Here is a 109577-nt window from a genome sequence, read left to right on the forward strand (position 1 = left end):
CTAACCTGTCCATTCTTACCGCTTTTGCTGGAACTTGATCATCTTCAGGAGATCTGACTCTTTTAGCTTGTTTTCTAGATGTTTCTTCTATAATGTTATCTTCTACAACAATTTCATTGTCTTCTACCAAGTTCGTTATAATTTCTACTTTATTATTAAGTTCCATATAACCTATGGCATCCGCCATGACGTTAACAAGAACTGCCTTAGGCAAATCACATTAATGAGTATATTTTTCCTTTTACCGTAGTTTTAAACTTCAACTTAAATAAGAATGTGAGCTTAACTCAATTCCAGTCACAAAATTCTCTCTTTATAAACAGTAATCACTGAATTAACAACTATTAATATTACCACAATATTACACAAATAGCTCAGTTTCCATCAACCACAGGCTATTCTATCCCGTAAGGTATTTTCAATGAGCACTTTTTACTTCCTTCTTAGCGAGAGCCTCTTTTCACACTCTCTCTTCTCATCCGCACACTTGGGCGAGCGAATTGTTCTTCAAACAAAGATACTCACAACGTTTCATACATGTTTCTCACTTGATATATTACATGATAATATGTAACAATTATTGTCCCGGAATCAATTACGGAATTCATCATACTCTTAAGTTTACCTTCCCACTAATTTCTGTTCATTATTTTACGTCAAAGTTACTTTTTATCAAAAGTTGCTCACTTGCCTATAGTATCAGATCCTGAAAAACTACATATGCTGACCAAGGCAGTAATTTATTTTATTAAAAACATAAACTAAACGTAACCACATAATAAGACCACAGAAAAGATATGCAAAGTGCTTAGGAAAGCGGGAATTAAAACTTACAGGAAGGGAGGAGAAGCATCTTAGGAATAGCGAAGAATGCAAGCAAGAAAAAGGAGAACAGAGAAGAGGAATAGGAAGGGATTATCTACGAAGTTAAATGTAAAGAATGTCAGAGTGTGTACATAGGAGAAACGAAAAAAAGGCTGAAAGACAGGTTGAAACAACATAGGGATGATGTACGACTTAAGAGAGAGAGAGAAATGCGATATTTAAACACACGAGAGAAACAGGACATGACATAGAGTGGGATGAGGCTAAGCAGATAGGAAGGGAGAAGAGAATACTAGTGAAAAAATGGAAGGAAGCCAAGGAAATAGAGAAGAAAGGTGAAGAAGACATAATGAACTGGAATGGGGGACTGAAGTTAAACAAAGAATGGAAGAAAGTGTTAGAAAGAGTGGAAAGGACAAGAGAGAAGAAGGGAGAAAAATGATGTAAAAAGAGCGTGAGATAAAAAGTCCAACCACATTCTATATGAAAGTAATTATGTTTAGCCTTTTAGGTGAAAGTACAGTTGGCAAGTGAAAGCCACCTGCTGGAAAGTTCCTAACAACTTTCTAATAGTCTGGAGGGAGTAATGTTTGTGTATATATAATGTCTTTTTGTGTATCTTGTTACTTTTGTACTTGATACAGAGTCTGATGAAGACCTTGCTAAAAGGTTGAAACGTTACGTTTAGTTTATGTTTTTAATAAAATAAATTACTGCCTTGGTCAGCATATGTAGTTTCTCATAATCATGGAAACAAGGCTTAATGGTGTTATAATTATCAGATCCTATTATGTGCCGCCATGATGGATTTTTCAATTCTTCTTCTTTTTAACTGTCCCTGTCAGCATTATCTTGTCGACTTTGGACATCGTTATTGTTTTGTTTTGTTTTAATGTTTTCTTCTACAATTGATAGTTAGTCTCACAAATTAATCAGAATCACAAACATAAAACGATTATTATGAATAATTCACTATTTTTGTCATTTTAAATATATATATATATGTATATATAAAAATCACTTTATATTTCGAGTCTACATTTCCGAGAATATGCATACCGCATCCATATTAATGAAGGGGATAAATCTGCTAGAATGGATGAGAGTGATATTGGAAATGGAATTTTTAAACGTTCTAAACCTTTGTAGAATGTGATTTGTTGATCTGAAAAAATTGGACATTCTAGAAATAAATGTTAAGCATAAGGATTATTATTGCCACATTTACAATTTTATTGAGTTTTACTCTTAATATTTATTTTTGTTAAATATGCTGGTGTACGTACATGCCCTGTTCTTAATCTATTAATAAAAACTATGACTTGCCTTGGGAATGTGTATGAATTGAACTAAGGGGCCTTGGATTTAAATTCTGCAATCCATCTATATGTGTTGCCCACAAACTTAAATTGATCCTTGCACCATTTGTTCCATTGTTCCATAATTTTGATTTTCACTCGTGGTATTAAATCAGTATAGATTAACCTATTGAAACTTATGAGTTGTATATCTCTGGCCTGTTTAGGTTTAGCATATAAGTCCACTCGATCATTTCCTACATTAATATTATGTGCTTTCACATAACATGTCAATGTTCCTTTTGCAAGCAAATTGAACTTGTTGAATAATTAAAATAATAAGATATGATTGATGACATAATTTGGGATAGGATGTAGATAATACTTGAAGAACACTCAGAGAATCCGTAAGGAGAATATCTTTTTTTTTAAATCTTCAGCTATTCCACATTGTAAGACTTTGTATAGAGCGTAACTTTCCGCAGTAAAAATAGATGAATCTATAGGTAATCTAAATTGTTGATAAATGTTTTTTCTCTGGGATGTAATAGGCACATCCTACACCATTGTTATTCTTAGAACCATCGGTGTAAATCATTACATGCATTGGCCATTTTTCTCTGTACAATGCACGTAAACCTAGATCTCTGAAGTGAATTGAACATTGAGTACATAATGGAATATCTAGTTGATAAATCAAAGTATGTAAGAGAGTGAAAGTATTAGATCGAAGTTCTGGAAATAAGTAATGACAGTACACAAAGAAATATGAGGTGGTATGAGGATTTATTACATCGGCTTCAGCCCATTGTTTTTGTATTTCAAACAATATATTAAATGGATGAGGATGATTTTCCCATGATTTAAGGAGGAATTTTATTGTTAATTGAATCCGCCTGTGACTCAAAGAAGTTTCTTTACTCTCCATATAAACACTTACATTGGGGCTTGATTGCATAAGACCTAGACAAATTCTCAATGCTTTTCTTTGTAATATATCTATTTTGTCGAGTAGACTGGATTTTGCTCCCCTGTAGCTGAAAGCTGCATAGTCGAAAAATGAGCGAAAGCAATTTTTATAAAAGTAAATTTTTTGGGTGGCCACCCCATTTTGTTGTTGTCATGCTACGAAATATGTTTAAAAACTTTTGACCTTTGTTTAATAAATATAAAATGTGTGTATTCCATGTATAACGTCCATCAAAACGTACACCTAAATATTTGTGAGAATCTGTCACTGGGATGTCAGAAATTTGTAAAATATTATTGGGATAACTGTATGCGCGTTTGTTATTAAAGCAAATGATTTTGGATTTATTTTCACTAAGGGTTAATCCTGCATTATATTGTCATTTCCTTTAGAAAAATTGAGTTCAAGGAGGGTTTCTGGGCAGAGACGAGTGCCGGTTCTACAAATCTTGCCCGCCCCCGCAATATATTACCAAAAGCCCAATATACCTACCTATCTTTACACACACACATGTATATAGGCTATATATATATATATATATATATATATATATATATATGTATATATGTGTATATATATATATATATATATATATATATATATATAATACATGTGTGTGTAATTCTTCATCACATGTTGACAAAGTCACATGTAAGGGCTTAGAGGGTGATTCAAAAGTCCCTTAGCACCCCCTATAAAAACTATAAATAGTAAATGAGTTAGGCTGGGTACAATTGGTCATGATAGAAACAGGTTAGGTTTAGGGGGAACCACATTGGTGTGTTTCAAGAGGACGTCCGGCATATTGGTGGCCGACATATTGAATTCAAATCAAAATTTTTAAACGGGAAGAGGGTCATGTGATATACATATGACACTGTTTTCACACACCTAAAAAATGATACATTTGTTTCAATCATGCAGTCATATTTTTTTCCTGATTAAATATAGGTTGAAGAAACTTTCTCCACTGCATTTCTCGTGCAATTCTAGCCTGATTTGATTCTAGTTTGACTGCCACGTGGAAAACCCGAGGCGAGTGATCTAAGGTTAAATTTTTTCCGGCTTTCTCCCCGGATAAAGCGGCTCTAGGGCTCACCCAGCCTCAAATCAAATGGTACCTGGGGGCGTAAAGGCGGCTGCAGCGTGGTGCTGATCACATCACCTTCAAGGTGGTCGACATCGAGAATATGTGGGGAACAACCCCAACATAGGTACCCTTAATGTGTCTTCATGGCACGGTGCTATATGCACCGGGAACTTTACCTTTACCTGTATATATTGTATTCGTTTCTGTATCCCTGAGTAATTACGTTTATTTTTACATACACATACACGAACCCTCTACTATGTCAATGGCTGAGAGCCCCCTAAAGGCTTAATTGTCTCCGCACTGTGTGTTATTGCGGCTTGTAGATTCGGCACCGCCAGAGGCGTAGCAATAGGGTGGGCGAAGTGGGCGTGGTTACTGTTATTTTGATACCATTTTGTAGGTATAGAAATTCAAATGGATCAAAATATTGGTTAAAATTAATTGGTGAATATTCCATTCCAATTACAAGCATTACTTTACCAGAGTTTTGCAGTAAAATATTAAAAAAATACATCCCCATTGATTGAATATTAAAATACCTGTTATGGATTCACAAAGTACAGTTTTTGCACATAATATAGATACATCGGCTCAACCATCATTTTTCTTATTATTATTATCATTTCATCATACTTTTGCTGGCGTATGCCTGAATAACGACACCAAATTTGAAAAGCAGCATTTACCTACTTCTTTCCTAATTTTTACATTGAAGATTTTGTATCGAGATATATTGAGATTTCAAGTTTAAAGAAGCAGTGGCGAGGGGTGGGGGGCACATTCTAATCTCGCCCAATGCCTCACGATATGTTGCTACGCCAATGTTTCGGACACACCGTTGCTAAGCCTATGGAACTACATTCGTTCGTTCGTTTTGTCAGAGACGGATTTCATCGTCAATATATCTAAGCTGATTAAACTTTACCATTTATTTCGGGGAGAAAAAGCAATCCTGCAAATTGGAAAGCACATACGAAACTCGCAGGAATATCTCGTGTATTTTAGAACCACTGTTGTCGCTGCAACAAAACGAGATATTCCAGGCTCAATGCACCCCGAAACATGGTTGCCAGATCACCACAAAATCCGTTACTAGACGTCACGACCCATCACTCACAGGTGTTCAGTTAGTGACATTTTCCCAGCTGCCAGTTTTTTCTTGTTTGTTTTTTTGAAAAGCAGCATGATCGAAACGCTGGTAAAGGGGGAAGAGGGGGGCAGGCGTAGGGGGAGGACAGCTATCGGAATAGGCAAATGACAATAAACAAACAAAGCATTCACGAAACTTTGTTCCTATTAAAAGCTTTTAATTGACTTTTCAGTAATCACGCGTTGGCAAATTCAACTTGTGAAAGCGGTTGCATAAAATCCACAGAGGGAATGGGAAGGCAAACCAGAACAACATAGCAAGAGGGAAAGAGGTAAAGAGATACAAATATAAATATTTCCCGTGGGAGTTCTGTCATATGTTCAAGCAGCAATATGTAATATTTTTCCTTGTTGATGGACGCAGCAACTGTTCCCACAGAAGGGATATTACCGCGACTTTCTCTCATGTACAAGAAAGCCACCCTCCTCGGTCTCGTCTCGTTTTCGGTCTTTCTCGAGCTGCAAATACCTATCTCACTCTCGTCGCGGTCTCCAGGGGTCCCGGGTTTGAATCCCGGCCTGGACATGGGTGTTCTTTGTTAATATTCCATCATTAATTTCATCGTATCATCACATCCTGATCTTCGCAACTGGCCAAAAGTAGCAAAAGGTAGATATGAAATAAACCAAATCAATTAATCAAACTTTCGTTCAAGGGGAGGCCATCAACATAAAATTTAAAGTTAAAATTAAAATTAAAAATTGAATTGAAAATTAAGTACACGAAAACGTTTCTATTAACGCTGATAAACGCGCACAGTGTGGAAAGTAGACGTTCAAGTTAACTAATTATTCTTACAAGTTTTATCTCACTTGAGTTCGAATCTGTGAAGTGAAACAGGAACAAGATCGAAATGTACGGCCGAATTGTTAAATGGACATAAAAAGGTTAACTTTAGACCTCAAGCGTTCAAAAAATCCCACTAACCTGATTGGCTGATCTATCTGTGCCAATGTGACGTCATTAATTTATTGCGTTCCCGTGATTAGCGAATCTTCGATAAAACAACCGTCGTCAATTTTGCTTAACACAACGCCATATCCTCAGATTTGTAAGCATCCGTTATTTATCATTCTAATAATCCAACAAATTCAGCATGCTTATGGGAGAAATATCAACGTTGAAATCAGTTACGTAAAGGCTCATCATATAAATACGGGAAATGAACGTGTGGACATACATACCAAAACTGCCCGATCCTAGGCTTCCTGATACGGAGCTTCTCCCAAGAGTTAAAAATAAACTTCAAAATATATAGAGACAGTGGTGTATAGTACAGTGGGATCCATGAGTATTACCGTGCAAATTGTCCATCACCATGTTCGTGCACTTTATTTGACCCAATAAGAGCTTCAAGAACTAAAATAAAAAACTCAAAACAAGCTGTTGGTAACTTCTGTTCCAGTATACATAAAAATCCATAGTTTAAAAACGCATAGGATGTAAGAGAAAAATTAATGAAAATAGTCATGGACAATTTGCACGGCAATACTCATGGATCCCACTGTACAGTTACAATCCACGGGTAATACATATACCATTCACAAATCAAACCTTGGTCTATAATTTACCAAGATCAGTTATGGTCTTTACGTACGTACGGGCCATGTTTGCACTAATGATCACCTAGCACGTTTACATACAACCTCTGACAATAAAGTTCGGTGAATGATCCTGAATATTGAAAGTAGGCGAATACTTAATGAAACCTACCTTAGTGTCCTTCGAAGTAGTCCCCTTCCATGGCTATGCACCGTTGAGAACGACTGTACATGTCCTGGAAACTTTTAGAAAAGTCTTCTTTCGGGATGGTGTTCAAGACCCTCGTCACGTTCCGTTGGATGTCCGGAATATCCTCAAATCTCTGACCTTTCAAAGCGATTTTGAGGCGTTGGAAGAGAAATAAATCTGGAGGATTCAGGTCCAAATTTCTTGCAATGCATTGCTACAGAGGATGAGAGCTGGTGTGTGAGGTATGACCCTGAAACGAAACGCCAAAGCATGGAATGGCGTTCTCCTGCATCACCCCGCCGGAAGAAAGTCAAGGCGGAAAAATTGTTGTTCCCTCCGGCAGGAATTCCTTGTGGATCATGCCATCACTGTCAAAGAAAGTGATAAGCATCGTCTTGATGCGTGATTTTTACGCCTTGACCTTCTTCCGACGGGGTGATGCAGGAGAACGCCATTCCATGCTTTGGAGTTTTGTTTCAGGGTCATACCTCACACACCAGCTCTCATCCTCTGTAGCAATGCATTGCAAGAAATTTGGATCTGAATCCTCCAGATTTCTTACTCTTCTCACGCCTCAAAATCGCTTTGAAAGGTCAGAGATTTGAGGATATTCCGGACATCCAACGGAACGTGACGAGGGTCTTGAACACCATCCCGAAAGAAGATTTTTCTAAAAGTTTCCAGGACATGTACAGCCGTTCTCAACGATGCATAGCCATGGGAGGGGACTACTTCGAAGGACAGTAAGATAGGTTACATTAAGAATTTGTCTACTTTCGATATTCAGGATCATTCACCGCACTTTATTGTCAGAGGTTGTATAACATCAAAACAAGCCTGTACATGGGGGGAAATTAATCAAGATGCCACACATCTCTTTCTACAATGTCCAGAATTTGATAGACAAACTACATAATGGTTTACGCAGTCATGGTGTTCCATTACCCTCCTCACGGATCCAAATCCTAAAATTATGTGGATTCTTTACGGATATGCCAGAAGATGTAACTTAACGATTTAGTGAACACTGAACACTTTGTTTCCCCTTCCTGTGGATAACAAATGCATAGTGAACCAACACTTCAGACAAGATGACCAAAATCAACTCACAGTTGATAGGGTCAGTAAAAATAGGAAGAAAGATTAACACAACGCGTTTGGATCGATGATAAATGTGACATCTGGCTTTGTTATCTGTGAAAGGTTGCCATAGAAACCGAGAAGTACAGTAAACAGTTGAGTTGATCACTGATATTGCATACTTTAAGTGAAATAATTTGCTGTGTGTAAAGGTAAGTGAAAAATTCTTAGCTTATAGATTGAAAGTTATTTTAAAAATTCTGTATAAATTCTTTTTCTAGTTGGTGTGTCGATTAGATAGTTTGGCGCATGTCTTTATAATATAGAAATAGCTCTCTAAGAATTCAATCTACAGACTGACCGCAGAAACAAGCATATTTGATAGACAAACGTTCTTCTTTAAGAAAGATTAGAAGCACTTTAGTTCCGCTTTCTTAATATTCTGAATCGAAAATGTAGTTCGTCGCTTGTAATAATAGTAGTAATAATTAAATAGTACTGTCGATTAGAAAGAATTTGAAAGCATCGCTATTTCACTGTCTTAGGAACTAAGCCACGTTTTGTACTGCAACTACCTACCAGTTGATTTGTTCTGTGATGATTCATGTTAATAGTTGGGTATTTCTACTTGATTAGGCTATGCATGAGAAACAATTCTGAATTTAAACGTGAATTCCAGGTCTAAGAACAATTTAAGATCAATCAGATATTGCAGTTATAAATTTCAACTTTTTCTATTTCTTTTTCTTTTTGTCTCAATATTGAAGATTGATTAATAATTTAAGAAAATGTTCTTAAAGTTTCTTTTTAAATTAGTAATGATTTTCCTTTCGAATCTAACACCGAGGATTGCAATAAACCTTCTCAAATAACTAGTAAATAATATGAATAACTTCAAACATACTTAATCTAATAGCTGTGAATAATCAAATATTACCTTCACGGTTTACGTCTTACAGATGTACAGTGTTCCAGAGTGTTCACTGTTCTTAGACACAAAATTTCCTCCGCAATTAGAGGTTAATTGTAATACCTGTCGACTCTATCATCACCATCTTAGATTTTCAGAATTCCACATGTAAAACTCCTAGTCAGGCTTATAAGTTTCGTATTTCTAATTTTCAACAGAGGAGAAACCAACTAAAGTTTTCACGTGGGGAAAGTAGAAGTCGTTCTCAGCTCATTGCTAAGCAATGCAAATAGTTATTGTCGGCTATTAAGAATAGTACATTAATAAAATGTGTACCGGTCAGGAATATGTCGCTATCAATTTGCATTAATTTTCAGTTGTAATTACAAAAGTAACAAGAATCTAGTTTATTATACAAATGCATAAATATGAACAAGAAGAGGGATAGGCTTTGTTGATTATTACAACTTTAATATTGTCAAATAAAAACCGATGCAAGATATCAGCATTGGTACATAAAATTGTATGAAAATGAAATTAGTACTTTAAAAACTAGCGAGTTTTGTACTTGTATGTTAAATTTGTCAGACAAGATCTCCAGAGAAGTCAAAACAATGGAACATAAACAAATTGTAATGACGAATTTTAAAAAAGAACATGTAATGACTATTACAAATGTTAGTTAATCATTCTAAGATTAAGCAATTTAAACATTGCAACGGTTTATTCAATTAATGTGCCCAACAAATGTTTAATCTAAATCCTTAGAATGGGATTACATTAGCATTGTGAAATATTAAACTAGTTAATACATTTGTATCCAAGTGTATACTAATTAGGTTCGTTGTAATAGGAAATTTCAAGTTTAATGTTTTAGAAGAACAAGGAGAGAATTTTGCTACGTTCTTTCAAGAGGCATCATTGCAATAATTCAGAAATACAGATGTTAATGTCTAATTGAAAATATTACGTAAACCTTATATGCGCTGGGTTAAGAGCTGACAGTTGAAACCAATCCAAACAGAAATAAATAATAAAAAATGCAATGCATAAACTCCTAGAAAATAAAATATGTAGTATATCTTTTTATTGGATTTTATCAAAACTTTTCAAAATTTGTTTCAAGTTCTCTTTATGCTGAGATAAGCTAATCGAGACTGGAGCTACAGTTTAAAGCGGATTCGAACTATTGTGTAATGTGCCTCCACCGGGAACTGAACTCGGGGCCCTTTAATTACAAGGAGACAACATTACCACTACTGCATCGAGGAGACCCATTATTGGATTTAATCGTCTAGTCTAATCAAAATGATACGGTTGCATAAAACAGCTAAGTTTGTTGTGAAAAAAATAGGTATTTAAAAGGGCAAAATATGAAGACACCTATTTGTGGCTGTCATATAAAGAAGTACATTATTATTATGCATTTATTACAACTATTATATCACGTTAGCTAACATATCTCACTGTAGCTATGAAATTGAGGAATTATACTTTTGACCTTGCACATAAAACCGACAATTGAATAAATTTGCTTTGTGCTCCTTTCTTCTAGTTTTTAATACTTTTCAATATCGCCTTTGCTTTGCTTTGGGAAAATAGCCACACATGTAGATCTATGTACATGACTGTAAATAACTGATTCTATGTTGACAAAGGATTTATTTCCTTCATATCCGTGTAGATAAGTTTAATTTCTGAATAAATCATTGAATTTTTTTGCCTTCGTGTTTCGAAAAGTGTTTCTAATGAATTCACAACCTCCCCTCAAAACGTTATGAATAAACATTTCCAAAACGCTATCAAAACTGTTGTGTCCACATAATGGTTTGCAGCGTATACCCCCTTAAATTGTCAGTGTGCGAGAAACCAAACATTTGTGCCGCCCCCAACTCTTGCAAATATTCTGAAATCTGCAAACATTGTAACTCACTACAAGTAAAACAAGCAGCTATAATTTAATCGCAAGACGTGTCAACTAGTGAGGAAATGAATAAGTTACATATATACTGTAAAAATAGATATCAAATTAGGTGTGCTTCCGTGTTAATAAATTATGTGTGTAACGTACAAGGGCAAAAACAGGGTGAAGGAAATCCTAGTACCTTCCTTCGAAGTAACCCTAAGTAGGGACCCACTTACCAAATAGGGGAATTTCCTCGCATTCTCCCTATAAATGTCACCCACGTCGCATTCATTTCTTCTAGTGAAATTTCATAAATATAATTGCAATTATTTTTATGCCTATTTCAGGGCCACTCGTGTAGCGATTCAGATCTTATTCAGCCTGTAGCCCTAGAAATAAATTCAAAGTATATGCAGCAACAAGCAACAAGGAAAAAATTGTAATGAAAGAAAGAGTTCACCCCACCACAACTGGATCAGGGTCCGTTCAAATGGGGTTCGGACAATTGCGACCCCATTTCAACCAAACCAGTTTACATTGAAAATTCTCACGCACAATTGCGATAAGAAGGGCTGAACTCGTCTCCCCTTCCCCGCACCATCTCCCTTGAAACCACCTACGCTCTTTCGAAATCGGTTCTATTCGTTTTCTTAAGTGCTGATTCCTTGTTTATTGGTAATAATGAATTACAGCAGACCTCCGTGGCGGAATGGTTAGCACAGCGCGCTACGATACCAGGGGTTCTGGTTGGAATTCCGACCTGGGCATTGTTCTTCTTTGTGAGGGTTCCTTCAGCAATTTCATCGTATTATCACTCATAGCCTCGATTTTCCAAAACGTGGAAGAAGAGCGACGTTAAATAACAAAAATCAAACTACCATATTACTGAATAACAAAAATCTTGCCACTCTGTTGAAGACAATTACATGAATCGGGAAAGAGGTTTGGATGTCCTGTACATATATACTACAAAGGGTAAAATAGAAAATAAAAAATGGAATAAATGATTGGCACACATAAAAATTCAATGAAACAGCAGCATACAAATGGTACACACAGGTAGGTCAAATACACCCATGGTTCCATCAGAATAAACTGCGAAGGGAGACAATAGTCTTCATAATGCCAACATTTGGTGTAAGTTTAGCTTAGAGTGGGGATTGCAATGTTTCGTGAATAGAGGAGGTGGGGCAAGAATTCCAGTTTGTTCCCGTCCAAGGTATAGGTTGTCATGATCGCAATTGTCCGCCCTTCAACTTTTAAAGTGATAAGTGATCGTAATTGTCCCTATTTTTGTCTTCATCGCAAATGTCCGTGGTCTCAAATCTCAATTGCCCTGATTCGTTCAAATAAGGCCCAATCAATCACAAGTGGTGGCGATAGGAAATGGAGCGAGATCGGTGGAAGGTTCTACTCCGGATGACAATGGGCTTATATACCCAAGAATAGGAAACACTATGTCCTATTTACAAGTTTCAATAATACATTTTATACTTACAAGAAAAACTAGGATACATGTACAGTGTCTCTCAAAAGTTTTAGGACAACGACATTTTAAACTAGGCAACCCAATTTACACAAGGCGTTGGTGGGTTGCGTGCAGAGTTAGGCTCAATTTCAAGGTTGCCACATGCACAATAGATATCTATAAAACACACGAAAGAAATAAAAACAAGTATTACTGTATACAATTATTACAAATATCACTATTATATCGCAAGTGATAAAATTCTTTTTCACAGAAAAACATAGGTTTTATAGTATTTCATCGCTGATGAATCTACAGAAAGGAAAAAAGGTGAGAGAGGTGACAAAGGAGATGAGAAAGAGAAAGCGAAAGGAGAAGAGGAAGAGTAGAGGAGATGCCACGTCCCTCGCGTAAACACCTACCAGCTTAGCACAGGGGAGAGACAATGAGATACCTCTGGGCACAGATCAGGGTTACTAACGCTACAAATATATGGAAAGAAACAACAGATTTAACCCACTACTGAGGGTACAATTCGTACTATATTCTGGATTAATTATGTACAAATATTAAATAACTTTGTAAATCCTTTTATACAATATTATTCTTCTATTGTAGCTGATCTTCTTTAGGCTTCTTCTTCTTGTAATCAATATGGCCTCTTCTTCTTATGGCATCTTCTTCTTATGGCCTCTTAATTAATATGGCATCTTCTTCTTCTAATTAATGTGGCATCTTCTTCTTACAGCCTTTTAATTAATATGGCATCTTCTTCTTACAATTAATATGGCATCTTCTTCTTGTAATCAATATACTTATTCTTCTATTAGTTAATAGACTTCTTCTTCTACTAATCAATAATCTTCTTCTTCTGCTGATCAATATACTTCTTCTTCCTTTTCTTTGTCGATCCAAATTTACGTAAATATTAATAAAATCAATCCCCCAGACAAACAAAGAGAAAGGGGTTAGTTAAAGATCGCCGCCTAGCCGGCGCTAACCTTAACTTGGAGCTACAGTGTATGCGCTTCCAAATGTGCTTGGGTGCTGCCATGAAATGGCGCTACACCTGGGGAAAACAACCCAAAAGCCACACGAAACTCTCAATTCGTGGGAACCGAAAAAGACACAGAATCATAATTACCATTCGACTTCTTTACTTTTGTATATTAATCACTTATGCCATTACTGAATGATAATTCCCCCTTTCTCCTTATTTATATCCTGTTATTATGTTAAATTTATTTATTTATTTCCTCATAATTAGTATTAATATATACAATCGCTATTTCATCATATCTGCTCTTTCCGTTGTCTCTATTTACAATCGTATAAGTTCTCCTGGGTGGTGCCATCTCTTATCCACTTTCTAAACTGCTTTATGCATCACCTCATATAACCGTTGTTCCTTTTGCATCCTGCCATCTATGGTCCTTTATTTCAAAGAATAGCAATGCCGTTTGTGTACGTGACACAAAATTCCCCTCCTCTGGGCAAAATTTTTCCTTTTGAGAAGTTTCGTATGCAAGGAAAAATTTTCTTCAACATCCATTCTTACTACTCACTTCTCATGTGTACTTTTCAACATTTGTTTAACGTCTTCCGTACAATTATATATTTTTACATTATCTAAGTTTTCTCTTCTTACTTCCTTTGTCACCATATCTTGTATAACTATAGTGTTTCTAAACGTTTCTAATACACTATACGGACCTTCGTATTTGAAAAACAATTTTTTAATTGTACGGTCAATGGCCTTACTTATTGGGTGTGTTTTACAATAAACTATATCACCCCTCTTTACTTCTATCTTCTTTCCTTTTGCTTCCTCTTTTGACGTCCTCTTCTTTCTTTTGTTATACAAGTCATTGAAAAATTCTTTCCTTGTTCCTCTTTCCATAACCTTCTTTGGCCATTCTAAATCATCAAAAATCATCGGCTCTGCCTCATATCCCAAGAAAATCTCTATCGGGCTCATATTCGCCTCAGCTGATATAGAGTTATTTAATAACATAACTATCCTGTTAATTACTGCACACCACCTTGTATGATGATCATGACAGTACATTCTGAGTAACCTCACAATCTCTCCATTGTAACGCTCAATTGGATTTGAACTTGGATGATATCTTGTTACATTGATCAATTTTATCCCTTTGAAATATGTATACTGCTTGAAATACTCTGAAGTAAATTGAGTCCCGTTGTCTGTCAACATTTTCTTTGGGCTACCATAATGTTTGATAAATCCTTCATCCAACTTCTTGACTATCTCTTTGGTTGTGGCTTTCCTTAAAGGATAGCACATGATAAACTTGCTACATATGTCCACACACGTCAATATGTACAAACATCCCTTAGACCTAGGTAATGGTCCAATTAGATCTATCGAAACCATGTCTAATGGCCATTTAGCGATAATATGTAATTCTTCTTTCCTGAATTTTATCTTTGATGGTTTAGTTTGTACGCAAACTGTACAATTTCTTACATGGTTAACAACGTCACTCTTCATAGTCTTCCATACGTAAAATTTTCTAGCTAATCTCAGCGTTTTGTCAATTCCGAAGTGGCCAGATCCTTCATGCACGATCTCGAGTACTCTTCTTATCAAAGTTCGTGGTACACTAATCCTTACTTGGTTCGGATTCTCATAACTAACTTGGAAGACGATGCCATTTATAACTTTGTATCTGTTCTTTATCTTAGACATCCTTGTTTCCTTGTTTCCTTCCTCTCCTTTTAACACCTTGATAATATCCCTTAATTCCTCATCTTCCTCTGTTCCAACTCGCCATTCCTATTCTTTAATACCATTTACTTCTTCCTCAGCGATAGCGTTGATTTCTAGCCTAATGACTTCCTCTGGTTCCTGATTTCTCTTTAAAGGTGCTCTGCTTAGAGTATCTGCAACATGGTTTTCCTTTCCTTTTATATCTATGACATCAAAACTGTACTGTTGCAGTAATATTGCCCATCTCGTAAGCCTTGCATTCCACTGTCTTGCAGAATTTAACCAAACTAGACTCTTGTGATCACACACCACCTTGAATCTTCTGCCTTTCAGATATGCAGAGAACTTTTCTATTCCAAATATTATCGCCAGACACTCTAGCTCACTTATCGTATATGCTCTTTCAAAATTCTTCAAGCTTCTGCTAGCATATTGTATCACATTATCCTCATTGGATTCGTTCTTCTGAAATAAGTATGCTCCCAATCCAATGTTTGATGCATCGGTACCTAAAAAGAACATTTTCCCGAAATCAGGTTGGCTTATAGCTGGTGCTTGTATAAGGTCTTGCTTAAGTCTTTGGAAAGCCTCCTCTTCGTCTTCTTCCCATTTCCATTTTATATGATTTCTGAGGAGTTCATATAATGGTTTGGCTTTGCTTGCGAAATTGTGTATAAATTTTGATCGCCAATTACATACTCCCAGGAATCTTTGGAGTTGTTTCCTTGTGTTTGGCCTTGGGAACTTGCTTATAGCGTCATTTTTGTCTGGACACATCTTTATTTCACCTCCAGATACTACATGACCTAGGAAACGTATTTCCTTCCTTGCAAAAGAGCATTTTTCCAATTTGACAGTCAATCCTGCTTCTGCCAATTTACTTAATACCCAATCTATTTTTTTCTATATGTGTCTCCCAATCTTTCGTATGTATACACATATCATCCACATATATAGCAAGCCATTCTCTTGTTTCTATACTAAATATTCTATTTAGAGCCGTCATAAAAGCTGATACTGAAGAATTTAGACCATATGGAAGCCTTCTAAATTGAAATAACCTTGACCCATATCGAAACGCTGTATATTTTCTAGACTCTTCTTCTATTTCTACCTGAAAATATCCCAAAGTCATATCAAATGATGTGAAGTATATGCTGCCTGAAAAAGTGTGTAGTAATTCATTTATTCTTTCTACTTGATTTCTGGGAAGTAGCACGTGTTTATTTAGCTCTCTTAAATCCAGTACGGGTCTCACACCTCCGTCCGGTTTGTCTACCACGTGCATTGGGCTTACGTGTACGCTATTGGAGTTCTCTATTATCCCCCAACTTAACCATTTCTTCAATTCCTTTTCTACAGCTTCTCTCTTTGCAAAGGGTATAGGATATTGCTTAGACACTATTGGACTCGCTGTGTCTACCTCAATCCTATATGTGTATACATCCGTCACTCCGGGCGTTGGCTAAATATTCCCCTATGTCTCAACAAAATATGTCTTAAATCTTCTTTTTCATTTTCCGAGATCCAATGACACTCATCCACTTTGGCTTGTATTTCTTCTTTCGATGCATTATATTTATGGTCCTCTCTTTCGACCTCTTTTTCATATTCACCTTTTATATTTTCATTTTCAAGTATATCATCGTAGTCTTTCTTCTTATATACTGCATCATGGTTATGATATACAAGGCTTTGCTTCCTAATGCCTATTTCGCTCTCAGAACTTTTTATTTCATCTTCCATAGGGATATCTACTTTCATGTTCTCCACTGATTCTAGATTTAGCCGTTTTTCTTTTATGTGTATGTGCCCATTGTAGTTTTCTAAGAAAGGTACTCCTAGGATGATATCACACCTCAAACCCTTTATTACCAAAAATTTTACTTCGAAATTAGCTCCTCTGATGCTCATCATTATGCGTACCGTGCCCTGAATTTTGTAGTCTTCATTTCCCGCAGCCATAACTAATCTGACTTTGTCTTTTTCAGAAGCGTCTAATTTTGCTTGTGGGTATTTCTCTTTAATTCTCTGCCAAAATTTATAGCTCATTACTTCGACGACACTCCCACAATCGATCAGGCATTTAACCTTAATTTCAATTATTTCTGCTTCCACATACAATGATCTTCCAGGTTTTAGGTTTTCAAAACTCGGCTCTCCAATTAAAAATAACTTCAGAATTCCTTCTTCAATTATCTTATGTTCTCCCTTCATATATTCATCATTTTCCTTTGCTCTCACACCTGGGAGTTGCTGCGAGAGCTCTACAAGTTTAGCCTCTCGACCGATTCCAGGTTCCTCGACTCCTCATTTACCTGCTGCCATCCAGCATTTCCTACTTCGTTCTGCATTTGGCTTCTGACTAATTCCACTGCTTCTCTTCGCTCTTCATTTATCTCATTATTTCCCCTCTCGTTCCTCTCGTTGTAATTATTTCCTCTAGGTTGCCTTTCATCTACCTCCATCCTTCTTTCTGAGTTTCTTCGATTCTCATTTTGCCAATAATCATTTCTTCCTCTATAGGCGCGGTTTCCTCTCCACGGTCCTGTATTTCTTCTATCAAAATTTCTTTGCTCTTCTTGAACATTATTTCGCCTTCTGCCGTTTCCGTTATCTTCTGAGAATCCTCTTCCTCTGCCTCTATATGCATTTCTGACCTCTATATTCCTAATCCCGAATTCCTGTTTCCGGAATTTCTGCTCTTGACGTTGTTCCTCTTCAGGATGATGCCTCTTAGGATAATATCTACCTTCCTTTTCTTTATCCCATGACCTTTGCGTCTTTTTCAGCATGTCATCTGTCCTAAGATATTCAATCAATTCTTCCACCTTCCTTATCTTTACTACAGCCACCGCTCTTTGCGTCCATATTGGTAGTGTTTGTATCACTTGTCTAACCAACTCTTCCTCATTCCATTTTTCATTCAAATTTCTGAAGCTCCTTAGCGTTTCCCATGTGTGTGCTTCCAAACTCTCAACCTTGGACCAATCTATATATTTTCTTTTCAATGTTTCCAATTGCCTTTCCTTAATTTCCTCACTACAATAATATTCCAAAAATCTTTTACTAAACTCTTCGAATGTTCCAAACTTGTGCTGATTTAACTGATACCAGCCTGCCGCAGACTTTTCAAAACATCCTTCGATTAAGTCTAGTATCATATTTCTTGGTATCCTCAATAGCTTCACGTTAGTTGTTAGTTCCTTCAGGAATTTTCGTGGACACTTGTCAGATATATTTCCATTAAACTTGGGCAAGTGCTGTAATTCATTAGGTTCAGGGATTCTTGTCTTATATCTTTCCTCTTCCAAATTACTTCCGTTTACTTTGTCCAACCATCTTCCATTGTCGCTCCCTTCTTCACTACCTTTCCATTTCCTTTTCTTTCTCTGATGATTCCTTTCATGCTTTATTTCCTCTTCTGTATTCGATTCATCACTACTACTTTCCTTTTTTATTCTTTTCTTTTCGTACTCTCCTTTTCCATCATTTCCTTCTCTATTGAAACCTATTGGCTTATCTTGTATTCTCATATCCTCTATTTTAGAAATTATTTCTCTCCATTGTACTTTACTCTCTTTCTTTCCTTTGTCGATCTTACTTTCGAGGGTTTGTATTTTCTTATTACTCTCCTCTAATTCTTCCCTAACTTCTTGTCTTTCTCTAATTATCATTTCTTTGAATTTCAAAGTTTCTTTTACTATTGTTTCTTCTGTCACAATTTTCGTTTCTTCTACTCTGTTTTCTACTACCTCTATTTTGGAGATGTTAATATCTATCTGCTTCTTATTTGCCAAAATTTTGTTTTCTAAACCTGTACTCCTCTACTGACATTCTTCATTCACCCTTGAAGCTTCCCTTTCGATCTTTCTATTAGTCTCTTCATATCTTTTATCTGACATCCTCATCATTTCTTCTATCTTTCTCTCAAATGTTTTCCTGTTTTCTTCACATACTTCTGCCATTTCTTCCAATCTTTCTTTAACTTCTTTGCTGTTTTCTTCCATTTTCTCTTCCAACCTTCTGCTGTTGTAATCTTGACTTTCTTTTATTTCCATCATCATTTTCATCAACATCTGCATCGTATTTTGTTCTTCTTTCTTTCCTTCCTTTTCCTTTAACTTTACTTTCCTGCATTCCTGGCATTCGTATCCTTCTCCCCTTTCACATATCTTCTCATATTTTTCTTTGCGGATTCCTTCACATAACCAGTGGTTCATTTCTTCACATATCTTACACTGTATTATTTCTTCCTTATTTCCTTCTTCGCCACAACATATATATTTTCCTTCTTCCATATTTGCTTTACTTATCTTTCCAAATTCTTATTCTTCGCGTTATTTCAACCTCTGGTCTGTATCGAGCCCCACACGTTGGTCGCCATTAATCAATGCCACGTCCCTCGCGTAAACACCTACCAGCTTAGCACAGGGGAGAGACAATGAGATACCTCTGGGCACAGATCAGGGTTACTAACGCTACAAATATATGGAAAGAAACAACAGATTTAACCCACTACTGAGGGTACAATTCGTACTATATTCTGGATTAATTATGTACAAATATTAAATAACTTTGTAAATCCTTTTATACAATATTATTCTTCTATTGTAGCTGATCTTCTTTAGGCTTCTTCTTCTTGTAATCAATATGGCCTCTTCTTCTTATGGCATCTTCTTCTTATGGCCTCTTAATTAATATGGCATCTTCTTCTTCTAATTAATGTGGCATCTTCTTCTTACAGCCTTTTAATTAATATGGCATCTTCTTCTTACAATTAATATGGCATCTTCTTCTTGTAATCAATATACTTATTCTTCTATTAGTTAATAGACTTCTTCTTCTACTAATCAATAATCTTCTTCTTCTGCTGATCAATATACTTCTTCTTCCTTTTCTTTGTCGATCCAAATTTACGTAAATATTAATAAAATCAATCCCCCAGACAAACAAAGAGAAAGGGGTTAGTTAAAGATCGCCGCCTAGCCGGCGCTAACCTTAACTTGGAGCTACAGTGTATGCGCTTCCAAATGTGCTTGGGTGCTGCCATGAAATGGCGCTACACCTGGGGAAAACAACCCAAAAGCCACACGAAACTCTCAATTCGTGGGAACCGAAAAAGACACAGAATCATAATTACCATTCGACTTCTTTACTTTTGTATATTAATCACTTATGCCATTACTGAATGATAATTCCCCCTTTCTCCTTATTTATATCCTGTTATTATGTTAAATTTATTTATTTATTTCCTCATAATTAGTATTAATATATACAATCGCTATTTCATCATATCTGCTCTTTCCGTTGTCTCTATTTACAATCGTATAAGTTCTCCTGGGTGGTGCCATCTCTTATCCACTTTCTAAACTGCTTTATGCATCACCTCATATAACCGTTGTTCCTTTTGCATCCTGCCATCTATGGTCCTTTATTTCAAAGAATAGCAATGCCGTTTGTGTACGTGACAGAGAGAAGAAGAGAAGAAAGAGAGGATAGACGCGGAGAGGAGATGTAGTGAGGAGAATGGAAAAAGATTCTAGGAGAGATGAGGAAAATGGAGCAAAGAAGAGAAAAGAGAAGGAAAACGAGATGAGAGAAGAGGAGACGAGAAGAGGGGAGTGGAGAGTAGAGTAAAGGAGAGAAAAATAGAAGAACGAAAAGAAGAGGAGTAGAGTGCAGTGGTGTCGGAAATCTAAGACAGGAGAGGAGATAGGAGGAGTGGAAATGAGTGGGATGGAGATAAGATGCGAGAAAAGTAGGGAAGGCGATATGAGATAAAAGCAGAGCAGAAGAAGGGGAGAGAAGAAGGAGAAGAGAAGAGAAGAACAGACGGGACTGAAGAGAAGAGGTAGTTGCAGAAAATATCGTCTCAGTGTCAAGAATTGATGCATTGGTCAAATTATCGACATGAAACATTCAATAACATTTTGAATTGTATTGGAGAATGTATTAGATCGGTTCGAAATGCCTTTTGGCTTAGTTCAGAGCAAGGTAAAATTTTCCATGTAAGATCTTTGATTTTACCTAAAATTATACCACTAAAAACATGAATGTAATTTTAATATTTATAAGAATTATCCAATTTTTGTCCATTACTCGGTTCGTTGAAATGGAGATTTTGTAATTTAATATTTCCTCTCCCCCCATCGTTAATTCCAAACTGAATCATTCCGTTTCACAGAGTGTGGACAATGAATACAATGATATATGTCTAAAACTTACGAAAATTTTCTGTCACCGGAAGGGTTTGAACCTACGACCATCAGATTCACAGTCCTGAACGTTAAACACTACCCTACAAGCTTTCGCTCCTGAAAGTAAGTAGAAGGAGCTGACCAATGTGAAATGTCGATGCAACTCTCCTCCTACATGTAATGTGCAAACAATACTTGTTTGTAACAAATAAAAAGAATGTAGTAAGACTCGGCGAAATCATTTAATGGAGAATTGCACATGATGAGAACTTTTCATTCGATATTTGCGGAGGTATCCTTGCATTGAACTCGAGTGGGAAAAGGGGTAAAATTAGTATGTCCTGAATTGCCACAAATATAAATAGTTATTTCATTAATATTTGTCAATGTCTTTGAAGCAGTACACAATTATCGTTAGAGTATCATAATTCACGATCTTATACATGAAAATATCCCTTTGAACGTGTGTCAATTAATTTATTTGTTTATTTTTTTATAAAATCCACATGCAGAACAATGTAGCCACTATACACTGCTATTACAAATAATGTTACCATGCTCTTGTTTATAATAAAAGGAGAATAAAAAAAAGAACACCGCCTAAGGAGAATCGAACCTCGGACCGCTAGAAGACTAATCAAGAACTCTAACCACTACACCATGCCCTTACCTTCGATTGAAAAAAAAAATAATAAGTATTCTGTCCCTCCAATATTGTAAATGTCGTTGGGTATACATGTAGTTGAACTTTTACTTTAATTTTGAATAGCTTTCTTGTAGTATAGCAGATATATTCGAGAAATAATTTTCGAAGTGATGAAGAAAAACGAGAATATATTTAGTTGTGAAAATGCGAGTTATTTCTTCTAACTTATTATTGTGATTAGACATTATTAATGGAAAACATCTAGAGGCTTGAACATTGCAGGACGATATTCTTTTCCTATGATACTGCAATAGACGAAATGCTTGTTTACTGACGCAAGTCCCGTATTCAGAACAGTCTTATGAAATGTATTTGCTGTTCCGTAAGGTAACACGAAATAATTACACCGTTTGCGAACTACCAAATCTGCGCAGCAGATAAAACCTATGTTTTTCTGTGAAAAAGAATTTTATCACTTGCGATATAATAGTGATATTTTTAATAATTGTATACAATAATACTTGTTTTTATTTCTTTCGTGTGTTTTATAAATATCTATTGTGCATGTGGCAACCCTGAAATTGAGCCTAACTCTGCACGCAACCCACCAAAGCCTTGTGTAAATTGGGTTGCCTAGTTTAAAATGTCGTTGTCCTAAAACTTTTGAGAGACACTGTACAATATTTCAAATTCCGTAAGTGCTAGGGAACTTGTCATTCCCGCTCGCATACGCCCACGCCACCTGTGAACGATATCCTGAAACCCATGCTCCTTTCCTTATATAGAGGTGTCATCTATCGGAGAGCATTGAAACTAAGTGCGATATTACTGAGAAAATGTGAAGGTCTATTGTATTTTTGTTATTTAGCGTCGCATTTTTGCCACTTTTGGCGAATCTTGACGATAAGGATGGATTATGATAGGATGAAAATGATGAAGGGACATGCAAAAAGAGCATACAAGCCCAAACCGGGACTCGAAGGCTGGAATTTCCGTGGAAAAATTTGACACGTTCTTTGGTCAAAAGAGCATGATTTAACTAAAAGAGCAAATAATCAATTCACGTGATAGACTCGAAAGCATTCGCGTGATGCCTCTCAGGGTATGGGGTAAGTTAGTTTGCACTAAGAAAAAGGAAGTCTATTTTACTTCTTTGCAAACTAAATACTTATATTTCTAACATATAATCCATGTCACTCAAAGAAATTAAACTTCTTATAATTGAACTTAATCACTCTATTTCAAAAACCGAGCCGAACTTTCAAGTCAAGAGAAAAGACACGCCATGGTAACAGCCCTTAAAAGATAAGTATATACAGGTTAGTCACTATCCTGACATTATCAGTGATAGGTAAATTACAGAAATTAAGATTAAAGAACAATAAACATTTGCACAAGAGAAAAGATAATTAATAACAATAAATATTAACAATAAATATCAGTGCAATGGGAAAGGACGTGTCATATTGAAAGTCGAAAAGCCCATTTCATACTCACAGGTTTATTTCAGGGACGTAGCCATGATTTTGAAGGGGGGAGGGCGGTACTTCCGACAAAGTGTGTTCAAAATTATCCTTGGAGAAAATAGTAATATAAGTATAATATAAATAAAACACCAATGCAGGATGCAAGTAAAACTTACACAGAAGTGTGGCATCTAAAGCCTGGTTCACATTGGTTGAGTAGACGGGAGATGATTAGCTGGAGCGAGTGGAGTCAAGCGAGCTACTCTCCCCGTGTAAACAACTGGGGAGAGTACTGGAGCCAGTACTCGCTCCAGTAATCAGGACAGTGCAGTCGAGTGGCTATCGAACGAAGACAGCGACTCGACCGAGCAGCTTCCTTCCCCATTGTTTTTTCACTCGCGCATAAACTCGGCAGACCACTCAATCAATGCAAACACTTTCTGAGGAGAGTATGGAGTCTGTGCGGTGGTAGAGTGTTATTATTTTGCATATTAAATGTAATTGTATTTAAAAAAATCAACTATGAATAGGAGGCATAGGCGACGACTCCATGGAGCTTGGGGGGCTCGAGCCCTCCCAATGTTATCGAAGTGGGGGCAGAGCCCCCCAAATAATTTTGCTTAAGATAATGTAATGTATTATTTTGCTTCTCTTGTAAAGCTTACTCTGAATTGTGCAACATGAACTTAACTTTAAATACACATTTGAAATGTTCTAGACCATCAACTTTGGGGGGAAGCTATGACCAGAGACAGCAAAACACATGACTTATTACTATATACTAAGTATATAATTATGAGTATTGTTAACATTTTTACTAAAAAGAGTTTCAATATAAGATGTGCATGAACTACGAGAGTGGATGGGACGTTCGGGCTACAAATGCTTCTCACATGACATTCAGAACGAGATCATTGATATATTAAGGAGATCTGTTTTGAGCTCCGTGGTAGCAGATATTAAAATTCGTTAATATTTTGCTATTATGGTTGACGAAACTTGTGACATATCCATCAATGAACAATTGACATTTTGCATTCGAACTGTAAATGAAAATTTTAATATTTTTGAGGAATTCATGGGTTTTTATGAGATTCCGAACACTGAGGCCAGAACTTGAAAAAGAGAGAGAGTGAGTCATTCATTAATTTATTTCAGTTATCAGAGCCAAACCCAATAATTTTGACAAGTCGGCGCCCCTGATAGGAGGTGATCCAAGTCCAACAACAGGGGTGTAAGGTTTGCTCCTTCCACGTAGTGCACCGAATAGTCAACCTCACTTCCTCGTAGTACAACCTGGACTGCAGACTAACGAGGCTCTGGCGACTGGCCCCGTGGCCAGTATAATTCTGTGTCGTCCTGTGTATTGTCCTTATTTGTGCTGAGCGCCCTTTTTAGCCTCAGCTTTTTAACCAAGGTAAGGAAATTTTAGTTTTCAGACAGGCTTTTATTTTTGTTATGATAAGGGGCTTGACCCCGTATAGTGTGACGGGTGCAAAATAGCCTCAGTGCTGACGCATCCAAAAAAAAAAATAATTCAAATTCAAAAAATCCGACAACATAAAGTTTGTAGAGACATAGGAGAAGTAAAATTGAAAATAAAGAATTTACGTTCTACGTACAACCAAGAACAATTGAAAATAGAAAATTCAAGCAAGTTATTTTTCTTTCTAACGTTAGACTTGTTCTCGTGAATTATTGTATTCATTTCTAGTATGAAAAAAAGTGTATGAACACTGCTTTAGAGCTTTTTTAAAAAATCGCCAACTACGTGGACGTGTTCATATTATCAAAAGAGCACCAAATAGCTGCAGACACTATCCCACTTTGATAGAAAGTGTGTAAACAGCTACTCTCCACATAATGATCGAGTCGAGCACACAGGCCAGTAACTCGTCCCAGTAACTCTCCCGCTTATTCGACCAATGTAAACCAGACTTAAATTTTCCGGTAATTTCTGTCCTCCATCAAACTTCCCTTTTTACATAAAACTTCCCTTTTAAATAAAATTAGACCTGGATTTCCCGCACTAAGGGAAATTTCCCTTCATGTAGCAATACTGTTTCTGCTAAGCGCAGAACAGAAAGCAGAAAAGAACAAGCAGTTTTCTCCCGCCAACGCTGTTTGCATCGGTGGAACTGACCTTGCTCCCCCGCGTGTTTTCAATAGTCACTTGCATGGACGTCCGAAAGGGGGGCAAGCGGGGCCACGCAGGAGCAAATTTGACGCTTATTCTTACTGCTGACACGTCCGTGACAGCAGACTCGGCCTTACTTAAATTCTGGTTTACAATCTTGTTTTAATGGTTTGAATAATATATAATGAGCAATTACACATATTTAAAGCTAAACGTAAAAAAAATATGAGAAGAAAGTTAGTTTACCGGTAAACGGGGTAAAATGGAGAATGCGCCATTGCTGTAACTAACAATTTATCATTTTTACCTTTTCTACATTGAAAATGTCCCTATTATGAAACGTGTTTCCTGTCAAATAGCTAGTAGAATTATTTTCCTGTAGTTTACGGTTATTACAAACAGATTTTCGTTGTGACGTTTCAGGAGAACACACGCTCCCTTCATCAGACATTTATTGTTCGCTCCTTCCCTTATTTCATTATTTTATTACCGGGGTGTAAGTAAGAAAAGGTACTAGCGAGAGGTTCAGTAACAAGGCTCAGACCATTCTATGTTCGGAGAGACGCCTCCGTCCTCCAGGTACATACCTGCGCTTTCTTCCTCGATGTTCACACACCAAAACCAAATCCAATACTGATTACGAAATTCCCTTCCGATCTTCTCAGATCGGTTCGGTTGCTTGGCTATACAAATTCCAATACCTGTCGATTCATATCCGTCTGTCAGGCTGGTACCTTTCCACGGACGAGGCAAGTAATGGAATTTGTAAGGTCTGCATTCCAAACCGACGAGAACATTCTGTCTCCGTAATGTTTCGTTTCAAGTGCACCTTCTAATATTTTACCTACAAGTCAACATTATTTTCATTTTGACTAAAGATACAGTTATAACAATGGTTAGCAATTTTTAAAACAAAAAGAATCCGTTATATAATGGATGTTGTCAATGTTACAGTTACATTGTTGTAATATAGCAACTTAACGGTGAAAAGAAGCAGTCTGTTTTATTTTTATTTCAGATAAAAAATTTGATCACATTATTTTTTTATTTAAAATTATGAATCCCAAATATCATCACATCAGGTAATTCAAATTCATCATTGTTTTCACAAAGTCTCTTGATGTTTTCTGTTACATTAAATTTTAAAGATGGTGGCTTACTCCATTTGTGAAAAATAAAACTCCATACTGGATCTATGATGAAAGGAGCGTGTGTTATCCTGAAACGTCACAACGAAAAACTGTTTTCTTATGCTTGTAATAATCGTAAACTACAGGAAAATAATTATACAATGCAAGCAATGCGTACATACAAGAAAAACTATTAGCTAGTAAAATACGTGCATCTCTTTGGCCACCCCACTTGCGTAGTGAAAACGTCGTCGCCTTGTAATCAATTGTTCCTGGGTTCGATCACGGCGGAGGCACACAGTGGTCCAGTCCCGATTAACCTATCTGTACATAAAGTGGACTTAAAAGCTCAAAACAAAACTCGAAGGACAAGTTTCGCATAGAATGAGTCATTACTGGCCTATCACTATCAAAAAAATTTTACATCTGAAAAAATCCGATTGCGTTTAGGACAGATAAGGTAGTTAAATATTTTTCTCTGTATGTCAACTTTTCATGTTATGTTTACTGTGCGATAAGACTCGCAATGAATTACCAGTCTACTTTCCCTGTGAAGATAAGCAGTTGATGCGGTTCACCCCGATTTCTTCTTGACAGTTTTCGTATTAGTTTTGAACAGCTTATTTTTGTGAGAATTTAGATTTTTAAGCCTCTATCAAAAAAATGGGGAAAATACTCTTGCGGTAATCCTATACATGTTTCCGTATTTCGCTTATGCTGCTTTCCAATGCATGATTAACTACAATATGTTTTATGTATGTACTTCTTGAGGAATCTGGATTGCAGAAAGTGCCTTGCCCCTCTAAAGTCGACGCCTATGGTGATAATTGTAAATATATTAGGGATGTGCCGAAGCCGATTACAGATGTATGAAAATCGGCCGAAATTGACACATCGGCATCGGTATCGGAATCGGCAAAAATCCGATATTTAAACCGGTACAGATTATACTAGAGTTTTTTACCTTCTAATAAGTTTTATATTCTAGTTTTGTAAGATTTATTGAAAATTTGGTTATGATTATCATTATTGTAGAGTTTTTGTAATAAAATTATTGCAAACTCATTCAGAGGATCAACCTAACTCACAATCGGAAATAGAACAGAACATTGCTGAACCAGGATCTGCTGTTGTATTGGAAATTCAAAAGTGTGTATTCAAACATGAAGCAAGTCCTGAGAAAATACTTGGGCATACCTGCTGCATCAGTATTCAGTGATTGAGTGTTCAGTGTTGCTTAACAGATTTGCGATAAGAGAAGAAGTAGGTTACTTCCTGAAGTGCTTCCAAATCTCGTGTTTCTGAAGTTGAATCTGGCAGAACAGGAATTTATTTTGCATTTCAAAGAACTGCTTGTGTACTAATGTTTAATCTCTTGAGAATCCATGTTCTCCTTAAAGGTTCACATAACATTTTGTAGATGCAAATGTACATTCGCATCTCTTGAGAATATACATGTATATGTATATACATATGATATGCAATAGAAATGTACATAGCAAATTTATTTTTGTCATGCTGAAAATAACATCCCATTTCTGTTGAATAATCTTATGTATCGGAATCGGTTAAATATCGGCATCGGTATCGGTTCCAAAAATTATCGGTGAGTTCATCGGCATCGGTAAATTTTCAGCTTCGTCACATCCCTAAAATATATGAAACTTTTTCCAAGAGTTAAAGCGCTATGAACAAGAGAAGAATTGCTACGTAGCTACCATGATCAAATTTGATGAATGTTTTGTTCTATGTTACTTTCCACAATATACGTAGTATGTAAAAATATTTGATTTCGCAAGCACTGTGTATGATACTGAACCCTATCGAGAAATCTCTTTTTCTGCATTGGCTGGATGAAGATTTACTTCAGTAAGTGATCGCTTCCGTAATGGAATCGAGTTTTCTATATTTGTCTTGCGAAAATTCCTTTTTTAACCATTTTTCAGTGATATCTTGTGTGAAAATTCTTGTTTTTATGCTGGGAAAGTTTAATGGAGAATGAACAAAAATTGTGTGTTACTTGTGTGTTTTGAAACTTTCCCAATAGGACTTTAGCCCGACCCTGTGGCCGAGTGGTTAGCACATCGCGCTGCGACGCCAAGGGTCCCGGGTTCGAATCCCGGTCGGGCTTGGTTGTTTGTGAATGTCCATTCATCAATTTCATCATTTCATCACTCATCCCCATCTTCGCAAATTAGCCAAGAGGCACAAAACACGAAGTAAAATAAACTAAATCAATCAATCAATCAACCAATAGGACTTTAATTAAGTGCAAAGTTCACATGCACTTACCAATTTGTAAAACCCCTGTGAGCCAAGTAAAAGGATCATTTATTAACCCTCATCCAGGAAGCAGCACTCCTTCCAGTAAAAATCTCACAATATTAAAACTGCATGTTCAAGATCATTCATTTGAATTATGGAGAAAACAGAAAGAACTCTTCACTGTTGTCTAGGCTTACATAACTTCTGTCACCATCCTTGAATATATTATGTACAATCAGCATGTGTATTGTATCGAAAGAAGAAACAAGGTATTTCGTTTTGTAAAGTACGTTAATAGTGGCAAATTAAGTAGGGCAGTTGAAACTTGTGCAACTGTAAATGTCGAATTTTGGCGTAACTTGCTTTCCGAATCAAAAACGCTAAAATTACATTTGAGTTTTTGCTCTAAGCAAAAGTGCCAAAAAATGGGGGGAGGCAACTGCGCTACTCGCCCCCCCCTAATCGCAGCCACTGTTCTTTTTGTATTATTTCCATACGTAAATTTATTATCGAAGGTCAGTAGAGTGTTATTGCTCATAATTAGTGCCAGTATAGTTACGAATTTTGCACATGCAAATGCATATAATGCATATGAATTTATGAATCATACATATAAACTTCGTGTATATTTTAGAGCCAACAACCATTACTAAAATTGCATTTTAGGTCTGTGCATTGAGTGTACTCCTATCTCCCTCCTGCCGACTTCCGTGGCGGAGTGGTTAACACAGCGTGTTACGACGAAGTGTCCTGGGTTCGAATCTCGGCCTGTTGGAAAAGAACAATGAATGAGATTCTACATAGCAATGGACAGTCTATATATGATCATAAACTTGACGTGTCAGTTAATGTTGCCTTGAAATATTATCCACTGTTGCCGAAAACAGGAGTTTCTCAAAGTTTGGAAATTTGAGATAAAATGTTGTATTCGAGTGCTTTCATGCTCTGTAAGTAATGTAATTTAATTTAATATAATTCATTTGTAAAACAGCAGTGTGAAGTAAACGAGACTGCGTGGAAACGTTCACAACTGCAAACTTTACATTTTTTACTTGCTAAATCGTACGAGCTGGAAAAGAATAAATATCTGCTTATATGTACGGCTTTTGTAGTAACTGAAAGAAAACATTTAAAAGAAAAAGGTAAGGTGTTTTTTTTTACTTATTTGCATATTTTGCACTTTTAAGTGCTTATTTTTGGGTATTTAAGTGCATAACTATCCGTGTCCTATTCATAATCATTCTCTTCTCTGTGTGTGGGAGACACGATTTATTTACCAACATGGGCGTCGCCAGAAATATTTGCAGAAGGCTCTGTCTGGCCTATGATAGAAGTTGAGTAACAATAAAAAATAAATAAAAATAAAATTAATTATTACGCAATAATAAATATTATAAACTACTTACAAGTAAACAAATTTTATTACAAATGATTTATTATTATTATATAAACGATGAAACTTTACCACCAGATCCAACAGATGAATGGATATCGAGCGCAACTTAAATTCACAGTCATTATTAACTGTTACATACCTCACTAAAGGAAATACTGTAAAAGTTAGGGAAAAATTGTACTCATAAGGTTTATGTTGTATCACTTCTCACCTAAAACTATATTTTTTTAAAATTTTGAAACCTATGGAACCATCCGTATTAAATGGTGGAATATGAAAATACAACCTGCTTCCTGTATTTTTCATTCATTTATTTTCGATCTGATGCAGTTTTACTTTGGTTATTCTGTTCGAATGCTAAATAAATTAACTTCATTTATAGACAATAAAAATAACAAACTTTATGCTCTCTTGTAACTCAAATGAACGATACCACTATCCGGGGTGGGGGGGGGGGAGGTCAACGGATCCATTCGACCCTCTCCCGACGATCATGTTTGCCAAGGACACCATTGCAATGTAACATTAAAATACTTTTTTTTTCAACTAACGTAATGTATTGTAACAGAAGCCTTGAAGCGACAATTGTGTTCCCACGCGTAGCTTGCAAAAGGAGGTCAGCAAGGGAATGACAACGGAAGCACGGTAGCAGGAAATAATCTTTCTGCTTTCGCTTTTATAGTCAACTGAAAGAAACATTCCTTTTGGTGTAAAATGATGTTTCTGATGCAACTACTATATTACAGGCACTGGTCTGCTCTCCCTCGGGCAAATAGTAAACTTAATAGTATAATTCATTGACTGTTTGAGCTTTAAATCGTTTAAGGTGTTAATTACCAATAAATTTTGGGAAGGTACGACTGATTGATTGATTGATTTGTTGTTTTAAGTCCACTTTATGTGCAGATAGGCTAATCAGGACTGGACATACAGTTTAAAGTGGAATCCGAAACATGTGCAATGTGCCTCCACAGGATATCGAACCCAGGACCCCTTGATTACAAGGCTACGACGGAAACACAAGACTGACACATAAACTTCACACACAGAGTGGTAAATATTGTACACGACCGGGCCCTAGGGCATACAATATACACGGGGGCGTGCAACAAAATATTTTTAGAGGTCTGAAAAAATTAGAGATTCTTGTTCCTTAGTCTGAAGTACAGGTAACGTATAGAATCAAATCATAAAATTATAAGAAAACAATTACTTTATATATTTCTTACTACGTGTTACCTATAGAGCAATAAGCAGAACATGCCGAAAGTTAAAATCAGTTTGTGTTATCTTCATTTCTGATGCACCATTGGTCTGGCGCTCAACTGGTGTGTTCAATATGAAGCTACTCTTTTACGTATCAAAGTGGAAATTATATTATCATATCCAATAATACTTTCTATCACAATTCTCGCATATTTACTTTTCATTCACTTTACAGTGTTTCGTTACATATAATAATATTCTCACTTCATGATTTAATTCTATAATTAAACAAATAGTGCATATTTTTGATTGGAATACTTGAACACGATTTGTATGTAGTAGCTGCTTTGTTCAGAATATGATTTCAGTGATATTGGATATTCTTAAGTGTTAAAACAATCCATAAAGTCAGGAAAACTCAGGTTAGGTGCTTAATTGGAAGCGCCATCGTCCTATAAACTCGTTAAAAAACGTGCACAAACAATTATTTTTATGTGCGCGGGGCATCGGGCGGGTGTCCTAATTGCCCCTTCCTACGGCCGGTCTGCACATGTAAGCCTCACGACAGGTTAACCTTGCAGCAACTTTTCGCATATATAGACCCAAACGTGCGCGCAGGAAATAGTTCCGCTTCGATACTACGGATTTTCTCACTGCCTGTGATATGAACAGCTCGGCCGTTAAGGCGAGACTGGCATGGGGATGCTGAGTGACGTTTTAGAGTGGATTGATACATAAAACCTGCTGCAAAGTTAACCTGTCGCGGGGCTTACACGGGTACATTGTACCTTCGAAATCCTTTGATCTGAATTGTACAATTGTATCCCTTCAAATAATTTGATAGAAAAATTCAGAAAGAAAAAGCTAGAAGGAAAGAAAGATAAAGAAACTGAAGAATAGAGAGGAAGTAAGAGACAGAGGAAGAGAAATATAGAAGTGAGAAAAAGGGGAAGAGAAAGATAGAAGTGAGAAAAAGAGGAAGAGAAAGATAGAAGTGAGAAAAAGAGGAAGAGAAAGATAGAAGTGAGAAAAAGAGGAAGAGAAAGATAGAAGTGAGAAAAGAGAAAGAGAAAGATAGAAGTGAGAAAAAGAGGAAGACAAGATTATGGAGAGGCAAGAGAAATAGAAGACAGAGGGGTAGAGAGGAAGATAGAAAGAAAGAAGATAAATATCGGTAGTATCTACCAAAGCAGAACTGACAGAAAATGGAAGATAGAAAAGTAGAAAAGGTAGGAAGACATAGAGACAGGAAGGTGAGGAATTCGAGGAAAGAAAAAGAGAGAAACACGAAGAAAGAAAAGATAGAGAGAAATATAGAAAAAAGGATGAATAAAGAGAGAGAAAGAGGAAAAGTGAGAAAAACATGAAGATAGAAATAGAGCTAAATGAAAGAGAAACTCGATAGAGGGAGAATGAAAGAGATAGAAATAAGGAAAGAAAGAAAGAAACAGAAAAATGGAAAAAGGAAAGAATTTTGTAATATCCACAGACCAGGTACGTATCCAAGGGGGGGCTTAGGGGGCTTGAGCCCCCCCGAAAGTTTTCAGTTTACACTAGATGAAATTAGGTTTTTTGTTCCTTGTGGTGTAAAATAAAATAAAATGAGGATAATTTAAGGAGAGAAATAATTATCGAGGAAAGACGGAGAATGTTCTGTAGCCCTATTATTGATAATAGCACGTATCCAAGTTGGGAATCAGGGGGATCGAGCCCCCTTCCCCAGGAAATTTTTCAGTTTACACTAGATAAAATTAGTTTTTTGGCTTTTTGAATAATGTGACAATTATTTAAGGAGAGAAATAATTATCGAGGCAAGACGGGGAATATTCTATAACCCTGTAATTGTTAATAACGCGTATCCAAGGTGGGTATCAGGGGCTCCAGCCCCCTCCCTAGGAAAATTTTCAGTTTACACTAGATAAAATTAGGTTATTGGCTTCTTGGATAATGTGACGATAATTTAAGGAGATAAATAATTATCGAGGCAAGACGGAGAATGTTCTATAACCTTGTTATTGTTAATAGCACGTATCCAAGATGGGGATCAGGGGCTCAATCCCCCTTCAGGAATTTTTTCAGATTACGTTAGATAAAATTAGGTTATTGGTGCTTAAATAATATGATTATAATTTGAGAGTAATAATTATAGAGGTAAGACGAAGAATGTTCTATAACCTTATTATTGTTAATAGCATGTATCCAAGATGGGGATCAGGGGCTCGAACCGCCCCTTCAGGAAATTTTTCAGTTTACACTGCATAAAATTATGTTTTTGTCTTCTTGAATACTGTGACGATAATTTAAGGAGATTCATAATTATAAAGACGGAGAATGTTCTATATAACACTGTCGTTGATAATATTGCACGTAAACTTTTTTGCGCTTTCGGTGTTGTCGCAGCGAACTTTTTGGAAGCTGCTCAACAAAGGTAGCGCCACAAGTAGGACGATTCGTTGTAATTTTTAATCTCTGGAAAGCGCGAGAGGGAACGTTCTTGAATAAGAGAAGGAGTCGAACGAATCGTTTTATCTGTGGAACATTCTAGAATATAATGAGGATATAAATATGCGGCTTCAATTTACCGGTTGATCTGTATAATAGAATCGGATAATGAGACTTCAGAATTTTCAGAGTATAGCAATTCATACAGCCGATTAGTGATCTGTGAGTGTCCATTGCTTGCTTTGTAAGATCGAAAATAAAAAGGACTGAATATCGTAAAGTAACGAAGTCTACTAGTTCGGGTCCAAGACTGAAGACATTGACGACAGCAGAACTTCCGGAGCCTCAGTGTAGTGCTAGTTCAGGTCGAGGGTCGAAGAGATCGAAGGTCTCTCTCTTTAAAGTGAATATTTCAGCGTTTTATTAAAACAGAAATAAGCTTCACAGATCAACTGAAAATCAAAGTTTTGAGTGATGATTTAGTTGTGCCCGAACAAAATTTCATGTATGCAGTCTGAGAATTTCATGGCATAAAAGAAATAATTTTGTTTAAGCCTACTGGGTTCGCACAAACACAAATACTTAACTACCATGAAGGGACAGCCGAAAATTTTATGAATGTCGAGAAGAGGTTATTTTAACGGAAATTGCAGGCTCTACCAGGACCCGAATCAGGGCTCTGGCATACCATGCCATTGCTCTACCAACTGAGCCACCGAGCAACCCTTGACTTCGACTGAGTTTGCGCTAAAATGTATAGGCTACATAGTACATGTTCTGTGTATGTCGAATTGTAAGATGTTACCTGTTTTATTAACAAGCACAGAAAATATAGGAGAAAGAAGGAAACTGAGGGGCATTCCCACGGTTGAGGAGACATTTTCCTTCGGTCGTCAACTCAAGCTGCCGTTCTTTTTTTAAGGAATACTGAATCAAATGGGGTTATGACCCCACCAATCCTCTAGAAATAAATAAGTAAGCATTTGATCATACTGGGTGAAGAAAGAGATGCGTTGGGAACAGAAGGGTTTTCAGAGGCCTGAATATGAACAATTTAGTGGGTTTCGGCTTTTATAAGAGCTACAAACATGGGAGGACAGGACACAGTAGTGGTATTCAGGCTCGAATCAGAGAAATATTCGAGAACTTTCTGCGTCCACCTCGCAGCCCACAGTTTGAATCTCGCGTTGTCGAGTGGATTGTCCATCCCGTGCATGTGTAACGGCTTCGTAAAAACACTCAGACACCATAGATGTGTTGATGCCTGATGAGAAGAAATGGACAAACACACACACTCAGATGGTTCTGGCACACAATGTTAATGCATGGAAACAGGGTAGTCGAGTGGTAAAAAACGTTCCGATTTCACGTTCTGATTTATATGACAGCCTTAAACAGTGGCAACGATTTAGGGGAGATAGTTGCTCCCATTTTTTTTTTTTTTTTTTTTTTTTTTTTTTGCCTCAATCCTAGGCCGTGTCTACCAAGAGAAAGTAAACTTTCCTTGTGCCTTCCCTCCCCCGTTTTTGGAACCCAATCGCCACCACAGGCCTTAAACATACAATTGTGAGGTTCTATCTATTCGCGATTAAAATTAACCGATATGCCATCTGGTGGGATTTTCAGGAAGTACTCTAAGTAGGATACGTTGTGTTGAAGTCGTTTAAAGCATGGGGAATATGCGAGAGAGTAAGGTCTACTGTTCAGGTTGTTTTTTTTGCTCTAAATCGTTTTATGGGTCAGAACAAATTAAAAGTTTTCATGTGTTCCCACCCCGTGTAATCAACAAAATGAAATTTGTTAATAAATCAGGGAAAACGTAATTAACAGAAGATTGGTATGGGGATATAACACTGTAATTCGGCAAAGAAAATTACGAAGAATGCACGAGTCTGCTTACTTTATTTTTCGAGAGATAAATATATATTACCATGAAAGTAAAGTTTTAAATTGTACTTTATAAATAAAGCTTTTTTTTTCTTTTTTTTCGAAAAATCATGAAGCGTCTTACCCAATGCGTCCATGTTTTACCGGTATTACGTATGTGTGAAATTTGGAATAGGTGCAAGTCGATTAAGAGGGAAGATGAAAATTGTTTGAGAATGAATTAATGTCAAATGTAACCAGAAAAAAAGTGGATATGCTACTGTTACTGTTTCATTCAGTACGATGTCCTTTTTCAGTGAGTATAGCCTGGTCATGAAATCGTGAATATTATTATTAAACCAGCCTTTCTCTTTCGAGAAAGAACTGCAACGATATATTCGCAATTTTCTCCTGTCCCAGCTTTTCAAGTACAGGTCAATTTCAATTCCTTTATTTTCAAATAATTTCCGAGAACCCCAGTTACAACATGAGGTGCAGATGAGAGATGATACAGCACTGCTTTGGACAACCAGTGCGTATACATAGTTTCGCCTGCATTTTCCGTGTTATTTTTGCCTATCATAATTAAATGTTTCGTTCTCAGTACAGCTTCACGTTTGTTAGAGTACCTGGAATTCACATCGCATTCGCAATATTTAAAAATAATGCGTAATTTAAACGTTTTCTACCATACCAGTCAAGACAACAGGCTGCTATTTTGTACTACTGCTGAATGTAAACAAAGATTTATCCTACTTAGAGCGGCCATATTGGAAGCGACACTAGCGCTCAAGTGGTAATTTTAATCGCGAATACCTCTTAAAAAGATGATGTTCACCCCCCCCCCCCGAAAGGAATTCCTGGATACGTGCCTGCCACAGACCTATTGGGATCCTATACATTCAGAGATAAAGGGACCTGAGCAATGATTACGAGGCAAACTGGTCGTTTACTTCGAAAGATGAATGCAAAGAATTGGAAATCTGGTAAATGTCTTCTTACTTAAACGTTTGTCCGTTTTGAGAGCACCCGTTTCGCCTCGAAGCAATTTTCCAGGTGCAGCGACAAGTGCGTTTCCTTTGGACCAAGACAACGCGTGAGACCGCATTCGGCATTCTTCCTCATAAGTCACAGTAGCTTTACCCACCTGTCTCTATTCAGGAACAGAACAATTTTAGGATTATTTGAAAAACCCTGTACACTCTGTTCGGTCTTTGTAGACTAATCTCTTTTTAGGGACCCTGCAAATAAGGTAATTGGCCATGCGAAGCGAAAGATGCACGTGTGACGTGGGTCGGACATAGTTCTTGGAAATTCAAGTACCTGAGCTAATCTCCACCTCCCTTTGTAAATCAGGGAACCATTTTGTTTAATTCATTTGCAGTGGTAAACATTGATCGAAAGCACTACCGAAGTTTGTTGCCTGATTAAGAATCAACACATTGGTAAGTTTTACGATTTTGCCTATTTAAGAGTGTATTGGCGTCTTGAAGCTAGTAGCGGAGTAACCAATTTCTCTAGAAGGAAAGTGGTGTGATGGCCCACCGTCTTTTTAGTTCCTTATTTTGTAGACACGAGAGAGAGAGAGAGAGAGAGAGAGAGAGAGAGAGAGAGAGAGAGAGAGAGAGAGGTGTCCACATTTATTCACATGTTAATGGACGATTAATTGCTAGCTGGAGCAGGCATGTAGCCAGGATTTTATTTCGGGGGGACTCATCCCTTATCAGCACTGGCGTCGCCAGAAATATTTGTAGAGGGGGCAGGGCAACTTGATTAGTAGAAATAATAATGATAATAATAATTATTAACACGGTTATAATTGTCATATTACAATAATAACTATTATAAGTTACTTAAAATAAACGAATTTTAATCCAAATTTGTTGTTGTTGTTATTATTATTATTATATAACGAGAGACTTTGCTACTAGATCCACCGTATGATTGAATATCCAACAAAAGTGTTGTCCATTAGTTTTCTTACATTTTGCACAGTTAGTGTACTGTACTGTGTGCCATAGTTATTCACGATTAAAATTACCACCTGAGTGCTAGTGTCGCTTCCAATATGGCCGCTCTACGTAGGATAGATCTTTGTTTACACTCAGTAGTAGTACGTAATAGCAGCGTGTTGTCATTGCTGGTATGGAAGAAACGTTTAAATTACGCGTTATATTTAAATATTGCGAATGCGATGTGAATTCCAGGAACTATAACGAAGGTGAAGCTGTGATGAGAGCGAAGCATTTAATTATGACAATAAAAATAACACGGAAAACGCACACGAAACTAATGTATACGCACTGGTTTTTCAAAGCGGTGCTGTTTCATCTGCACTGCACCTCGGTTGCAACCGCCTTAGCTGGGGCTCTCAGAAATGAAAATATGCTGTTGCAGTTTTTTCCCCCAAAGACGCAGGCTGGTTTAATAACAACACCGGATAATGATAATAATAATAACAATAACAACAATTTCATTGAGGCTATTTTCAGTCTTCGCTGAAAATTAACATACTGAATGAAACAGCAACATTAACATGTCAATTATGTTTTTCTGACTTACCTTTATGATTACGGACAGTAATTAATTTTCAAACTATTTTCATCTTTGCACTTATTCGACTTGCACATGTTCCAAATTACATACCTAATACATTGTTTTCGAAAAAAATGTTATATTCATAAAGAACAACTTAAAATTTACTTTCATGGCAATAAAATCATTTTTCCGAAAGATTATTTCGAAAAATAGAGTGAACAGACTCGTACATTCTTCGTAATTTCCTTGCCGCATTTCAGTTATGCCAATCTTGTCAATCAGTTGTTTTCTCTGATTTATATAAACATTTCATTTTATTGATTCCACGTGGTGGAAAACACATGTAAGCTTTTCACTTGTCCTGAACCACAAAACGATTTAGAGCAAAAAACTGAACATTATACGCTACTTTTTCGCATGTTCTCCATGCTTTGAACGGCTTCAACACGGCGAAGTGATTCCTGAAAATCTCACCAGATGGCATATCGGATAATTCCCATTTGGCCCCCTCTAACTACGGGCCTGAACCAGTCAATCAATTCTTCAACTTGTGATATCTTTATGTAAAGTGTGTGTGTTTCACATTCATAATATCCATACCTAAACCATAGAATAGTTAGGTTCTATGCCTAAACCATGCTATTTCTATTCTTGATACCCCAAGAAATGAGATACGTATGTTGATAAGTAACTGCTGAATTTTCCCCCTTCGTGAAATGCCTGATAAAATTTCCCACAAACCTTAAAGCGTAACATACGAAACCCTCTTTCCTATGCAAGTGGGTGAATTCTTTTTCAGAAACTTAGATTTTGTTAGTATTAAATAGTGGAAATAACTCATTGTGAAATAACGATATAAAAGCATAGGCATGTTCATTCATTTGAAATTTACCTTAATATTATCTAATATGTTACATAATATCTTCGAATTCTGAAGTCTGTATAGAGTCGGCTACACTGCTTCGCGCCATTTGCATTTCATTCAACATGGCCGAGGTTAGTAGATACGTAAACGTTCAGTAACTGTGAGATATTTAAATGTATATATTTTGTTTTTTGGGGATTTAATTTACGGTTTACTCTGTATTAAGAATCATATGTATTTGCCCTTTTAATGAGATTAATGTAGGATTTTATAAGAAATGCCTACAGAAGAAATATACGTTTAAATTGATCGGTGCATGTTGCTGTTACGACATTCGAAGATTTTTGCTGATAGCCGCTGTAATTCTACTGATTTGATTGTTCTTTGGTAAATCTACGTTTGTCAAGTTGGAATGTCGAATGTTTTCGAATTAACGACTTGGTAATTTTTCCTACTCTAAATTTACGTATTCTACAGTGAAATAATATTTTCAATTTCTTGTTCTAACATAACGGATGACTGAAAAAATCCCAAGGACACCAATGCGAAGATTAGTTTACTCAGCAAAAAAGTAGCACTGTCAAACAAAATTTGTAGTGGGAAGCTATAATTTTTGTTTTTTTACATTAATCTCGCTATTTTATAGTTGTATGACATACGTGTAGACACACTAAAATTCCGTAGAGCAAAAATGAGATCCACAGGCTTACGTTGACTTGTGTGGTAAACAAGACCACTGAAAATTAGAAAATCCCGTGCATCCTTTCATAATATGCGGTTCTTTTACTATTACTTAACAACGAAACAATAGTATTTTGGCAGTTTGCACGAATTAAAACATACTTGTATGTACTAGGTACTTGTTAAAATGATGTTACACTCGATTTTTGAGGAAAGAAAATTTTCTTGAAATAATAGTGGACATGTAAAATGTCTGTAAAATTTTTAACACTGCAATACTTTTCAGTATACTCATATTGATGTAATTATATTTATTAATATATATTTTGGATATTGATAAGGAAAAATCCGTTTTGCCCATACGATAATGTTACCGAAATTTAACAAGTGGATATATTCTACTACACAATGTAGATTTTTTATTTTTAAGTGCAGTGACTTCCAGTGACACAATCATTACTGGGCCTTTGAATTATGGCTTTAATATACTTTAATATGGCTTTAATATAATATATATGGGGTCGGGTACCCTATTCTACACCCTCGAATTTTGAATTTTTTTTTCTTTCATTATGAAGGTTATGTGATCCTATTTATAAATAAAAAAACATTGGAGCGCGGAAAGAAGTATTTACGACTCTACAGCCGTTTGAAGTGGCGATTTTGTCGTTTGCAATAGTTCGAACGTATTTTTAACTATGTTCGCCGCGCTTTCTTTTTTCGATGAATTTAGGGGTGAATTGAGTGCTAATGGAACCTAACCTAACAGGCCTAACCTAACCTTGTGTGAATGGTTTGTGGGGCTATCCGTGGATGGTTTTTGGGGCTACGAGTGAAAGGTTTCCGGGCGTTATCGCACATTTACCAAGGCATTAAAAATTAGCCGGTGTCACCTGCCCCGAACACTATTTCTCACTTTTGTCGCATTGACTCATGAAGAAACAAAAATTAGCCAAATTTAATGCTGAAAGTAAAGCTGAGAAGTTAACTTACCTCTTTTCCCCAAGGCCAGGCATTGCAGGTGGAAGTTGAAACTAAAAGTCGTTAAGTGCAGTCAGTCGTATGCAATAAGTCGTCTTTTTTGTCCTTTTCCACAGAATATTGCCCTACCCCGTCGTTCCATGATAAAAATAAGAAGTCGCAAATTATCCCAGCCCACAAGTCATTCAGAAAACGGCCTACAGTTGCCGAAAAGGAATGTGCACGATGTTCCACAAGATAACGTATAACGTTAGCCAATCGTTCGTGGGGCTAGCTCCAATGGTTTGTGGGGCTAGCACCAATGGTTCGTGGGGCTATCTTTTTAACTATTGAAACTTTTGCGTGGCCCTACTAACCTATCCACGTGCCAATGGTTCGTGGGGGCTAGCGCCAATGGTTCGTGGGGCTAGCGCCAGTGGTTCGTGGGGCTATCTTTTTCACTATTGAAACCTTTGCGTGGCCCTACTAACCTATCCACGCGCCAATGGTTCGTGGGGCTATCTTTTTCACTATTGAAACCTTTGCGTGGCCCTACTAACCTATCCACGCGCCAATGGTTCGTGGGGCTAGCGCCAATGGTTCGTGGGGCAGCAGACCATCTCCCTGTAAGTCAAGTACAATGTCCCGTATGTCTCGTCGAACAAAGTCCTCTATGTCCTTCATCCGTTGAAAGTGTGTCAATCTCATATTTAGTCCTTTTGTATTAATTCAATGTCACACAAATCAATTCCAATGTCTAAAGTCGCACAAAACAATGTCAATGTCTCAAATATCCAATCCGCCAATAAATTACATAAATAATATATTGAAATCGCAAATTATCCCATTGCACAAGTCATTCATAACAAGAAAAAATTGCAAATTATCCCATTGCACAAGTCAAAGATAAGAAGAAAAAGAAAATGTTCAGACGTGCGCCTGTGACATGAATCTAAGAGACGCCATGATTATATCCCTGCAAAACCGTTTCGACGTTACATAAGGAATTTAAATATTGAAAAACGTAAGTTTCCTAGCACGTAGATCTAAAAAAATTACTTTCCGCGCTGTTTAGAAACATCGTTTCTTATGAAGAACTAATTTTCGTAACGAGAATATTTGAAATGTGCGAAAAATCGAGGGTGTAGAAAAGGGTACCCGAGCCTATATATGTAACATAAAAAGGTACTCAATTTCTCAGGGATTACATCTAGTAATATATATTTTAGCTCATGTGTTTAGTAGTTTTTAAAGGTTAATTTCCAAGTTATTACATAAAAGTAGCTTGTACGTAAATGCACTGTACCTTGCCACTTGCAGTAAAAGGTTTTTCAACACTAAAGTTAAAACAAATAAGTAGAGCTTGAACATGGAGGCCCTAAAACTACAAAATATATTAATGCAACATCATAATTATGTCCAATTTGGTGTACATTGTCGTTCTGTATTTTGGAAATAATGAACAGTGATACCCCGTTTCTTTTGATTTTACAAGATCTTAACGGATCATATTTGAAACTTAACAGAGAAATATTCTATAATAATAAAACTCATAAACATAATGAAAATAAGGTACCCTTGACCCTCTGTACCCCTTTGAGAAAGTGAAATATTTTGCATGGTTTATGAAGATTATGTTGTTTTCCTTCTGATGTTTTTGTGTTATTGTGAAGTAAAGTACATCTGTTACTTTAGCGTGAAGCAGAACAGCCCGAAGGCTTCGTGCAAGTGAATATAGCACCCAACATGTTATTTTACAACAGCAGCAGGTGAGACCTTGCCTACTGTTCTATAAATGTATTATAAAATAAAGTAAATCAAACACGAAGGACTGGAAACTTACAAAACCAAAATTGAGGTGAAACTATCCTTTGTTAGGTTATAACTGTTGGGCTTGGTGCTAGTAGCAATATTCTGCATTTTGTTAAGTTTGATGGTGTGGTCTTTTGTACCTGTTCTTTAGCTATTTGATTGTGCATACAACTGGATTTTCTAATAAAAAATGACGAAAGTATGCAGATATGACAGATTTTTACTTACATGAACCATACTTTAATATCAATTATCTGTTATTTGCATTTTCCATGCTGTGGAACCAATTATATATTGTGTTAAAACATTGAAATCTGTTGATTTAAAAAAAATCCACAATTCTGGAAGGGGTACAGTGGGTCAACAGCCCCGTAAATAGTAAATTGTAGTTGAGCAAATTTACCCTGAGGTCGATCATGATACCTTTTCCCTCCTCCACTATTACAACAGTGTAATTGAAGTTGCTTTGTCTGCATGATATTTTCACCATTCCTCAAAGTCCTTATAGGAATGAGATCATCTGCATCTTGATTCATGCCTTATGAGCTAGAAAAGTAATGAATAAAGTGAAAGTAAAGCATTTATTGCAGAAATGATCACATACTACCAAAATTGCCAATTGTATGCAGTGCAGATCTCTGCATTGTGATATTAACCAAATAGCCTACAATTTTATGCATCACATTAAAGTAGACAAAAAGGGTAAAGTTACAGTTGAACTTATTATTTTTTGTATATTTCATTTACATTTATCATGGTTGCAATGTTGCAGATACACTAACACTTAAACAACTTGTACTTAGGTCCAGAACATCTATTGTAGCCTTTTTTTTTAATGTTGTTGAAAGAAACTGCAAATTAAATTACAAAGTATACCCAACGAAATAAATTTTTACACTTCTCAGTATTGGTGTAGTTTCCGGTTATTAATTTTGCCCATGTGTTGTTCCACCCCTCATGATGTATGACTGAGGATATTTTTTTCAACAATGGCAAATTGATTTGCATTTGTTGTTTAAATATCCCTCATTTATGTGTCTTGTTCTCTTGTGTAATCAAAAATTCATTAACACATTGTCTAATTGAATGTTATAGGGTCATTCCATGCAAAATCACCCAGAGCAGGTTGCTTCATAATCACAGATTATTTGCTTAATTTTTTTTACTGATAGATACTTGGTCCAACATGACAAATATGTAATATTAGACTTGTCCCACAAATATGTTGAAAGTTACAAATTTTCATAAAGTTGAAGGTTTTCAGAAATTGGGTGGATGAAGGAACGCACTATGTGACACAAGATGTGTCATATCTCGGAAACTATATGGAATATTGTGATGATATTGGTATTGTTGGATAGGCGGACAGTCTAACAGAAAATAACTGTGTTACCACTCTTACTTTCTCAAAGTAGAAAAATCTTTAAAGAAGATAATATGTTGTGATGAAAAATACACTCAACTTCGGGTTATTGTTTGATAGTGAGTCCCAGGTTTTACCAGAATGAAAATTGTTACATATCATAATCAATATATGTTCAACACAATATTAAAAAATCAGAGAGGTAATATTCAGTTGCGCTGCCAGGATTAATCATCCGGGGGTGCTGAGGGGATGCGTAATAAAATGTAGGAAGTGCGATGTTGAAAATGAAGAAAACACAAAATATGGATGTATGCATGCATGTTTTTTTTAGAGTCGCAACCACGAATTTTTGTCTCGAAGGGGGGGTGGGGGCAAGTATCAAGATAAATGTGCAAATAATAATAATAATAATGATGACATTATTATTATTATTAGTAGTAGTAGTAGTATGAAAGACATTATTATCCTCGTAAATCACGCAAAAAGGGGAGAAGTTGGTGCTAAAGCATTTGTGTTGGACAAACGATTTGAAATATTTTTCAAACGTTTAATTTCACATTAGCTAATAATTGAAAACAAGCACACAAACTTTAATTTTGAAAGACAGAAAATGCATGGCGAATATAATTCGTTTTGTACATTAGACATGTATATCTTTCATGTACAACATATGTTTTACAGATATGCAACATGAAGCGACCTAAAAAATAAGAGCATGCATATGCAACATGCTAACACTGTATTCAAAGTTTATTTAATACACATATATAACACATTATTTAAATGCATTACATAATCAATTTATCCGCCTTGTAACAAACCAACAGCAAAAATCATATAAATCCCTCAAATGTGTGTTCTTCTTTTCATCCAAACAATTGTTTATCCATTTAAGACCAAACTGCTTAGCAGTAACAGTCTGAAATACATAGTTAGTCTTACTTCTCTCTCTGGTAATTTACAATGCATTACAGAATAGAATGATGGTATTGCCCACTTCGTTCGCAAGAAAATTTCTAGATCCATATTATTGCAAACTGAAAACAATATTAATTTATAACGCTTTAATTTAGAATGTTCGCCGCCCCTAGCTACTGCTCTGAACTTTTACAAAAAAAATTTACTAAAGATATTTTCATTTGCATAAATTTGAAATCGAGGATGACAATTGCCTCTCTGTGGCCTTCCCCCTTGCCTTGAGGTGTCCTCGTCTGTCTGGAAGAAAAATAAATACATGAACAGTTGAACACTCATTCCATTTTGAACACCATTTTGTCATGCTACTCTTAAATTCTGCTAGCCTTGCTTTTTTTTTTTTACTTCAATTTTTGCCCCCCTTGTGCCCCATAGAATTGATTTCGGACCACGTTTGAGACCAAGCTTCAGCTTTGTTAAAATCCCCTTCTGCCGCACTATCCCCACCCATCAACAAACTGTAACATTTCTTTGTGAACTTCGGGCTCCTCGGCAAAGTCTGAAATGGTACTTTACTAAACATATTACGTGGAACATATAGAACGTATTAACAGGTAAACTACCCGTCACGATACAACTCACGTTAAATAGTTTCCCGAGCACGACCTGATGAGTGATGATATCTTCAAAGCATCTGAAATTTTTATTCCAGTGCGACTTGGAGAAAAGAGGAACAGCAAGTAGTAACAACAATGCCAAAAAAGGAACTCGCTGAGCTGTGTGCATATATCGAAAACACAAAGGCCACTTGAAACAAAAGAAGAAACCATTTTTAACAACAATACTGACAAAAGAAAAGACAACGGCCTCTGATCTTTATAGATTGCCGACAGTACAGAAAAATATATGCGGCTTCTCTTTCAATGCTTGCCTGTTGTACACAATAACAGCAGTGGTCTCGCTACAATACCTAACATTCACGAGGTCAATGTAGCTACGACATATGACACATATAAGAATTAATGTTTTCAACATAGATTTTAGCAACCCCTCGTGCCCCCCTGGTAGTATTGTTCGTAATAAAAATGTCACAGGTTTCAGTATTCAATGTTTGACCATTCTTCCACTGGCACACAGTTACATTTGTGACAAATGGCCCCAAAATACTCACAATTTACCACTAATATGTGTACCCATAATATTGTTAGAAATGTTGAATACATAGGAGAGGCATTACTATGTTGTTCATCCACTTTTAGTTCACAAAAATTTTAATAAGACTAAGAGTTTTTGTCCAGAATACATATGGGTCATTCCATACCGTATGGTGCAGCACCATTTTTCTTAGCTCAGTTATCATAATTATTAGCACAACTGTGCAAAGGCCAAAAATGCCCGAAGTCCTGAAACAAAAAATGGCCACCATTTTTAAACGAAGTCCAGTTTTAAAAAAATAGTGGCTTGCTTTTTTCAACTATCTTACATAAGGGTTAGAACAGTGGTCAAGCAACCAGTGCTGGAACATTTGGTATGGACTAACCCATATGCATTCTGGACAAGAACTCGGGTCTTAGTACAATTTCTCTGAACTAAAAGTGGATGAACATCATAGTAATGCCTCTACTACGTATTTAACATTTCTAAAAATGTTATGGGTACTCATATTAGTGGTAATTTGTGAGTATCTTGGGGCCATTTGTCAAAAATATAACTGTGTGCCAGTGGAAGTTTGGTTCATACATTGAATACTGTAAACCCTGTGATATTTTTATTATGAACAATATTACCTCTGATTTTTTAATATTATGTTGAACATGTATTGATTATGCTGTGTAACAATTTTCATTGTGGTAAAACCTGAAAGTCACTACCAAACAATTAACCCGAATTTGAGTGTCTTTTTCATCACAACATATTATTTTCTTTAAAGATTTTTCTACTTTCTGAGAAAGTAAGAGTTGTAACGCAGTTATTTTCTGTTAGGACTGTCCTCCTCCTATCCAACAATACCAATATCATCACAATATTCCATATAGTTTCCGAGATATGGCGCATCTTGTGTCACATAGTGTGTTCGTTCATCCACCCAATTTCTGAAAACCTTCAATTTTTCAAAACTTTGTTTGTCATATTGGACCAAGTATCTACCAGTAAAAAAAAAATTATGCAAATCTGTGACTAAGAAGCAACTTTTTGTTTTTCAATTGGATAATTTCACGTGGAGTGATCCTATACTGAGTTTTTAACTCATGTGTGGTAACAGAAAATGACTCGAAAATGTATAATTGAGAATTACATGAAGATAAAGAAAATTCTCACTAACAAATTTAAAACTTCAAAGTTTGGATATTTTTCCCAACATAATTTTCAACTGTCCTCTTGTACGAACTTTAAGAATGTTTATACTCAGCACAGTTATTTTAATTTTGAAAGTTCACCTAAACTTCGTTCATAATGAAATCGTGGGTGGGTCATTCCACGTCAGTTCAACCAGGCCAGGGAACCCACCATCTCAGATTTTTTTGAAACTTGGTACATTCAATCCTTCCATGGTGGTAAGAAACCACATAAAATTTTTCGCCTCTAACTCATCTCGTTTCAGAGTTATGGCCTCTCAAACTTTCAGCCAAGTCTTGTTTTCCTTCATTTCCGAAGCCCTCATTGAAACCTGCAGTGCTTTACAAAAAAAATTCTATCTCGCTCACACATGATTCAATCCTTTTGAAATTTCATAACAATATTAACCAAACAATAGGCATTTCAGAAAAAAATATGACATCACATGATATCAATATTTTAGTAAAACAAAAAATTAATAAAAAAAAAATTAGCAGGATTTTGTTGCCGAAAACATGCCTTGCTAAAATTTCAATTATCATTAAAAGGGAATGAATTAATACCAGCATAAGTATTTTTAAAATTAACCTGGATATGTATTCTAACTTACCCAGCAATAAAAGTTATGGTTATTTTATTCCTTCTATAAATATAATATACTTATGTCTGATATTTGGATGAAATGGCTTCCGGAGTATTAAAATATTTTGGTTAACTCAAAATCAATCAAATAATGTGTTATAAATTAATCAGTGAAGCAAACTCGAAATTCTATACTTTTGTTTATTCTTTGAGCATTGTTGTCTTATTATTTCCTTGCTTATTTATAAAATAATTTATCCATATATAAGCAAAATATGTATGGTTCAAAAAAATCTTTGTTTAATGTTGTGTTCTTTGTAAGCAGCAGTTTGATGATATGTCAACATTACCTGAGAAAGAATAACAATGAAGATGACAATAATGATAATAATAATAATAATAATTTATATTATTTTATTAATATGAAATCGTCATTGAACAATATCAGTTATTATGGTATTCCCTCCTGCTTCAACATTTGGTGTTTGATGATTTATCCATATAGATATTTAAATATGACTGACCAAAACACAGGTTTAAAAATTACTGAATATTCCATATATTGCCTATATACAGGGTGAGTCATAAGTCTCCATACAAATGGTGAAAACGATGACTAATGTTTGTTTTTCCTTTTCAGGCAGGTGAACCAATGAAAAAGAGATGCCACTAACGAAGGAAGAACGGATTGACATCATTCTGTTGGCTGGGAGTGGTACCACCCGTCATATAGCACGTACATGCAATGCAACCCATAGAACGCAGATAACCCATGACACTTTGGCCAAAGTTCGTCGCCAACGAAAGCAGGCCTGGAAGACCAAAGACAGCAACAAATGAACCTGTCCTTCTGAATTTCATGATAATTTTGGCCACGGTGTCATGGGTTATCTGCGTTCTGTGTGTTGCATTGCATGTACGTGCTACATGACGGGTGGTACCACTCCCAGCCAACAGAATGATGTCAATCCGTTCTTCCTTCGTTAGTGGCATCTCTTTTTCATTGGTTCACCTGCCTGAAAAGGAAAAACAAACATTAGTCATCGTTTTCACCATTTGTATGGAGACTTATGACTCACCCTGTATATTTTTTACCTTTCCATATATGTGCATGCAACATATACAAAAATTTACTTTGTGACACAAGTTGTATACTTTGACACGTTGGATTATCTTGTCCATTGAACTTAGAACCTTTTGCCATCCAAATGTATGATTCTTTCCTGCACTGACATCATGCAGATGTCTGAGAAGTGGAATTTGTTCCTGGTGGATCAACAACAGCCAGCATATGGGGAATTGGTACTGCACATGTATCTTCATGTCTTGGGCAATAGAATGATGGGGAAGGAGCATGGGGGTGAAGAAACTTTACAACATCATCTCCTTGAGATACCATTCCAAAATACCACTATTGATCATACTTACAAGCTATGTAACATCCAGGAAAGAGTTCATGTACGATTACAATAAAAGATTGAATCCAATCTTTTACAATCCAAGATGAGGCCCAAGGTTACCACTGGACTTCTGAGTCATGTACTGTACATTCTTTGGTAGTCCACTGTAAGAACTCTGTTGGGGAAAAGATTGTTTCATCACACTGTATCATATATAATGATCTGAAGCATGATGTGAACATGGTTTACAAAATTCAAGGAATAGTCGTGAGATTTCTGAAAGAAAATTTTTCACATGTCAAGAAAATACACTATTTCCGTGACAGGAGTGCTGCTCAATACAAAAACAAATATAACTTTCTCAACTTGTGTCTGCATGAAGAGGACTTCCAGCTAGAGGCACAATGGTCATTGTTTGCAACATGCCATGGGAAATCAGAATGTAATGGGATTGGCGGAACAGCAAAATGCTTGGCACGAAAACAGAGTTTACAGAGACCATTTGAGAGACAGATCACAACAACAGGGGATTTTTACAATTTCTGTGTGGAAAAAATTACAAATATTGCATTTCACTTTATTGAGAAAGGTGAAGTAGATTCAACCCATTTGACACTTCAAAACCGGTTTACAGATGTACAAACAGTTCCAGGCACTAGAAGTTTCCACAATTTCAGTCCTCTGGATTCTGCAGGCACCATTGTGGCTAGAAGAATCAGTCAAGATGACACCCCATCTCTCACGTACAGTCTGAAAAACCGCCAATCTTTTATTGTAACCGTACATGAACTCTTTCCTGGATGTTACATTGCTTGTAAGTATGATCAGTTGTGGTATTTTGGAATGGTATCTCAAGTGGATGAAGATCAAGGAGATGTTGTTGTAAAGTTTCTTCACCCCCATGCTCCTTCCCCATCATTCTATTGGCCAAGACATGAAGATATATGTGCAGTAACAATTCCCCATGTGCTGACTGTTGTTGATCCACCAGAAACAACATCTCGATGGCAAAAGGTTCTAAGTTCAATGGACAAGATAATCCAACGTGTCAAAGTATACAACTTGTGTCACAAAGTAAATTTTTGTATATGTTGCATGCACATATATGGAAAGGTAAAAAATATATATGGGCAATATATGGAATATCCAGTAATTTTTAAACCTGTGTTTTGGTCAATCACATTTAAATATCTATATGGATAAATCATCAAACACCAAATGTTGAAGCAGGAGGGGATACCATAATAACTGATATTGTTCAATGATGATTTCATATTAATAAAATAATATAAATTATTATTATTATTATCATCATTATTGTCATCTTCATTGTTATTCTTTCTCAGGTAATGTTGACATATCATCAAACTGCTGCTTACAAAGAACACAACATTAAACAAAGATTTTTTTGAACCATACATATTTTGCTTATATATGGATAAATTATTTTATAAATAAGCAAAGAAATAATAAGACAACAATGCTCAAAGAATAAACAAAAGTATAGAATTTCGAGTTTGCTTCACTGATTAATTTATAACACATTATTTGATTGATTTTGAGTTAACCAAAATATTTTAATACTCCGGAAGCCATTTCATCCAAATATCAGACATAAGTATATTATATTTATAGAAGGAATAAAATAACCATAACTTTTATTGCTGGGTAAGTTAGAATACATATCCAGGTTAATTTTAAAAATACTTATGCTGGTATTAATTCATTCCCTTTTAATGATAATTGAAATTTTAGCAAGGCATGTTTTCGGCAACAAAATCCTGCTAATTTTTTTTTATTAATTTTTTGTTTTACTAAAATATTGATATCATGTGATGTCATATTTTTTTCTGAAATGCCTATTGTTTGGTTAATATTGTTGTGAAATTTCAAAAGGATTGAATCATGTGTGAGCGAGATAGAATTTTTTTTGTAAAGCACTGCAGGTTTCAATGAGGGCTTCGGAAATGAAGGAAAACGAGACTTGGCTGAAAGTTTGAGAGGCCATAACTCTGAAACGAGATGAGTTAGAGGCGAAAAATTTTATGTGGTTTCTTACCACCATGGAAGGATTGAATGTACCAAGTTTCATAAAAATCTGAGATGGTGGGTTCCCAAACCTCTTTTTTTTGGTTGAATTGATATGGAATGACCCGGGTGTGTAACTGCATCATTTTATCTTCTAACTGAATCATTTGCTGTAGTTTCTTCTGTTACAGATTAGTAAGGAAATTTGAAGTTTAATTTTACCATTCCTCGTCTGATTTTTATATATTTTATTTATTTTTTTACTTCTAGATCAAATCACGGTTAATTGAGACTGAAATTGTGACTTAAAGAGCAAACACATACAGAAGCCTCAAATCCAGTGCTTGAGTCATCCAAGTATGGCCTCTGGTGACGAGATCGAGATGTTTGGAGATAGTTTGAAGGGCTCTAGCCCAGGCCCTCTGGAAGATTCTAGTCCTTCTGCAGAGCAAGATCATGTATGCAACTTATGTAGGTAAGTAACACCTCAGTTATTATGGAAAACTATAGTGAAGAACATGTAAGAGGGTGGCTAACGACTTCAGGTAGCACAATGGAAGGTGATGTCATGTGTGCATTCGGCCACTTAATTTTATTCAGCTTGTGTTCTGTTGAGTCAAGGTACTGATTGCGAATTTATTTTTGCAAGTTGTACACAAGGATGCACCTCAATGGTGATTGAAATTGCGAATATGAAAAAAAGTTTATACATATTTGGCTAACAATCTTGAGAAATTCTCAAAAATATGCTCTTCATATGTAAAATAAGCTAAATACATGATTATTCCACATATTGCCAAAATATGCAACATAATTTGGTTTCATTTACTTCAATTTTTGTCAAAGTACTTAAGAAAGCAGTTATTTTTAAAATATCACTTTTCAATAAAAGAAACATACATTTGAACATAAATCCTCTGTAGTCCTACAATAATTGAATTTGAAGTGGTTTGACTAAATTCAATGTTCATTAAATAAATTACATAATAACCGCATCTAATGTTTGAGCACTTGGTTCAAAAATGTTTAGTTCATTACAGATGTGAAACATTCCTATGTGGACACATTAAACATCTTTGACAAATACATGCTGCCTAAAAATTTTCACTTTTTTCAATATTTCGAGTTCGCTTGTGGAAATTTCCATTACCTTCTTTTTAAACAATGAGTACAGTGAGTGTTTTTATTGTTGTTTTCTGCACCGAATGCATCATTAAATCAGAATGTCATTATAATTTTTGTCGTCATTGTTAGCTGAATTTTAAAATCTGCAACAATATGGTAGAGTCATGCTGTTACCAGTCGATCCTTCTTTACGAAGGCCACTGCAGCACAATAATAAACTTTATTTTAATCCAGTCTTGTATTAGTTAATGAATTTAATGTTTTAAGATCACATTAAAAAAAACGTGTAACTTTATCGGAGTTGGATTCATGGCTTTCTTGGATCATATTTGCAAAATAAATAAGATTTTTTAAAAATGCTAGCTTCTGAATTAGTTTTAGTTTTATCTACCCCTGCTTATATATTTGCCAGTGAACACTGATGTAGTCCTAATGCTAGTATTGCTGCCATGTGTTTTGGTTTTTACATTGTGAAATACTTTGGATACTTTCAGCAACAAGTACAGCAGTCCACGTGTCCTGTCGTGTCTCCATGTGTATTGTGAAGCCTGTCTTGATAAGCTGCTGATCGATGAAGCTGGAGATACAGGGAAACGTGGCAGCATAATAACATGTCCAGATTGTGAACAAGAAACAAAGGTAAGTTTGCAGTAATTTACTCTCGGGTTCATTTTGTGTTATTGAATCTGTTATGTGAGAGCTTCATTATTTTCAGTGCATCTATCTCACAGGGTGTGGATAATTGTTAATAATAGTCAGATATTTCATCTTGTCTGTAACTTGTTAGATTTTTGTCAATTATTGCTTAGCTGTTTCTTAGGTATTACTATTGTTGCATCTTTAAAAAATATACAAAGGATTTGTTGATTTGATTTTTTTTGCTTCGATTTTGTGCCACTTTTGGCTAATTGCGAAGATGAGGATGATTGATGATGTGATGAAATTGATAAAGGAACACACAAAGAATGCCCAGGCCAGGATCAAACCTGCGACTCCTGGCATCATTGCATGCTGTGCTAACCACTCTGTGGGTGTGTTTGAATATTTATGTAAACAAATTTGAAATTGCAAAGTGTGAAATACTTCAAAATTAGAGATTGACTATGCATATGGAAAGTTAGTTGTTCATCCAATCCAAGCAAGATGAGCTAAGATATTATTTATCTTGTATATATACAGGGTGTTCTCTACATAAGTGACAAACTTTTTCAGTTCATAGAAAACAACTTTTCTTAACATTTTGCTCGTTTCAACATGAGTCAATGAATAACAGGAATTTTTATCTGTATGCTTGCAAAATCTAACAATCGTTCATTGTTGACACTGTCCTTTATTTACCTTGTATATGTTGTTTGATCAACTTTGTTTTTAAAAAATATATATATTAGGGATGGGACCGATTAATCGGTACTCTATCGGTATCGGCCGATATAGGCATATCGGTGTATCGGTTTATCGGTAAAATTACCGATTATTTTACCGATCCGATATATCGATTATTTTCTGATAATTTAGTGCAAAATTCTTCGATTTTGTTGTAATTTTTATGGATAATATCCATGCTCTACTTTCTAAAAAAGTAAATGTCTAAATATGCAATTTCTCTTGCACTGCAGTCACCTTGAAACATATTTATTAAAGAGGTCAGTGAACCTTTCAGGTTCTTCAAGAACTATTTCTAATTTTATATCGGATCGGTAGAATATCGGTTATCGGTATCATTAAATTTTATATCGGTATTTTATCGGTATCGGCCAAATTTTCATATCGGCCCATCCCTAATATATATTACAGTGGAAACTAGATTTATGGGTTTTCAAGGGACCAAGTTGGAGTAAACTTAAAATGGGGGAAAATGTAAAATGTATGAACATTTTGTAACATTTTTCTATGTTGGGACCATAACTGTGAGCCTAAAGGAAATAACAGTAACAGTTTTACAGAAACAAGAGTTTTTATAAAATGGCTGAAATACTTACATGCTTGGTGCTAATTCAAGCACACAGAAAGCATTTTCTGCCTGGCTAGTGGCCATATTGTTCAACTGACGTCGAGAGTGATCCTGTGATGCTCTGATGTCTCAAAAACAAATTAAAAGTCGGGGTCGTAAACTTAAAGGCAAGTTCCACTATATTTAAGTTTTTGTGAGTTTGATGTTAAATGTCTTACCCCTTATTACATTTCTCATTAAACAGATTGGAACCAAAGGGGCTGCCTCTCTGCCATGTGATTATGTACTGAGTAACATTCTGGACATGTCTGCTATCGAAACGATGGCAGTCCTTTGCACAAGTTGCAAAACCAAGGAAAAGGCAGTGGCGAGATGCTCAGACTGTGCAAATTTCTTGTGCCCTAATTGCAACACTGCTCACCAGGTAAGAATCATGTGTAGTGTTCATAAGGTAAGATGCTAGAAGTTGATATAATTGTTTTCAATGTGGGGCATCCTATTTGTTTATGTAAAGCTACACTGATATTCTGGAAGACTTTCTTTGGAAATTTATAAGTAAGATTAAGAGAAAGGTACTGAAGAAAAATATTGTAGTGTGCCAGATTTGGGTCGAAAGGAACAATTTGCTTTCCAAAGTTAGAATGGATAAATTAAGGCTGAATTCTATACTGAGACTTTGTAACAAAATATTAATTCATTAAAGTTTTACTTAAGTTATTTGTAGGTTCTCATGCAAGGTATTCAGAATGTTAGAATAGCTGTCTTTTCATTGACATCCAATTTTGGAACACACTATTGGCATATAATTAGAACCACATATTTATGGTGAATATAAGATCAAGATTTTGGTACCAATACTGGGCACATTTTGGGATCAAAAGCTGTATATAAAATGGTATTTCGGTGTTAAAATGGTGAATGTAACCTGAAATTTGATTTAAAAACTATACTAATTACAAAAATAATATTTTCCCTTGTAAAGGCACATTTGTGTATATGTCAGAGTATTAAGTTTATTTCTGTATAAAGGAGTACATTTTTGCTTCTCAAATTGTTTACAGCGGAATTAGTCAATTTTCCATGATTTGCATAACTCCCAGCATAATTTAGACTTCAGGAAGTGTCACTTCAGTAAATAAACTCTACATTTCATGTTTAAAAGTGTACTTTACATTTTGCAGTTCATTTTGTAACAAAATATGTTAGGAAATGCACCTCACATTTTGCAAAGACATGAAAAATGATCATTACAGTCTGGCATTTGACATTTCATGTTTCTATCAGAAACTAAATATGCACACCTCTATTGTATGTAATGCATGTAAATTGTGTCTTGTATGTAATTTCCTTGATATTAAAACTGAAAGTGAGTTGCAGTGTTTTGTAAGCCCTGTGAGATAACTGGACTCACGTGAATAATTTGAACTCAGTCCTAAAGAAAATGATAATCTACAAGACTAACATTACACACAATATCATCAGGATTGTTCCATTATTAGTTTTAAGATTTGCAAAAATTGCAGATAATTTCAGTGTCCATAAATAGTGTGAAATTTAGTGTAAAATTCGGCTCTGTGTAACATTTCAAGCGTATGTTATTAAAATGGCTGATGTGAAATTATTTGAACAAGGTTATAAAAGAAAATGAAGCCATTTGGAGAAAATCAATGATAATGTTTCGGTATGTGTTTGGCTTAAAGCAACACAGGAGCTAAAATAATAATAATTCAGGGTGAAAGTAGTCCTTTTACCTTTACCTTTTCATCTTGGTCTGTAATTTGTAATGGTCAGTAGTGTTTGTTTTTTGGTGAACTTTTTTACTTGTTGCATTTTGCAGTATACTTGATACCTTCGTGAGAGGAGAATGTTTGTGTTCATTTAAACGTAAGGCCTTTTTACATAACTTTTCCGAACCTAGTAATATCTGTTATTGTACTTAGAAAGTGACCCAGTTTTGAAAGTGTTTCTTGAGAATTGGCTATCTTTAAATGCTGAAAACTTTAAATATTACAGTTTGGGAGTTTAATGTTTTATATTTACAGTTTATGTTTTCCCATTTTCTTCCTGTGATTCTATTCAAAACCATGTTGTTATATTACATTTATTTTTAAAGTATAAAATGAAAACATAGTGCAATAATGAAAACTTTATCCAGTCTTCATAAATATATTAATTTTCTGTTCAACAAGAACATGTTTTATGACTGCTTATGGTGATGTTAGATGCCGGATAATTTTTTGAAATGAGAACCCAGTTTGTTTTCAAAATGCACTTCCTCAGTGTAATGGAATTTCTGATACCTGTTGACACTTTTCTAGAGTGTGGCTGTCTTGCAGCCTGTAACAATTCTGCACAACATTTTCATGAAACCTTAATGTCCTGGAAATTATGAAAAATGCATAATTCCCGTTATTTTTGCAACAACTCTGTAAAGAGAATTAATTTTGTGATTAAATTATTCCGATCCGAAATTGTGAATATTGTATTTGAAAGCAAGACTACTTAATATTGTTTTTGTGTAGTTCGTATGGAAAACTCATATTAAAAAGGGATAAATATTCAGAACTACTTTGAATTGTTAACAATGTCCATGTATAAGTATCAATGCAAATTGGTAACGGCTCACCCCTAGTAAAATTACCTGCAATTTGCTTATGCACCAATATGCCTACATTGACTATATTCTAGGGATGGGACCGATTAATCGGTACTCTATCGGTATCGGCCGATATAGGCATATCGGTTTATCGGTAAAATTACCGATTATTTTACCGATCCAATATATCGATAAATATCTTATAATTTAGTGCAAAATTCTGCCATTTTGTTGTAATTTTTATGGATAATCTCCATGCCCTACTTTCTGAAAAAGTAAATGTCTAAATATTCAACTTCTTTTGCATTGCAATCAGCTCGAAACACACATTACGGTGATCAATGAAAATTTCAGGGTCTTCAAGGACCATTTCTAATTTTATATCGGATCGGTAGAATATCGGTTATCGGTATCGGTAAATTTTATATAGGTACTGTATCGGTATCGGCCAAAATTTCATATCGTCCCATCCCTACTATATTCTGTCCCAGCTAACTCTGGAACAAACGAAAGAAATCAAGTGTCTTGTGCAAGAAGTGACATGAGACAGCTCCATCAATGAACAGTTGAAAGGGAATGGGATTGCATGAGGGGAGGAAAGCGACTGCAGTTATCAGCCTTCGCAGAAGCATGTAATGCTTCGTATTGCCCACTCGATTTCCCCACTTCTGCCACTATGCCCGGCGTTGCTCCAGAGATAGCTCGGACAAGTGTAGTATTTTTTTCTAGAAGTCCAGATTAATCTGTCCCTTCCCTAATCTTTTTATATAATGTAGTATAGAAGTAGATGCTATATTCGTAACCTGCACCGAAGGTGGTAATGTGGTATGTAGTGTAGCTGAAAAACTAACACTAGCGATTCACAATTTTGCTGTTGTATTTATTCATAGGCTTGATTTTATAGTGTCGAGTATTAGAACAACAGTAATATTGAAACATTACTTTTATTGTGTGGGCTAAACTTTTCTATAATTTCTGTCTTAAGGCTGATTTTTCATTATCTCTTCTTGCTACAGTTCATGCGCTGTTTTGAAAACCATCATGTGGTTGCTTTTGAAGAGTTGAAGAAGTCTGGTGAAGCTATACCCATTCACAAGCCAATTTTATGTGTAATTCATCCCAATGAGAATATGAAATATTATTGTTATACATGTCAGGTAAGACACATTTAATAGATGCTCTCGGTTTCATTTTCAGCAGGCTCCCCTTCCCATGGTGAAATGTGATCACCCTAGAAAGTTAACATCCCCATACTTGAATGAAATTTATCCATCTAACCCACATACAATCCTCAATATTCCCTGTTGCCACGCAAGTCCTGCACTTCTTATAACATACCCAGTACTTCTTCAACCCAGTTATTGTGATCCCTGTAACAACCACGTAAAGTAAATTACCAACCTATCTTTAAAGTATATTTATTACAGTCTTCCAACTGTAACTTCAAAGTGAAGTACGTATATTAGCAGGATCGTATGATTGCATTTTTAGTATCTTCTTAAATGCCGATAAATCAGTAGATATGTGCATGTTTTTGTATTTATTTTGAGTAATGTTGATGCTAGTTTGATTTTGTGTACTGATTTATGTAGCTTTATTTTGGAACAATCTGGTATAGAGCGACCACAAGGAAAGAAACCTTGGACAAAAAGTCCCCGTGCAGCTTTCCCTTCTTCCCTTCAGCTCTGGCCATAAGGAAGCATGCTCCACTCTCCCCCTCCCTGCGTGAGTACGGTGCACAGGAGTCGCAGGTCTGGGCAGGTTTTTTTGCTTGTGGTTCCACTATACAATGTGTAAGCCATTTGCCTCCAATTTTGCACCACTGAGAGTTCCTCTGAACTTGTATTTAAATATTAGTTCGTATTTTCAATAAATTAAAATTACAAAACTATGTTACTTACGTGAAATGAGTATCTATTTTGTACAACGACGTTTCGGAAACAACTGTTTCCTTCTTCAGGTTCTTCTCTCGGCTATGCGAAATATACCGTAGCCTCGTCAAATCGTGTCATTCGTCAGGGAAAAGGAAATGGTACAAATTTTAAAAACACTTCTAAAATCGTTCCTTCCCCCATGTTCTCTAAAACTATCAATATAAAACATGATAAGATAACATGTGACAAGAACATTAAAATGTATTCTTTCCTAGTTAGATTAGGTGAGTTATTTGTTGAAAGTAGACCTACCTACATATTAATTTCTATTTGAAATATTGTAAATTAATTATAACTTCAGTGATAAATCTTTTTCCTCAAATGTATGAAAAATGGGGTGCGTCGTATATGCCAGCAAATATGGTAATTGCATTCTTCATTGTGCATGGGGAAAATATCCTTAAAGTCCTTCACTCGAAATTAAAAGGGAACTCTTGAGAAAGATTAAAAGTGTAAAGAAAGTTGTAAAGGGACCTCCACAGGAAAGACACAAAACATTAAAGAGAGATAGATGGATGTACTGAGAAAGAGACCTGGGATACATTTCCCTACACCTACATGTTGGCATGTTTTCATCTCTTGTATGTAGGTTTGCTACTGTGCTGCCAAACTTCAAAATCCCAGAGGGACTTAACCGATATTTTAGGTGAATATACTGTGCTATAAATCTAATGTTAACTGACGATAGAAATCATTTAGAAGTTGCAACACTTCCATACCTGCTTTTCTTTTCAATAAATGCATAAAAAATTGCAACAATATGGATCAGGTGAAGCATCACAGTGTCCTCAATAAACATGGAACCTGCAGGATCGGTGTCATTCATCTAGTCTATTCAACACATATATGTAATTTTCTTACATAGTTGGATTTCAGAATTTAACTTTGAATGATGTTGATTTTTGTTCCATTTTAAATCAAAAATAGATTTTGAACAGTTAACGTCCAATTATAATGACACATACTATAGGGTAAATAGATACTGATACTGCATGCGAGTTTAAATTAATCAAAATGTATGACCAAATAGTTTTGTGGTGATTGAATCACAAATTGCACCCTCTATGTATACACCCTTGTGCAAATTATTTGAAACAAAGCATGTTTTCTACATTACTCGTAATCGTGTACTCAAAACAAACACGAAAAGTTATTTAGATCATTTATTTTGTTGGCTGATGCAATCATTACGTCAGGTTACTGTATTGCATCAGATTTGAGAATCCTGTCTGATCGCTGTAGTGATCATTGACTGATGCAATCATGACATAAGCAACTGCAGTATTGCATCAGATTTTAGAAACATCACCAGATGTGATTCGACTGCAGGTCGAGATGGATGTGACACCTAGGAAACGCATGAAGATCGTAACTTTGCACGAACATGCAGCTAAAACGTATAGAGAGATCGCGTCAGTGGTTGGTGTGAGTTTGGCAACTGTCAGTCGTGTCATCAAGTTGCAGGAGGAAACCGGATCGGTTTCTCCTAAACGTAAAGGAAAGTGTGGACGTAAGAAGAAAACAACTCCTAGAGATGATGCTTACTTGCTTCGACAAAGCAAAAAGGATCCTGCAAAACGAGTGAAGCATTGAAAACGGATTTGCAGGAGAAAGGAATCAAAATTAGTTCCTCTACAGTTCGCAGGCGCCTTATTCCGGTCGGACGAAAAGCCAGAAGACCTGTCAAGAAACAGCTTTTAATGACAACAATGAAACAAAATCGGTATAAAATGGCAAAAAAGTATAAGGAATGGACGAAAGACCAGTGTCAAAAAGTCCTATTCACCGACGAAAGCCTTTTCTTTGTACAGGGTCAGCGAAGTCAGCATGTTCGAAGGTCACAAGGAGAGAAGCTTCGTGATTGCTACATCGATCAGTCTGTCAAGCACCCACAAGATAAGATATTTTGGGGATGTTTCAGTTATTATGGTGTCGGAAGCCTGCATCCAGTAGATGGAACGATGCGCTCGCAACAATATATTGAGGTTCTACGAAAGCTGAAAACAAGGTATCCTGACGGTACTGGGATATTGCAGCAGGACCTCGCCCCCTGTTACACATCGAAAGTGGTGAAGAAATTCATGACAGAGGAGCAAATACAGGTACTTGATTGGCCAGGGAATTCTACAGATGTAAATCCCATTGAGAATTTGTGGGCTATATGCAAAAGTCGCCTCCGTGCTGTGGACTGCACGACTATAGAGAAGCTCATTTAGGAACTCATTCAAGTGTGGTACAGGGGTCCAAAAATCAACAGTGACTGTTCGAAACTAGTAGACTCCATGCCAAACCGTGTTCAAATGCTGTTTAAAAATAGAGGAGGTCATATCCATTACTAATGTACGTGTAGGTGAGTTTTGTACATGTATATGTGAGTTTTGTACAATAAACTACTAAATTTGTGCTTTATTTCAATTAATTTGCACAAGGGTGTAGGAGACAAGAGATAGATTTAACTACTACTTTCTGGACGTGCCTTGTGCATAAAGTTCTGCTTAAACATGTGAAATTTGTCTTTGAATACATTTTTTTGTTTTCCGACTTCTTGTGTGATGGAATTTTGGTTTTGGTGTTATCGTAGGTGCCAATCTGCAATGACTGCATGGCTGCAGATCACAAATCCCCTGACCATCAATACGAGCGAATTGGTGATGCAGAAGCTCGCCAAAGAGAGGAATTGCACAGTTTGATGAGTGAGAGCAAATCAAAAGTTGCCTTCTGCGAAGAAGCCTCGACACATTTGGAAAACGCATTAAGTGAACTTCAGCTTCAACATGACAATGCAAAAGATCTGATTCACGAAACGTTTCAGGTGAGCATTCTTCAATTTTAAATATTAAAACAATACGCAATTGAGTAATTTGTGTGCAATCATTACTGACAGCGGATCAGTGTAAGTAGAATGTATGTTAAAAATTTAAACCTGTAATGCCTTTTTTCTAGATTTTCTTAACCATTAAATTATGATGTAAAGTTTCGGGAGAATACATGCTCGCTTCATCATTTATTCTTAGTGTGATTGATCAAAATGTGCTTGTAAGAACTATAATCTACAAGAGAAATGATTGAGCAAAGATTCCCGATTGGTTCAGAATGTTAATGTTTTCTTTGTTAGAATAGGTTTTATAGGACTACCAGCCCTGTAACTAAGTCTCAGTTTTATCAGCACTTGAAAAGGGCATATTTGTCTTTGTTGAGCTCAACGTGACTGACCTCCCTTTGGATAAGGAGCCTCTCACCAACCAATGTAGTTAGGAATCTAAAATTCTTGGAAATTTCTTTCAACACCCAAATGCTGCCACAGGCAAAATTTAAACGATGCATGTTGGTGGGAGCAATTGACCACTTGCCATCCTCTGTGGCAGGGTGTTTTAGTACAGTGTGGTATGATGCCAGAGGGCCCCGTTCCAATCCCGGCCTGGCATGGTTGTTCTTTGTGAGTGTCCCGTCATCAATTTCACCACTCATCCTCATCTTAGCAATTAGCGAAAAGTGGCAGAAAAGCATAGTAAAATGAACAAAATCAATCAATCAATTAGATCACTTGACCACTTACGACCATTGGAATGTTCCATACATAATATTTTATAGTTAACACGTAATTTAGGCTAAAACTTTTTTTTATCTTTAAGAATATATTATTTTGTTCTTAGTTTACAAGCATTGTAATGGTTCAGTATTTAAGACAAGTATATTATACTGAACTTTTTTGTTTGTCTTTCAGAGTTATAAGGCTGTGTTAGAGAAGTGCAGGGATAAGGTGCTAGATGACCTGGAAAAATTGCATTCAGAACGTGAATTAAAAATAATGGATACTTTCCATAGGTAAGTGTGTGAGAAAAGGGAGAGCAGAGTGATAAATACAAAATTCATACTCTTCTAGGATGTAATCCTTATCCACCAATTTTGAAATAAAGAATCAACAAAAAAGAGAAAACATTGTTGAAAAGTAACATCCTATTCATATGTTACGGTTTAAATAACGCTACATAATTTTTCTTGGGGGAAAGAAATGCGTTGGTTGATGATAGTAATTTATTACTTACGAGAAATTTCATTTTTCCGCATTGCACAATTGGATAGTTAATCCCAAAGCTTCATTGCCTTCATTCATAAAGGGTATGGCATTTGGAGAGGAGATTGTAGTGTTTCACTTCTTTGTTAGTTCTAACCTAACTAGTTATTCATAATTGGGACTAACCTAACTAGTTAACTGCAGTCACTAAGGGTTCCATGTGCATGCTAGGTCTCCTCTATCGTTTTACTGAAATAAACAACATGTCTGCTCTCGGCACTTTTTATAAATCTTTTCGTTTCACCTAAACTTGAATACTGTTCTCCGATCTGGTCTATGGCATGCCCCTCAAAATTAGATAGACTAAATTCTGTTCTAAATTTCTTCCTGGCCATTGTTTGCCACCGAATTCCATCCACAAAACATTTACAAAAGTCCATCCTTCTGAAAATGTTAAATATGCTTACCCCTCATGATAGACACATACTTGCAAACCATATTTTTCTCCATAAAATGACCAATGGGAACATAAGAAGTGATCGCCTTCTTCAAGAAATTCACTTTCGAGTACCGTCCCGCACCACAAGGAGTACTCAGCTTTTCACATATCAGAAACCCAGATTAAGCCTAATACAACGTTCTCACTTCCACAGACTACCCGGCCAATACAACACACTACCAAACCAAGTTGATATTTTTGATAACCAGTCACATTCCACTTTATCTCATATGTATGTATGCACAAACGTGAAGTATGAAGGGAAAAATTATGTATTTTAGTTTATGTTATTGTTATTTATTGTTACTTCCATTGTTATTACATTCCAATGTAAAATGGCCAAAGCTGTATTTGGAATTCTGTGGTAAATAAATAAATAAATAATAACTAATAGCTGACCAACTAAACAAACATAAACGGTACTTCCTCTCCACCCTCAACAATCCAGGCATTTATGATGCTGAATGTGAGTGCAAGGCTCATTACATCGGCAGATCCATCAGTGAGAGAATTCAGCAGCACCTATCAAGTGCAAAAACTGCCCAACCCATCACCGTACTTGCCAAGCATATCAAATTCCACAACCATAAAATTGAGAAAGTACATGTCAAATACAAAGTGCACACTCTCATAGACACAAAAATCAAAGAAACACACGCCATCATTACTTACGTGAAATTTAAAAAGTTTCGCAGTTCCGCATTGCACAATTTAATGGTTAAATCCTATTAAATCTAAATTTCACGTAAGTAATTTTAAACCACGTTTACCGCAACCATCATGCACTTCAACCATGAACTGAACATAGATAGTGGTCAGGCGCACCACGCCTGGCTTCCGTTACTGCAGCAATTAACACCGGTGAACAACAGACAACATATACGCAGACATAAAGGCGACAGCAGCACACCTAGTGGTGATTTAGGAAAAAAACAACAGAAACGCGCCAAGCAACAACACAACGAATTCCAACGAGAATGGTGGCAGTGGCTACCGAAATTAATATAAAATAATGTGCAACAGCTTCGTGGAGGACGTGATTACCTTAACTAACTAGTTAGGTTAGTTCTAACTAACGAAGAAGCTACGCACTACCATCTAACCTAACTAGCTAGGTTAGTTCTAACCTGATTAGTAAAGGCACATATTTTTGGTAAATAAAAAAGCAAAATTTCAGTACAAAAACGGAGTCAATTTCGGGTTCAAAAGCGGTAAATAAAATGAAATATCGGTGTTATAGTGGTGAAAAATTTGATGAAAAGTGGTATATTAAAAGACATTTTGGTTTTAAAATTGTGAATATAATCTTAAATTTGATTTAAAAACTACACTTATTCCACAGAATTAACATTTCACTTCTAATAGCACATTTATGTAGTTATAAGAGTATTAAGTCTATTTCTGTGTAAAGGAGTCAATTTTTGCTTCTCCAATATTAACAGCAGAATTAATCCATTTTCCGGGAATTGCATAACTCACAGGATACTTCAGACTTCAGAAAGTGTCACATCGGTATATAAATGGTAAATTTTGTATTTAAGAGTTAATTTCGCTTTTTGCAACTCATTTCGCATTATTTCGTGACAAAACATTACCACAAAATGCATCTCACACCTTTTCAAAAACATGAAAAATTAACACTACAATGTGTTTTTTCAAATTTCGTTTTTTCGTCAAAAACGAAATATGCATGCTCCTACTGATTAGTTCTAAATAACAAAGAAACAACACGCTACCATCTCCACTCCAGATGCCATACCCTTTGTGAATGAAGGCAGTGAGCCTTCGAAATTAATTGGAAATTACTAGGGCTCGGATAGTTATGCACCAAAAAATGCAAAATATGTACTAAAAAAGTGTAAATATGCACTTTAAAACCCCGTTGTAATTTATAAATTCTGTATATTACAAACTATGAAAGATTACATGCCAGGCAATGAACATGCATTATTCTGAATGCTCATTCGCTATTAATATGGTTCTGCATTAAATAAAACATTAAATAAAGATCATGATTGCATTTGCTAACAACATGATGTCTCAAATTTTCGAACTTGAAACTCTCCTGTTTTCAGCTAGAATAGTCTTATATTCTGAAAACACACGTTCCACTTCTCAAGATACAAGTGGACTGTATTTTAGGGCAACAAAGTCACACACATCAAGTTCCAGATCATCCACACGTCCATTTGTATGCAGAATTTTGCAACTTTCACCATTGTTGCATACCCACTGTTCTTTTTCAATACTGCATCCAATTTCTGTACATACACAGGATCTTCAACCTGGGCGAGGGCCTTTTTATAATTTTGATGCTTGTTTGAAGTTGTTGAAAGAAGAAAGACAGAAAAGATAAAGAGAAGCGAAGCGAGAAGAAAAATAAATACAGCATATGCTTGGTGTTTGTTGTGGGTACAAAAATATGCACCTGCATATGAAATTTGCATTTTTATTTAAAAATCCTTAAATATGCATTTGCATATGCAATGTACAAAATGCATAATTATCTGAGCCCTAGAAATAACTATCCAATTGTGCAACGCCAAAGAACGAAATTTCTCGTAAGTAACATATAAACTGCGTTTACTGCATCCATCATGAATAATTATATTGTTTTGTCATTCCAGTATGTCATACCTTCATATGCTTATAAATGAACAAAAAGACAAGACTGAAATATCATCTGTAGTTTTTGATAAATAACTTGTTCTGAAAAAGGTTAAAGAACCAGTATGGAATGTGCTGTGGAATTATTTGGATGCAAACAATAAAACCACTTCTTATTATTTTCCAGTGTGGAGAAAACTATGGAGAAGATAGAAGATGCATGCAAGTTTACTTCACGACTGTTAGAACATGGGAATACAGTCGAAATTCTCTCTCTCAAGAGATTTGTGGGTGCTCAATTGCTATATTTGATAAATAACACACCAAAGCCGGATGTGAATGTTAGCTTGGAATTTGAAACGGACATTGAAAAATTTGAAGATGCAGTCAAGGTAAGATCCCTTTCTTTATGGATTTTCCTTTGAAATTAAATTGTTCTCAGAATTATTTGCTTATCATGGTTTCATGTGATTGTGACTTTTAAAAAAAGATTTATGTGAAGCACATTAAAACGTTGGAAATTATGTTTGAGCAGTGGTGACGTCAGTAACACATTAACATTTAGAGTAATGTCCCCCAAACATGAATGTCACTTTATCTTGGAGGAAATTGGGAAATTTTACCATTTGACTACAGAATAAATAATGTATTTACCTCTTTATGGTGTATGATTTTAGTTTAGTTCTTCGTCTGAGGAAGATCCTGATACAGGGTTGAAACGTTACATGTTAAGTGTTTTTATCTTAATAAATCTGCCTTGGTCAGCAAATTAGTCTCTTTATGGAGTGTTATCTTAATAGTCTGAAATCTCCTCTGTTCACTTGTTACATATACCTAGGGCTCGGAAATTTATGAAAAGTAATATTTTTTTTCTAAGCCTTGAAAACAATGCTAAACCTGATATTGACCTTTTCCCTTCAGTTACAACCAAAAAACGTTTTTTTTCATTTTTCAGCCTTTTTGGCTTTTAGGTCATTTTTCAGTATTTTTTTGCAGTTTTTTTGTTGCATTTTTCTTCATTTTTGATGTGTATTATCCTTCTCCCCTGTTGTCTCATGAATTTTGAATGCATTTCCTAGCGTAACTTACACATTTAAATTTTCTGATATAGTCATTTTTAGCACGTTTTTCATTAATCGAAAATATGGTCAATGGAAAAGCATAACAACTTAAATGTTTGGTAATAGATTAAATAATTAATTGTAGTAAATTTGTTTTTCCTCCAGCAAATTTAAACTGTGCATGAAGCGTACTTTAAGGTTCCCTTGTTGGCCACTATTATCTCTCTAATCTGTGGTTTTGAAGTAAAATTAGTCACAATATAATAAAAATTAATCTAATGTACACTAAACTCAACTGTATTTGTAGATGCTGGCCGACTACTGTATCGTGGAAGGCACACTGTGAAAAAGGTGAATGACTTGTACAGAGAAACCTAGCGGTGTATTTTACGTAATCGTCAAGTTAAAATAAATAAAACTAAGTTAGCACTTAATTGCTTTTTTCCCCTTTGCTTCAGCAGTTTAAACCACCAAACAGGTTTTATCTAATCATTTAAGTACTCTCTTGTAGGCTTTTTAAGGTCATTAATTTTTAGGTCATTCAGGTCATCTATAGGTAGGGACGTTTGTTTTAACGATAACACCGAAAAGTTGAGGAAAGTAAAATAAGGTTTTTGGGTAGGTTAAGGAGGCAAGTTTTCGGTTTTTCGGAATCGTGAAATAACGTGAATTATGCCATTTTTCAGTATAACACCGAATTTTGCACTTGAACACGAAAAACACCTCAAAATGTGCAATATAAACTGGGGATAACACTTCTTTTATTAAAAAAAGAACTAGGCCTACCTGAAGCGCTAATCTGTTATTTGTAGTCTAGCTGGTGATAGTTCAATTCAGAAGTGATTGTCGCGCTTCATTTATTGCAGTTTCGCTTAGATATGACTGACAGTGATTAACCTGGTCCTGAAATAGAATTCACTCAGGGGGATCTTCCCAGAAGGGAAATTTCGTAGGAACGGGAAAATTTTCAGGGAGAGGCACCTGTTTTGTTTCGGAGGGGGGGGGGGGGGGGACAATGGCGTGTGTGTACACAAAACTGTATTTTGAGGTCGGAGAGAGATTTTCTTTGACATTGTTAGGGAAATGTGATGTGTTTGATTGTGTTCCAAGATTTGGGTGTTATCATTTAATAAAAAATTCATATTTAGTGGTTGATGAGTTGAAATAGTTTTCCAAATGGAAGCAATTTGTCCATTTCCCACGAAAGTAAAGAAGTCATAAATGTATTATTTCTGTCATTAAAACTAAAATTTGTCTCAATTTTCCAGAACTAAAACAATGTGAAAACCTTAAGCATAAAAGGAACAGTAAAAATGCATGTAAAAATATCACAAATTTTATATTAATAACACCAAATTTTGCCATAAACCACGATAAATAACACCGAATTGCAGTAAAAAATAACATCGAAATTCAGGGAAAACTTCACGTCCCTATCTATAGGTCATATTTTGAGGTCATCAATTTCCGAGCCCTACATATAACTAACTGTATATCCAAGAAAGTGGCATTATTGTAGACTCCAGGATAATGTGTGCTGGTATCAGTGACTTCGAACCAATCCACTCTGATACTGGTACAGTCATGGACACTTCTGGCTTGTAACGATTCTATTGTAAGGTAATTATATTGTTTCAACCTAGAAGTGTCCATGACTGAACAACTGCTATCATCCGATACCAATACAACAGTATCAGCTCACCCCTAATAATTTATTTTATTCTCGATAACTGAACACACTACTAGGGCAGAGACGATACCAATGCTGATGTATCGGTAGTAGTACTAGTGGTATTGCCTGCTGATACTTTCCCAGCATTTTGGTCTTTTGCGGGCTCTGCACAAAATGCCACAGGACACTTTCATGTGAAAAAAAAAGTAAAGTTCCCAGTGCATGTAGCACTGTGCCATGAAGGCACATTTAGGGGTTGTGGGAATAGGACCTCTCACATTCTCAATCTCAGGTATTTTGGAGGTGATGTGATCAGCACCACCCTCTGGCCACCTTTATCCCCCAGGGCTGCCCCAAGGAATCCATTGATTTGAGGCTGGGTGAGCCCTGGACCTACTTTATGCGGGGACAAGCTGGAAAAATTCCAACCTTAAAGCACCCATCCTGGGAATCGAACCTAGGTCTCCCGTGTAGCAGTCAGACAGACAGACACCCTTCCAACTAGACCACCTTGGCTCTTGGACACTTTCACGTGGTCTACAAAAATGCCATGTCTGTATATTATGCAAAATTCAAAGTTTCCATTTATTTTTTCCACCAATATTGTAGAAAAACTGTCTTTTGTGATTACATAACACTTATTATAATATTTTGAGTCAAAAATCTATAAAGTTGTGCCTTATCATTCATTTTTCTGCAACAATGTATGGAGAGACACTTATCAGGATTTGAATCCAAGAACATATGATCAACAGGCTGGCATGCGTTGCCTGGACATCAGCTTCTTGGACCGGAGGTGATTCAGAATAGTACATGATGATTATAATTGGCCACCCATTAATATTATTCATTATTTTGAACCACTTTTGTGAAAAGTTACGACTTTCAAGTGTCATTATCAGTATCTCCGTGAATCAGTAAGAGTATTCGCATTGGTATCAGTTCAAAGTTGTATTGCCCATTCCCAAATATTACCATTGTTTATTGTGTTTTTTATATTGTTCCTTTTTGTTTTCCAGGTCTCATTTGGATCATTCAAAGCAGATGCAACTTCAACTCCCAAGGAGACCAGTCCTCCTCCTACGCTCTCTGATCATGCACCCCCGCCAACACCGAGTCCTGCATCCCTACCAACCTCCATGCAGTCCTCCTTTGAAGGTGAGGCTTTCGTCTTACCGCCAGGAGTTCTCACACCAGATGGACCTCCTCCCCCCACCCCAGTATCTTCTCTATCCCCAAACGCTGTCCTTCAGCTGACCAGCATCCAGGAGTATAATCTCCAGCAACTGGCGACCCTAGCTGAGAAGGAGGAACGTGAACGGGCTGCACAAGCTCAAGTTCCAGTGGCAGGTCCCGTTGCAGTTAACTCTTCCACGCCAGTTCCTCCTACCCCATCCTCTTCGAACCCCAGCCCCACTTCGACTTTCAGCTTGGTGGAGCTTTTTTCTGGAGATCCTGCTTCGACAAGCCACATCAATGCAATCAACAATTTGCAGGCCTTGGCCAAATTGGGTAGTGTCTCGCTAAACAATCAGGGTGAGTTTCTTGATATTTCTCAGTTTAGCAGCACTCGTAGTAAACAATTGAGCCATGTATTTGACCCTCAAACACTATCATGCCTCGAATGGTACATAAATTATGTTCTGATGTTGAAAGATAGTGCTTAAAATTTTGTACAAAATTAGTATATGTGTGAACGTTTGCAACAAACATGAAAAAAGTTGTTCTCAACTGTGGGTATGTGGCCAGGGTACTTTCTGCGAAGTACAAAAAAATCTTAGCTCGAGAACTAATTGTCGTAGAGAGATTAAATCAGTTTTATTTTCTTAAAGAAAGGGCTTTTAGTGGAGGTTAAATTCATATGTTGTACCTCCCAATAATGAGTATTTAAGGAAGAAGAAAATTTAATTTTTCAAAAAAAATTTGGCCCTCACAATAGACCAAAGTGAATGAAAAATGTAGTATTTTAATTGGGGGACATTTCTACAAATATGCAAAGTTTCATTGAGAACAGGTTGATACTTCTTGTGCGAAAAAAAAGTAACCATATATAAGAGCAGCAGTGTTGCTAACTTACGGGAAAAAATTCTGGAATTTCAATAGTAACATTGAATATATTTGTTAAAAATTAAAAAGCACAATAAAAAACACTTTAGGAGTTCTTCCAAGCTTTCGATTCCATCTTGGAATCATCATCAGGCCAGGTCGAAGGGCGACGGAAGGGACGCAGTTGAAGTTCAGCTGGCTCTACTCTCTCTTTTTTTTTTCTTTTTCTTTTTTTTAAATTAAATATTTATTGAATAACAAAAAAATTGCGGTATGTCGATTTGATGAAAAGTAAAGTTCCTGATAAATATTATATGTACATTTTTGTAAGTAGTGGTGTACATAAATCTTTAGAGTGGTCTCCCAGATGGTGTAGTGGTAATGCCGTCGCCTTGTAATCAATAGATCCCAGGTTCGATACTCAGTGGAGGCACATAATGGTTCAGGTCCGACTTTAAGATGTAGGTCCAGTCCCGATTAGCCTATGTGCATAAAGTGCACTTGAAACAAAAACTAGATCTTTCTCAATACTATCATTCAAAGCCATATGTTACCAATCTAATCTCAACAGTAAAACAAATAACCCTCATTGGCTGATACAGCAGTCGCACAAAAGACTGACATAGAAGGAAAGAGGACAAGAAGAAATTTCTGAATCCCCTTCCATCTTGAACGTAGATAAAACAAAGCTCTTTTCCAAGAACTCCGGAACTACCTGACCGGCATTAGTGTGCAGGTGGTTTAAAAACATCCACCTATCTTACCACTACAAGCTTCAAGCAAGAATTGGCAATGAATGGTTTATTTCCCACAGTGTTAGCTAAGCAGTTAAATGCCTTCATGGTCACTTTTGGGTTCAGCTTTCACTTACCCATGCCTTTCATCTGGTCATCTGCTTCCTAGAAGGGTGGGGTTTTATCCAGACCAAGCGAGTAGCACCATCGTAACTTCAACCTCATCCCTTCCATCATCCCTCGACCACCCCTGATGATGATTCCAAGATGGAATCGAAAGCTTGGAAGAATTCCTAAAGTGTTTTTTTATCTTGTTGTTTGTGTGCTTTTTAGTGTTTTTAACAAATATGTTGCCAGCACGTGACATAAGAATTTTTTTACTGTCATAATACAATGAACATATTGTTTTGAAATTAGAGTTTGTCGTACCTTTACACGTATACTAACGAACAAAAGAGACAGAACTGAAATATTGTGTGTAGTTTTCAAGAAATTGCACGTTAATTGCTGCCACGTAGTGCTGGGAGATATATATATATTCCATCTGTCCGCTAGAGATTAATAAAGGAATTATCTCCTTGACAATGATCCCTTGCTTGTCGGTGACCTTGGCTCTGACTGTCTCAAGTCCTCTAGCAGGGCTACTACGATCTCCACACTTAACTAACACTGGAATTAACATGAACATGAATAATCATGTTCTGTAGTCATGAAGTGGTTCTGTAGAACCTCAATTTTATATTTTTAGGTCAACCCAGGTGGATGAACTTTAAAAATCCAGGCAAATTTTACAATTTGCTTCAATGGGTTGCTGAAGCATGAATGTATAAGGCAGAATAATGCACATTCAGGTTTCCACTACTAAATTTTTATAATTTTTTTTAAAAAAAAAAGGGTATACTTAAACTCAATATGAACCAAAAAAAAGTTATATTGTAACACACTTCTCATTCTTTTTTTAATGAGACTCCTGTTTGTCTAAAATTTTACATTGGAAATTCATAGCTAAAGAAGAGTAGTTAAAAGAAAATATAAGCACAGTTTTGATACTTTATCAGCATATTTTCTTCAAGTACTCTGTGCTTCATTGATCTGTTTTGCCATACTCGTGTCCACTGAACAGCAGCTTTGACAAATCGGATAATTTGCCAGGAAAGTTTGTTTTTAAGTCTACTGTTTTTTGTTTTTTTTACCTACAGTTTTAAACTATGATCAGAAGTGTCCTGATCAATCCAAGCCTGAACCCTTTGAACGTAAATTTACATGTTGAGTGTCCCTTTTTTTTTTCAGAGCCACTTCCATCACTTCCACCATTAGCTTTTTATAACATCCCATAAATATAAATGAATTGAAAAAAAATATATATCACAATACCAAATTGTACTGGAAGTAACAGAAATGCAGTCTCGTGGCATCACATTAATTTTAAATTTGATGTAGAGCGAATCTACCGTTGTATCAGATATCACATGTTGAGAAATTAGTCTACATTAACTATTGCGGTTGTATCAAGAGATGAAAGACTCCAATGACATTTTTATAAAATATAATGGATTTCCAATATTTAGTATGTAGAAAACTTGTCATGAATGTATGAGTGTGTTGCTCAAATACAAAATGCATCAAAGAATAAGGTTTATGTGCACTACGATCTTCCTTTCTGTATGACTGTAGAAAATTTCTTACATCATGTGCCGGCAACATATTTGTTAAAACACTAAAATAACACACAAACACCACGATAAAAAACACTTCGGAGTTCTTCCAAGCTTTCGACTCCTTCACGGAGTAATCTTCAGGGCTTGTCGAGGAAAGACGGAGTAGATGCGGTTTTCGTTAGTTTGGCATATTCGTGCCAGCTTTTCATATTGATAAATATCCAACCCTTTATATTACGATAAAACTTCCCTCTGCTAAATTTAAATGTCCCAATATTACAAGAAGCAAGCAAGTTGTCTTGAATCAGCTTGAGCCGATAACTGCATTTATCTCTATTGGCTTATACTGGTAGTATTAATATTGGAAAGTATGCATTTGTATTTCATCACTGATGCTGTTGGCTTCTTTTCTGAAGTCCAGGTTCTCACCCGGTTCATAAAATTTACGTAACACTTTTACAAGGTTTCGATATCCTGAAAAATAGATAAAATGCACAATTTTTATTATTTTTGTAATATCTCCTGTGAAATGCTATTAAAGTTAAATTTTTGTAACTTGATATGATAAAGTTCCAGTTTAACCTCAATTATACATTGATCAGGGGTTGTGGTTAAAGAGATTATACTACTGGAAAATGCATAATCTGGGTAAGATATTTTTATCAAATCCAGGAACATAAAATTGTTTGCATTGTATTAACATTTACAAATTCCTCAAACAATTAAAAGTTGGAGCACCAGTATTGGTAAATGCATTTTTATTGCCTCAAACATATTTGAGTTCATTGTAGTTTACCCTGAATATTCTTCACAAGTCACAAACTCGAATGAAGATTTGGACTTTGACTTATGATCCTCCCCCCAGCCCCCAACACGACAAGAACATATAAAGAACTTGTTGGATTATATTTCTAGCTTGATTATCCTTCTTTTCTATTACATATACTTCCCACATTACAACCCATACAGGAGAATGTGAGTATAGCAATATCTTTTTTTTTTCACAACTTTGCATTCTGAAAGGGGTGGGTTGGATGCCTGCAAAACAAAAAGGTAATGAGGAGGCCATTTGTGAGAAAACAAAACTTCTGCGGAGTTTATTTTTGATACTTGAACATGGAATCAATATTTTTGTTTTGATTTTTCTTGCTGTGCACATTTTATTTTTATTCATTTAAAAAAAAATGTTTAGTAGCTCTTTAAAAATGGAATACTTTTTATTCTTCATGCTGTAGAAAATTACAGTGGTGCATTTTTTTATTTTTTGATAAGTTGTGGCAAGATTTTATTTCATTTTTCATGTGAATTTGGATTTGTCCTTGGAATGGACATTTTTATTTTGTTCAATAATTGAAAATTTCTAAATCTAATCGGGGATTCTTTTCACAATAATGTACACAAAATGTCCTATTTTTGTATTGAGTTTTAGATTTTCCACAAATAAGTGTGTGTGTGTGGGGAAATAGCTTATGTCACACAGAGGCTGTACTATAACTTGCTGAAAAGTTCAACCGGGGTTTATACTTGGTATTCTGTGCTAATGTCCTACTACTGACCTACCATGCTACCCTCTGGCCTCCCCAGAATTTCTGCAACAGGCTTTTCTGGAACTCTACGATTGAGTTGTAATTTTCACACAACTTTTCAAAAGTTACAGTACATTTGTTATGTTTCATAAGCAATTTCATGTCGCTAGTTCCATTGGTTCACTCAATTGCAGGGAGATGGTATTAGTGTTTCCATGTCCAAGGGTGTACACAAGACAAGTTGCTAGGGACATCTATAGCATCTTGGAGCTATATGCTAAGAGCACTAAACCTGACCTGCCCAACCTATTTCTTCTGTTAGATGCCTACATTAGTAGGTTAGGCAGGTCAGGCCAGGCTTTGTGTTGTTTTATATATCCAAGCTGCTACAGCTGACGCTACCTGCTCGTGTTCACAAGCCACAAGAAGTTGCAATATACCTGTGTGTGGAGACCAAGTTTCACTTGGTAACACAGTTGGATAAATTCTTGTTGTGCAAATAGAGCTGTTTTTAAATGTGAAATTTATTTATCCACCAACTAACTATTGTACATAATTCACATGTTTTTGTGTAAACCTACACAGTTCAACTTGTACATCCACCAGATACTCCCTTTAGTGGATTCTTCTCGGCTGTAAAACAAATTTATCCATATTTCCCGCAGACTTTTTTTTTTACATATTCTCATGGACTAAGAATTTGTGGTGTGGTTTGAAAAATGAGGAAGTGTAAGTGTCAACGCAGGTTGGAATGTATAGCGTGGTGTGAGGGCAAGATGTGGTAAGGATGTTAACTTAGAGAGATGAATGGTTGAAGTTTTAGGAGGGAAGGAGAAGACGAGAGTGAAAGAGTTCGATTTGAGACAGAAACGAGAAAGTATCGAGAAGAGGAGAAAGTCCTCCCAAAACCCTGGTAAATCATAGCCAACCTAGCACCTAAACTTGTCTGTTGGTGGTTGTATTAGGTATTATTATTATGGTAATAAATGGGTGTTTTTGTGCATAAATTCATCGGTGTTGATTCATTTTACTTAAGAATAAATGGCTACCGAACACATCCACATTGAATGAATGCAATTTATCTCTCGCAACCCTGCCTAATTTTAGGAAAGTTATGTAGTAGAGATGTGGGGCTGTATTTTCTGGTTGAATTCAAGGAGATTATTCTTAGCGTGTGTCAGACTTCATCTATCCATGGTCTAATCCTATCGGCCAATTTATAGAAAGTCAAGGTAGAAAAATTAACTTTGGGACAGAACAGCACTTTGGCAACTTTTCATTGGTATGGTCGGCACGAGTCTCATTGAAACTGTATTCTTTGCTTTCACTTTCGAGACCAAGAGTCCACTCCTGTTGCTTTGCAGCACAATTAATCTTTGTATGCTGGCTCTTGTCTCTTGGAATTTGCTACTTGTGCAGATTCTTTCAAGTATTTGCAAAATAAGTTCCTGTTATGATATGCTTATGAAGGGTAGTAACAAAAAGTTTACTTTTTTCTACTAACAGTGCTTCCTCATGGATAATATGCATATGCTTGTTTCTTTTCGAGCTTTTAAACTTTTACTTGCTCACTCTGTGTGTATTGTGTCGTCTGAATATGGGTCTTTTGTCCTCTGTCTTGCTAATGTGTTAAGACTGCCATTTTCAGGATTAAATGAGTTGGGAAGGGGTCATGAAGGTGAAAAGGTTATTATTATTATTATTATTATTGTTAAAGCTTTACATTCGTGTTTATTTATGTTGACAATTTTAATGCATAGCCGACGAACCAGATTTATTTTTTATTTACTGTGTTACAATTTACGGGCCTGGACTAATGAAGAAAAGCACATGGCAAAAAGTGAACATAATTCTTTTGTATAAAGGGTCCCCACTCACCTGGAAATGCCAGAAAAAAGCTGGAAATGTTCACAAATTTTGAAAATGTACATTCATAAATCTGAAAAAGTCTGGTAATATCTTATTTATTTCTGAAAGAGATGAGGATTTGGGAATGAAAATAAATTCTATTTTTTCTTGAAGGAAATTGTTCTACATAAAAGTGCTTGAGTTCAATATTGTTTATTCATTTTGAACCTTAGTAAACTTTATTCTCTTGAATGGCAAGTTTAGTTTAACACAAAACTTATTTATTTGCATGTTAAAACACCACAGAATGATCTGGAAATGTATTTTATAATTGCCTGGAAAAGTTGGGAAATTTATTTTTTCAAGATGAGTGGGCATACTGTATAAAAAACTCCTTGCCTGTATATTATGTGCATTACAAAGCTTTTATAAACTGATCGAATATATTGAAAGAAATTTAAAGTACATGATTTTTTATGAAAGGAAAATATGTAGTAAAATCCATCTTGTACTCATTACACCATCCGTTGTGTTACTTGAAATATTTCAGTGAATGGTTGAATTGTAGTAACTTTTTGAGGCATTCCCTCCTTCAAGAGTTAAAAAATTTTGTAACCATAAGAAAGGAATGCAGCATCATCCCCACCTACAAATAAAGGGTGCGGCAATGAATTGGATGATTCTAAATACTCCACAATTTAGACAAAATAATGCATAATACAAACAAAACAAAACAAAATGAACTAATTTATTGACTGAAGAAGAAATAACCAAAAGCAAATACAGTCCTTACACTGTGATTATTTTGAAAATAACTTTACTACGATGACCTCCATTTCGTTCGCTGTTACACTGTCAGTAAGGTAGGAATTTGAGCCACCTATTCCCGGATCTGAACTTTAAGTTCATTGAGTGTGTGTGAGGTTTGGTAGGAGAACTTTACCTAAGAAAATAATCACATGCAGACATATCTGGTGGCAGACCAAGGAATATCTCCATTGTATTTGTAATATGCTTTTACAGCAAATGCATGCTGTGCCCCGTCATACGACTTCATCATAACTAAATGGTAAAGCAAGCTCTGCAAAATGGCTGTATTCATGTGTAACCTAAGGTGCAACAACTCGCTATATCCAGTGTTTCAAAATTGCACAATTCATTGCTGCACCCTATATTACTCTTAACCATTAATATTGACACCTTACTCTTGATATTTGTCAAATTTCTATTGCATATCCCTTTAGCAGAGGAGTTTTATAAGCAAGTCCCCTTTATTGGAGCAAGCCACAGGTTATTATTGGTAACATTATTTGCCAAGGACCACTGGTCAAAACCCCATTCCATATCTGTGTTGATCTTTATTTCAGAACTTGCACACTGAAGTGGTCAAGATTGAATAAATTAAAATGTTGCTGATCTTCCTCCCCCCCCCCCAAAGAAAAAAATAAAAGTTGGACTGAAACCCCTCAAGAATGAAAAATATCTGGAAATTAATTTCTATTATTTATTGCAGGCCAGGTAGTTTTAAATGGGCAAGTGGTTCCAGGAGTTACATTGGATAACCTGCCCGGGCCTGGAAGCGTGCCAAGCCCCACCCCCACTCCTCCACCACCACAAACACCTTTGCCCCACACACTTGGAGCTCTGCTAAATGGTTAGTATTAAATGTATATTGTGTGATGAATAATTATTGTGCATGTGTGTCTGTGCGCTGCAGAAATCATGACTAGATACCTTGATATTTTTTTTTCAATCTCAGTAATATCAAAAAAGTTCCAGGCGTCCCAAAATAAAACTAATACAGTATATAAATGCTAATTTAAGTATCTAAAATTAATTTTTCCCATAGTCTAATGAATAACTTGCATTAAAAAAATAGAAACAATTACAGGGCTTGAAATTCACTGTAAAATTATCCTTTAAAAAAATCATGCCATAATTATTTCAACTCTTAACACATCTTTTCTAACAGATATGGAATACATGTTAGGGCCGTTGTTAAATGCCAAATACCGTATTTACACGTGTGTAGTGCGCGTGCGTGTATAATGCGCACTCTGGTTTTGGATGGGTAAAAGTGACAAAAAATTATATCTCGTATATAATGAGCAGTACAATTCAGTTTCAAGAAATGGCTTTCTTAGTTGTAGATCGTAAAGCTGTTGCTATGCTGATCAAGAGTGAATGATGTCATACCTATTCAATTGCTCATTCCTTCTTTTTGAAAATATATACTTTTTCTTTCCGTGACTTACATAACATTTATACGAAGCACATTCAGAACCTTCCAAATAGCAGTTAGCAGCACAAAATTTATTCCATTAAGGAATTTACCGCTCCATGTATGTGATGATATTTGGCCAGTAATACATTTTAATTTTTTTTTATCTTTTTCCTTATGTTTTCTTTCATCCAAAGTACCATAAAAAATCAGAACGTTTCTTCATTTTTTGATGAACTCATTTCAACCGCATTTCACATTAGTGTCGTTATCTTGTATGGAATACTGTTTCCATATTCAGAAACTGCAGGATTCAAGCTTTACAACGATATATAATATGATAGGGTTCCGTAAACATGAAAAATCAATGCAAGTGTCCGAAAATCATGGAATGACCCAGTACGGTTTTATGTTGGCTGTCTGAATTATTCCGTGCATAATACGCACCACAGTTTTTGGGGGCAAAAATTTTGGAAAAAAGTGCGCATTATACATGAGTAAATACGGTAATTACCCCTAACCGATATTCTACCACTCTTGATATTAAATAGTAAGCATTCGACCAAATTGTTGTTTCATCTTCTTAATGAAGCAACATAGACATGCAGCTGCAATCTGGGATTTGTACAGGAAAATAAACTTAATATTCAGTTCATATAAAACCAGGTAATGCGAGTAATGCCTTTATGTACATAAAAATTAATGACAAAATGACAGAATCGTGCTATATTTATAGAAATAATGGATTGATAACAATTTTGTAAATTTTACTGATAAATTGATATGCTTACATTAACTGTTTCTGGTAGAATACCATTAAATCCCTCCCATCCCAACTGGCTGCTAACAAACACACAATGCACATTTTTTTAATGTGTGGTGGAGGTGGTTTTGAGCTTTTTTCACTGTGTTCCACATACTGGAATTTTTTTTAAAAAAAATAATTATTTGCTTAACTTTTGTAACACTGTAATTCTAATTCATGCTAGAGACAAAGTGTTATAATCTTGAGACAGGTACAATAGTTTTTAAATATTGGTTGAAACAACAAGTTTTAAGGAAAAATGTCCAATCACTTGGAGTAAATTGTGGTATCAGGGCAAAATAATAATAATAATAAAAATCAAGACTCCTACTCATTAGTATTCTTACAACATGCAACCAGCCCCTTTCCATCAACCCCATCACCCAATGTTTGTGACCTTGTATAGATAAGTAGTAGGGAATGATAAATTACATGATGTAATCATCAAGCAAATTACTTCCCAAGCACTTTCTGTTTTGTTGCTTACATGCAACAACAAAAAAACTTCCCAACTTCCATGGCTAGTGTACAGTCTTGCTGCGACTTTGTTACATTGTAACCTGTATCTTTTGCACAGACTTCTGATGCTATGCCTTTCTTCCCTGTCCCATTAATATGGACCGTTGGTTGCAGCCTAGTTGCCACCACTTAAAGAGTCTGAACTTAAATTCCTTACAAAACTATGAAGGAAATGACAGTTGTTCTCAGCTAAGCTCATAATAAGCTGTATTTTAACTCATGATCTGTCACGGGTGCCACCCTGTAATCAAGGGATCCTGTCTTCGATACCCGGTCGAAGTTCCGATCCCACTTTAAACTTTTAAACTGTAGATCCACTTTCAATTTTAATGAAATGCCATTTTAACAGTATGGTGCTCTCTAGCTGACTTTAGAGTGTCATGAGTGATCACATTCGAATGAGATGACGTAAACGGGAGTATGAGAGAGAGAATTGTTGTGGGAGGAATGTTGTCAGAGTGAGTGCAGAGCTCACCAGCGACCTATTATGTTACATTTTTTTTTATTTAGATTTTTGCGTTAGTCAATAAGTCTGTCATTTCTAGTCATTATTCGTACCTACATGTTTTTGTGTTAATAGACAATACAAAAAGGGTCGAAGTGATTTTATATTATATCATATTTGTGGAGCACAGATGGAACTGCCCTATAGTTCTTCGGGGCAGCTTTGATGAACATTCAGTTTTTGTTAGCCATGAGAGCTGCTGTTTGAAACCAAATAAACATTTCAAAACAAAAAATGCAATATAGAAGGGAAATAGTAAACAGATCACTAGAAATACAAAAAATAATATTTAAAAATGAAGTGAAATGTGCCTTAAAAGCAAGGGTGAGCACCGTGCCAACTATGTAACTCAAACGAGCGTGACCGATCATGGGTTAAGTGAATTTGAAAGTGGAAAATGTAAGTTACCCTTCCATTTATTTTGATGCACACATGCATGTCATCACCACGCAAGACAGGCAAAGTTTCACAGCCTGTAAGAACACAAAAACAAACTTTTCTTTGTGATGTTTTACTTGTCAAGTCTCATTTCAGTGCTCTTGTATGTATGCAACCATGGTCGCATTAAGCACTGGTCCAGAGATCAATTTTATTACTTTACTATTAATTTCTATTCCATTTTATTTAGTGGAAGGAACCTTTTGGCCTGGACTTTTTAAATTATGTAAAGTCTTCGTATTTGGAAAGTGAGAGATGCAGTAGTAAATAAATACATGACCTTAGTACTCACTTCCATGAATCTGTTTTTCATAGTTCCATTAATTTCGGTGGCCACTGCCACCATCCTCGTTTAGACTTCCAACAACTTTAGTGCAACAAGTTCCAACAAGGATCCTGGCAGTGGCCACCGAAATTAATAAAACAATTGAAAACAGTTATTCAAGATTAGGCACACACAGGAGATGAACTAGAAAACAGCTTCGTGGAAAAAAAAGAGTACTAAGGTTCTATGTATTTATGTAAACCCTTCTTGGTAGATACTTTTCATTCCGCATGAACCTTGTGCAGTCATGACTAAAGAATGATTATTCTGGGTTGCTTACAAAAAAATATTTCAATAGTTTGTGACACAAGGGGAAAGAAACTGTGGTACAACAACACATTGAGGGCTAAGATTTGCCAGGCAGCTTTTTGTTGGATATCGTCAGTACATTGTGTCCCCTCACTGCCGGTAACTGGGTTTCTAGACAGGAGCAATTTCAAGCAGCTCCGAATTGACAGGTCAACAGTGAAATTTTTGGATTTCCCACCAAGAATTAAACTCGCAATGCTTAAACCCAAGGCAAGAACACTAGCCACTCAGTTATTTGGGTGTTCTGTTCTGGGCCTAGCATGTACCGTACAGCTACAGACACTTGACATGGCCATTGACTCTCAGTGGAATTGTTATAACCCAGAAATGGCCATGACTGTACATTATAATTAGGGCCAATACTGCTAGGGATACTCTCACTGATACCAATACTTGGAAATCATTACGGTACTAGGAGTGTACAGGATCCCGAAAAGTCGATACCGGGATGAGGGTAAAAATTTCCCAACTATTTTTGGGAACTTGCAAATTTTTCCCATCTCAAACTTCACAGTTTAAATTGGTGATTAACATCCAACCAGTACCAGTGGTGTTGATTCAAACCTAATTATGATTTATTCTGTGTGTACTGTTTCATGAAAATCAGGGTTGGCAATTTTTTTTTCTTAAAGAAACTAAAGTAATTTTTGTTTTAAACAATTTTAAATGTTTTAAACAAGAACCGAAAAAAACATGTTTTAAACAAATAAACCTTTAATACATAATTCCAAGAAGACTTATTTTCTAGGAATAATGATTAATAAGAAATCCGTGAATTATCCAAGGAAGTACTTTGTTCTTATTATGAGGTAAATGCTTGACTAACTTCTTAAAATACCTATGTATGTTATTCATGATGCGAGTTGTGTGAATTACTCACAATTATAATAAAAATATATTAATAACTTACATTTTGCGAGTATCTATGTTGCTTCTGCAACGTTTCGGGATGCAAATGCTCCCTTCTTCAGGCTGTTCACTTTTAGGTTATACATAATTCATAACTGCGGCGACCTCTTATTAGGTATAGGATATGGGATTGGTTAAGTGTGTGTGGTTAAAAACATTAAAAACCTAACACCCATAACAGGTGCACGTCATATTACTACGCTGTTTTCCTGATTAAAAACTGCTCCTTGAAACGTTAAAACTTTAAAACTAAATAGCCACGGCCCGCGTGTGCTGCAATTGCAATAACATTTCAAGGAGCAGTTTTTAATCAGGAAAACAGCATAGTAATATGACGTGCACCTGTTATGGGTGTTAGGTTTTTAATGTTTTTAACCACACACACTTAACCAATCCCATATCCTATACCTAATAAGAGGTCGACGCGGTTATGAATTGTGTATAACCTAAAAGTGAACAGCCTGAAGAAGGGAGCAGTTGCGTCCCGAAACGTCGTAGAAGCAACATAGATACTTGCAAAATGTAAGTTATTAATATATTTTTACCTATGTATGTTAGTCTTAAATATCGCGTGTAGGCTGTTCGAGAAGCTTCCAACTAATTCACAGTTGCCAGGCCCTACTCAGTCCACATGGTAGCTAATGTTTTTTTTTAAATACATTTTATCGTGAATGCAAATAAATATTGACAATTGACATTAACAACTATGTGCAGTATGTTAAGTGAGGAACAAAACTGTTTCATCCATATAGTATTCAATTTTAAAAAAAATGTTTTAAACCCTTGAAAAAAAATAGACAGGTGTTTTAAACGTGACCCATGGGTATTCATCAAGATATGTTTATTTGTTAATTGAATATACATTTTCAGCCTCTGAACAGATTTCTATGCACACTAAACAAAATGACACGGATTGAATGAAAAGGCTAAGTTACAAAACACGCAAATAACCAAAACTATCAAGCATGAAGTATCAAAATGTGTTTTAAACAAGTCTGAAAAAAAAACATGTTTCAAATACTTTATTTTAAACATTTGTGAAAAAAGGCCATGTGTTTTAAACGTTTAAAACGACTTGTCTAAAACATTTGTTTTAAACGTGCCAACCCTGATGAAAATGCATGACACTGATTGATGCAGTTGATTTCAGGCTTGTTCATTAAATGTCACTTGCATTCTTGTTGTTGCAGTACTGTAGTTGAATATTTCCTTGTGCAGTATACAGTTCTTTTCCATTTGGTTTGTTTGTGTGCAGTAGTCATATTATTTTTTAAAAGATTGTCTCATAACCTCTTTGTGTTTTTTCTGTTTGTCTGTTTTTTAATTGTGATCGTGTACTTTTAAAGCACTTGGTGCCAGTTGATGTGCTTGAACTGTGTGGAGGATGTTGTAAGATTGATTGACTGTCCAGTGGAGCATACTAATACACTTGTAATTAACTCTTGATAAACTTACTTTTCATTTTTCCACATAAATTTCAGTAGAGACAGGTGGCGAAATCGATCGCAAAAGAAATTTACGCGGAAAAATGAAAATTAAGTTTATCAGAGTTAATTACCTATCTCCGCGTAACTGCCAAACAGATATCTTTAGATACAATGTAATACACTTGTGTAAAATATTACTGTTGATACCTTGATATGTTGGAATATACTTGATTCTGCTTCTTCATTTCTTTTCTCCGTTAAATTGTTGATTAATGCTGTGATTAGCAATTCTGATGGTTCCACCAGTGTTCTAATATGTAATTGTCAACAAGCATTTGCGATCTCAATAGAGTTCTATTTCGGATGGGTAAATATTACAATTTGCTAGGAAAAATGGTAAAGGAGTGTAGGAAAGTTAATTTTTTAACTTAACATGTAGTCCAAACTATGTGTGAATTTTACGCTGTTGGAGTAAGTGGGATGTGTAGAATGCAGTTCTTACCATAAAATCACACTATATCTGAAGTGTCGTGTGTTAACTATTTTTTATGGAAACCATTCTAATCTTTTATCTGGAGTGTATGTATATATTTTTTAAAAAAATTGGGATAATGGTCTTGAATTTTAACCTTCCAAGTGCCTTCTATATCTTTTTCATTCTTGTGTACCTTGATTAAAATGACACCATCTTCCTGAAACGGTTGCTCAGGTACATCCAAATATGGCACAATGAATTAAGGGTTAAGTTGTTCACTGAATATCATCCATTGCAGACTCATGCAATGTTAAGGATGGGACGATATGAAATTTTGGCCGATACCGATAAATTACCGATATAAAATATACTGATACCGATATTCTATCGATCCGATATAAAATTCCAAATGGTCCTTGAAGAACCTGAATGGTTCATTGACCTCTTTAATAAAAATGTGTTTAGATGTGACTGCAGTGCAAAAGAAGTTGCATATTTAGACATTTACTTTTTTAAAAAAGTATGTCGTAGAAATTGTCCATAAAAATTATAACAAAAGGGAAGAATTTTGCACTAAATTATAAGATATTTATCAGATCGGTAAAATTACCGATCCACTGATATGCCCATATAGGCCAATACCGATAGAGTACCGATTAATCTGTCCCATCCCTATGCATAGTACAAATTGTAATTTGCAGTTCTCTATGGATTATTGTTTAATTGTTAAGTTTCTTTCAGTTGTTGGTGTTTTAAGTGTAATTATTTATCGGATTTAATGTTCAGGAGATATTATTTCTTGTACAGACTTTGCTACCAATCCATTGAACGGTGCTCCACCAAACAATAACATTGGGATAGGAAGAGGGCCATCACCAAGCATGGATTCTGGAACAAGTCCATTGCTGCCAAACACTCATCAAACTATGGCATTAAATGGAGGTGGTTTTCAAGCCATATCTTCATCAAACTCAGCTATAATGCCACAAACAGGTATGTAAAGTATTACTTAGCATATCCACTTAATCAATGCCACTGAACATGGTTATTCTATGCCAGCATTTCCAACCTGTAGTCCATCATTGTAGATTTTTTTTCTTTTTATTTAGATATTAGGGATGGACTGATACCGATTGAGTACAAAAAAAAATAAAAAAATATATGGTGATAATAACTGGTATTCTACATATCCGATATGTAGAGCCACATATTTATGGTAAATAAAAGATCAAGATTTTGGGCATAGTTTGGGATCAAAAGCAGTATATGAAATGGCATATTGGTGTTAAAATGGTGAATAAAACCTAAATTTGATGTAAAAACTATACTTGTAACTCAAAATGAACATTTTACTTCTAGTAGCACATTTATATACAGTAAAACTTCTCATTAATGGACAGGCCTGGGGGGAAAATAAATGTCCGTTATTAAGAAAGAAGTGTAGGATGTTACACAATACGTACTTTACGAACATAATGGTTTTTTTTTTCCTACATTCAAGGAACAAAATACTGTACTACATACGGTGAATTTAAATTTACTAAAGTTTGCGTTTCTGCGACATCATAGCAGAAGTGACGCACACTTCTCAAGATAACCACAAGGAATACTCTCTACTGTCTGCACTTTTGAAAAGAAATACGTATGGTGTAACATGAAACAATGTGCACTAGTTCGAAATACTGGGCATTGTTGTGTCAAATTCCAGGAATTGCGACTGTTTTCTTTCAGGTTGTCCATTATTAAGAAGTTTTAATTGCGTTGGGGAGGTAGTTTTCAGTGTCTGCATCCTTTTTTGAGAAGGAATATTGCCATTAAACCCCATGTATTTCTGATGGGAAATTTAAAAATGTCCGTAATTCAGAGGTGTCCGTTAGGAGAAGTTTTACTGTAGTTATCAAGATTGAATGTAAAATGCGGGAATATGTAGAATCCGGGAACGTAAAATCAAAGGTCTGCTGTATCAAGTTTATTCCTGTGTAAAAGAGTCCCCCTACCAATATGAATTTGCAACTTACAAGAATCGTTGCTGCACTTCTTTTGTTTTTCTTGTTTACAGGACTGAATAACAGGGTGACTGCCAGTCTGGAAAAGTCAGGAAATTTACTCTGATTCTGGAAAGGTCAATAGTTTTGAATTGATGCATTAAAAGTAGGTTTTGGAAGAAAGAGAAAAAAAGAGGGCAAGAAAGATATTTTAAATTTGTTGTGAACAAACTATCCTTCAATTTGATATACTTTTACCTGCAGTTTGTGTATGGAATACTCTAGGAAAATGGCCCATGTTTTGAACAACTGTGTACTTTCATGTGGAAATCTACTTCAATGTTTCTATTCAAATTTACCACTTCCTTGTTGCAATTTTTGGGTTGTGTTTAGTGAATATTTGCATTAATACATGTATTACTGAATTTAACTATAATTATGTATTGTATTTATTCTGTAATAGTTATAATTTGTTATGTAAAAGAATGTTTGTTAACCACTAGTCAGTATTTGTTAAGTATTAAATCTGACTACTGATACTCCTCTCCAACAGCCAGTTTCTGTTCAGTTTTCCTTCTTGTCATTACTTTTACAAGTGAACTTCTTAAAAACTTGATTGTGTGGGATCTAAGTGTGGTATTTAGCTAAGATATAGGGATCTTGTTACGCCAATGTTTAAATACATGAATTGCCCTAATGACTTGGTCTGAAAAGTTGTGGATCTTGGTCTGGAAAAGTTAGGGAATTTTGATTTTACTAAATTGTAGACACCTTGAAACAAATCCGACAAACAAAGACAATTAAATAAGACGTTACTACTCATTTTTCAGCAGTCAGAGCATGTTGTGTCAGTAAGCTTTTCAATTATATTGAAATTTTCTTCTTTTAAAACAAATGGCAAAACTGAAGTAATACAGTTTAGACTGCTTTATATGTAACTTGTATCTGAGTAATTCTGTTTTATACATAAATTACTGTAGGTCCGGCAAATGTAATTTTAAAACTTGTTAATTAAACGTCATTTGTACGTAATGTATTTATATGTAATTCGGTGTTATACGTACTAATATTCATAAAATACAGTTGATTTGTATGTAACAAAGCTACAACAATGTGACAGAAGTATACAACTTGTTGCAAAAACAAAAAGGTGAGTTTCAAATACGAAACAGGATCAACGGTGTCGGAGAGAAGGCCAGAGGCAAGGAGAGGTGGCATGAAATCAAGAGAGAGATTTGTCGCAGCTGTTGAGAATATGAGAGGCATTTTCTTTTGTACGTAATTGAGATATGAAAGTACACACGTTAGAAAGATGTCGATAGCAGTGTTCCATAATAAAAACAGAACAGCGGTTCCCTCAGTGAAAGATTTCAGTTGCTACTGGTCGGCCATGGAGAACAGAAACAGGAAAAGTTACATGCTTAACCAGAAAGTAAAATTCATAGGGGAAGTGGATGCTAATCTACATAAAACTGAAATAGCTGGAGATTTAGGCATCGCTTACATCACATTTTGTACAGTCATTAGTAAACAAAATGCTATTTTAGTGAATTTTTAAAATTGGGTAGTACGAGGGCTGCTGGAAAAGTTTCTGCAAACTACCACCAACAGTGGCACTAGGGTTCCGCTATTATAAAAATCGGAAGAATATACCTTTTTTATGTTTAATTATCTTTGATTGTTTGTTTAAGCCTATTCGTGTAGTTTGAAGAAGTAGTTTCGTGAGAGAAATGGAAATTTCTCGTGAACACTCTTGGGCAATGATTTTTTATGATTTCAAATGTAGTTTAATACCGAAACAATGCATCGAGCAACTTCGTTTGACTTTTGGGGATGAAGCACCATCCAATAGGACTGTGTACAATTGGCTTTCTGAATTCCAGCGTGGTCGCACATTTCTCAGTGATGAATTTCATGAAGGTCTTCCATTCACGTCTGTTGTTGCGAGTAATGTTGATGCTGTGAGTGCAATGATTGAGAGAGATTGGCATGTGACATACCATGAGATTCAGGCATCCTTGAATATTGACATGAAAGCAATACATACGATTTTGTATGGTCATCCGAACGTTCGGAAACTTTCAAGCCGTTATCCCACACAACTTGACCGAAGCTCAAAAACAGGCTCATGTAAATTGGTGTAAAGAACTGCTCAAAAAATTCAATCAAGGCAAGTCAAATTTGGTGTACTACATCGTTACAGGGATCTATTCATACGAACACGAAACTAAGCAGCAATCCACTGTTTGGGTGTTTCAAAGTGAGCCGAAACCAACAAAAGTTGTTCATTCGAGGAGTGCTGCTAAGCAAATGATTGTTTGTTTCTTCGGTTATACCGGACATGTGGCAACAATAGCTGTAGAAGATCGAAGGACTGTAAATGCTGAGTGGTATACAACAATTTGATTGCCAGAGGTCATCAATGAATTGCGTAAAACAAACCCAAATTGTCGCGTAATTCTTCACCACCACAACACCAGTTGGCACTCAGCACACCAAACTGTTGATTTTTTGTCCAGTAAAATACTCATTGCCCGTACTCACCTGGTTTATCACCTAATGACTTCTTTTTGTTCCCACACATGAAAAATAAGATGCATGGTGAGCTATTTGTGTCGCCTGAAGCAGCTGTTGACTCATTCCGAACAGTGGTTTCTGAGGTATCAGCTTCAGAGTGGAAAATATGCTTTCAAAATTGGTTTGAGCATATGCAAAAATATATCGATCTTAAGGGTGAATACTTTGAAAAACAATAAAGCCATTTCCAGAATTTTACGTCATTTTTCATTTTGATTGCAGAAACTTTTCCAGCAGCCCTCGTAAATCAACAAAATGCAGCTGTCAACAAGAGGAAAGATATGCAGATTTGGAAAAAGAGTTTCTTACCTGTATTTGAGTTAGATTCGTTAATTTACCACTTCATGACATAAATAACCTGTATTACGTATATCTTGCTCCTCAAAATTAGATGTAATTACAGTATTTTAATAAATGTAAAGTGCTCCCCTGTGCTTACCGTATAGGGGATGTGGGGGTAACACCCTATACTTCCTTGATCCGGTTGTGAGTGGAGGTGATGTGATCAGCATCATGCCCCTGACTGCCTTTACCCCCCAGGGTTCCCCCCAGGTGCCCATGTTATTCGACGCTGGGTGGATGCTGGGCCCGCTTCCAACGTTAGAAAAATTCCCAGATGACATGGTATCTAAATCTAATTTGTAATTCTCAGTTATATGTATTATTTTCTCTTCACCTTGACATACATATAACTCAGGTTCAACTATATTTCATTAAAATATAATTGCTGTAACTTTATTTTCCTCTGTTGCATGGTGTAGATTATTTTTTACCATTTGAAATGTATCAGCCGTGACTTAAATGTCCAGTGAGAGTTACCAGATAGACCAGCGCATGGCTGGTGCTCATGAATACGGTCCTCCATATTTGATTGAAACTTACATGTTTTTAAAATTTTGGTAAGTGTAAAACATTTCATTTCCTGTTTCAGGTTTGAATTCAACTGGTCCGCATGGTGCATTCCCTCAGCCTCGCTCGGCTTCCACCAAGCTCACCCCTATGCAGATCCGCTGCAAATTCGGTCAACTTGGTCCAAGCAAGGGTCAGTTTAATTCACCACATGGATTTTGTTTGGGAACAGAAGAGGATATTATTGTGGCTGATACTAATAATCATAGGATACAGGTAATATTTTTTAGAACTTGAACATTTTTAGGTCATAAAAAAAAGTTAAAATGCAGGAAAATGTAAAATTGGGAATATTCCATAACTAGAGACCAGTGGCGAAGCGTGACATTTTTATGTAGTCATCGCAAGATTTGCCAAACGTCAGGGTCAATCTTTCAACGGAGAGGGGGGTGGGGGCACAATATTTCTCTGCGATAAACTCCAAGGTCACTACCAATTAAATGTAAAAGCTCATACCACAGACCTTACGACTACAAAAGACACATAATTCTATCCCAAACGACGAGAATTATTAAATATGATGGAAACTGAAATGCAAACACCTTAATTGTCACGTTTAAAGGTAAGAAGAACCTTTATGGTTCGCCGCCAATTGTTGTTTTGATAATGAAAAGCAAATTCATATCGTTCAATGTGTGTGGAAATAGCAGACATTCAAGTGATGTGCCCAGGATTTTCGAAGAGGGGGGGGGGGGTTACATGTACTTTGTAGTAGTCATTCCTGAAGTCCTCATTTTACCATCTTTTCCTGCCTTTTCTTTCTTCTTGTTTTTTTTTTTTTTTTTTCAAAGAATATTGAGCCCAAGCAGAATTATGATCCTCACCACCCCACCTTGAGCACACCACTGGACACTCGGAAGAATCTTGATGACTTCAGACAAACTATGCCGTCCGAAAAAAGGGCCTGTTATGACCCAGACCTTAAAGAGTAGGGAAAGTACAAGTCGTTGGACCTGTCTGCCTGTTCGGAAGCATTCAGCTGTTCTCGGCACCGGCAGAGACCAGAGAGATTCGCACCATTCTGCGATGAGCTGGGCCGACGAACACCATTGCCTTCAATAGGAAACTTGGCGTGAGGGGTAGTACTGGGGCCTCATTTCGATGCGCTAAGATTAGCGAATCTCTTGGATGTTTCATGCTGTTGCTTGGCTTATTTCGCACAAATATGCAAGTATTCTGACTTATGCAGGCAAAAAGGCTCTAAAATATACCAAATAGGCAGGAAATAACTTGCTATTAAATAAAATACATCTTTAAATCATGTTCTATTTAGTTAGGACAACATACCTAAGCAGACATGTGTATTTACACATCATATAACTGAATTGAATCCGAAGAAAATGATAAGGGCTTGACATTCTGATAAGAGCATCTCTCTCAACACACAACGGTCCTTGGCAGTCATTAAGAAATATAGTAGTCATTAGTAGTATTGATAGTCTACTTTCCAGTTTTGTCTTCCATACAATGATGCATCTACTGGCATTATTGCTGCACTTTTAAACACCACTACAGTATTGTTCATCTCTTAAGAATCATTCCTTTGTCTTTTGACAGCTGAAAGTCTCGACTACCGGCAAGAAGCCATTTACATTTTTCTCGTACAGCCTATAACACCTGGGGTGGAATTTTCACGATATGGAGTGAAATTATAATGCATTCAGAAAATATTGGCTACTGCTTATTTGAATTGTTTTAGAGCAATGCAAAGCCATTTCTGAAAATCAGGTAAATAGGTATTTGTAGGCACAAGACTTTGGTCTACAAACCCCTAATACCCCCAACGACTTCTATTATTAAGTCATTTTCATGACATCTGTAACAATAAAGAATAGGCATTTTGCCTAACATACGATCTGTATTTATAACATATGGCTTTATGGGAACCATGTGTGTTGAATGTATAATGTGGGAAAATTTAAAATCCAGGAACATGTAACCAGAGTTACACTGTGTTAATGAATGAATAAGGAAAGAAAATTGGGTGCATTGCCTCTTTATGTAAAACCCTTACCGTCCGTAAAGTTAAAAAGGGATTGCAATGTTGTAAAGAGACTTGCAGAGTATATACACAACTTCATCAGAAACAGTGTAAGAGGCCCATTATAATGTCCAGATATTTTATAGGAAGACCTTACCTACAGATGGCATCCTTTTGCTTATGAATGTCCCAAGTTTGAGTCCCAACCAGGTTATGGGTGTTCACATTTTCTGCATTTTAAATCTTATTTCATCTAATTGTGATCAATCCTTATTGGATTAATGTACAATACAACACAAATTTGATGGAAATGTAGACACAATAAAAGAAAGTACAAAACTTGTACAAACAAAATATGTTGAACTATAAACTTACAACAATTCTTACAATAAAATGATGATGAAGTTAGAAAGAATTCATCATGCAAAATATTAAGTTTTGGGGAAAGAATATTAATGTGGTTATATTTCATACATAGACAACTTTGGGTCTCAGAAATATTGTATCATATTTATTTAGCCTGTATGTACACGGTTGGATAAAGTATATTTTCCCAAAGAAATGTACATTTTTGGGAAAAGCAACTTTCATGCCACCCTGTATATATGTATTATATGCTCAACTCCATTTGTTTATTCTTTTTCATTTACAGAGAATTTTATATTATATTCATTGTGAATGAATATTTATGCACTTCTTTCTCCTTTTTTTTTTACAGGTGTTTGAAAAAACTGGAACATTTAAATTTCAGTTTGGAATTCCAGGGAAAGAGGAAGGTCAGTTGTGGTATCCTCGTAAGGTAGCAGTCATGAGAAGCACTGGAAAGTTTGTTGTCTGTGACCGTGGTAATGAGAGATCACGAATGCAAATTTTTACCAAAAATGGACATTTTATTAAGAAGATTGCTATAAGGTACATGGAAGCTATTTTTTAGCCTTCCAATTTTTACATAAGCCTGAATAGATGAATTGTTACCTTAATCAGCATTTTCTTTGCTAAGATGAAATTTGTGGTAGGTGAATGTGTTGTCTTCAAAATATTGTCTTGTGTTTTTAATTCTTAAACCATTGTTGCCGCCTCACCTGTGGAGGTACATAGTGACTTCGTTCTCACTTTAGCCTGCAGATCCACTCTATCTGTTCACACTTACACAAACATTGAGGAAATTATATAATTTTAGCCACAAAAGAAAACAAAAGTTCTTACTTAAAGAGTATTATTTGCAGGGTGTCTACTCACCGGGAATTCTGCATGAATTACTGGCTTTGGGAATTATGCATGAATTCTGCTTGAATTTTTCCCCATAGACGTGAAAAATTGGAACTTTTATTAATCCAAATCCCATTGAATTTATACATGTTTATAAATGCCCTGATGCAAGGATTTCACAATTAAGCTTTTAGTTTTATCGAGGATGGAAAATAAAACAGAATTCTCTCAATCCGTTTATGTTGTTAGTGTCCTTTGCAGAACAATGTATCTGACAGTCGGAATATTATTGCAAGATATCTTGAAGATGATTTAGGTAAATTTTAGTTTGAAATTCTTATACAATTAACAATTTCTCGTAGATTATAGAATATATTCCGTAACATTTGTGGCCTGGGGTTGTAGATGTATTTCGAGTCTGAGTATATGAAGTGGCAAATGTAAACTCCAAACCTTAAATTAAGTAATTGATTTGAATTAGAATTTTTGGATGCATTGGAATCGCACAGACCCTTTATATTGTTAATATATTTGTGTGTGCTACAGATTTGCCAACTTAAGATAAATTTTTTGGGGTCAAGGTTGGCAAAAACAAGATTTTATATGCGTAAATATGTATGAAATTGTCCTCTTGCATGAATGGGGTGGGGGCAGAAAGTGCCTTGCCCCCCTAAAGTTGGTGCCTATGGTGGGTTACCTGTGTGTGGGTGGTGAGAGGCAATAATACTTAAGGTTGAAATAGAGAAAATATCTGCTTGTAGCCTTGAATTTTTGGAAAATTCATCTTGGAAACCGGGAATTATACTTGAATTTTATCATGGTCCTAGAGTAGCCACCCTGTATTTGTAACTGTGCTTATGTGCAAACAAATTATTTCCCTTTTCTACAAAAGTTACACATGTTCAAAGTTTCAGTTGCGTGACTTTTTGACACCCTACAGAATTGGGTTTTTGTCATTTTGAATATTTTTTGGGCCTTACTTATACATCACTGTCTCTTTATTTTGCAGGTACATTGATATTGTCGCTGGTCTGGCTGTAACAACTCAAAGCCACATTGTGGCCGTTGATAGTGTATCTCCAACAGTGTTCGTCATTGCAGAGACTGGAGATTTGTTGCGATGGTTTGATTGCAGCGATTACATGAGAGAACCTTCTGATATCGCTATAAGTGGTATGTTTCGTATCTAGTCTTTGCGGTTAGTCACACTCGTGCTAGAATTAATAACATAACTGTAATGTTGTAGTCAGTGAATGTTCTATTCACACCTTAAAACTAGGATGACGAATATGTCATTTTGACAGGTGGCTTTTATTTATATTACAATTTTGACAATAAGTTTACTCCACATCTTCCATGTTCTTGCACTTTTAATTCTTATGCTATTGTTGCCACCTCACCTGTGGAAGCACGTAGAGAGTTCATTCTTACTTTAAACTGCAGATCCAGCCTATCTGTGCTTAAGACACCTTAAAGCTAACATTGACGAAATTTAGAATTTTTGCTACAAAAGAAAAAGTTTTTTACTTACTTTTCTTGTAGGAAAACAATGCCTGCCTGAGTTGTTGATTTTTAATTAATCTTTTTCAGGCAAAGAATACTTTGTATGCGACTTCAAAGGACATTGTGTTGTAGTATTCAATGAAGAGGGCCAGTTCTTGAGAAGAATCGGCTGTGAAAATATAACCAATTTTCCCAATGGCATCGACATTTCTGATGCAGGAGATGTTCTGGTTGGGGATTCCCATGGTAATCGCTTCCATGTGGCAGTATTTACAAGGGATGGTTCTCTTCTCTCTGAGTTTGAATGTCCATATGTAAAGGTAAGTGACGATGCTTGCTAACTAATTTTATATAAACATATTATACACTTTATTAGTTTTTCTGACACACATTCAGGTTTAACACAATATTCCAATGTTTCAATCTGTCTTCATCTATCCAAGGAATTTGTGAAGCTAGCAAATGAAATTGAGTCCTCTGCACAAGTAGTGACTAGGGAGGGTTCAACCAATGAGCACGTGAGGGATTGCATGGAGAGGGGCAACATGTCTGCAGCTAGCAGCTGTTTGCATAGGATATAGTGTTTTGCTCCATAGACTCGTGGGATAAAGTATAGTTGTGGACAAGGATCATAAGGTTTACGGTTTGACTGAAGCAGTTTATTTTCCTAAATTTTTTTTTTCTTTATTTTCTATAAAAATTTGGACCGAATTTACAATACCAGACCCCTCCCTGATTTTTGTAATATTTCGCATACTCACTAATTGAGGCCTCCTAATCACGAATTTGAAGTTAAAATTTGGGGGTCACGTGTAGAAATTGCAAAATAAGCGAAATTGAGTGGTCCGTGATCGGAACAGAAACCCTGGATTTATCCACAAAAACAATGTTTATTGCAATATTTTACGTTTTAGAATGAAATTAATATATTCCTGATATTACTACGACCCCAAATTTTAACTATGCTTCCCTAACCTAACCTAACCTTACCTTGCCGTGAATGGTTTGTGGGGCTACCTGTGCATGGTTCTATGACCAAATTTTAACTATGTTTGCCTAACCTAACCTTACCGAGAATGGTTCATGAGGCTATCCATGAATAGTTTGTGGGTCAATTGCGATCACGGACCGATAAAAAATGTTAGTTTCGTAGCACTGTAATGGGAAAATTTCCTCACTGAAGATGCCATATTCGTAACCTGTAATTGAATGCTCGATGCACTGTTGCCAAACTTACCTCTAATCAAAGCAGTCTGCATTCCACATGCTCTTCTCCCTCGTGATTGTCATGCTCTCCAAATATGAAAGCAACAGTGTGTCAATGCTGTAGACTGAGTAACTCATTGCGAACGTCAATTGTTCATATCAACAAACATGGTTCCCATGCTTGTATGCAGAGAAAGATTGAGAAAATTGTGAAGCTTTATCTTACAACTTCTACACGTCACCCCCAGATGTTAACCTTGGATAATTCATTGGGAATATGTATTTTGTGAGTATAAGAACTAGGATAGATATTACAGAAGGGTCCGGTATTATAAATTCTTACCAAAAATTTTTATGTCTAGTGTCGGGGGTGTCTACCAGTCAAGAAAACTAAAGAAATCAAGAAGTAGGTCAAAAAGTCAAGAATTTATGCTATCACAATGACTGACTGATTTATTTATTTCACTTTTCTGCCCCTCTGACTAATTGCGAAGATGAAGATGGATGGTGGTGAGATAAGATGGATGAATGGAGAATCACAAATACATAAATACGATGACAACAGCCCCACATAAGATTATACTGGCTGAAGTCTAGATGCCAGATCCTTGCTAGTCTGCCAAATGCAGTCCAGGATGCATTAATAGATAAAGCAAGTCTAATTCTCTTGTTAAATACAGCTTCAGTTTTTATCATAACTGACCATTTTAGCAGGGTGTTTATTTTCTTAATTGCTAATTTTCAACTTTACCTAAGTAGGGGTCATATAAATACAGTTTTTTATTAGTATTTTCTTAACCTAAAAAAGTCAAGAATTTTGGATTTGTTGTTTTGGTAGACATCCTGTAATGTTAAATTACCTGTTGATATATTACAATTTGAAATTAAAAATGATGTTAGTTTATTATAGGGATGGGCCAATATGACATTTCAGGATCAAATGTGTTATATGAAATGTCATTTCAGTGTCAAAATGGTGAAAAAAACCTAAATTTGATTTTAAAACTACACTTATTACACAAAATAAACATTTCCTTCTAATAACATATTTATATAGTTATCCTGTGTAAAGAAGTCGGTTTTTGCTTCTCGAATATTTACAGTTGATTCAATCAATTTTCCGAGAATTGTATAACTTGCAGGATAATTCACTTTGGAAAGTGTCACGTAAATAAATAAACTCTAAATTTCATGTTTAAGAGTTCATTTTGCATCATTTCGTGACAAAATATGGCACACATTTCAGAAACATGAAAAATGAACCTTACAACATATTTTTTCACATTTCGTGTTTCCGTCAAAGACGAAATATGTATGCCTCTAGGTTATTAAGCTTATTTTCTTTTCAGGTTTCGCGTTGCTGCGGTCTTAAAATTACTTCTGAGGGTTATGTTGTAACACTTGCCAAGAACAATCATCATGTGTTGGTGTTGAACACCCTCTACATAGTATAAAGGAAAAGATGGAAACTGTTGATCTCGGCACATATACATAGATAAGTCAATCATAGGAGCTTAAGCAGAGGTTATGTAATGTGCATTTAGTTTTATGTAAATGTTAAGAATTAACACAAACTGGGAGACACAAAATAATTGTTTGCAGATAATGAGCACTAAATTATTAGCAAGCACATGGTTCCTAATGCAATGAATATGCTTTGTAATTTTTTTTTAACAAAAAAAATGTTTGTGTATAATACTGTACTTGTGTGTGCGTGAGAGTGTGGATGCTTTGCGTGCATGTGTTCTGTACAGCTGTGTAAGTATGTTCTTTTTAATAGCGTTGTATTTACAATACTTACTCAGGTTGTTTTATTTTTCAATTGTATAGAAAATCACATTATTTACTCTCAAATGAATAAGTTCTTGGTATTTCTTATAAGTCTGTCATATATTGATGGAAAGAAGTCTTAAAGCTAGTGTAAGTATATTTTAAAAAATTATATATGTATATACACACATATGAACAGTGCCATTATAATGTCTTTCTGTTGACTTCATGTCCGAGTATGGGGTCTTTTTACAAGATGAGGGAGCATTGTTGTTAGATGAGTGTTCATGAAACCAGTCAACAGATATATCTCGATAAATGAGGACTGAATATTTGCATTTTCCCCCCTTCTTTTAGGAGAAGCTTGTGAGCCAGTTGTGTATATATATGAATAGTTGAGACAGACTCGAGTAGAATTTTATCATGTACTTTTAGCAGTGTTGCACACACACAAAAAAAAAAGAAAAAAAAAGAGTTTGTCTTATTATAAGTGCCTGCATTAGTAATTCATGTAATTTGTCATGGTGATACTTGGTCTGTCTGCGAGATCTTCAGTTTTTTTAAAAACCTATCTGTTCGAATGATACATGCTCTTCATCTGGACAAAATGTATCATATTTTATTTATCTGGGGGATTATTCTTTTCTGAAGTTGCTCCCATGTTTGCCTTGATCCATCTTCTCCTTTCTTTACGGGATAGGCTGCGCTGTTTTACAAATATGAATAACAGATAGTAATAGTCCTGAGGCAGCCCCTATACATTGCTGAAGCTATGGACATTACTTCTCAATGGAATACCATTTTTGAAACCATGCCTGTGATAATAGCATCTTCAGGATAAGTTATGACCTTAGTATCTGTTGTTATTTTATGTATAATGTTAGAGCTGTCTTTAGCAGCAAAGGACTAGAATAAGTTTAACATGTGTTTCTATAAAATATATATTTTTTAAAAAGGTATTGATAAATTGCAGGCCAGATGTTCTATTTACTTGCACTGACAGTTTGTGGGGTTGGTTTTAAAATTCCAAGTAGTCAGTGAACAATGTTGTCTTTTAAAACAAAAAAATGGGGAAAATTTTTTTCAGAGGAATGTTTTAAATCACCACTCTGTCTTGTGTTGTTAAGAATCAAGATAATCATTTTAGCCATATATTTTGTTATTTGCCTTAAGTGATGCTACAAAATTATACACACACATACCTGCTCACATAAAACATAACTATACAAGTTTCGAGTTGAGTATATTTACATAACTTTTTGACCTTTGGCTTGACATCAATTCATTTCCTATTTATTGTATACTACCGGATATGAATTAATGTCGAACCACCTTTTAACCCCTTTAATTTACCTCAATAGAATATTGTGGTAATTGTGATAGAATTTTTGATGATTTTTTTACAATCACTGTCTTTGCATTGTACAAAATCATTTTAGATACTCTGTGAACTGAAGTCATTTTCACCTTAATGGTAACACAGTTTCAAATAGACAAAAATAACTAAAAAAAAAAATAATATACATATATATTATGAAGTTAGGGTGAAAAAGTGAGTGAGTGGATGCCATAGGTAGTTTTTCTTCCCACCTAAATTCACTAGCAATAAGTGTTAGTTTGTCAGTATTGAGTATCAATGCTCCGTAATGTGGTGACAAGTCTTACCTTTTTTTGAGTGGGAGTTGTTATTAAATAAAAATTGTCATGTATCATTCCATCCATATAACGGAACTGGATGCAGAAGAACAGAAGTCGGGAACCTGTTTATATACGTATTATAGTCTAGAACATTTGTGGTGGTGTTAAAAGAAAATTTTTTGGTTCTTTTTTTTTAGACGTTTCCTCACTTCTCGATTCTGCATTGAGTTCATCATCATCACTTTCATTGATTAATGCAAAGACTAACCGCTGGACACTGAAGCGGAATTGTCTTTGCATTCGTCAATCTCTTCCCTTGATTTAGTACGCTTAACAAGGTGTTTTGCCTTGGTCTGGCACCTTGATGCTATTGCTGAAAGGTGTATCCAAACCCCAAATCTGTTGATGAATTAAAGAACTATATAGAATGAATAAAGAAAACACATAAAAAAGAACTAGTTGCCAGAGCAACTATATGTCTTCCTAGTTGCTTTAGGTTTCATTTATTGTTGTGGCAATGTCAGTGGTATCTCAATTCAAGCCTGTTTTACTGTAGAAGTAGTATTTTTTTTGTTTGTTCGTTTGTTTCACAGTTTGTCATAAGAGTTAACCAGCAAATTGGTAATCAGTTTGCATTTCTTTGTTTCGTATTCCTTATTATTTTTTAATATACTTTACTATTAATTCTTTCATATACAGTGATATTTAATATTTTGTCATTGTTTATTTTGTGCAAACATTGTGTTCTTTTAAATAAATGTTTGGAGAAAAAGAGAGTCAATGATTGCATATGCCATGTATTTGGATGTCAACTCTAATAAGGATTCACTTTTTGTGTGTGCATGCCTCTTTCCCAAATATAAATATTAAAAAAAAAATAGATAAAATACTCAAACTTTCAATGTTCTAGTGTTTTTAGTGCACTAGGTAGAGGACATCCTAAATGCATAGCATACGCATTTTGTTTTTGTCTAAATGGTATTATCTCTTTTTCCCATAAAAAAAAATACAAAAAAAGAAAAATAATGAAATAATAAAAATAGTAACTACATAAGAGGTTGTTACTTAAGAAAAAAATTAAAATAAAAAACAAAAAAATATATATATTGAAGGTGTATTTTATGGGATTGACATATTTTGTTGTTCATAGTTTACAACTAGGAGCATGTGAGAATTTAACCAAAAGTGTTTTTTAAAGTGTTTTTAGTGCTAGTTATTGCAAGCTTATTTTTACTGTAGTGGCAGACATTCATTGTTTGTCATAAGTTCAAGCTCAAAAAAAGAGAAAAGTAAGAAAACAACAAAAAAAAATGTATATGTATGTGCAGTACCACCAACTGGAACATGCTTCAATGTATACCAGAATTCAATATGTTTCATAATTTAATTGTCTTCTGAAGATGAAATTCAAGTGTGATTTGAAATTTTTCAAACAAAATCATTCCTCAAATAGCACTATCGATAAATGAATGCAAATTATTGTACTACTAATGAAAAAGATAATCAAACTTATGTAGCAGGTTGCAGTTGGAGGAAAGGTATTTTTTACGAGCACCAGAGCAGAAACTTTGAAGAAACGGTTGTGAATTTTCTTTACATGCAATTTTTTTTATTCTGTCAAATCATGCAGTCGTGCAATAAAAACTGACGACAGAAAGCAAGTAGAAAATTCTTTAGTAAAGAGCGAAGAAGTGAAACGTATAGCTTTTATTATACATTAAACCGAATATGTTCATTTGCTGTTAGTTATTATTTTTTTGCATTCCAATCCTTGTGAATTACTGGTCAAATGTTGGTAATATACGAGGCTGTTATGAAGGGAGGGACTGTGAGGTATCTTTTTTTTTATTAGAAGAAAATCCTCTGTTTAGTCAGATTAAGTACAAATATTTAAATATTGAAAAGTATATTAGAGCATATATATATATACACATTCAGAGTTTCTGATCGAACTTTTTTTTCTTTAGTTTGCTTTTTATTTTCTGCTTATTGCTCTCAAATCATTTTACGTTTCGATTTTTAAGTTTCTCTCTTTTTTTATTTGTATTGTTTGTGTATCACCTCGCACTTGTTTCTTCTCACATTTTGTGGAGTCAAATTAACATATCACTGTTCTCTTTGCACTATCCACAACTTCCTTGTGATTATTTATGTACTATTGGAGGTGGAAATAGCTATGCAAGTCCGTTATTCAATTTTCCTCGTAAGGAGGTGTGGTACAATTTTCCACTTGCAGTTACCAAAAGAATAATACTGAATCATAATAAAATTAATTAAATGTTGTGGATAAATAGGTTTTGAGCATACATTTACACAAACTCATATACATACATATAAAAATATATATATACATAAATATTATATATGTTATTAACTGTTTCAGAAGTTTTTCCTTTAATTTTGAAAGTAAGTTATTTGTTAAGGTCCTGGCCAACAATATATATATGTAAATTATACATCTATAGATATATATATTATATAGTATATATGTAAGTAAATTTGCAATGTTATATAAATATATATTTTTCGCAAGAGTTTTTTCAAAAATTGACACATTTTATCTTCTGCAGTAAGGTTTGCAGTTGATGTTTTGTGATGATAAGAATATTTCCATTCATTTTCATTGAGGTCTGTTACACTGCAGGGTGTTTCTTGCCCTGCATGAATTCCCTGTTCGGAGCCTTATGAACTAGACAGAAGTACAAGCCTTTATGTATCTCAAATTCTTTATAGAATTTTTAGTAGTTGGTGCTCTCGGCATTACAGTCATTGATGGAGTATATTTGAAAGAAAAAAAAATAGTGGTGATGGCAAGTAAAATTTGTATTAAATACAGCACGTTCACAAATTTCTGCTGCCGCCATAGTCATGTGTTAAATTCATTGTAAGTTATAACGTAGAGCCTCACCACAGTTTTCAAGCTTCCAGAGGAATCTATTCATAGCTAGTCCATAAAATAAATGTCGAAATTTATTCAGGAAGATAGAGAAATTGATGAATTAGCCAAAACTTACAAAAAAATTGCTTCATCAAAAATGTTGTAGTTTTAAAAAAAATTGTATGTACTTGTGACTGTTTGCGAAATACTCCATGTATATAATAATGTAATTGTACAAGGAGAAGGTAAATATATGTATATTTACACTCTCTCAGATATATATTAAAATTAAAGATAGCATTGTGTTCTGTGGATAAAAAAAGAAAGGAAACTAATGGAACATTTTAGACACAAATTGATGAAATATGTGTATTGTATCCCTTGTACAAAAGTTCAATATTGTTTATGTAAAGTGAAAAGCTGAATTTGGATCTAGATTCTAATCACCAGTTCAGCTCTGTGGTGGAATGATTGTTCAGGGTTCCTGAGAAATTTTCAGCATTTCTTGCTATTTTTGGAAAATGTTATGAGTATCTTTAAATTTACCTGAAAATGTTTAATTTGTATGATGTTCTTTGTTTTTCTTTTTGAAATAATAGTCACCTAAAAACAAAATTGTTTTTTCTTTAGACCCAAGCTATGAAAAACCATGTATACACTGTCCCAGGAATCTCTGGAGCAAGCAAACGAAATGAAGTCTCTGTACAAGTAGTGACTTGACAGGGCTCGGCCAATGAACTTGTGAGAGGGGACTTGAGTGCAGTGACCAGCCATTTACAGCAGCATGCACTGCTTTGCTCTACGAACTCACTTTCTTCTTTTCTCTGTCGTTATCCACAGCCTTGCCCCATAGATTCCAGACACAGTATAATAGCATGTTGTGTAAAACTAGTATTCAATTTAAAGGTGCTCTAATATTACGTTTCGAGAGAGCACCTCTTCTCGAGTCATCAGTATTTCAACAAATTTATTTTTTTGCCGACGGATGAGATGAAACCTATGAAGAATCTGCAAATTGTTCCAAATCCAACTACTACATTGCACTCCTCAGAAATTCTATAATACTTTTTGCTACATTAAAGTAACCAATTCTATTTCCATATTTGCTATGGTTCTTATTTGTTATGATATTCCATTATATTCTATTCACAAGTCCAATGAAGTTTTGAGTCCCACGCACCTAGAAATAAAACTGTTCACCTGAAGGCTAGAGAAGATGTTGCTCTTTCTAAAGTAAGTATTAGAATAGTTAAAAGCAGAGGCACTAGACAATGAATAAATGTTCAATTAATAGGGGCATGCATATTTCGTTTTTGACGAAAAAACGAAATTTGAAAAAACACATTGTAGTGTTAATTTTTCATGTTTTTGAAAGGTGTGAAATGCATTTTGTGACCATGTTTTGTCACGAAATAATGCGAAATGAACTGCAAAAAGCGAAATTAACTCTTAAACACGAAATTTACCGTTTATATACCAACGCGACACCTTCCGAGATCTGAATTATCCTGAAAGTTATGCAATTCCCGGCAAATTGATTAATTGTGCTGTTAATATTGGAGAAGCAAAAATGGACTCCTTTACACAGAAATAAACTTAATACTCTGATAACTACATAAATGTGCTATTAGAAGTGAAATATTAATTCTGTGGAATAAGTAGTTTTTAAATCAAATTTAGGATTATATTCACAATTTTAAAACCAAAATGTATTTTTATATACCACCTTTCATCCAATTTTTCACCGCTATAACACCGATATTTTATTTTATTTACCGCTTTTGAACCCAAAATTGACTCAGTTTTTGTACTGAAATTTTGCTTTTTTATTTACCAAAAATATGTGCTTCTATCAATTAACATTGCATTTTAGTATAGAACCCTTGTTACTAGCATTCATAGAACCTCACATACCCTTAATTATATTATCTATGTAATACATGTGCTTCTGAATATTTGAAAACTTTCAAATTAAGTTCTTTTTTTTTTCCGTCATGCCATGTGAAACTAAATGACAAGTATGTGAAATCAATCTGTGACCAATTGAAATCTAACGTATCTGTTGTGGATTAGTTCTTAAAAGTCTTTGAATTATGGTATAAAAAGAGAAAAGTAATACATGAGGCAATTCGGATATTGAGGGTGAACTCGAGGGTCATTTTTGTTTATTGTTGGATCATACATTAATGTCTAGGAACTCATACAACATGTGACAGTAGTCAACCTCACCTCTAATACTCTGAAATTTGCTTTAGAATAGATAGAACCATGCAGGTGCAACGAGATAAATGTGAATTCTTTTAAACTGCTGATTCTTGGAACTTGTATTTTGACAGTTCATCTCTAAAATCCACAACGCCTGATATATTTGGTAAGCAAACCATGCATTCCTTGTTTTTCTTTAATTTATGGAGCTTGCAGGCCAAAGTGACTAGCAACATGACCACAAAAACTGCCCAATCCAAGTGACAAGCGACGTGCAGCTTTTCAAGTTTCTCCACACAGATTTATTTCTGAAAGTTCACTTGGATCTGAAAGCTTCCTTAGAATACAAACAAAAAAAATAACTCCATGTAGCTCATACTCTGGGTACTTGGATGAGAGCTTTCCGAAATGAGGAGTGGGGGTGGGTTGTGCATGAAGCCGTAAAGGGCTTAAGCCAACAGTAAAATTCCCATTCCTCTACGTGATTTGATCTTTATAATTTAGTGTAACTTTTCTGCCAATTTTTGCTAATCATGACGAGGATGAGTGATATGATGAAACTGATGGAAGGGACACTCAAAGAACACCAATGCCCAGACTGGGATTTGAACCTGGGACCCCTGGCATCTTACTTACTCCTTGGCTGCTACAGCCCCTAAAGGGTCTTGGCCTCTCTCACAATGATAGCCCATTCTCTTCTGTCTTCTGCTCGACTTCTCCACCATCTTACTCCCATCCTCCTCAACATCCTCCAACCATCTTTTCCTTGGCCTTCCTCTTAATCTTCTCCCTCCTGGTGTCCCTTTATATACCTTTTTAACCACTCTGTCTTCAGGCATTCTTTCCACATGTCCTAGCCACCTCAGTCTCATGCTGCTTATATCTGAAACTATATCTGTTTTTTTATAGAGTGCTCTAATTTCATTGTTTCTCCTTATTCGCCACTGTCCATTCTCATTTACTGGCCCGTATATTTTCCCCAGTATCCTTTTTCCCATCTTCACAAAAGTTCTTCATCTTCTTGCACCAAAGTCCATGTCTCTGCTCCATATGTCACCACTGGCTTTACCACTACCTGATATTCTTTGATTTTCAAATTTCTACTCCGGCTGCGAGATTTGAAAACTCTTAACAGTGAGAAATAACTTTGATTACCAGCTGCAATTCTTGCTTTTATTTCCTCCTTAATATTATTATCCATGGTAACTAATGTTCAAAGATATTTAAAACTTTTGCATTTTTCATAAGTGCCTCCATTAAATTGTAGATGTTGGCCTTCCCTGAATTTCATATTTCACGCTGAGAACATGTATTTAGTCTTGGTTTGATTTATTTGGAGTCCCATCTCACTAGCGTAAGGCTGCGGTGGCTCAGTCGGTAACGCATCTGACTACCATGCTAAAGGTCCCGGGTTCGATCCCCGGCCGGTTCAAATCCGGGAACTTTTCTAACGGAAGCGGCCCCGGTGCCTACCCAGCGTCGAATAATATGGGTACCTGGGGGGTAAAGGCGGTCAGGGGCATGGTGCTGATCACATCACCCCCACTCACGACCGGATCAAGAAAGTGTGGTGCATTACCCCCACACCCCCTATACGCCTTCATGGCGTGGTGCTATGCACAGGGGAGCACTTTTACTTTTTACCCATCTCACTAGCTGTGTTCTCCAATCTTAATCTTCGTGCCATCATATCAATGTCATCAGCATATGCTAGATTTTGGCTCACTCTGTTGAAGCAAGTCCCTCCGGGGTTACTCCCTTGACTCGCTCTTCTCATGATCTTTTATAAAGCTGTGTATATTGAACAATAACGTAGATAGCACATCTCCTCGTCTCAAACCTTGGTTCACTGCAAATTCCCTTGTTAGCTCTCTCTCAATCTTCACCTTGCATTTAGTACCCCTTAGCGTCATTCTGGTTAATCTTATTAGCTTGCTTGGGATCCCTAGCTCCTTCATTGCCTGATACAATTTTCCTCGTGTGATACTGTCATGTGCCTGCTTAAAGTCTATAAATAACTGATGAATAGTAATGTTATATTCATAACATTTCTCTGTTATCTGCCTAGCCATGAATATTTGATCCGTAATTGATCTGTTTGGTCTAAAACCAAACTGATAATCCCTCTATTATTCCCTCAGTGAGTGGTGACAATCTTCCCGCTAGAATCTTTGCAAACACTTTGTATATTACGCTCAGTAGGGCTATACCTCTATAGTTCTCACAGCAAGTTTTATCATTTTTTTTTTATGTATAGGGCAGATTATTGCCATACTCCATTGATCGGGCATCTGTTCATGTTGCCATATAACAGATAACAATTTGTGTATATACTTTATTAGTTGGTTTCCTCCATTCTTAACCATTTCAGCAGTGATATTATCAATCCCTGGGGCTTTGTTTTTCTTAAGAGACTTAATAGCTGTTCTCACTTCTCCTAGTGTTGGAGATGCTCCGGTTTTGTCATCATAGTCCTCCTCTGGGTACTCCTCTCCATCACTCAATTCTAGATCTTGGGACCCATCTTCCACATTAAGTAGCTGACTGAAGTATTCTGCCCATCTCTCCAAGATCTCATTTCCCCACCTATTAGGTTTCCTACTTGGTCTTTACAGAAAGCTGTCTTTGGTTGGAAGCCTTTCCTTATATCATTCACCCTCATATACATTTTCCTTACTTGCTGATTACTATTATATTCTTCAAGTTCCTCAATCCACTCTTTCTCAGAGTATCGTTTCTTTCTCCTGCACACTCTGTCTGCTTCCTTTCTTTTTAGTCTGTATTGTTCTGTGTTATACCTGGTTTTCCTATTAAGCATTCTCTTTCGTGCCTCATTTCTTTTATTTATTGCTGTTCTACATTCCTCATCAAACTATTCACCTCTTCGTCTTCTCTCCCAGCACTTCCTGTGCTGTTTCATGTAGTATCTCCTTTATTATACTCCATTTCCCTTCAATACTTTTGCTTTCCTACCTTTGACTTCTTTGTTCAAGTTGGTTGCCTACCATTTCGCGAAATTGGTTGGCAATTGCTTCATCTCTTTTTAACTTATCATCATACCTTGAGGTCACCTTCCCTCTTCTTCCATCCCTATATGTAGCTGTCTGTATTTAATGTGGACTAAATAATGGTCCGAATCACTGTCTGCTCCTCGACAGCTATCTACTTGTAGTATATCAGAGGCATGCCTTCTGTCTATCAGCACATGGTCAATTTGGTTTTGTGTTACACCATCGGGTGAGCACCATGTCATTTTCCTCACATTCTTCCTTTGATGCCAGGTGCTTCTAATTACCATGAAGTTATGCATAGCCAGATCTATCAGTCTCAAACCATTATCATTTGAAAATTCATGCATACTTTCCTTTCCTATAGTGTATTGGAATGCTTCTTCACATCCAACCTTGGCATTAAAATCTCCCATTATTATTTTAATGTCATGTTTTGGTATACGATCGATTACCTGATCCAACTGCTGGTAGAATCCATCCTTTTCATCTTCTTCTGCCTCTTCCGTTGGGGCATATACAGATACCAAGGTAATGTTGAAGAACTTGGCTTTCATTCTCAATGTATTGTACATAGCCTCTCATTTATTGGTGTGAGGTTCTTTACTACAGTTTTATATTTATTGTTTAGTAGGTATCCTGTGCCACCTCTTGTACTTCCACTGCACATTAATGTATAATCCCCAGTAGATAACATTCCATTTCCTTGCCACTTTATCTGCAGTGCCGCTACTATTATTCTGCATTTCTTCATTTCCTCCTTTAGGTTTTGCAGTGCACTTGGTATACTTAATGTTCTAACATTCCATGTGGCCATGTAGATATCATTCTTCCGTTTACATAGTCCTTTACCATGCCTGTGTCTTTCCATAGAATCCATCCTGCTGTCATTGTTTTTGAGTTCCGTAACAATGTTTGTTTTATGGGGTAGGGTCATTAGCTCCATTCTCAACCCCCAATCTGGAGCACCAGGGTTTGTATCAGGTTTGCTCCTTTAGAACGGTTGCCATCACTACGGCTAAGGAATCTGCTCCATCCCCCTCGTAACCCTGAGGACGGGGCTCTTACCAGATGCTACCCCTCAGGTCAGAAGGACCTGTAGCTCACGTCGGCAGGGGTGCTACTTCCTAAGGTAGGACTGTCTCAAAGAGAGTTCCTACTTGTAATGTTGTGATAGGATGCAATAGATAAGATGGGACGTTGCAGAACGCCTTAGTCTGGCTTCTCTTCTGGGATCTTTCCAGCATGGGTGACCCTGCTGGTAGAAAATCTACTGCTGGCATAGCTCTCAGCCTCAACAAAGCACGCAAACCCCTCTGCCCGCACGGTCATGTAGGTCTTAGAGTCTTAACAGATCTCCCTGTGTACATTCCAACTTATAAGCAGGTGTACCAAATATGTAAAAATGTCAACATTCCATTTGGTACTGTATCTGTTCTTCAAGTAAGGGGATGTTTAATTCTCATAAGTTATGCAATTGTGTGTGTGTGTGTACCCCCTGCACATTGCATGAGAAAGGGCCATATAAAGGAAAGGGAAGTGTGTAAACTTTAATATAAGTCCATATTTAATTATTTATACCTGCCCATCTGCTCAGTTTTGTGTCACTGCCCCCGATTTACAGGCAATAACGGTACAGTTGTTTTACCTGGGCAGACAAGAGTGGAGATCAGGGATTTATACAGAATTTTTCATCAGTGGGGAGGGTTGTAGGTTCCTATTTATGATCTTGCAAGGATGATTTTTAGAGCCAAAAAAAACCATAAAGCAGGACTTTTTTTAAAAAATGAAACTTGGCTAGTGATCAATAAGCAAAATAACAGTTCAACTGGTTCATGAACATGACACACGCTGTCCTTGAGGAATCCACGACATAATAATTAGGGCATGTAGAATGGAAATTTACTTACGGTGTGCATAGCTGAAAATATAAAGTGGGGTCCTGGATTGATAAGTAATCACGAAATAAAAAAACGGCTCACTTACAAACAACTAAATTAACTAACTCTCTCTCGCCTTCTTAAACACGAAGGTTCATGGCTGCAGCAACACAGGCCTTCCATCTGACCCCATCTTGAGCAAGATCTATATACTCTTTTC

General features: G+C 35.7%; 1 protein-coding gene across 4 annotated transcripts; it reads left to right on the top strand.

The window, feature by feature from the left end:
* The first annotated feature begins 8293 nt into the window (after positions 1 to 8293).
* Positions 8294 to 102873, top strand: mei-P26 (E3 ubiquitin-protein ligase meiotic P26). 4 transcript variants are annotated; one of them, XM_083129621.1, is made up of 16 exons: positions 8294 to 8359; positions 51674 to 51878; positions 53023 to 53167; positions 54724 to 54903; positions 58092 to 58232; positions 61591 to 61821; positions 62734 to 62834; positions 66318 to 66522; positions 69883 to 70399; positions 78189 to 78329; positions 85416 to 85601; positions 90102 to 90295; positions 92779 to 92972; positions 94279 to 94442; positions 94860 to 95092; positions 97328 to 102873. In XM_083129621.1, exons 2-16 carry the CDS (start codon positions 51763 to 51765, stop codon positions 97430 to 97432), a joined length of 2853 nt encoding a protein of 950 aa, XP_082985747.1. In that variant the 5' UTR covers positions 8294 to 8359; positions 51674 to 51762; the 3' UTR covers positions 97433 to 102873. The 4 variants fall into 4 exon arrangements, with proteins under 4 accessions (XP_082985747.1, XP_082985749.1, XP_082985750.1 ...); XM_083129622.1 differs by lacking the exon at positions 8294 to 8359 and adding an exon at positions 39429 to 39453; XM_083129623.1 differs by lacking the exon at positions 78189 to 78329.
* Positions 102874 to 109577: the final 6704 nt, after the last annotated feature.

Source organism: Lepisma saccharinum, chromosome 10, assembly GCF_977018435.1.
Source record: "Lepisma saccharinum chromosome 10, izLepSacc3.1, whole genome shotgun sequence".
In the NCBI taxonomy this organism is placed as follows: domain Eukaryota; kingdom Metazoa; phylum Arthropoda; class Insecta; order Zygentoma; family Lepismatidae; genus Lepisma; species Lepisma saccharinum.

Coding starts and splice junctions, on each gene's coding strand:
- mei-P26 (XM_083129621.1), top strand. CDS start 51,763: ATGGCCTCTGGTGACGAGATCGAGATGTTTGGAGATAGTTTGAAGGGC. Junction 92,973..94,278: donor ATTAAGAAGATTGCTATAAG/GTACATGGAAGC, acceptor TTTATTTTGCAG/GTACATTGATATTGTCGCTG. Junction 95,093..97,327: donor TTGAATGTCCATATGTAAAG/GTAAGTGACGAT, acceptor TTTTCTTTTCAG/GTTTCGCGTTGCTGCGGTCT.